Below are 144,179 nucleotides of genomic sequence, written 5' to 3'. Positions count from 1 at the left end.
CGAAGCACTGACCACACTCGACCAGCTCCGTTGGATAGGCCACATTGCCCACAACTATTTTAAGTAGAACAATAATCAAGTTCGCACTGATTAAAGGGGGGAGTGGGGTCACACTCCAGAAACTTTCATTAAAATGCCCCCTTTTTTTGGGGGCACCAAAAACACAAATAAACAATTCCACATAAAAGGACGCTTTGTCAAATTAAATCAAATCGAAATTGTGTTCCCAGTTCAAATGGTGCACTCTTGTCCTCCGGTGCCTACCTCTCATGGAGGGCCGTGAATATACCGATGGAGACCACATGCTTTATTGTTCACATGCTCCACACAAGACTCCCAAAGCAAGCGCTCTACTCGGAATCTTACACGGAAAGCAAGACAAGGTGGGCAGAGGAAATGTTTCAACGACACCCTCAAAGCCTCCGTGATAAAATGCAACATCCCCACCGATACCTGGGAGTCCCTGGCCAAAGTCCGCCCTAAGCTGAGGACGTGCATCCGGGAGGGCGCTGAGCACCTCGAGTCTCATCGCCGAGAGCATGCAGAAACCAAGCGTAGGAGCATGCGGCAAACCATTCCCAACGACCCTTTCCTTCTGCAACTATCTGTCCCACCTGTGACAGAGACTATAATTCCCATATTGGACAGCTCAGTCACCTAAGAACTCACCTTTAGAGTGGAAGCAAGTCTTGCTCGATTTCAAGGGACTGCCCATGATGATGAAAATGCATACCTAACCTGTGCTGTTCATGTCCTGGGCATTTTTTGAATTGACTGTTTAGAGAGAGGTTTACCCTGCATCTAAATTATGCTGTAGTTGTCCTGGGAGTGTTTGATGGGTCAGTGCAGAGGGAGCTTGACTGTGTATCGAGCCCTGTGCTATACCTGTCCTGAGAGTGTTTGATGGGTCAGTGTAGAGAAAGAAATTACTCTGGAATTATCCAGTGCTGTTCCTTCCCTGGAGTGTTTGTGGTACATGTACTCCATATCTAACCTGTTCTGTACTGGCAGACGTCTGTTTGTTGCGACAATGTTGAGGGAGCTTTATTCTGGATATAACCCATGCTGTACCTGCCCTGGGACTGTTTAATGGGACCGTGTAGAGAGAAATTTACTCTCTGTTCAAACCATGCTGTACTTCACCTGTGAGTATTTCATGTGGCAGAGAAGAGGAAGCCTTACACTGTATCTAACCCATGTATCACATCAAGGGCCACCCCAACCTGCGACAGATCACCTCCGCAGGTTGGGGCTATAAAAAGTGCAGGAGCGAGCCATTTCAGCTTTAGTGTGAGCTGATACAAATGTGTGCCGGCTTCGAGGGTGACATCATCAGGGCCTAGATTGCCATTTGGAGCGTGGGCAAGAGCATCAGCGTGGCCCTGGTACAGCATACGAACATGAAAGGTTGTGGTGGACTTGCGATGAGTGATCGGGGCAGAGGAGTGATGAGGGATCATGCCTGATATTTGGTAGGTGATTGTGATGGAGGTTCAGCGAACGTTTGCTGCAGAGATGGGGCAGGAGATCGTGGTGGAGCTGGGGCGAGTGTTTTTTTGGAGGTGGAGCGGAGAGGGATCTTGGTGGAGGTGATGCGAATGTTGATATGGAGGAGTGGCGAGAGATCGTGGTGGAGGTGCGGCGAATGAGGGTACCGGGTGCAAAAGAGGCGAGAGCCCAGGGCAGCACAGACCAGCCCACACTGCAATATTTGTGCACACGAGCTCCGTACATGAAAACAGCTCCCCAGTAATCCTGATTTACCCTTGCCACTGGACCAAGTCCTAGCTCTGTCATGCCCATGTGTTGGCTGGTGTGCAACGGTCACCAAACGTTAAATACAATCCACCCACAGGCATCTTCCACCTCGTCAATTGGAGGTCAGAACTGGAACATTGGGTGCTTCATTGAAACATCTGTGAACTCATGTGGAAGCAAATCATCCTCGTTCCAGGGACTGGCTATGATCATCTTTACATGCCCTGGGATTGTTCAGGATAGTGTAGAGGGAGCTATATTCTGTATCTATCTCATGCTGTAGTTTTCTCTGGCATTGACTCTCACTCTCACTGGGGTACAGTTCCTTTGGCACAGATTTACTGCATATTTAATTCGTGCTGTACCTACCCTGGGAGTGTTTGATGGGATAGTGTAGAGTGAGCTTTATTCATTATCTAACCAATGCAGTTTCCACTCTGGAATGCATGGGACAGGTTGAGGGAGATATACTCCATATCGCACCTTGGAATGTCTCGTGGGATAGTGTCGAAGAAGCTTTACTCTGTATCTAAGCAAGGCAAGGATATCCTTCCTTAGAGAAGGAGACCAAAACTGTGCAAAGGACTCAAGGTGTGGTAAGGGACTGAATGGTTCTGGGGAGCGGGCAGAGAAGTGGAGCTGAGTCTATGATCAGACCAGAATGATCTTATTGAATGGGGTGCAGGCTCGGGGGATCCGGGTGGCCCACTCCTGCTCCTATTTCTCATGGTCTTATGTACCCAGCATGCCCCGCGGGGGAGAATGGGCCGCTCCCAGACTACAGGAGCTCAGTGCGCAGACGCGGGCCCTGGCTGTGTTTGGAGTATGCGCGGTGCGCGTAATGGCGGCGGCGACACGTTTTGTTCAGGCTCCTCATAGGTGTCCTTTTCAGTGGGACGGAGTGGAGTAATGGACCAGTGGGGAGCCAGGGAGGCTTCATAAAAAACCGATGCCCGCTGCAAGCCCGGTATAATAACCAGAATATGGGCGGTTGCAGTTTTGGGGCTTTCTCCAGGACACAGGCCCAGCTAACGGCGGCCATCTTCGTACAGAAAGGCAGATACACGCCCCGCCATCTTGATTCAGTGAGTAGCAGAGCGCATGCGCGGCTATTTTGGTGTCGGAACAAAGTGAATGATGTCAGGGTCTGGAACTGAACCAGCCAGAGTCAGTACATTCAGGGGAGGGGAACCAGTGAGTGTAGAACTGAACCCAGCCAGAGTCAGCACCTTGAGGGGAGGGGAACCAGTGAGTGTAGAACTGAACCCAGCCAGAGTCAGTAAATTCAGGGGAGGGGAACCAGTGAGTGAAGAACTGAACCCAGCCAGAGTCAGTACATTCGAGGGGGTGGGAGGAGCTACAGTACACGGGATTGTGGGTAATATATTAGCATGAATGGAGAATTGTCTAACTGACAGAAAACAGAGAGTCAGGATAAATGTTTGTTTCTCGGGTTGACAACAGTAACTAATGGGGTGTCGCAAGGACCAGTGCTGAGACTCCAACTATTTACAATCCATAATAATGACTTGGAAGAAGGGACCGAGTGGAACGAAGCCAAGTTTTCTGTTGATATAAATATGGGAGGAAAAGCAATGTCTGAGGCAGGGACACAAAATCTGCAAAAGGACATAGGCATGCTAATTGAGTGAGCATAAATTTGGCAGATGGAGTATAATGTTGGAAAGTGTGAGCACTTTGGCAGAAAAAAAATAAACAGCAAGTTATTGTTTAAAAGTTGAAAGGTTTCAAAGTGCTGCAATACAGCGAGACCTGAGAGTACTTGTGCATGAAACAGAAAAGGATAGTATGCAGGTACAGCAAGTGATCAGGAAGGCGAACGGAATATTGGCCTTTATTACAAAAGGGGATGGACAATAAAAGCAGGCAAGTCTTGCTAAAGCTATACAGGGTATTGGTGAGTCCACACCTGGAATAATATGTGCAGTTTTGGTTTCCATATTTATGAAAGGATATACATGCTTTGGATGCAGTTCAGAGAATTGTCACAAGGTTGATTCCAGGGATGAGATAGACAGGACAGAGGCAGATAGGTTGTTTCCACTGGTCGGGGAGACTAGAACTAGGGAGCTAAGCCTCGAAATACGGGGAGCCAAATTAAAACTGAGTTGAGAAGGAATTTCTTCTCCCAGAGGGTTGTAAAACTGTGGCATTCTCTGCCCAAGGAAGCAGTTGAGGCTAGCTCATTGAATATATTCAAATCACAGATAGGTAGATTTTTTACAAACAAGGGAATTAAGGGTAAGTGGAGCTGAGTCCACGGCCAGGCAAGCCATGATCTTGTTTAGTGGCGCAGCAGGCTCGAGAGGCGAGATGGCCTGCTCCTGTTCCGAATTCTTATGTTCTTATAATTCTTATGTTCTTATGTTCTTATGAATGTTGAGGAAGTCCAGAACCAGGGATCACAGTCTGGGGATAAGGAGTAAACCATATAGGACCGAGATGAGGAGAGACTTCTTCACCCAGAATGGTGAACCTGTGGAATTCTCTACCACAGAAAGTTGTTGAGGCCAATTTACTAAATATATTCAAAAAGGAGTTAGATGTAGTCCTTACTACTAGGGGGGACAAGGGGTATGGCGCGAAAGCAGGAATGGTGTTATGAAGTTGCATGTTCAGCCATCAACTCATTGAATGGCGGTGCACGCTAGAAGGGCCGAATGGACTACTCCTGCACATATTTTCTATGTTTCTATGTTTCTATAAGGGGGTTGACTGATGTGAAAAGGTTAAGTTTGGCCTCTACTCATTGGAATTTAGAATTATAAGCGGTGATCTTAACGAATTAGATAACATTATGAGGGTGCTTGACAAGGTGGATGCAGAAAGGATAATGGGGAAACAAGAAATACGGGGCATAATCTTAGAATAACGGGCCGCCCACTTAAAAGAAGAAATTTATTCTTGGAGGTTTGTGGATCTGTGGAATTCACTGCCTCAGAGAGCTCTGCAACCTGGGACATTGAATACATTTAAGACATAAATAGACAGATTCATAAACGATAAAGGAATAAGTGGTTATGGGGAGCGGGCAGGAGAGTGGACCTGAGTCCTTGATCGGATCAGCCATGATGGTATTAAATGGAGCAGCAGGCTCGAGGGCCGTATGGGCTACGCCTGCTCCAATTTCTTATGTTAAGTCGTGAGTGCAAAACTGAAACCAGACATATTCAGCAGCTTCATTGGATGAGAGGGGAGCCAGTGAGTTTGGAACAGATTCCAGCCAAAGTCAGCATCTTAAGTGGAGGGGACCAGTGATTGTAGAACTTGTTCCAGCCAGAGCCGACATCTTTCGGGGAGGAGAGGGAGGGGAACCAGTGAGTGTGGAACTGAACCAGACAGAGTCAGTAACTTCAGGGGAGGAGAGGGGAAATCAGTGAGTGTGGAACTGAACCCAGCCAGAGTCAGTAGCTTCAGGGGAGGGGAACCAGTGAGTGAAGAACTGGACCTAGCCATAGTCAGATTCTTCAGGGGAGGAGAGGGAGGGGAACCAGTGAGTGTAGAACTGGACCTAACCAGTAGTCAGCACCTTCAGGGGAGGGGAACACATGAGTGCAGAACTGAACCCAGCCAGAGTAAGCACCTTCAAGGGAGGGGAACCAGTGAGTGTAGAACTGAATCCAGCCAGAATCGAACCTTCAGGGGAGGAGAGGGAGGGGAAGCAGATTGTCGAACTGAACCGAGCCAGAGTCAGCACCTTCAAGGGAGGGGAACCAGTGAATGTCAAACTGATCCCAGCCATAGTCAGCACCGTCAGGTGAGGTGTACCAGTGAGTGTAGAACTCAACTCAGCCTGAGTCAGCACCTTCAGAGGAAGGGGAACCAGTGAGTGTTGAACTGAACCTAGCCAGAGTCAGCACCTTCAGGGGAAGGGAACCAGTGAGTGTAGAACTGAACCCAGCTAGAGTAATCATTTTCAGGGTATGGGAACCAGTGAGTGTCAAAACTGGATCCAGCCAGAGTCAGCACCTTCAGGGGAGGGGAACCAGTGAGTGTAGAACTCAACTCAGCCAGAGTCAGCACATTCAATGGAGGGGAAGCAGTGAGTGTTGAACTGAACCAAGCCAGAGTCAGCACTTTCATCAGAAGGGTACCGGTGAGTGTAGAACTCAACTCAGCCAGAGTCAGCATCTTCAGGGAGGGGAACCAGTGAGTGTAGAACTGAACCCAGCCAGAGTCAACACCTTCAGGGGAGGGCAACCATGTGATGGTAGAACTGAACCCAGATCGAGTGATCATTTTCAGGCTAGCGGAAGCAGTGAGTGCAGAACTGAACCCAGCCAGAGTTAGCAACTTCAGTGGAGTGGGACCAGTGAGTGAAGAACTGAACCCAGCCAGATTCAGCACATTCAGGGGAGGGGAACCAGTGAGTGTAGAACTGAACCCAGCTCGAGTGATCATTTTCAGGCTAGCGGAACCAGTGAGTGTCAAACTGAACCCAGACAGAGTCAGTACCTCAGGGGAGGAGAGGGGAAATCAGTGAGTGTGGAACTGTACCCAGCCAGAGACAGTACCATCAGGGGAGGGGAACCAGTGAGTGAAGAACTGGATCTAGCCATAGTCAGATTCTTCAGGGGAGGAGACGGAGGGGAACCAGTGAGTGTAGAACTGGACCTAACCAGGAGTCAGCACCTTCAGGGGACGGGAACACATCAGTGCAGGTTTGAACACAGCCAGAGTCAGCACCTTCACGGGAGGGAACCAGCGTGTGTAGAACTGAACCAGCCAGAGTCAGCACCTTCACGGGAGGGGAACCAGTGAGTGTAGAACTGAATCCAGCCAGAATCAGCACCTCAGGGGAGGAGAAGGAGGGGAATCACATTCTCGAACTGAACCAAGCCAGAGTCAGCATCTTCAGCGGAGGGGAACCAGTGAGTGTAGAACGGAACCCAGCCAGAGTCAGCACTTTCAGGGGAGGGGAACCAGTGAGTGGCGAACTCAACTCAGCCAGAGTCAGCACCTTCAGGGGAGGGGAACCAGTGAGAGCACAACTGTTCCAGACAGAGTCAGCACCTTCAGGGGAGGGGAACCAGTGAGTGGCGAGCTGAACCCAGATAGAGTGATTATTTTCACGGTAGGGGAACCAGTGAGTGTAGAACTGAACCCAGCCAGAGTCACCACCTTCAGGGGAGGGGAACCAGTGAGTGTACAACTGAACCCATCCAGAGTCAGCACCTTCAGGGGAGGGGAACCAGTGAGTGTAGAAATGAACACAGCTAGAGTGATCGTTTTCAGGGTAGGGGAATCAGTGAGTATAGAACTGGATTCAGCCAGAGTCAACTTCTTCAGGGGACGGAAACGAGTGAGTGTAGAACTCAACTCAGCCAGAGTCAGCACCTTCACGGAGGGAAACCAGTGAATGTCAAATTGAACCCAGCCACATTCAGCACCTTCAGGTGAGGGGCACCAGTGAGTGTACAACTGAACACAGCTAGAGTGATTATTTTCAGGCTAGCGGAACCAGTGATTGTAGAACTGAAACAGCCAGAGTCAGTACCTTCCGGGAAGTGGAACCAGTGAGCGTAGAACTCAACAGAGACAGAGTCAACACCTTCAGGGGAGGGGAACCAGTGAGTGTACAACTGAACCCATCCAGAGTCAGCACCTTCAGGGGAGGGGAACCAGTGAGTGTAGAAATGAACACAGCTAGAGTGAGCATTTTCAGGCTAGCGGAACCAGTGATTGTAGAACTGAACCCAGCCAGATTTAGTACCTTCAGGGGAGGGGAACCAGTGAATGCATAACTGAACCCAGCCAGAATCTACAACTACAGGGGATGATAGGGAGGGGATCCAGTGAGTGTCAAACTGAACCCAGACAGAGTCAGTACCTCAGGGGAGGAGAGCGGAAATCAGTGATTGTGGAAATGAACCCAGCGATAGATAGTACCATCAGGGGAGGGGAACCAGTGAGTGAAGAACTGGATCTAGCCATAGTCAGATTCTTCAGGGGAGGAGAGGGAGGGGAACCAGTGAGTGTAGAACTGGTTCTAACCAGGAGTCAGCACCTTCAGGGGAGGGGAACACATGAGTGCAGAATTGAACACAGCCAGAGTCAGTACTTTCACGGGAGGGAACCAGTGAGTGTAGAACTGAATCCAGCCAGAATCAGCACGTGCAGGGGAGGAGAGGGAGGGTAAGCAGATTGTCGAACTGAACCCAGTCAGAGTCAGCATCTTCAGGGGAGGGTAACCAGTGAGTGTAGAACTGAACCCAGCCTGAGTCAGCACCTTCAAGGGAGTGGAACCAGTGAATGTCGCACTGTCCCAGACAGAGTCAGCACCTTCAGGGGAGGGATGCCAGTGAGTGTAGAACTCAACTCAGCCAGAGTGTGCACCTTCAGGGGAGGGGAACCAGTGAGTGTAGAACTGAACCCAGCCAGAGTCAGCACCTTCAGGGGAGGGGAACCAGTGGGTGTAAACTGAACCCAGCAAGATGATCATTTTCAGGGTAGGGGAACCAGTGAGTGTAGAACTGGATTCGGCCAGAGTCAACTCCTAGAGTGGACGGCCACGAGTGAGTGTAGAACTCAACACAGTCAGATTCAGCACCTTCAAGGGAGTGGAACCAGCGAATGTCAAACTGAACCCAGCCAGAGTCAGCACCTTCAGGGGAGGGGAGCCAGTGAGTGTAGAACTGAACCCAGCTAGCGTGATCATTTTCAGGGGAGGAGAACCAGTGAGTGTAGAACTGAACCCAGCCAGAGTCAGCACCTTCCGGGGAGGGGAACCAGTGAATGTGGAACTAAACTCAGCCAGAGTCAGCAACTTCAGGGGATGGGAACCAGTGAGTGTAGAGCTCAACTCAGCCTGAGTCAGCACATTCAAGGGAGGGGACCCAGTGAATGTTGCACTGAACCCAGACAGAGTCAGCGCCTTCAGGGGAGGGGAACCAGTGAGTGTTGAACTGACACCAGCCAGAGTCAACACCTTCAGGGGAGGGGAACCAGTGAGTGTAAACTGAACCCAGCAAGATTGATCATTTTCAGGGTAGGGGAACCAGTGAGTGTAGAACTGGATTGAGCCAGAGTCAACTCCTACAGAGGACGGCCACGAGTGAGTGTAGAACTCAAATCAGCCAGATTCAGCACCTTCAAGGGAGGGGAACAAGTGAATGTCAAACTGAACCCAGCCAGAATCAGCACCTTCAGGGGAGGGGAGCCAGTGAGTGTAGAACTGAACCCAGCCAGAGTCAGTGCCTTCAGGGGAGGGGAACCAGTGAGTGTAGAACTGAACCCCGCCAGAGTCAGCACTTTCCGGGGAGGGGAACCAGTGAATGTGGAACTGAACTCAGTCAGAGTCAGCACCTTCAGGTGAGGGGAACCAGTGAGTGTAGAACTCAACTCAGCCTGTGTCAGCACCTTCAAGGGAGGGGACCCAGTGAATGTCGCACTGAACCCAGACAGAGTCAGCGCCTTCAGGGGAGGGGTACCAGTGAGTGTAGAACTGATCCCAGCTAGATTCAGCATCTTCAGGGGAGGGGAACCAGTGAGTGTAGAACTGACCCCAGCCGGAGTCAGCACCTTCAGGGGAGGGGAACCAGTGAGTGTAAACTGAACACAGCAAGAGTGATCATTTTCAGTGTAGGGGAACCAGTGAGTGCAGAACTGGATTGAGCCAGAGTCAACTCCTACAGGGGACGGCCACGAGTGAGTGTAGAACTCAACTCAGCCAGAGTCAGCACCTTCAAGGGAGGGGAACCAGTGAGTGTAGAACTGAACCCAGCCAGAGTCAGCGCCTTCCGGGGAGGGGAACCAGTGAGTGTGGAACTGAACTCAGCCAGAGTCATCACCTTCAGGGGAGGGGAACCAGTGAGTGTATAACTGAACCCAGCCTGAATCAGCACCTTCAGGGGAGGGGAACCAGTGAGTGCATAGCTCATCCCAGCCAGATTCAGTACCTTCAGGGGAGGCGAAGCAGTGAGTGTAGAACTGAACCCAGCCAGAGACCTTCAGGGGAGGTGACAGAGGGCAACCAGTGATTGTGGATGAAGTAGGATTTTAGAATCACACTGTCGAAAGACCCTGGCAATCATCAATGTAGGTTAGAAGCAAACCCGGTTGCCCTAGCAACAGGAGGTTTTAGCTGTAATAATAAAGTACATCGCATACACTATTGCAAGAAATCACATGGGACAGGATGTTCGGCTGAGACTAAGAGATGTGCACTCCTCTGTAAATGTCAGACATTGTGGTTGAGATGTACAAACCACACAATTATAGCAAAGTTGTATCAATGCACTGACAACACCATCTTTCAGATGCAATGTTAAATGTCATGAAACCTTGCGTCACTCCGAGCAGGTGTGTCTCTGAACAAAATAGGTCAATGTCGTTGTAAAACTGAACCCAGCCAGAGTCAGCACCTCCAGCGGAGTGGAGAGATGGGAGGGAGGGTAAGCATTGAGTATAGAACTGAACCCTGCCACAGTCAGCACATTAAGGGGAGGGGAGAGAAGGTTGGGAGTTTAATCATGGAGTATAGAACTGAACCTTGCCACAGAAGGTGCCTTCAGGTGCACTCCCTGGTTCCCATCCTGTCTGGTGTAGAAATCTCCTTGGCACGGGAATGGAGACAAGTCCAGACCAAAATTGCACGCAGTACTCGAGGTGTGGTCTTACCAATGCCCTGCACAGTTGTAGCAGGACTTCCCGACTTTTATACTCCGTCCCCCTTGCAATAAAGGCCAGCATTCCATTTGCCTTCCTGATTACTTGCTGTACCTGCATGCTAACTTTTTGAGTTTCATGTACAAGAAACCCCAGATCCCTTTGTATAACAGTATTTTGTAATCGTCCATTTAAATAATAATTTGCTTTTTTATTTTTCCTACGAAAGGAGATAACCTGACATTTTACCACATTATAAGTCCATCTGCTAGATTTTTGCGCACTCATTGAGCCTGTCTATATCCCTTTGTAGATTATTTGCGTCCTGCTCACAACTTACTTTCCCACCCATCTTTGTATCATCAGCAAATTTGGTTGCGTTACACTCGGTCCCTTCATCCAAGTCATGAATATAAATTATAAATAATTGAAGTCCCTGCAGCACCCCACTAGTTACATTCTGGGAACCTGAAAATGACCCATTTATCCCGACCCTGTGTTTTGTGTTTTACCTAATCCTCGATCTATGCTGGTATATTACCGAGAGCCCCGTGAGCTCTGAGCCTATGCAGTAATCTTTTCTGTGGCACCTTATCGAATACATTCTGCAAATTCAAATATACAACATCAACGGGTTGTCCTTTATCAACTCTGCTCGTTACATCTTCAAACAACTCCAGAAAATTTGTCAAACTTGATTTCCCATTCATAAAACCATGCTGACTCGGCTTGACTGCAATATGATTTTCTAAATGTCCTGCCACTACTTCCTTAATGATGGACTCCAATATTTTCCCATTGATAGATTGTAGGCTAACATGTCCATAGTTTCCTGCTTTCTGTCTCCCTCCTTTCTTAAATAGGGTTGTTACATTTGCTGTTTTCCAGTCAGCTGGGACCTCTGCAGAATTCAGGAAATATTTGTAGATTACAACCAATGCATGCACTATCTCTGTAGCCACTTCTCTTAAGACCCTGGGATGCATGTCATCAGGTCCAGGGGACTTGTCCACCTTAGATTCAATTAGCTTGCTGAGTATTTTATCTCGAGTGACAGTGATAGTGATTCTTCTAAGTTCCCCACCCCCAGCAATAACTCTTATCAACTATTGGGATGTTTTGAGTGTCCTCTATCGTGAAGACCGATAGAAAATATTTGTTCAACGTCTCTGCCATTTCCTTGTTTCCCATTATGAATTCTCCAGTCCCATCCTCTGAAGGGACCAATGTTTACTTTAGCTACTCTCTGCAGAAGCTCTTACTGCCAATTTTTATACTTCTTGCTAGATTGATCTCGTATGCTATCATCTCTGTCTTTATCATTATTTTTAGTCGTCCTTTGCTGGTTTCTAAACATTTCCCAATCCTCTGGCCTTCCACTGTCCTTCGCAACATTGTGTGCCTTTTTTTCAATTTGATACCATCCTTGACATCCTTCGTTAGCCAGGGATGGTTCATCCTTCTCTTAGTATCTTTAATTCTCTGCTGTGATTATGAAATATCTCCTTAAATGTTTGCCAATGCATTTCTACAGTCTCAGCCTTTAACACATTTTTCCAGTCCATTTGGTGTCAGTGATAAGGGTTGGATTATAACACATGGGAGGAGATTGGTGTCAGTGACTGTGGTGTGGGTTTCGATCAGACAGGAGGAGATTGGTGTCAGTGACTGTTGGTGGGTTTATATCAGACAGGAGGGGACTGGTGTCAGTGACTGTGGGGTGAGTTTATCATCTGAAAGGAGGAGATTGGTGTCAGTGATTGTGGGGTGGGTTTATATCAGACAGGAGCAAAGTGGTGTCAGTGACTGTGGGATGGGTTTATATCAGGCAGGAGGAGATTGTTGTCAGTGACTGTGGTGGGTTTATTTCAGACAGGAGTAGATGGTGTCAGTGACTGTGGGGTAATGGGTTTATATCAGACAGGAGGGGATTGGTGTCAGTGACTGTGGGTGGGTTTATATGAGAAAGGAGGAGATTGGTGTCAGTGACTGTGGGGTGGGTTTAAATCAGACAAGAGGATATTAATAACATGGAATCATAGCAGTTTCAAACACAGAAGGAAGCCATTTGGCCCACTGTGTCTGTGTGGCTGCAAAAGAGCTATCCAGCCTAATCCCACTTTCCAGCTCTTGGTTCGTAGCCCTGTAGGTTACGGCACTTCCAGTGCATATCCAAGTACTTTGTTAAATGCGATGATGGTTTCTGCCTCTACTATCCTTTCAGGCAGTAAGTTCCAGACTATGGAGGTTATGCTCGGACTGTGTAAAACACTAGTTAGACCACAGCGAGAGTATTCGCACAGTTCTGGTCACCACCGTGCAGGAAATATGTGATTGCACTGGAGCGGGTACAGATGAGATTTGCAAGGATGTTGCCTTGACTGAAGATTTTTAGCTGAAGAATGTTGAGATGGGCTGGTGTTGTTTACTTTGGAATAGAAGAGGCTGAGAGTGGAATTGTGCACAAAATTATGAGGGTCCCAAATGGAGTGGATAGGAAGGACATAAGAACATAAGACAAATAAATAGGAGCAGGAGTTGGCCATCGAACCCCTCGAGCCCACTCCGCCATTCAATAAGATCATGGCTGATCTGATCTTGGTCCCAACTCCACTTCCCTTCCCTCTCGCATACACTGTCGACTCCATTATCGATCAAAAATCTGTCTATCTCCACCTTAATTATGTTCAATGACACAGCCTCCACAACTCTCTCGGGTAGAGAATTCTAAAGATTCACGACCTTCTGGGAGAAGAAATTCCTCCTCATTTCCATTTTAAATGGACAACCCCTTATTCTGAAACTTTGCACCCGAGTTCTAGTTTCCCTCGCGAGGGGAAACATCCTCTCTGCATCGACCCTGTCAAGCCCCCTCAGCATCTTATATATTAAAATAAGATCAACTCTCAGTCTTCTAAACTCCAATGAGTATAGGCCCAAACTGCTCAATATATCTTCATAGGACAAACACTTCATCTCAGCAATCAACCTCGTGAACCTTCTCTGAACTGACCTATTTCGCTTCGCAGAGAGGTCAATAACCAGGGGGCACAAATTTAATGTGATTGGTGGAAGGGTTAGAGGGGAGTTGAGCAGAAACTTTTCACCCAGAGGGTGATGGGGGTCTGGAACTCACTGCCTGAAAGGGTGGTAGAGGCAGAAACCCTCACCATATTTGAAACATACTTGGATATGCACTGGAAGTGTCATAACCCACAAGGCTGTGGAGCAAGAGCTGGAAAGTGGGATATGGCTGGATAGCTCTTTATCGACCGGCACAGACACAGTGAGCCGAATGGCCTCATTCTGTGCTGTACATTTTTATGATTCTGTGCTAGTGGTAATCCCCGTCTATTACTGCCCTCTTGGTTTTGGACTTCTCAGAAACCTTCCTCCCTATTTGCTTTTCTTACTCCCTCTGACAGTTTATAGTACACTCCCAACATTGTGATTGCCCCGCTTTTGTTCATCAGTTCAACACATATGGCCTCATTTGATGATCCTTCCAACATCTCATCCCTCCTCACTGCTGTAACAACATCTCAGCTTATCTGCCTTATCCCCTAGACTTCTTGCATTGAAGTATATCCCATTAAGCACGGCCGAACTCATTTGTTGTCGATTTTCTAGCCTTTGTTTCCTCTGCCTTCCAAACTCATTTGCGAATTTTCTGCTCCCATTTCCAAGCTTTGCTTCTCTCCCTTCTGAATCTACGCTCAGGTTCCCATCGCCCTGCCAAGCAAGTTTACACCCTCCCGAACAGCATTAGCAAACCCCCAGGAAGGATAATGTTAGGGGCCCTGTTGAGGTGTGACCTTATCCGGCTTGTACAGTCCCCAGCCTCTCAGGAATCGGTCTGTTCACGCTCGCCCCTCAGGATGTCCTGCAGCCTCTCATTGATATTCTTGACCCTGGCACCAGGAAGACAACCTACCATCCTGGAGTTATGTCAGTGGCCGCAGAAAGGCCTGTCTGTTCCTGTAACTATTGAAAGCCCTTTCAATATTGCCTTCCTGACCTTGCCCTTCCCCCCTTACCCCTGTTCCGTACAGTTGAGCCACCCATGATGCCTTGGACTTGGCTCTGGCTGTAATCCCTGAGGAACCACCAGTATAGAGAGTGAGATGCACTGAGAGGGGTCCTGCACTACCTGCCTGGTCCTCCATGTCTGTCTGGGCAGTCACCCATTCCCTCTCTGCCTGCACACTCTTATGCTGCAAGGTGAGGACCCCCTGAAAGGTGCTATCCACGTAGCTCTCAGCCTCGCGGATGCAGTGACACTCGCTGCTGCTCAAGCTCCGAAACCTGGAGATCGAGCTCCTCCAGACGACGATACTTATTGCACACATACTTGACGAGGACACGAGAAGCGTGGTTGTTCCAAAATGACAGGGTTTCATCTTTTTAAACAAAAACAACTCCACTGTTATTTCCTGAAATAATCCCCGCTGCCCGGCCTGAATGAATCCATGTCATTCCCAAACGCTGCAATGTTTGCTCCACCTCACAGGATTCCATCTCTTTAAATGCATGCCTCCCCCCGCCAAAGTGCCTTACCCCAGTCACAGTGCATGCCTCCCACCACCGAAGTACCTAACCCCAGTCCCAATCCATGCCTCCCTCAGCCGAAGTGCCTCGCCCAGCCAAACTGTCTTGCCCCAGTCCAAATATTTGCCTCCCCCAGCTGAAGTGCCTTACCTCAGTCACAGTGCATATCTGCCCCAGCTGAAGTGCTTTACCCCAGTCCCAGTACATGCCTCCCTCAGTCCTGTTTCTCAGCACCACCTACATGGAATGATACGGGGTGAGTGGGGGGCTAGACAGTGTGCGGGGCTTGTCACCTGTCGGTCACAAAGTGCAGGACGAATAGTTCCCTTGGGTTAATGGAACCCGCGTAGACGGGGGGTGGCGGTTACACTGCCCGAGTGCGTGCCCAGGCCCGAGTGACAACACTCGGGCAACATCCGCTTCACACACACCCGCTGGGGCCCAGGCCACGAATCACAGCCCGCAGGGCCCGTGTTCACCCGCCCTGGTTCCAGGCCCGGCACACCCTATTGGGCCAGGCTGGACTCACCCTATTTGACCAGCACAAAAGACCCAGTATAAACCAAGACAGTGTCTAGTGTAATATAAACAGAGCCAGGGTCCAGTGTAATATAGACAGAGACAGGGTCTAGTGTAATATAAACAGAGACAGTGTCTAGTGTAATATAAACAGAGACAGGGTCTAGTGTAATATAAACAGAAACAGGATCCAGTGTGATATAGACAGAGACAGGGTCTAGTGCAATATAAACAGAGACAATGTATGGTGCACTAATAACTGACACAAGGCCCAGTTTTACACGAGAAAGAAGTCTTTAATATTGAAATAATTTTTTGGCAATAATATTTGAAAAACCGTGATAGTGTCACACTAACAGAAGCCTTTAACACTTTAACAAAACCAGAAACATACTCTGTAGAATACAACAGAGACACGATCTACAGTTATAATAATAGAGGTGTGCATTAGCACTGGAACTACAGGGACAGGTTATTTTCATGTCTAGTGTAAGAAACAGCGTCACATACAATAAGGGTGGAGACAGGGTCTGGAGTAATAACAGCAAATGCATGGCCCACTTTGAGAGTAACAAAGACAGCGTTTGATCCAATAATAACAGAGGCAGACTCGAGTGTAATACTGAACACAATGCTGGATCTCGTGTGATGATCACACAGGCAGTGTCTACTGCAACAAAACAAAGATTGGGTCTCATCTAATAGTGTGTGCAAGTCAGGGCCTATTGCTATAACCTCATTCACCCATCCACCTGTGCTCACTGACCTAAATTGGCTGCTGGTTAAGCCACGCCTCGATTTTAAAATTCTAATCTTTGCTTTCAAAACTCTGCATGGCCTCGCTCCTCCCGCTCTCTGTAATCGTTTACAGCCCCACCACCCTCCGAGTTTCCTGTACTCCTCCAAATCTGTCCTTGCCCATCCATGATTTTAATCACTCCACCATTGGTGGCCGTGTCTTCAGCTGCCGAAGCTCCAAGCTCTGGAATTCTCCCCTAAACTTCCACTTCCTCTTTCAACTTTCTTTTTAAAAGCTACCTCTTCGATCAATCTTTTGGGAATCTATCCTGATATCTTTCTCTGTGGCTCCGTGTCAAATATGTTTTCTTGTTGATATCGATCGTGTTAAGCACCGCGAGATATTTAATTGCTTTAAGGCGCTATATTAATGTAAGGTCTGGTTGTTTTTTGTTGTAACAAATGCTTTGCTGAAAGTCTGATAACAGAGTCAAGGCCCACTGCAGTATGACTGTGTGGGTCAGTGTAATAGTACCGGCACGCTGTAGTATAACGGGAACAGAGAACAGACCATGTCAGCCTTGGCTCAGTGGTAGCACTCTCGGCCGAGTGAAGGTTCAATTCCCAATCCAGAGCCCGAGCACATAATCTAGGCCCAGACTCCAGGTGCCAGTACAGAGGGAGTGCTGCACAGTCAGAGATGCCATCTTTCAGGTGAGACATTAAACCGATGACCTGTCTAGATTTTAATTTGACTGTAAAAGATCCCACGGCCACGATTCAGAGGAAGGAAAGGTGGAGTTCACCCGGGTGATCTGGGCAATGTGTATCCCTCAACTTACATCACTGAGAACGGATTATCTTGTCATCATTACATGGCTGTTTGTGGGATCCTGCTCTGCACAAATTGGCTGCTCATTTCCTACATTTCTTCTCCTCTCCAACCCCCCTCACACCAAATCCTCCTTCACCCCGACTCAACCGCCCCCCCGCTTTGTGTCTTCACTTGCCTTCACTGTACTGGGAATGACAATTGGACCCGGTCAGGATTTGAACGATATTTACAACAGATTCGAGTTGTTCTGAGAGTCGGTATCTTTCTCTATTCTGCCCACTTTAGGAGTTAGATGACCAACTTTCTCCTGTGAATATAGAGCTGGAGTATTGGGTCGTGATGTATTCACTAGTTCATCCTGTTTACTTTAAAGATTGAGTCTTGTGGTTCCAGATACCAGATAATCAAGCTCAGAACAACAGATTGACTTTCAATGACGTTATTAACAGCACTGCAACATACAGAGAGTATAGTTACCGGATCCGGAGAACAGGGATAATGCAGTGGGTTCCCAGTGCACCTCTCCCCAGCTGTGTTTAACAAGCTGCAGTTACACTTGCGATATTTATACTGAATTGGTTTGCTACCTTCCAGATCTGACGCTGCTCAAACCATAACCACAAGGATATCGGTGCATGGTTCTACCTGTGACCACAGGGCTACGTCACTGCCACACACAGATTCCGTTTCCTTGTTTCACATCTCCATATAAACACCATCACTTCACACATCCCCTTTCTACATAATTACAGCCGACATGAGCAAGGACATGAGGCACATTAAAATAGACACACATTTCCGAATAGTAAAGGTTAAACTGGGATAACTGTTCAGTTATTTTCAGTTCAGGCAAAATGCAGAACAATCCAGCAGTTCACCGGCTCCTTAACAGCGTCTCATCGGCCGACAGGTTTTTATTAAGTACATTTGCTGAGTGCATTTAAATTTAAAACCAGGTTTGTCGACGTGATGCTCCATTCACATATCGAAAGTGAGAGAGATGCTGAGGGGCACACGCTAAGTCCAGTATCTGAAAGTGATTAACAGACTGGGTTTTGTGTTTAGTGATCCCGGGTGTGTTACAGACACCTTCCCTTAATACCAAGGCTAGGAGAGGGATTCTGGAAGGTATGGGGAACTGGGACTTGTCCCTGAGAGTAACCGAAGGTATGAGAACTGAAATAATCCAGAATTAGAAAGGAGAAAAGGTCCCATAATTGAACAGTCGGTAACAGGACATCAATTCGAAACAAATACACAACTGTGCGTTTGAAACAAAGCTGACCTGTGTTTTTATATGGGTGTCACTGGCAAGGCCAGCTCCGAGCCAATAAGAAGAGCGAGGGACAGGGCTGGAGGACCGAGCGTGCGGTTGGTCCTCCAACCAATCGGGGTCTGCGAGGGGCGGGGCTGGGCCCGGATCTCCCGCACTGAGAATGCATGGGCTGCGGCGGCCACAGTTGGTGGAGCCCGGATGATGTCGGATAGGAGACAGTCGACTGTCGGTGCGGGGCAGGAATTGGATCCACCAGTGGGCGGGTGAACGTCAAACACCTGCTATCTGCGCCGTGGTGACAGGCCTGGGTCATCGGGGTCACTGGCCGACATCTTGGACGGATTCGAACATCAGAACATCAGAAATAGGAGCAGCAGCGGGCCAATCTAACCCTCGAGCCTGCTCTGCCATTTAACACCATCATGGCTGATCCAATCATGGACTCAGTTCCATTTCCCTGCCCGCTCCCCATAACCCCTTATCCCCTTATCGTTTAAGAAACACTCTATTGCCCTCTTAAATGTATTCAATATCCCAGCTTCCACAGCTCTCTGAGGCAGTGAATTCCACAGATTTAGAACCCTCGAGAAGAAATTACTTTTCATCACAGTTTTAAATGGGCTCCCCCTTATTCTAAGATTATATCCCGGAGTTCTAGTCTCCCCCATCAGTAGAAATATTCTTTCTGCATCCACCTTGTCAAACCCCCTCATAATCTTGCATGTTTCGATAACATCATCTCTCATTCTTCTGAATTCCAATGAGTAGTGGCCCAACCTACTCAACGTATCCTCAAAAGTCAATCCCCTTATCTCTGGAATCAACTGAGTGAATCTTCTCTGAACTGCCTGCAAAGCAAGTATATCCTTTCGTAAATACGGAAACCAAAACTGCATGCAGTGTTGTCCAGGTGTGGCCTCACCGATTCTTTATATAGCTGTAGCAAGACTTCCCTGCTTTTATACTCCATCCCCTTTGCATTAAATGCCAAGATACCATTGGCCTTCCTGATCACTTGCTGTACGTGCATACTATCCTTGTTTCATGCACAAGTACCGCCAGATCCCGTTGTACTGTCACTTTGCAATCTTTCTCCATTCAAATAATAACTTGCTCTTCGATTTTTTTCTGCCAAAGTACATGACCTCACACTTTCCAACATTATAAACCACCTGCCAAATGTTTGCTCACTCACTTAGCCTGTCTATGTCCTTTTGCAGATTTTTTGAGTCCTCCTCACACATTGCTTTTCCCCCGATCTTTGTATCATCAGCAAACTTGACAACGTTACACTCAGTCCCTTCTTCCAAGTCGTTAATATAGATTGTAAATAGTTGGGGTCCCAGCACTGATCCCTGCGGCACCCCATTAGTTATTGGTTGCCAACCAGAGATTGAACAATTTATCCCTACTCTCGGTTTTCTGTTCGTTAGCCAATCCTCTATCCATGCTAAATTATTACCCCAAACCCTATGATCTTTTATCTTATGCAGTAACCTTTTATGTGGCACATTGTCAAATGCCTTCTGGAAATTCAAATACACCACATCCACTGGTTCCCCTTTATCCACCCTGTTTGTTACATCCTCAAAAACTCCAACAAATTTTTCAAACATGCCTTCCCTTTCATAAATCCATACTGACTCTGCCTGACCGAATTTTGCTGTTCCAAATGTCCTACAACTGCTATTTTAATAATGGACTCCAACATATTCCCAACCACAGATGTTAGGCTAACTGGTCTATAGTTTCCTGCTTTTTGTCTGCCTTCTTTTTTAAAAAGGGGCGTTACATATGCAATTTTCCAATCAGCTGTAACCTCCGCAGAATCCAGAGAATTTTGGTAAATTACAAACAATGCATCCACAATCCACATCGCTAATTCTCTTAAAATCCTTGGATGTAATCCATCAGGTCCAGGGGATTTATCTGCCTTCAGTCCCATTACCTTACTGAGTATCACCATCTTAGTGATTGTAATTGTGTTAAGTTCCTCCCCCACCCTATAGCCCCTTGACGATCCACAATCGGAATATTGTTAGCTTCCTCTACCCATGTCATTGGTCCCGATGTGGACCACGCCCTCCGGCTGTTCACCCTCTCCCCGCAGAATGCACTGCAGCTGCTCAGTGACATACTTGACTCTGGCACCAGGGAGGCAACATACCATCCTGGAGTCACGTCTGCGGCAGCAGGAACACCTGTCTGCTTCCCTAACTATTATATACCGTATCACCAGAGCTCTTCCAATCTTCTTCCTCCCCCATCACCCCACCCGCCCCGTGCAGCTGAGACACCCGTGGTGCCGTGGATTTGGCTCTGGCTGCACGCCCCAGAGCCACCGGTACTCAGAAAAAAGAACCAGTTGGAGAGAGAGATAGAGTCAGGGGACTCCTGCACTACCTGCCTAGTCCTCCTCTTCTGTCCAGGGGTCACTCAATCCCTATTTGCCTGCATACACTTATACATTTAAGCTGCGGGGTGACCACCTCTAGAAACGTGATATCCCCGTAGCTCTCAGTCTCATGGATGCACCGCAGTGACTCCAGCCGCCGCTCAAGCTCCAAAACGCGGAGCTCGAGTTGTTGCAGCTGGAGACACCTCCTGCACATGTGGTCTTCCCGGCTGCACGAAACTTCCAGGATTTCCCACATGCCACAGGATGTGTAATCCACGCGACTGAGCTGTCCTGTCATCCCTCTCGTTACAGTCGCAACTATCAAGTCGAACTAAACTCGAAACCTTGGAAAACTACACCCAGCCACTCCTCAGCAATCCGCTGATTTAATTAACTGGCTCTCTTTAGATAATAAAGTTCACATTTTTTATTGGCAATACCAAAGGTTTCCTATTTAAAAGCAAAAGAAAACGATTTACCATTCCACCAGCCAATCACTTACCTGCTTGCCTGTGACCCTGCACCATCTGGTTCCTCCCAGACACCTCCCCCACCTCCCGGACCGCCCCTCCCACTCCCGACCGTCCCTCCTCCCCTCTCCCCCTCCCCCATGGCCCCACCCCCTCCCAGGCGGTCCCTCCCACGCCCCCCAGACAGCCCCTCCACAATCCAACTCCCCCGACTGCCCATCACCCCCTGAAGGCCCCATCCCTCCCCCCCAACGTCCCCCCCACCCCCTCCCAATCCAGACGCCCCCCACCCCTTCCCCTCCAGACGCCACCCACGCCCACCCCCTCCAGACGCCCCCCACCCCCGTCCCCCTCCTGGCGCCCCCCACTCACTTCCCCCTCCAGACACATCCCCACCCCCTCCCCCTCCAGAAGCCTTCCACCCCCTCCCCCTCCAGACGCGCCCCACCCCCTCCCCCTCCAGCCGCCCCTCACCGCCACCCTCTCCAGACGCCATGTTATTACACTAACCCACACATTCAACTGCAGTGGGCCTTGACTCTTTTAGCAGACATTCGGCAAAGCATTTGTTACAACAAGAAAACAACCAGAACGTACATTAATATAGTGGCTTTAATGCAATGAAAGATCTCACGGCGCTTAACACGATCGACATCAATAAGAACAAAATTTCGAAGAGGTAGTTGTTAAAAAGAACCTTGAAAGAGGAGGTGGAGATTTTGGGGGGAATTCCAGAGCTTAGAGTTTCAGCAGCTGAAGACACGGCCACCAATGGTGGAGCGATTAAAATCAGGGATGGGCAAGGACAGATTTGGAGGACTACAGGAAACTCGGAAGGTGGTGGGGCTGTAAGAGTTTACAGAGATAGGGAGGGGCGAGGCCATGGAGAGTTTTGAAACCAAAGATTAGAATTTAAAAATCGAGGCGTTGCTTAACCAGGAGCCAATGTAGGTTAGTGAGCACAGGGAGATGGGTGAATGAGGTTATAACCATCGGCCCTGACTTGCACACACTATTAGAGGAGACCCAATCTTTGTTTTGTTGCACGAGACACTGCTTATGTGCTCATCACACTCGATCCAGCATTGTGTTCACTATTACACTCGAGTCTGCCTCTGTATTTATTGGATTAAACACTGTCTGTTTTACTCTCAGAGTGGGCCATGCATTTGCTGTTCATACTCCGGACCTTGTCTCTGGAATTGTTACACAAGACCTGAAAATAACCTGCCCCTTAGTTCCAGTTAAAGTGCACACCTCTATTATTATAGAAACATAGAAACATAGAAAATAGGTGCAGGAGCAGGCCATTCAGCCCTTCTAGCCTGCACCGCCATTCAACGAGTTCATGGCTGAACATGAAACTTCAGTACCCACTTCCTGCTTTCACGCCATACCCCTTGATCCCCCGAGTACTAAGGACTTCATCTAACTCCCTTTTGAATATATTTAGTGAATTGGCCTCAACTACTTCCTGTGGTAGAGAATTCCACAGGTTCACCACTCTCTGGGTGAAGAAGTTTCTCCTTATCTCGGTCCTAAATGGCTTACCCCTTATCCTTAGACTGTGACCCTTGCTTCTGGACTTCCCCAACATTGGGAACATTCTTCCTGCATCCAACCTGTCCAAACCCGTCAGAATTTTAAACGTTTCTATGAGGTCCCCTCTCACTCTTCTGAACTCCAGTGAATACAAGCCCAGTTGATTCAGTCTTTCTTGATAGGTCAGTCCCACCATCCCGGGAATCAGTCTGGTGAATCTTCGCTGAACTCCCTCAACAGCAAGTATGTCCTTCCTCAAGTTAGGAGACCAAAACTGTACACAATACTCCAGGTGTGGCCTCACCAAAGCCCTGTACAACTGTAGCAACACCTCCCTGCCCCTGTACTCAAATCCCCTCGCTATGAAGGCCAACATGCCATTTGCTTTCTTAACCGCCTGCTGTACCTGCATGCCAACCTTCAATGACTGATGTACCATGACACCCAGGTCTCGTTGCACCTTCCCTTTTCCTAATCTGTCACCATTCAGATAATAGTCTGTCTCTCTGTTTTTACCACCAAAGTGGATAACCTCACATTTATCCACATTATACTTCATCTGCCACGCATTTGCCCACTCACCTAACCTATCCAAGTCACTCTGTAGCCTCATAGCATCCTCCTCGCAGCTCACACTGCCACCCAACTTAGTGTCATCCGCAAATTTGGAGATACTACATTTAATCCCTTCGTCTAAATCATTAATGTATAATGTAAACAGCTGGGGCCCCAGCACAGAACCCTGCGGTACCCCACTAGTCACTGCCTGCCATTCCGAAAAGTACCCATTTACTCCTACTCTTTGCTTCCTGTCTGACAACCAGTTCTCAATCCACGTCAGCACACTACCCCCAATCCCATGTGCTTTAACTTTGCACATTAATCTCCTGTGTGGGACCTTGTCGAAAGCCTTCCGAAAGTCCAAATACACCACATCAACTGGTACTCCTTTGTCCACTTTATTGGAAACATCCTCAAAAAATTCCAGAAGATTTGTCAAGCATGATCTCCCTTTTACAAATCCATGCTGACTTGGACCTATCATGTCACCATTTTCCAAATGCGCTGCTATGACATCCTTAATAATTGATTCCATCATTTTACCCACTACTGAGGTCAGGCTGACCGGTCTATAATTCCCTGCTTTCTCTCTCCCTCCTTTTTTAAAAAGTGGGGTTACATTGGCTACCCTCCACTCGATAGGAACTGATCCAGAGTCAATGGAATGTTGGAAAATGACTGTCAATGCATCCGCTATTTCCAAGGCCACCTCCTTAAGTACTCTGGGATGCAGTCCATCAGGCCCTGGGGATTTATCGGCCTTCAATCCCATCAATTTCCCCAACACAATTTCCCGACTAATAAAGATTTCCCTCAGTTCCTCCTCTTTAATAGACCCTCTGACCACTTTTATATCCGGAAGGTTGTTTGTGTCCTCCTTAGTGAATACTGAACCAAAGTACTTGTTCAATTGGTCTGCCATTTCTTTGTTCCCCGTTATGACTTCCCCTGATTCTGACTGCAGGGGACCTACGTTTGTTTTTACTAACCTCTTTCTCTTTACATACCTATAGAAACTTTTGCAATCCGCCTTAATGTTCCCTGCAAGCTTCTTCTCGTACTCCATTTTCCCTGCCCTAATCAAACCCTTTGTCCTCCTCTGCTGAGTTCTAAATTTCTCCCAGTCCTCAGGTTCGCTGCTATTTCTGGCCAATTTGTATGCCACTTCCTTGGCTTTAATACTATCCCTGATTTCCCTAGATAGCCACGGTTGAGCCACCTTCCCTTTTTTATTTTTACGCCAGACAGGAATGTACAATTGTTGTAATTCATCCATGCGTTCTCTAAATGTCTGCCATTGCCCATCCATAGTCAACCCCTTAAGTATCATTAGCCAATCTATCTTAGCTAATTCATGCCTCATACCTTCAAAGTTACCCTTCTTTAAGTTCTGGACCATGGTCTCTGAATTAACTGTTTCATTCTCCATCCTAATGCAGAATTCCACCATATTATGGTCACTCTTCCCCAAGGGGCCTCGCACAATGAGATTGCTAATTAATCCTCTCTCATTACACAACACCCAGTCTAAGATGGCCTCCCCCCTAGTTGGTTCCTCGACATATTGGTCTAGAAAACCATCCCTTATGCATTCCAGGAAATCCTCCTCCACCGTATTGCTTCCAGTTTGGCTAGCCCAATCTATGTGCATATTAAAGTCACCCATTATAACTGCTGCACCTTTATTGCATGCACTCCTAATTTCCTGTTTGATGCCCTCCCCAACATCACTACTACTGTTTGGAGGTCTGTACACAACGCCCACTAACGATTTTTGCCCTTTAGTGTTCTGCAGCTCCACCCATATAGATTCCACATCATCCAAGCTAATGTCTTTCCTAACTATTGCATTAATCTCCTCTTTAACCAGTAATGCTACCCCACCTCCTTTTCCTTTTATTCTATCCTTCCTGAATGTTGAATACCCCTGGATGTTGAGTTCCCAGCCCTGATCATCCTGGAGCCACGTCTCCGTAATCCCAATCACATCATATATGTTAACATCTATTTGCACAATTAATTCATCCACCTTATTGCGGATACTCCTTGCATTAAGACACAAAGCCTTCAGGCTTGTTTTTTTAACACCCTTTGTCCTTTTAGAATTTTGCTGTACAGTGGCCCTTTTTGTTCTTTGCCTTGGGTTTCTCTGCCCTCCACTTTTCCTCATCTCCTTTCTGTCTTTTGCTTTTGCTTCCTTTTTGTCTCCCTCTGTCTCCCTGTATAGGTTCCCATCCTATATTATAACTATAGAACATAAGAACATAAGTATTAGGAACAGGACTAGGCCATCTAGGCCATCTAGCCCCTCGAGCCTCCTCCGCCATTCAACAAGATCATAGCTGATCGTGTCTCTGTTGTATTCTATACAGTATGTTTCTGGTGTTGGTAAAATGTTAACGGCAGATGTTAGAGGTGATAGTGTCACACTTTCAATTATTATTGCAAAAAAACTGTTACAATTATTAAATACTTGTTAATAGTGTAAAACTAGGCCGTGTCTCTGTTTGTATTACGCTGGACGCTGTCTTCGTTTGTATTACGCTGGACCCTGTCTCCGTTTGTATTACGCTGGACCCTGTCTCCGTTTGTGTTAAGCTGGACCCTGTCTCCGTTTGTGTTACGCTGGACACTGTCTCCGTTTGTGTTATGCTGGAACCCCCTGTCTCCGTTTGTGTTACGCTGGACCCTGTCTCCTTTTGTGTTACGCTGGATCCTCCCTTCGTTTGTGTTACGCTTGACCCTGTCTCCGTTTGTATTACGCTGGACCCTGTCTCCGTTTGTATTACGCTGGACCCTGTCTCCATTTGTGTTAGGCTGGACCCTGACTCCGTTTGTGTTACGCTGGACCCTGTCTCCGTTTAAGTTACGCTGCACCCTGTCTCGTTTTGTATTATGCTGGACCCTGTCTCGGTTTGTATTATGCTGGACCCTGTCTCCGTTTGTGTTACGCTGGACCCTGTCTCGGTTTGTATTATGCTGGACCCTTTCTCGGTTTGTGTTATGCTGGACCCTGTCTCCATTTGTATTATGCTGGACCCTGTCTCCATTTGTGTTAGGCTGGACCCTGTCTCCGTTTGTGTTAGGCTGGACCCTGTCTCCGTTTGTGTTACGCTGGACCCTGTCTCCGTTTGTGTTACGCTGGACCCTGTCTCGGTTTGTATTATGCTGGACCCTGTCTCCGTTTGTGTTATGCTGGATCCTGTCTCTGTTTGTATTACGCTGGACCCTGTCTCCGTTTGTATTACGCTACACCCTGTCTCTGTTTGTATTACGCTGGACACTGTCTCCTTTTGTATTACGCTGGACCCTGGGACTTTTGCGCTGCCCAATAGCGTGAGCACAGACGGGCCAAATAGCGTGAGCGCAGGCTGGCCCAATAGCGAGAGCCGAGTCTGGATCCGGGGGTGCAAATAAAGGGCCTGCGGGCTGTGATTCGGCACCTGGGACCGAGCCCGGGTTTGTGTGCAGCGGATGGTGCGGAGAATTGTCTCTCGAGCCTGAGCCCGCGCTCGGGCTGCGTGACCCCAGGGGTTTATTAACCCAGGGAACTATTTGTTCTGCACTTTTCTGACGGACAGGCGACAAGCTCCGCCCTCTGTCAAACCCCGCCCCCTCTAAGCCCGAATCAATCCATGCAGGTGGTACCGAGAAACAGGACTTGGGTAAAGCAACTCGGCTGGGGGAGGCATCTACTTGGACTGCTGTAAGGCACTTCGGCTGGAGGAGGCATGCTTGAACATAAGAACATAAGAACATCAGAATTAGGAACAGGAATAGGCCATCTAGTCCCTCGAGCCTGCTCCGCCATTCAACAAAATCATGGCTGATCTGGCCGTGGACTCAGCTCCACTTACCCGCCCGCTCCCCATTACTCTTAATTCCATTATTGGTTAAAAATCTACCTATCTGTAATTTGCATACATTCAATGAGCTAGCCTTAACTGCTTCCTTGGACAGAGAATTCCACATATTCGCAATCCTCTGGGAGAAGAAATTCCTGCTCAACTCGGCTTTAAATTGGCTCCACCTTATTTTGAGGCAGTGCCCCCTCGTTCTCGTCTCCCCGACAGTTGAAACAACCTCTCTGCCTCAATCTTGTTCATCCCTTTCATTATTTTAAATGTTTCCATAAGATCACCCCTCATCCTTCTGAACTCCAACGAGTAAAGATCCAGTCTGCTCGATCTGTCATCATAAGGTAACCCTCTCATCTGCGAAATCATCCGAATAAATAGTCTCTGTACTCCCTCCTAAGCTTATATATCCTTCCTTAAGTAAGATGACCAAAACTGCACACAGTACTCCAGGTGCGGCATCAGCAATACCCTATACAGTTGCAGCAGGACCTCCCTGCTTTTGTACTCCATCCCTCTGGCAATGAAGGCCAACATTCCATTCGCCTTCCTGATTACCTGCTGCACCTGCAAACTAACTTTTTGGGATTCATGCTCAAGGAACCCCAGATCCCTCTATACCGCAGCATATTGTAATTTCTCCCCATTCAAATAATATTCCATTTTACTGTTTTTTTTTCCCATGGTGCATGACCTCACATTTTCCGACATTGTATTCCATCTGCCAAACCTTAGCCCATTCGCTTAACCTATCTAAATCTCTTTGCAGCCTCTCTTTGTCCTCTACACAACCCGATTTCCCACTAATCTTTGTGTCATCTGCAAATTTTATTGCACTACACTCTGTCCCCTCTTCCAGGTCATCTATGTATATTGTAAACAGTTGTGTTCGCAGCACCGATCCCTGAGGCACACCACTAACCACCGATTTCCAACCCGAAAAGGACTCATTTATCCGGACTCTCTGCTTTCTGTTACACAGCCAATTCTCTATCCATGCTAATACATTTACACTGACTCCGCGTACCTTTATCTTCTGCAGTAATCTTTTTTGAGGCACCTTATCGAATGCCTTTTGAAAATCTAAATACTCCATATCCATCGGTACACCTCTTTCCACCATTCTCGTTATATCCTCAAAGAATTCCAGTAAATTAGTTAAACATGATTTCCCCTTCATGAATCCATGTTGCGTCTGCTTGATTGCTCTATTCCTATCTGGATGTCACGCTATTTCTTCCTCAATAGTTTCAAGCATTTTCCCCCGACAGATGTGAAACCTATCTATGGGGTTACGGAGCTTGAGCAGCAGCGAGTGTCACTGCATCCACGAGGCTGTGATCTACGTGGATAGCACCTTTCAGGGAGTCGTCACCTCGCAGCATAAGAATGTGCAGGTAGAGAGGGAATGGGTCACTGCCCAGACAGACATGGAGGACCAGGCAGGTAGTGCAGGACACATCTCAGTGCATCTCACCCTCTATACTGGTGGTTCCTCAGGTAATACAGCCAGATTCAAGTCCAAGGCATCATGGGTGGCTCAACTGTAAAGGGAGAGGTGGTGGTAGGAAGCGGAAGGTCAGAGATACGGAGGCGTGTAGGTGCTGGAGGAGGTTAGAGGGATAGGGAGGGTGTAACAGCTGGAGGAGGTTACAGAGGGGGAGGGTTCTAGTGCTGGAGGAGTTTTCAAAGGGGGAGGGTTGTAGTGCTGGAGGGGTTTACAGAGATAGGGAGGGGTGTAGTGCTGGAGGGGGATACAGAGATAGGGAGGGGTGTAATGCTGGAGGGGGTTACAGAGATAGGGAGGGTTGTAGGGCTGGAGGAGGTTACAAAGATAGGGAACGGTATAGGGGCTGACGGAGTTTACAGAGATAGGGAGTGGTGTGGGGCTGGAGGAGATTACTGAGATAGGGAGGGATGTAGGCGCTGGTGGTTACAGAGATAAGGTGGGGTTTAGGGCTGGAGGAGGTTTTAGAGATCGGTATGAGTGTAAGGGCTGGAGGAGGTTATAAAGATAGGGAGGGTTGTGGGGCTGGAGGAGGTTACAGAGATAGGGATGAGTGTAAGGGCTGGAGGAGTTTACAGAGATAGGGAGGGTTCTAGTGTCTGGAGGAGGTTACAGAGATAGGGAGGGGTGTAAGGCTGCAGGTGGTTACGGAGATGGGGAGGTTTGCAGTGCTGGATGAGGTTACAGAGATACGATGGGGCTGGAGAAGATAGCAGAGATAGGGAAGGTTCTGGTACTTAGTGATTATGGAGAAATGGAGGGGTGCAGAACTGGAGGAGATTACAGAGATAGTGAGGCATATTGCGTCTGGAGGAGGTTCGAGATAGGGAGGGCTGCAGGGCTGGAGAAAGGTAGAGAGATAGGGAGGGGTGTAAGGCTGCAGGTGGTTACGGAGATGGGGAGGTTTTCAGTGCTGGATGAGGTTACAGACATAAGATGGATCTGGAGAAGATAGCAGAGATAGGGAAGGTTCTGGTACTTAGTGATTATGGAGATAGGGAGGGGTGCAGAACTGGAGGAGATTACAGAGATAGGGAGCCATATTGGGTCTGGAGGAGGTTCGAGATAGGGAGGGTTGCTGGGCTGGAGGTGGTTAGAGAGATTTGGAGGGTGTAAGGCTGCAGGTGGTTACGGAGATGGGGAGGTTTGCAGTGCTGGATGAGGTTACAGAGATAAGATGGGGCTGGAGAAGATAGCAGAGATACGGAAGGTTCCTGTAGTTAGTGATTATGAAGATAGGGAGGGGTGCAGAACTGGAGGAGATCACAGATATAGGGAGGCATACTGGGTCTGGAGGAGGTACGAGATAGGGAGGGCTGCAGGACTGGACGAGGTTAGAGAGATAGGGAGGAGTGTAGTTGTTGGAGGAGATTACAGAGAAAGAGAGGGGTGTAAGGGCTGGAGGAGGTTAGAGAAATGTGGAGGTGTGTAGCGCTGGAAGAGGTTACAGAGAGGGAGTAGGTTACAGACAAAGGGAGAGTTGTAGGGTCTGGGGGAGATTAGAGATAGCGAGGGGTGTAGGGACTGGAGGTTCCAGAGATATGGAGCTCTTTCGGACGAGAGAGATAGGGAGGTGTGTGTGGCAGGTAGTGGTAACAGAGATAGCGAAGGGTGTAGCGCCTGGAGGAGGTTACAGAGATAAGGAGTGGCTGGAGGAGATTACAGAGCTTGGGAGATGTGTAGGTGCTGAAGGTTATAGGCATATGGAGGGGTGTAGGGGCCGGAGGAGAATACAGAAATAGTAGGGAACGGTGTATGGCTGGAGGAGGTTATAGAGATAGCGAATGGTGTCGCGGCTGGTGGTTAGAAAGATTGGGACGAGTGTACGGGCTGGAAGAGATTGCAGAGATAGCTACTGTTATCGGGACTACAGCTGGTAACGGAGATAGGGAAGGTGTAGTTCTGGAGGAATTTAAAGAAAGGGAGGAGAGTAGTCTCTCGAGAGGGTTCCAGAGATAGGGAGGGGTGTAGGGTCCGGAGGACGTTACAGAGATAGGGAGGGGTGTCGGGGCTGGAGGAGGTTACAGATAAGGAGGGGTGTAGATGCTGTCGGAGATTTCTGAGATCGGGAGGGGTGTAGGGCTGTTGCAAAGGAAACAAACTATTAAGATGGTTGATGGGCTGGAGGAAGTTGCAAAGATAGAGAATGGCGAGACCCTTGAGAGATTTGAAAAAGCGGTTGAGTATTTTAAAGGCTGATGCCACTAGCCATCTGGCCCAGCACAGAATGTAACCCACTACCAACAGGAAGGATATTACTTTAACTACTGAAGATGCGTAATGTGGGAAAATCAATCTCTGTCCCTTTAACTAACAGCGACATGGAAAGAGGGAAAAGAGTTACCTTTCAACACCTGTTCCACTTGGCACTGAAATGTCTGAAACTCATAATCGGAACTTATAAATAGAAATAAAATACTGACAGATGTTAAACTGTTTTGTTGACAAAAGAAATCTCGATTTAACTTTTAAAAAATGAATTATTTAACAGGGATTCTTACAGACTCACCTGACAGGCTGACTCAGGGTCCACCCCTCAAGCACCGTGATTGGTTGCAGAACACACTGCTCCCTGGGCCCTCCAGCCTCTGACCTCTCTTCCTGTTGGTTCCCAGGGCAATTAATCACCACTCGCCAACATTACGCTGCCACATTAATGTGAGGGCTCGGAGGAAGAAACAAAATGAGGCCGTGAATCTGAGTTCAGAAATAAAATTAGAAAAGCATGATTAAATAAACGAGGTGCGAAAATATAAACTAAAGGGTACAATCGTAAAGGTGGTGCATGAACAGTGAGACCTGCGGGTATATGTGCACAAATTGCAGAATGTGGCAGGACAGGTTGAGAAAGCAGCTAAAAAACCTTACAGGATCCTGGGTATCACAGAGTACAAAAGCAAGGAAGTTATGACGAACCTTTATAAAACATTGGTTTGGTCTCAAGTGGAGCATTGTGTCAAATTTTGGGCACCGCACGTTAGGATATGAAGAAATTAGAAAGGGTGCAGAAAAGATTGACAAGAATGATTCACGAGATGAGGTATTTCAGTTCCATGGATTGATTGGAGAATCTGGGGGTGTTCTTCTTGGACAGAGAACGTGGCGAGCAGAATTGATAGAGGCGTTCAAAATCATGAGGGATCTGGACAGAGTAGATAGAGAGATACTGTTCCCATTGTTGGAGGGGTCGAGAACCAGAGGAGATGGATTTAAGGTGAATGGCAAAAGAACCAAAGGTGACATCAGAAAAATTTATTTTACGCACTGAATGGTTAGGATCCGGAATGCACGGCCTGAAAGGCTGATGGAGGCAGACTCAATCACAGCATGGGTTCAGTTCTACACTCACTGGTTCCCCTCCCCTGAAGGTACTGAACTCTGGCTGGGTTCAGTTCTACACTAACTGGTTTCCCTCCCCTGAAGCTACTGACTCTGGCTCGGTTCAGTTCTACACTCACTGGTTCCCCTCCCCTGAAGCTACTGACTCTGGCTGGGTTCAGTTCTACACTCACTGGTTCCCCTCCCCTGAAGGTACTGACTCTGGCTGGGTTCAGTTCTACACTCACTGGTTCCCCTCCCCTGAAGGTACTGACTCTGGCTGGGTTCAGTTCTACACTCAGTGGTTCCCCTCCCCTGAATGTACTGACTCTGGCTGGGTTCAGTTCCAGACACTGGCACCATTCACTTTGTTCCGGCACCAAGATGGCCCTGCATGCGCTGTGCTACTCACTGGATCGAGATGGCGGAGAGCCGAACCTGCCTTCTTTCACCAAGATGACCGCCGTTAGCTGAGGCCTGTGACCGGGAGAAAGGCCCGAACATACAACCGCCGATATTCCTGTTATTATTCCGGGCTTGCGGCGGGCACCGGTTGTTCATGAAGCCTCCGCTGGTCCCTGATGGTACCTTACTCTGCTCCGTCCCGCTGCAAAGGATTTTTCTGAGGAGCCTGTCCAAAACATGTCTTCTCCACCATTATATGCACCGCGCATGCTGCAAACACAGCCAGGGCAAGCGCCTGTGCAATGAGCTCCTGCACTCTGGGTGCGGCGCATTCTCCTCCGCGGGGCATGCTGGGTGCATAAGTCCATGAGAAATCGGAGCACGAGTGGGCCAGATACTGCATTCGTGGGGTACTGCAAGGTTTTTTGCTGGGGCCCCAGCTGTTTACATTGTACATTCATGATTAAATGTAGTATCTCCAAATTTTCGGATGACACTAAGTTGGGTGGCAGTGTGAGCTGCAAGGAGGATGCTATGAGGCTGCAGATTAACTTGGACAGGTGAGCGGAGTGGGCAAATGCATGGCGGATGAGCTATAATGTGGATAAACGTGAGGTTATCCACTTTGCTAGTAAAAACTGAGAGACAGACTATTATCTGAATGTTGACGGATTAGGAAAAGGGGAGCTGCAATGAGACCTGGGTGTCATGGTACATCAGTCATTGAAGGTTAGCATGGACGTACAACAGGCGGTTAATACAGCAAATGCCATGTTGGCCTTCATAGCGAACGGATTTGAGTACACGGGCAGGAAGGTGTTACTACAGTTCTACCGGGCCTTGGTGCGGCCACACCTGGAGAATTGTGTACAGTTTTGATCTCCTAACTTGAGGAAGGACGTTTTTGCTAGTGAGGGAGTGCAGCGAAGGTTCAACAGACTGATTCCCGGGATGGCGGGACTGACATATCAAGAAAGATTGGATCAACTGGGCTTGTATTCACTGGAGTTCAGAAGAATGAGAAGGGATTTCATAGAAATGTTTAAAATTCTGACGGTTTTAGACAAGTTATATGCAGAAAGAATGTTCCCAATGTTGGGGAAATCCAGAACCAGGCGTCACAGTCTAAGGATCAGGGTTAAGCCATTTAGGACCGAGATGAGGAGAAACTTCTTCATCTAGAGAGTGGTGAACCTGTGGAATTCTCTATCACAGGAAGTTTTTGAGGCCAAATCACTAAATATATTCAAAAAGGAGTTAGATGTAGTCCTTTCTACTGGGGGAACAAGGGGTATGGCGAGAAAGCATGAATGGGGTACTGAAGTTACATGTTCAGAAATGAACACATTGAATGGCGGTGAAGGCTCGAAGGGCCGAATGGCCTCCTCCTGCACTTATTTTCCATGTTGAAGAATCCCAGGGCAGATGTAGCATGGGTTAGTTACAAATTAAAGCTTCCTGTTCGCTGACTCATCAAACAATCGCAGGGCAGGTACTGCACATATTAAATACACAATTAGGATCCATTTACACTATCCCACCAAATATTCCCAGGGCATGCACTGCACAGGTTAGATACAGAATAAAGCTCCCTCTATACTGTCCCCAGAAACAATCATCAGTCAGATACAGCACAAATATTTTGTTGTTGATCTGCAAATCAAATGCCCCCTGATTAAAGGCAGGTGGGGGGCACTATAACCGACAAAATAAATAAATTAAACTTTGGACGGTAAATTTAAATCCAATTAAAATTTGGTTGCTGGAGGCGATGATGCACTCCAGTCCCTCCAGTGCCGACCTCTTAAAGAAGGACGCAAGCGTACTGCTGGCAGGTACAGCAGGGGTTAGATACAGAGTAAAGTTCCCTCGACAGTGACCAAGAAAACACTCCCAGGGCAGGTACAACACGGGTTATATACAGAGTAAAGCTCCCTCTTTACTGTCCTAAAGAATCCCAGAGCAGATACAGCACGGGTTAGTTATAATTTAAAGCTTGCTGTACGCTGACTCATCAAACACTCACAGGGCAGGTACAGAACATATTAAATAAACAGTAAGGATCCCTGCACACTGTCCCACCAGGTATTCCCAGGGCATGGACAGACCAGATTAGATACAGAATAAAACTCGCTCTATACTGTCCCAAGAAGAAATCACAGGGCAGGTACAGCACAACTATTTTGTTGTTGATCTGTAACTCAAATGCCCCCCGATTAAAAGGAGGGGGGCACTATAACCAACACAATAAACTAATTAAATCTTGGAGGGTAAACTTAAATCAAATTAAAATTTGATTGCTGGAGGTGACGATGCACTCCAGTCCCTCCGGTGCCGACCTCTTAGAGAAGGCCACAAGCGTACCAGTGGCAGGTACAGCAGAGGTTCGATACAGAGTGAAGCTCCCTCTGCACTGTTCCATCAAACACTCCCAGTGCAGTTACAGCATAGGTTAGATACAGAGTGAAGCTTCCTCCACAGTGTCCCATCAAACACTCCCAGGGCAAATACAGCATAATTTTGATGCAAAGTAAATGTCTTTCTAAAGAGCCAATCCAAAAATTCACAGGACAAGCACAACACAGGTTAGGTACACATTATCATCATCGTAGGCAGTCCCTCGAAATCAAGGAAGACTTGAATACATTCGAAAGGTGAGTTCTTAGGTGACTAAACAGTCCAATACGGGAATTACAGTCTCTGTCACAGGTGGGACAGCTTGTCATTGAAGGAAATGGTGGGACTGAATTGCCACACGCTCCTACGCTTGGTTTCTGCATGCTCTCAGCGATGAGACTCGAGGTGCTCAGCGCCCTCCCGGATGCACTTCCTCCACTTCGGGCGTAATTTCGATAGGGATTCCCAGGTATCAGTGGGGATGCTGCATTTTATCAAGGAGGCTTTGAAGGTGTCCTTGAAATGTTTCCTCTGATCACCTTGGGCTCGCTAGTCATGCAGGAGTTCTGAGCAGAGCTCTTGTTTGGGAGTCTTGTGTCAGTCATGTGAACAATGTGGCGAGCCAGGGTATGCCTGGAGATGGAGCACACGGTATCCACAAGAGATGGACACTGCAGAGACTGGAATGCATCATTTCAAGAGAGAACAGAATTTTTATTTTAATCAATTAGATTTGATTTGACAAAGGTTCTCTTTATGTTGAATTATTAAGTTGTGTTTTTGGTGCCATCAAAAAAAAAACAAGGGGGCACAATAATGAAAGTATCTGGAGTGTGATCCCCCTTTAATCAGGGGGCACTTGATTATTGTTCCACTTAAAATAGTTGTGAACAATGTGGGCCACTCAACAGGGCTGGTCGAGTGTGGTCAGTGCTTCGATGCTGGTGATAGAAACATAGAAACATAGAAAATAGGTGCACGAGCAGCCCATTCGGCCCCCGTAGCCTGCACCGCCATTCAATGAGTTTATGGCTGAACATGCAACTTCAGTACCCCATTCCTGCTTTCTCCCCATACCCCTTGATCCCCCTAGTAGTAAGTACTTCATCCAACTCCTTTTTGAATATATTTAGTGAATTGGCCTCAACAACTTTCTGTGGTAGAGAATTCCACAGGTTCAGCACTCTCTGGGTGAAGAAGTTCCTCCTCATCTCGGTCCTAAATGTCTTCCCCCTTATCCTTAGACTGTGTCCCCTGGTTGTGGACTTCACCAACATTTGGAACATTCTTCCTGCATCAAACTTCTCTAACCCCGTCAGAAACTTCAACGTTTCTATGAGGTCCCCTCTCATTCTTCTGAACTCCAGTGAATACAAGCCCAGTTGATCCAGTCTTCCTTGATAGGTCAGTCCCGCCATCCCGGGAATCAGTCTGGTGAACCTTCGCTGCACTCCCTCAATAGCAAGAACGTCCTTCCTCAGGTTAGGAGACCAAAACTGTACACAATACTCCAGGTGTGGCCTCACCAAGGCCATGTACAACTGTAGCAACACCTCCCTGCCCCTGTACTCAAATCCCCTCGCTCTGAAGACCAACATGCCATTTGCTTTCTTAACCGCCTGCTGTACCTGCATGCCAACCTTCAATGACTGATGTACCATGACACCAAGGTCTCTTTGCACCTCCCCTTTTCCTAATCTGTCACCATTCAGATAATAGTCTGTATCTCTGTTTTAACCACCAAAATGGATAACCTCACATTTATCAATATTATACTTCATCTGCCATGCATTTGCCCATTAACCTAACCTATCCAAGTCGCTCTGCAGCCTCATAGCATCCTCCTCGCAGCTCACACTTCCTCCCAACTTAGTGTCATCCGCAAATTTGGAGATACGACATTTAATCCCCTCGTGTTGGCCTGATTAAGGAAACACCAGGACTGGTTTGATGAGAATGACCAGGAGATCCAAGAGCTATTAAATCCCAAGCAAAGGGCATTTCTGAACCTAAAACAACAACCCAACTCGTGAGCAGCAAAGCAGCATTACACACGGCTTATGGACGAGGTCCACGAAAAAACCTGTGACCTAAAGCATATATGCTGGATGAGAAATCAAAGGAGGTTCAGCAGCTGGCTGACAGCCATGATGTGCGAGGTTCCTTCACAGCAGTGAAGGCCACCTACAGCCCAATCACCCAAGGCACCACCCCATTGCTGGCCAAGAATGGGGAAACACTCATCAAGGACACCGAAGCAGTCAGGACCCGCTGGAAGGAGCACTTAGAAGATCTCCTTAACCGAGACTCTGCTTTTGACTCGAGTGTCCTCGACTCCAACCCACAGCATGTTACCCACCACCATCTCAGCAAAACACCAGCCCTAAATATAGAGTAAAGCTCCCTTTATAAACGAGATAGAAAAGTCTATCCGCCAGCTCAAGACCAACAAGGCAATGGGAGTGAATGAAATCCCCACTGAGGCACGAACGTATGGCGGAGAGGCACTATTGTCACAAATGCATGACCTCATCTCTCTCATCTGGAAGGAGGGCATGCCTGGAGATCTCAGAGATGCAGTAATCGTGACCATATTTAACAAAAGGGACAAGTCCGACTGCGGCAATTACAGATGAATCGCCCTGAGAAAGCCATCGCTTGAATCCTCGTCAAATGTCTTCTCCCTGTGGCTGAGGAGCTCCTCCCGGAGTCACAGCGTGGTTTTCATCCTCTACGGAGTAAAACGGACAAGAGCAGGTACACATTAAGGATCTCAATACAATGTCCCATCAGACACTTGTCGGTAAAGTTCAGCATTGGTTAAATACAGAGTAAAGCTCCCTCCACACTACCATCAAACATTCCCAGGGCAAGTACAACATGGGTTAAATATAGAGTAAAGCTCCCTCTATACTGTTCCATCAGACGTTCCCAGGGCAAGTACAGAACAGGTTAGACACAGACTACATCTCCCTCTAACTTGTCCAGCCATTCCAGGGAAAATACAGCATCTTATAAATATAGCGAAAATCTCCCTCTATACTGTTCAGCCGGACATTCGCAGAGCAGGTACAGCACGGGTTAGATCCAGAGTAACGCTCCCTTTACACTGTCCCATCAACCATTCCCAGGGCAGGTACCACCAAGCTCATGATCTACAGGGCTGTAGTAATACCCGCCCTCCTGTATGGCTCAGAGGAATTGACCAGGTACAGTCGCTGGAGATATATCACGAATGATGCCTCCGCTAGATCCTACAAATCCCCTGGGAGGACTGGCAAAGCAACATCAGCGTCCTTGTCCAAGCTAATGTCCCCAGCATTGAAGCACTGACCACACTTGATCAGCTTCGCTGGGCAAACCACATAGTTCGTATGCCAGACACGAGACTCACAAAACAAGGGCTATATGTGGGGCTCCTTCACAGCAAATGAGCCAAAGGCGGGCAGCAGAAACATTACAAGGACACCGTCAAAGTATTCCTGATAAAGTGCGACATCCCCACTGACACCTGGGAGTCCCTGACAAAAGACAATCCTAAGTGGAGGAAGTGAATCAGGGAGGGCGGTAAGCACTTCCAGTCTCAATGCCGAGAGCATGCAGAAATCAAGCGCAGGCAGTGGAAGGAGCATACGGCAAACCAGTCCCACCCACCCATTCCCTCAATGACTATCTGTTCCATCTGTGACAGAGTCTGTGGCTCTCATATTGGACTGGTCAGCCACCAAATAACTCACTTCAGGACTGGAAGCATATCTTCCTTAATTCCGAGGGACTGCCTATGATGATGATGATGATGATTACAACACAGTTTAGCTGCAGAGTCATGTTCCCTCCACACTGTCTCACCAGACATTTCCAGGTCGGTATAGCGTGGATTATTAAAGGTTAAATCTCACTCAAGCTGGTCCCAAACACTCCCAGGATAGGTACAACATAGGTTAGGTACAGAGTTAATCTTCCTCTACGCTGTCCCATCAAACACTCACACAACAGACACAGCACGGGTTCGTCAGAGAGTAAAGGTCCCCATAGACTGATCCATTAAACACTCCCATCGCAGGTACAGCACGAGTTAGATACTGAGTAAAGGTCACTCTACACTGTCCCATCAAACACTCGGAGGGAAGAGACAGCATGGATTGGAGAAGAGAGAAAAGCATGCTGTACACTATCCCATCAAGTACTCCCAGGGCAGGTACTTCACAGATTAGACAGAACGGATTAGGCTGGGTTTTCCAGAACATGGGACCTGGGCAACAGAAGTCTCAGCCATCAATTATAATCAGAGATGCTCGGGAAGGCAGATATCTCATGGGTGGGGGGCGGAACGGTTGTTGTGGGGCTGGAGGAATTTCCAGAACTAGGGAGAGGCGAGGCCATGGAGGGCTTTGAAAATATTTTCAAGCCAAGGCTTTGCTTAACTCAAAGCCAATGTAGGTCAGTGAGCACAGGGCTGATGGGTGAGCTGGAGGGTGTGAGTTACGGCACGGGCAGCCGAATTTTGGATGAACTCTAGTTTATGTTGAGCCGAATGTGGGAGGAGGGCGTTGGAATAGTCAAGTCCAGAAGTTACAAGGGCATGGATGAGGGTTTCCGGAGTGGATGTGCTGAGGCAAGAGCGGAGACGGATGAAGTTACAGAGACGGAAAGAGGCAATCTTAATTATGCTGTGGATATCTGGTCAAATAACCTATTTCAGGGTTAAGTATGACACCAAGGTTTCGAACAGTCTGGTTCAGGCTCAGACAGAAGTTGGGGAGAGGGATGGAGTCTGTGGCTAGGGAACGGAGTTTGTGGCAATGACAATTACACATATCAGAATATTTCACAGGCTATCGCATGCAAAATATGTGGATGAGTTTTTAAAATTCAATCAGTGATAAAAATGGGTTGCATAAAGTAACGTATTTCAAATCTTATGCAAGACGGTTCAATAAACGGGTGGTTCAAAGGGTTTCAGTTGAGTTTAAAGTGACACACTGCAGTAAAGTCTACTACGACTACAACTCGTACTCAAATGGAACATGTTTAGGGTTTGATAGGTGAGAACTAGGAGAGAAATAATATAAGTTAGATTAAGAAAAAGCACTAAAATGGAAAGTCAGTAACAGAACATCAATTAGTCTCCTCTGATCATGGAGGAATCAAATATTCGACACACTGTGTTTGAAACAAAAATAGTTTATTCAACATTTATAAACAATTTGAATTTCCAGTTCAGGTATAGGGGTTATTAAGATCATCAGAAACAAAGTGGAGCTGCCAGAATGAACATGGTTCAGTGCCCAATGCAATCACAGTAAATCCTGTTCTATTTACAAATGCAGCCTTTCTCCTCAGCCCATTCAAAAATGAGATGAGGAGAAATATCTTCTTTCAGAGGGTAATAAATCTGTGGAATTTTCTGCCCCAGAGAGCAGTGGAGGATGGGTCATTCAACATATTTAAGGCGGAGATCGCCAGATTTTTGAGCGATAAGGGAGTAAAGGGTTCTGGGGAGCGGGCAGGGAAGTGGAGCTGAGTCTTTGATCAGACCAGCCATGCTCCGATTGAATGGGGAGCAGGCTCCGGGTGGCCGACTCCTGCTCCGATTTCTCATGGTCTTATGTACCCACCATGCCCCGCGGGCGAGAATGTGCCGCACCCAGAGTACAGGAGATCAGTGCGCAGGCGCGGATCCTGGCTGTGTTTGGAACATGCGCGGTGCGTGTAATGGCGGAAGAGACACGTTTTGGGCAGGCTTCTCAGAAATTTCCTTTTCATCGGGACGGAGCGGAGTAATGGACCAGCGGGGAGCCGGGGAGACTTCATTAACAATCCGTGCCCGCCGCAAGCGCAAAATAATAACCAGAATATCGGCGGTTGCAGCTTCGGGTCTTTCTCCCGGTCACAGGCTAACGGCGGCCATCTTCGTGCAGGAAGGCAGGTACAGCGCGCCGCCATCTTGATACAGTGATTAGCACAGCGCATGCGCGGCTATCTTGCTGAAAAAATAAAGTGACTAATGGCAGTGTCTGGAATGATCTCAGCCAGAGTCAGTACCTTCACCAGAGGGGAACCAGTGAGTGTAGAACTGAACCCAGCCAGAGTCAGTACCTTCAGGGGAGGGGAACCAGTGAGTGTAGAACTGAACCCAACCGGAGTCAGCACATTCAGAGGAGGGGAACCAGTGAGTGCAAAACTGAATCCAGCCAGAGTCAGCACCTTCAGGGGAGGGGAACCATTGAATATAGAATGGATTCAGCCAGAGTCAGTACCTTCAGGGGAGGGGAACCAGTGAGTGTAGAACTGAACCCAACCGGAGTCAGCACATTCAGAGGAGGGGAACCAGTGAGTGCAAAACTGAATCCAGCCAGAGTCAGCACCTTCAGGGGAGGGGAACCATTGAATATAGAATGGATTCAGCCAGAGTCAGCACCAGCAGTGTAGGTGAGCTCGGGGAACGAGTGAGTGTGGAACTGTACCCAGACAGAATCAGCGTCTTCAGGGGAGGAGAGGGACACCAGTGAGTGTGGAACTGTTCCCAGCCACAGTCAGTATCTTGAGAGGATCCAGTGAGTGTAGAACTGAACCCAGCCAGAGTCAGCACCTTCAGTGAAGGAGAGGGAGGGGAGCCAGTGAGTGTAGAACTGAACGCAGCCAGAATTGGGACTGGAGGGAAAACGTTCAACAACACAAGAAAATAAGAACTAGTAGCAGGAGTAGGCCATTTGACCCCTCGAGCCGGCTCGCCATTCAATAAGATCATGGCTGATCTGATCATGGACTCGGCTCCACTTCCCTGGCCGCTCCCCAAATCCTTTTACTACCTTATCGCTGAAAAATTTGCTATCTCCACCTTAAATTATTAAATTACTCAGCTTGCATAGCTATTTGGGGCAGAGAACTCCATGGATTTACCACCCTCTCAGAGAAGAAACTCCTCCTCGTCTCAGTTTTAAATGGGCGACTCCTTATTCTGAGATTATGTCCCGCTAGTTTTAATTTCCACGATGCATTGAAATATCCTCTCTGCATCCACCTTGGCAAGCCCTCTCCTTATCAATAAGTTTCAATGAGCTCACCTCTGATTCTTCTGAACTCCAATGTGTATATGCCCAACCTACTCAACCTTTCCTCATAAGTCAACACCCTCATCTCCAGAATCAACCATGTGAACCTTCTCTGAACAGCCTCCAATGCAAGTATATCGTTCCTTAAAGACAGGGACCAAAACTGTCCGCAGTACTCCAGGTGTGGCCGCACCAATATTCTGTGCAGTTGTAGCAGGACTTCTCTGCTTTTATACACTATCCACTTTGCAATACAGGCCAACATTCCATTTGCCTTCCTGATTACTTGCTGTACCTGCATGCTAACGTTTTGTGTTTTAAGCAGAAGACCTCCAAGTCTCTCTGTAATGCAGCTCATTGCAATTTTTATCCATTTAAATTATAATTTGCTTTTCTATTATTTCTGCCAAAGTGGATAACTTCACATTTTCGCAAATTATACTCCATCTGCCAAATGTTTGCCCTCTCACTTAACCTGTCTATATCCCTTTGGAGATTTTTTTTTATCCTCCGAACAATTTTTTTAACAACAGCAAACTCGGCCCTTCATCCAAGTCATTGATATGGATTGTAATTAGTTGAAGACCCAGCACCGATCCCTCCGGCAGCCCACTAGTCATGTTTGCCAACTGGAAAATAACCCATGAATCCTGACCCTCTGTTTTCTGTTGGTTTGCCAATCCTCTATCCACGTTAATACATTACCTCCAACCCTGTGTGCTGTTATCTTGTGCAGTAACCTCTTATCTGGAAATCTAAATACACCACACCCACTGCTTCCCACTTATCCACCTTGCTCGTTACATCCTCAAAGTACTCCAGCGAATTTGTCAAACTTGATTTCCCTTTCATAAAACCATGTTGAATCTGCTTGATTGAATCATGCTTTTCCAAAGGTCCTGCTACTGCTTCTTTAATAATGGACTCCAGCATTTTCCTAACGACAGATGTTGGGCTAACCGGAATATAGTGTCCTGCTTATTGTCTGTTCATTTTTCAAATAGACACATTACATTTGCTGTTTTCCAATCTGTTGGGAACGCCACTAGAATCCAGGGAATTTTGGTAGATTACAACCAATGCATCCACTATCTCTGCAGCCACTTCTCTTAAGACCCGAGGATGAAGCCATCAGGTCCAGGGAAATTGTCTGCCTTTAGTCCCATTATTTTACCTAGTACTACGTCATTAGTGATTGTATTGTATTCCTCCCTACCTTTCGCCATTCGCTTTTCCACGATTGGGATGTTTTAAGCGTCTTCTACTACGAAGGACTCTTACTGTCTGTTTTTATATTTTGTGCTAGTTTACTTTCATAATCAATCTTCCCTCTCAATCATTTTTTTCGTCGTTCTCTGCTGGCTTTTAAAAATGTCATAAACCTCTGCCCTCCCACGAGTCTTGGCCGCATCATACGCCTTTGTTTTCAATTTGATACCTCCCTTATTTCCTTAGTTCGCCACGAATGGTTATCCTCTGCCCCTTGGTGCTGCCGAGTTCCACCTAGACTGATTCTACATCTTGATTTTCTGAGCCAATATCCTTTCTCACTCTTCATCTGAGTTCATCCTTTACTAACAACGCCACACAATCCACTTTTCAATTTTGACTGTCCATCCTAAATATCGAAAAACCTGGGCTAGCGAATTCACCACCCTGATCACCCTGCAACCATGTGCCGTAATTGCAAGTATATCGTATCCGTTTACATCTTTTTGCGCTGTTAATTCATGTACCTTATTACGGATGCTTCGTGCTCTCAGATGCAGTGCTTTTAGATTATTATTTTTAGCATTATTAGATATATTAACATTATTTTGTACTCTAGCCCTATTTGTCTTATCGCTATTTTTTCTTACCTGGACACTATTTTCGAGAGCACTTTTTTGTTTGTATGATCTATCCCTTCCTGACAGTAAACTGTGTATCATTACCACAGTCAGTTTCCTGCATTGCTTCCTTTTCTTTTCTCTAGTATTCTGGATTTCACTTTACTGTGAACCTCTCCCAGCATTATTTACTGTAAAGCCCTGTTTAACTCCCTCGTTATTCGATTCGCTAGAATTGTGGTCCCAGCATAGTTCAGGTTTAATCTGTCCCCACGCAACAGCTTTCTCTTTCTCGAGTATTGGTGCCAGTGCCCCAAGAATCGAAACCCACTTCTTCGACACCAACCTCTGAGTCACGTATTCATCTCCCTGATTCGACTGATCCTTTGCCAATTGGCTCGTGGCTCAGGTAATAATGCAGAGATTATTACCTTTGTGGTTCTGCTTTTAAATTTATTCCCTAGCTGTTCAAACTCTCTCAGCAGAAACTCTTTCTTAATCGTACCTATGTCATTGGTACCGACGTGTAACACGACAAATGGCCCCTCCCCCTCCCACTAAAACTTCTTCTCCAGCCCGCAAGAGATGCCCTTCATCCTGGCACCGGGTATGAAACACAGTCTTCGGGACCCATGCCCTCGGTTGCAGAGAAACCTATCTCTCCCCCTAAATATAATGTTCCCTACTACAACGATCTTCCTCTTTACTCCCCCGACTTGAACGGCGTTATGCACCACGGTGCCTTGGTCAATCTGCTATTCCACCCCGCAATCTGCACTTATCCACAAGGGTTTCAAGAACATCAAATCTATTAGAGAAGAGCAGGGACTGAGGCTCCGACAATACTCACTCCTGTATCCCCGTACCTGCCTCACTCGCAGTCACACCCTCCTGTCCATGACTACGAGCCAATTCTAAAGTATTTAATTTACACGGTGTTGCTGCCTCCTGGAGGAAAAGCTCCAGATTACTTGCTCCAGCCCCGATGTCTCGCAATGTCTGCAGCTCGGACTCCAGCTCCTCAACTTGGAGTCGAAGTTTGTCGATTCGCAGACACTTACCACAGATGTAATCGCCCTGGACTAAAACTTCCAGAAGCTCCCATATATTGAAGGAGCTCCTGTTTCACCATTATTTAATTTAATTAATCAGTTTAATGTTAGTCAAATTATTCACCATATATTTTTTATTCAATTAGTTAAACAAATAAAGGTCAGTTTTTAGAATGCAGTTATATGCTGTATGTTAATTTAAAGAAAATTTATCCCACTATCACCACGAATAATTTACCTGCATTACCTGTGATGTCACACAGCAGAGTTCTCCCCATCCAGAGCCGTGCGATCTCCTGGAAGAGGCAAAAAAACCAGATAAAAACCCAGGCCAATTGTGGAATTAATCTGGGAATATTCATCTCCTTCCCAACCAGGTGATGGAAATAAGCCCAGGAGATCACACTGGCCGTCTTAAATTCCTTGAATTTTCAGGTCTGCTTTTATCCCCACTCTCGGGCCTCAGTCTACCCCTGCTCAGGTACCCCGCCGCTCTGCAGAAAAAAGTGAGGAAAAACAAGGCAAAGCTACACATCCACCCCCAACTTCACCAAACTCTCCCACTGACCAAACTCTCAGGTTTCCCACTCTGAGCTGCTGCAGTCCGTCCTACCTGCACCCAGCCCTCGGTTTTTAAACTGCTTGTGGCTCAGATGAGTCACCGCTGGTCAACTGTTTAAATAACTGGTTTAAACTAGTTTTAACTAACCAGTTTTTCGCAAACCTGTGGAGATCTAGCTAGATTATCTCTGCTTAAGTATGAAACAATCATAAAGTAGAGATAGTAAGGGAAAAAAGTCACTGGTGGGCATCGTGTATAAGTCCTGAAATAGTAACTTCACAGTGGGGCGGAAAATAATCAAGGGAATAATGGAGGCATGTGAAAAAGGAACGACAGTAATCATGGGAGATTTTAACCTACATATCGATTGGTCAAATCAAATCGCAAGGGGTAGCCTGGACGAAGAATTCATAGAATGCATGCGGGATTGTTTCTTAGAACATGATGTTGCAGAACGTACAAGGGAGCAAGCGATCTTAGATCTGGTCCTCTGAAATGAGTCAGCAATAATAAACGATCTCCTAGTAAAAGATCCTCTCGGAATGAGTTATCACCGTATGGTTGAATTTGTAATACAGATTGAGGGTGAGGAAGTAGTGCCTCAAACGAGCGTACGATGCTTAAACAAAGGGGTCGACAGCACAACTGAGGAAGAGTGGAAGAATTTTAAGGAGCTCTTTCAAAGTGCTCAACTAAAATATATTCCAGTGAAAAAGAAGGGCAGCCAGATAAGGGATAACCAGCCGTGGATAACCAAGGAAATAAAGGAGAGTATCAAATGAACAAACAAAGCGTACAAGGTGGCCACGGTTAGTGGGAAACGAGAAGATTGGGCAAATTTTAAACGACAGAAAAGAATGACTAGGAAAGCAAGAAAGAAAGGAAAGATAGATTACGAAAGTAAACTTGCGCAAAACATAAAAACAGATAGTAAAAGCTTTTACCGATATATAAAACGGAAAAGAGTGACTAAAGTAAATGTTGGTCCCTTAGAAGATGAGAAGTGTGACTTAATAATGGAAAATATGGAAATGGCTGAGACCTTAAACAATTATTTTGATTCGGTCTTCAGAGTGGAAAACACAAAAACCATTGCAAAAATTGCTGGTCACGGGAATGTGGGTAGAGAGGACCTTGAGATAATCACTGTGACTAGCGGGGTAGTGCTGGACAGAGTAATGGGACTCAAGGTCCTGATGAATTGCATTCCAGTGTATTAAAAGAGATGGCGGAAGTTATAGCAGATGCATTCGTTATAATCTACCAAAATTCTCTGGATTCTGGGGAGGTACCAGCGTTTTGGAAATCAGCTAATGTAACGCCTCTGTTTAAAACAGGGGACAGACAAAAGGCAGGTAACTACAGCCAATTAGTTTAACATCTGTAGTGGGGAAAATGCTTGAAGCAATCATCAAGGAAGAATTAGCGCGACATCTAGATAGGACTAGTGCAATCAAGCAGATGCAAAATGGATACATGAAGGGGACATCATGTTTAAATAATTTACTGGAATTCTTGAAAATATAGCGAGCATAGTTCATAGTGGTGTACCGATGGATGTGGTGTATTTAGATTTCCAAAAGGCATTCGATGAGGTGCCACACAAAAGGTTACTGCAGAAAATAAAGGTACGCGGAGTCAGAGGAAATATATTAGCATGGATAGAGAATTGGCTAGCTAACGGAAAGCAGAGAGTCAGGATAAATGGGTCCTTTACGGGTTGGTAAACGGTGGTTAGTGGCGTGCCACAGGGATTGGTGCTGGGACAACAGCTGTTTACAATATACGTACATGCATGGAAGAGGGGACAGAGTGCAGTTTAACAAAATTTGCAGATGACACAAAGATTAGTGGGAAAGCGGGTGGTTGAGAGGACACAGAGAGGCTGCAAAGAGATGTAGATAGGTTAAGCGAATGGGCTAAGGTTTGGCAGATGGAATACAATGTCGGAAAATGTGAGGTCATCCACCTTGGAAAAAAAAACAGTAAAAGGGTATATTATTTGAATGGGGAGAAATTACATTATACTCCGGTGCAGAGGGACCTGGGGGTCCTTGTGCATGAATCCCAAAAAGTTAGTTTGCAGGTGCAGCAGGTAATCAGGAAGGCGAATGGAATGTTGGCCTTCATTGCGATAAGGATGGAGTACAAAAGCAGGGAGGTCCTGCTGCAACTGTATAGGGTATTGGTGAGGCCGCAGCTAGAGTACTGCGTGCAGTTTTGTTCACCTTACTTAAGGAAGGATCTACTAGCTTTGGAGGGGGTACAGAGACCATTCTCTAGCCTGATTCCGGAGATGAGGTGGTTACCTTATAATGATAGATTGAGCAGACTGTGTCTTTACTCGTTGGAGTTCAGAATGATGAGGGGTGATCTTATAGAAACATTTAAAAAAATGAAAGGGATAGACAAGATAGAGGCAGAGAGGTTGTTTCCACTGGTCGCGGAGACAAGAATTAGGGTGCACAGCCTCAAAATACGGGGGAGCCAATTAAAAACCGAGTCGATAAGGAACTTCTTATCCCAAAGGGTTGTGAATCTCTGGAAATCTCTGCCCAAAGACACAGTTGAGGCTAGCTCATTCAATGTATTCAAATCTCAGATAGATATATGTTTAATCAATTAGGGACTTAAGCGTTACGGGGAGCGGATGGGTAAGTGGAGCTGTGTCCACGACCAGACCAGCCACTTTCTTGTTGAATGGCGGCGCAGGCTCGAGGGGCTAGATGTCCTACTCCTGTTCTTAATTCTTGTGTTCTTATTTTCTTATGTTATTGGTTAACCTTACTTAGATGCTGTCAACACTTGTCAGTTGCCTCCAAATGGATTAAAACTGATTACTCCTTAAAACTCTCCCACTGATCAAAATCTCAGGTTTCCCACTCTGAGCTGTTGCACTCCTGTAGACCCGAATAATTTAGCTGGAGAGAGGGCTTTAACCTAAATAGTTGGGGGAGGGGTCAGGTGAGCAGACATTTAAAAAGTCAAAGGCAATAGAGAAGGGTAACGGTGGGCGAAATGAGATCCAGAGAGGAAGGGACAGAATGCATAAAGATATGTGTATCAGGAAGTGGATTCACACCAGGGACAAAAGGTAAAAAGGCAATATTAAAACCTCTTTATCTCAGAGCAAGCAGCATTCTTAACAAGATTGACGAGTTGACAGCACAGGTAGTTATAAATTGGTATGACCTGATAGCCAATGATGCAGAGACGTGATGGCAAGCTGACCAAGGCTAGGAATGGAATATTCAGGGGTATTTGACAATACGGATGGTTAGACAGAAAGGAAATACAGTTGGGGTAGCTCTGCTAATAAAGGATAAGATCAGTGTATTGGTGAGAAATGATATTGGATCAGAAAACCAATACATAGAATCAGTTTGGTTGGAGATATGAAATAGTAAGGGGAAGGAAACATCTTGGGCGATTTATATATGCCCCCTAAGTAGCTACACTGTTGTATGGAATATAAATCAAGAAATAACGGAGGCTTCTAAGAAAGGTACGACAATATAGACTGGACAAATGAAATTGCCCAAGGTAGCCTTGAAGAAATGTTCATACAGTGGATCCGGGTGTTTTCCTTCAACAGTATGTTGCAGAACCAATCAGGTAGCAAGCTATCCTTGATCTGGTGCTGTGTAATGAGTTAGGATTAATAAACGATCTCATAGTAAGGGATGCTCCAGGAAAGAGAGATCGTGGCAGGGTTGAATGTCAAATTCAGTTGGAGGGTGAGCAAGTTGGATATCAAACCAATATCCCGAAGTTAAATGAAGGCGATTAGAATGGTATGAAGGCAGAATTGGAAAAACTGGACTGGAAAAATAGATTAAAATGTAAGATGGTTGAAAGCAGTGGCGGACATTTGAGGAGATATTTCATAACTCTCATAAAAAATTTATTCCCGTTAAAAGGAAATATTTTAAGAGAAGAGGGAAGCATCGTGTCTCACTAAGGAAGTTAAAGACGGTATAAAATCGGCATACAAAGTGGCCAAGATTAGTGGGAGGCGAGAGGATTTTGAATTTTTTTAACTTCCAACAAAGTACGACTAAAACATGAATAAAGAAAGGGAAGATAGAGTATGAGAGTAAATTAGCAAGAAATGTTAAATCAGATAGTAACAGCTTCGACAGTTACATAAAAGGTAATAGAGTAGCTCAAGTAAACATTGTCCCTTAGAGGATGAGACTGGGGAATTAATAATAGGGAAGAGGAAAATGGCGGAGATTTTGAAGATATATTTTGTATCGGTCTTCACGGTAGAAGGCAATAAAAACATCGCAATAATGGATAATCAGGGGGCTCCGGGTAGGGAGGAACTTAAAACAATCACTATCACTGAAGAAAAAGTATTCGTAAAAGAATGGGCCTAATGATGGATAAGTCACCTGGAACTGATGGCTTGCATCGTAGGGTCTTAAAATAAGTGGCTGCAGAGATAGTGGATGTATTGGTGGTAATCTACGAAAATTCCCTGGAATGTGGAGAGGTCCCAGTGGATTGGAAAACTGCAAATATAACGCCCCTATTTTAAAAATGAGGTAGACAGAAAGCAATAAACTTTAGACCATTTAGTCTAATATCTATCGTTGGGAAAATGCAGGAGTCACGCTGATTGCTTAAGCACGAGCAGTACATTTGGAAAAGCATGATATGGTCATGCAGAGTCAGCATGGTTTCATGAAAGGGAAATCACATTGGACAAATGTGCTGGAGCTCTTTGAGGGTGCAACACGCAGGCTATAAGTGTGGACAATGGGGAACCGCTGCGTGTCATGTATTTGAATTTCCAGGAGACATTCGATAAGGTTGCTGCATAAGGGGCTGGGGGCAATGTATTATCCGGTTGGCAAACGGTACCTAGTGGGGTGCCTCAGGGATCAGTGTTGGGGCCTCAAATATTTGCAATTTACATTTTTGACGTGGATGAAGGGACCCAGTGTAATGTAGCCAAGTTTGCTGATGATACAAAAATGTTTGGAAAAGCAAGTTGCGAGGAGGATACAAAATATCTGCAAAGGGACATAGACTGGCTAACTACGTGGGCAAGCATTTGTTGAATGGAGTATAACATGGGTAAATTTGAGGCGATCCACTTTGGCAGGAAAAATAAAAAAACAAATTATTATTTAAATGGGTAGAAGTTACAAAATTCTGCAGTCGAGCGGGACCTTAGGTCATTGTGCATGAAACACAAAAGGTAAGTATGCAACTGCACAGGTTACTGTGTCCAGTTTTATTGTCCTTATTAATTAAGCATATTTTGCAATGGAGGCAGTTCAGACGAGGTTCACTCGTCTGATTCCTGAGATGCAGAGGTTGACTTATGAAGAAAGATTGAGCAGGTTGGGAATTTACCCATTGGAGCTTAGAGGAATGAGAGGTCATCTTAATGAAACATATCGGATTTTGAGGAGCCTCGACTAGGTGAATGCAGAGAGGATGTTTCACCTCGTGGGGAAATCTACAACGAGAGGGCATACTTTCAGAATAAGTGATCGCCCATTTGGAAGTCAGATGAGAGGAATTTCTTCGATCAAAGGTTTGCAAATCTGTGGCATTCTTTGCCCCAGAGAATCCAACCTTGATCTTTAAATGTAATCACTGCAATGTTTGCAATATTAGAGGGCAGCATCGCTCCACCAATTGAACTAATGTAATACACACAGTCAAATCTTCATGGCGATGGTTCCCTTTACCGAGACCAGTATATTTTTCTGTGGCATTATATGAGCACACTTCATGTTGATGGAGAACCATCAACATAACAATGATTAAAGCAAAATTAGACTGTTTTCCATTGGAGGCTTATATATTTCTCTTGTTTTAGTTCAGTTATCTACTAGTGGAGTGCTGCACTATCAGAGGTGCCCTCCTTCACTCCAGTCCACTACTGGTGGAGCGTTGCATTGTCTGAGGTGCCCTCCTTCACTGCAGTTCACCACTGGTGGAGCTCTACATTGTCGGAGTCATCCTCTTCCCAAGGTCGTGCCTGATCAGAGATTGCCTAGACCTTCTCTTCATATTCATGGTCGGTCAAGTATAGGCTATTTCAAGCAGAACATGGTGTTCTCGGTGTCCGCACCAGTATTGCCATACCAGCAAACAGCAGCAAAACAATTTACCAGCTGCTGCGTGAAAAAGTGCGGCTAATTTTCTTACACGTGCTCTTTACTTAAAGTGTGTAAATGTAAAACACTTGCTACATTTCTCACAGATAGAATACAAAGCTGTTTTAATAGATATTAAAGAGATATTTAAATTTAAAATGAGTGTTTCCAGTTCAAATATATATTGCAATACATGTTTCCACTCAAACCAGGAAAGGTTGAAGGAGTCAGTGCTGGGAGCAGCGCTCCCACTGAATCAATGTAATTGAGAAATTAAAGGAGCAGCGTATTTATAAGAACATAAGAACATAAGAAGTAGGAGCAAGTGTGGGTCATTTGGCCCCCGACCCTGCTTCGCCATTTAATAACATCATGGATGATTTGATCATGGACTCAGCTCCATTCATGTCCCACCCGCCAAAACCCTGTATTCCCTTATCGCTCAAAAATCTGCCTATCTCCACCTTAAATACAATCATTAACCCAGCCCTCACAGCTCTCTGGGGCAGATAATTCCACAGATTTTCAACCTCATCTCAATTTTTAATAACCGGTCCCTTATTCTGAGACTAGGCCGCTTAGTTTTGTATCCAAATGAATGGAAATATCCACTTTGCAACCACTTGTCGAGCCCCCTCATTGTTTTATATATTTCACATCTCACTGTGGGACCCCAGCTATTTATAATCTATATTAATGACTTATGGGGTACCGTGTGCCAATAATACCCGAATCTGTGATCACAAGACAAGCAAGACATTGGATTAGCAGAGACACCATCTTCAAACTTCCTGGACCCGAACACAAAGCTCACCGACAGTACCCATTAACACCCGAAGCTGAGGTTGCGGTCTGCCAGATAGTGCAGGAATTAGAGCAGCAAAGTGAATTGAAACAGGTAATAGCCTCCACTAATTCACCTGTGTGGCCTGTAAAGAAACCCGACAGGTCTTACCGACTTACTATCGATTATACCACGCTGAATAAGGTGACTCACCCAGAATGCACAATAGTGGCAAGTCCGGCCACAATTTTTAATAGGCTGGATCCAGAGCATAAGATATTCACCGTGCTGGATATAGCGAATGGAACTTGGGCCATACCCTTGGACAAAGAGTCGCAAGAAAAATTTGTCTTCATGGTAAAGGGAAAACATAACACATGGCCAGAGTACCACAAGGATTCCATAACAGTCGGAGCATACTTCATCGAATATTATCAGGGTTGTTGGAACCAGTAGACGTAGGAGAAGAAATGAGGAAAGTAACATCTCAAGGATACATAATATCGGAAGGGAAGAAACAGATGCCCGCGGAGAGAAACGAAGCAATTCATCAATCCCCAGGCTAGGAACCGTGAAAGGGGTCAGGCAGATACTAGGGCTATTCAACTGCTGCAGAAATGTTATTCCCGAATATGTCGAGATGGCCTAACCTATACAGGACCAGGTCAAACCATCCCAAGAGTGTGTAAACTGGGGCTCAGATTAAGAAGCTACATGTGTGCGGTTAAAACAAGCTCTCACAAATGCTCCAGCCCTGGGACTACTAGACTAGAATAGGCCCTTTCACGTCTATACCTACCATATTAACCATCATTATAACGCGTTAGTGATTCAATTACATGTGGACAGGCAAATACCATTGGCATATTACTGAGATAAATCGCAACCTGTAGCTGCAGGACTGTCAGGTGCGTTGCTGCCCTAGTCTGTGCGAGTTTGGCCATCAGAGTTAGCGAACCAATAATAATGTCAAGATGCATTATTCTACATACCCAGCATACCTTTGTAGAATTACGTAACACTGGAAGGCTAAAAACGATGCACAAAGGGCAAGGTGGGAAACAGTGCTCTTCCCTCCCCAATGGGACGGTAACAATAATAAAAGACGAATGTAGCACCCCTGCAGGGTGGATCATTACAGAGAGAGAGGAGCATCAGTGTAGCCCAACAGAAGAACACGAGGGAAGTAGTCAGACAAGTGAAACCCCGCTTGAGCAGGCAGACATGGATCTCTATGTAGATTGGTCTCGGCGCTATATTAATGGCACACCAATGACGGAATGGGTCATGGTGGATAGCATCGGACAGGTCAAAGGGGAAGGACGGTTAGAAGAGAGTCTATCGGCTAAAGTGGTTGAATTAGTGGCTCTCACTCTGAGGCTGGCTACCGGAAAAATTGTAAACATCTATACAGACAGTCAATATGCTTTTGGAATATTGCATGATTATATGATAGGCTAGAGCAGATGTAGATACATGACCTCTGGTGGAGCACCGATTAAAAATGAGATTGTTAAGCACCTAGTGGAAGCCTCCCTCTTCCCCTAGGAGTGTGCGATATTATAAGATCAAAGAGCACCTAAAAATTAATTATCAGTATCAATAGGGGAATGCATGGACAGAAGAAGCAGCCAAGCGAGTGGCAGAGACAGGTACACTGGCCGGGGAAGCCCAAGGCGGAGCATGTACAATCGGATTGAGGAAGTAAACATGCTTAAGGCATAGGGTGAAGCCACTCCGCAGGAACCGGACGGGTGGAAACACAGATGGGCCCAACAAGGGACCGACGGGATATGGATGAAAGACGGGAATGTGCTGGCCCAGTATGCATTTTGGGGCGCCTATTAAATTCTTATCACGGGTACTTCCATACTGGTAGAACCATCATGATAAGCTCGATGTCCAGATGCTGGTGGTGGAAGTAATTGGCTAGAGATATAGGGGACCACTGTAGACGGCGCATGATAAGAGTGAAATACAACCCAGGGGAGAAAGTGAAGGTCAGAATGGTACATCAGCCCCGACCGAAACGACCTTGGGAAAACTTGCAGTTACATTTTACTGGTCCGTTACCCAGCAAAAAGGGGAAGGCATGCTGCTTAGTTATAATAGAACAGTTTACGAAGTGAGTGAAAGCTTTTGCCACTTGAAATTGTTCAGCAGAAACCATGGCCAGGATCCTAATAGAAGAAATAATGGCACTACAGCTGAACTCAGATCAAGGTACACAATTCACATGGAAGGTAATGAAATAGGCCTGCGCTTAGGGATTAGGCAGAAATATCCCATATCAAGGAGACTGGAAAAGGATGGATCGACAGCATACCCCGCGGACTAATGAAGCTCAAGGCAACCCCTAATCGGACGAGAGGACTGATTCACTTTGAATTATTAAAAGACAGGATATGGAAATTTGTAATGGAACTCTGTAAGCAGTTACATGATGTAAAGACACAGGCTAGAGATTCGCAAATCAAGGATTTAGAGAACGACACTAAGAAATGGAAGTTCCAACCACCCCAAATAGGCTGTCAGGTGATTACTCCAGACATGTCCAGACTGGTACCTATATGGACCGGACTCTCTCAGGTGATAATGGTAAGTTATGATAGTTATAAGGAGTATCGGCAAGTGGAAACACTGGACCCAATTAAAAAAGCATGGTCACTAACTAACCGGTTTCGACCGGAAAACATTGCTTTTTGCAGGCTCTGGTGCTCGTAGAAACAACGTGGGGTAAGATAGCCCCATATCAAGGACAACAGGCTGGGTGATGAGAAGGCTTGTATTACAGGGACTCGGGCGACATTAGTTTAATAAAGAATCAAAAACACTGATGGTGACGGATGGAGCAACAGTAGACTTAGATAACGGGCATAAAACAAGGTAACAAGGAAACTAAACAACATTGGGGATGGGCCAATAATACGGGACCATAATTAATGTGAATAAGACCGCGGTGTGTTTTATAATCAGGAGGGACAAACATAGTGCACCAGGGGAAGCGGGTGCAGATTACAGTCAACATCTATGAATGGTGGTGGAGGGATATCTTCAGAGATAGACCCACCAATACGGCCACAACCTCTATTTTAGCAACAGTGAGCACTACCAGTGCCTCGACCATCACACCCCCAGCGCCACAAACGTGCCCAACTCTGAACGCTGCGGCAAAAGATAAATTGTTAAGGCAGACCAAGGATAAGATGCACTTCAGGGTACGTCAGCGAATAGTTACTGTATTCCTAAATGTAAACAATATAACTATCCCCAACATCTGCGGGTTAAACAGTGCAAGCCTGTAGAGAAACCTAACCCTGCGAGCACTGAAAGGCCATGAATCAAAAACATGAAGTTTAATGTGGAAAGAGGGACAGGTGAAAAACGAGACAGGGGAAAAAGAGGGATACTGGAAATGGTACGCCTCGGGATACACTGCAGGATACACATTGGGATACGCGGCGGGAGTTGCGACACTATAGACCTACACACGATAGATGATCGAGTTAAAGCCCTAACACGAACCTTACAAGGATTGCTGGAAAGGGATCAGGATAAGGAAAAGATACAGGCATAACTGGGTAATGGCGCAGAAAGGGAAGTGTTACAGAGGCCCACACATTGCGAGACCACGCCGAAATTTTAAATGAATAGAGCAGAACGGAACTGAAGTAAAACCATACAGACAGAACTCGTACGTACAGGATATGAAGCATGGTTGCTGAATGGAATACAACATAACAAAGAGTAGCTTCAGAATGGAAAGGTGCCGGATTGGATAACACTCGATATATTTACCAACTGGACCTTAGTCAAAAACATGACTCATGCCTGCGAGGTGTTGAGAAACAGTCATGCTAGGGTCCCAAAGGCCAGCTGTGTAACCGGACATTTAAATAGATTTTGAATTATCTATACGACAGTATAAGGTGACAAGGCGAGATCCTCTACACCAAACAATGTAGGAGAAATAAGAAATCAAAGTTGCATGCGGTACCATGACAAACCAGAAATGTAACTGAAGAGAACAACAGTACTACCAGTCTCAGCATATATAGATTTTTATAAAAATAACCAAGTTGCTTTATGTCGAGATCCACTACGAATGATCAAAGATGACTGTGGATAGAACCAAGTGTACGGGTGCTCCTTGAGTATCACGCACCCTAACACAGGTCTACTAAATTATCGCTGCTCCACGAGGATATGGAGATTGATGTGTGAGCACCACGGCAACTGAAATGAAGAAAGGAACAACTCATGCACCATTATGTATATTGACTTCGGCTTTACTCCACTTGGCGAGACAGATATAAACGTGTTCATTATAATCCCTGAGGTAAAGGAGGAAAGATCGCTGGGACAATGATGGACATTACCTGAGGAGGTTATGCGAAGGCCATCGGGCCATGAGGAAAACCGATACTCGAACTGAAAGAGAAACTAACTCGACTGAAGTGGACACCATTCGACAACATAGAGGATATCCCAGAAGGGGCAGAAATTCGGCAGAATAGAGAATACCCCAAGTGGAGGGAAGATAGATGAAACAGAGGATACGCCAGGCGGGGCATAATTCGACCACGGAGAAAATGTTGGCTAAAAATGACTCAAACACGAACTGTGCTGGACTCAATGTACTGGATGTCGTGCAAGGGAACTCACCTTGCTGGTATTATCCTTTAAAAATGTGTAACCAACTTAAGAGGCAGGCCCTAGACCGTACTATAGCTAAAATATTGAAGAAAGGGAAATCAGACAGTCCAGCAGAAAGGACTTACGTACTAAAACCTTGAGGTTGATGTCAACAGATAGATCCAGGAGCTCGGGAAGTAGCACTGCCCAAGTGAAAGGACAACCCTGGAAGCTCACCCATGTGGAATTAATTGAGAAATTGCCTATCTTGGACACATAGCCAAGGGCCATTTGGGGGGAATTGTAAGGGATACATCGTAAAGTTGGAGATAGGGGTGAGAATTATGCTGAAGGTTGTTAACTTATCAATTGTCGATATATGTAACACTTGATTATATTGTATTATATTATAGCTTAACCTTAGAAACACTTAAACAGCCAAAGTCAGCAGTTTTGTTTAAAAGTCCCTGAGGAAGAGATAAAGAAGCCAGGACAACCACTCCAGGCGTCGGATAGACTGGGGTAGAGGCAAATTGGAACAAAACGATGATAAGAGATGGGCAGTTGCATGTACCACTCAGAGCCCGTCTGATAAGAGTCAACAAATCAATGTAACTTCGCTGATAGCAATAATTCTTTCGATGATTTTGTTGGAGGATAGCTCCTCTCCAACACCTGTATAAATTATGCTTGAAAACTTTTCTATTTCTGAGATTCCAAGACTGAACGTTCACGGGCATTGCTCGTAATAAAACCGGTAAACCTGAGGTTTCGTTTGTTTACTTCCATGGTCGTTATACAATGGAAAGCTGGGCGAGGTGTAGATTAACTATATCAGTTAGTCCACCCCGTGGGAGAGAAGCCTCCTTTTAGCCCAACGGATGGGCAGGTGTCGAAGAACTACATCAGTTAGTCCACCTTGAAGGAGAGAAGCTTCCTTTTTACCCCAATACCTCCCCTATTGAGCCCTCCTCTCTCCTCTCCTCTCTCCTCATGTCTCTCCTATGCTCATCTCTTGTCCTCTCCCTTACCTTCTCCCCTCCTCTACTCTATTCTCACCTACCCTCATCCCACTCCTCTCCTCTCCTCTCTCCTCATGTCTCTCCTATGCTCCCCCCCTCCCCCCCCTACATTCTCCCTTCCTCAACTCCATTTTCCTCTCCTACCCACGCCCCTACCCTCACCTCACCTCTCTCCAGTCCTCTCCTCTAATCCCCTCCCCTCTTCACTCGGCTTATCTCTCATCTCCTCTCCTCTCATCACATCAACTCTACCTTCCACTATTCTCCCCTGCTTTGATTTCTTCTTCCCTCTCCTCCGCTACACACGCGTCCCCTCCCTGCTCATCTCTACCCTCCTCTCTCCCCTCATCTCTATTTCCTTCCCTCTCCACTACTCTGCTCCTCTCGCCTCTCCTCTCCTCCACACTCCTCTCCTCTCCTCTCCACTCTGCTCACCTCCTTTTCCTTTCATCTTCTCTCCTCTTCCCTCTCCTCCTCTATCTTCTCCACTCGGCTCATCCCTTCTCCCATCTCCTCCCCTATCCTCTCCACTTCTCTCCTCACCTGTCTTCCCATCCTCTCCTCTCTCCTCTCCCCTCTCCTCCCCTCTCTGCAACTCTCCCCCCTTACAGCTGTTCTCCTCACTTCTCTTGTGCCCTAATTTCTACACTCTCGCCAACCTTCTCTACGCCTCTACTCCATTCTCCCCTGTCCCCTTCCCTCTTCTCCTCCCCTTTCCTCTCCTCCATTCTCATCACATCTCCTCTCCTATGCTCGCTCATCTCCTCGCGTCCCCTATCCTCATCTATCCTCTCCTCTCCTATCCCCTGTTATGTCGCTTCTATCTCCACTCTCCTCTCGCCTCTCCACTCCTCTCCACTCCAATCATCTCTACTCCGCTCCCCTAAACACTCCCTTCATCCCCTCTCCCCTCTCCTTTCCTCCTCAGCTCTTCTCCCCTTTCATTTTAACTACAGCATTACTTGTATCGTCTGATGTTCTCCCCTCTCTTCTCCTGTCCACTCCTCCCCTTTCCTCTGCTCTCTTGTACCCTCTCCACTCCTCTCTTCTCCACTTCACTCCTCCTCCTCCTACCCTCTCCTCCCCTCTGCTCTCCTTTCCTCTACCCTATTTTCACCTCCTCATCTCATTCACAGTCTTCTCTCTCCTCTCCTCTCCTCAAACATCACCACCCCTCTTTTCCATTCACCTCTACTCATCTCTCCGCCACCCACTCTTCTCCTATCCTCTCCTGCCCTCTCTTCTACTCTCCTCCCTTGACCCATCTCTTGTCCTCTTCTCTCCTGTAATCTACTATCCTCCTCTCTCCACTCTGCTCTCATCTTTTCTCTCCTCTCCTCTAATCTCCTCTACTCTCCTCTCCGTTGTTCGACTCTCCACAGCTCTTCTCTCCTCCACTCTCCTCTCCACTTCCCCTCTCTTCTCCCCTCTCCTCCCCTCCCGTCTCATTTCTTCTCGCCCCTGCTCTCCCCACTCTCTTCCTCTCCTCTCCTCTGATGGTCTCTCCTCTGCTCTCTCACCGCCCTTCCCCTCTCCTCTGCTCCACTCTCCTTCGCTCTCATCCTCTCTCCCCTCTCCACTTCTCTCCATTCCTCCCTTCTCCGCTCTGCTCCTCCCCACCTCTCCCCTCTCCTCTCTCTCCCCTACCTTCACACCACCTCTACTCCACTCTCCTCTCCTCCATTCTCCCATACACTCTCTTCTCCACTCCCCTCTCCTCATATCTCTCTTCTCGCCCTACCTTCTCCCCACCTCTACTCCACTCTCCTCTCCTCCCCTGTCCCATACACTATCATATCCATTCCCCTCGTCTTCTCTCTTTTCTCCTCTCTTGTCCTCTCCTCTCCTCGCCTCTTATCAAATGTCCTCTGCTCTCCTCTCTACTTCCCCTCTCAGGTATCCTCTCCCGCACTAACCTATCCTCCTCTTCCTGCTCATCTTCTCTCTTTCCTCCCTCTGCTCTCATCTCCTATCCTCTACTCTGCTCTGTTGTCTTGCCCACTCCAATCATCACCTCCCCTCACCTCTGCTCTCCTATTACCCTCCTCTCCTATCCTCCGCATTCATCTCCTCCAGTCTACTCACCTCCTGCCTCCTGCCCTCTCTATTCTCACCAATATATTAACAGTCACCATATACCGTTACTGACCATTGTATTATCCTTCCCCATGAACCCTTACTGACCATTGTATTATCTGTCCCCATGTATCCTTATTGACCATTGTATTATCAGTCCTCATGTGCCCTTACTGACCACTGTATTATCTGTCCCCATGTGCCCTTACTGACCACTGTATTATCTGTCCCCCTGAACTGTTACTGACCAATATATTATCTGCCCCACGTCCCTTTACTGACCACGATATTATCTGTCCCCATGGATCCTTACTCACCATTATATTAACAATCACCATGTACCCTTACTGACCATTGTATTATCATTCCTCATGTACCTTACTGACCACTGTATTATCGGTCCCCGTGTACCCTTACTGACCATTATGTGATCATTCATCATATATCTTTACTGACCATTGTCTTATCAGTGCCCATTTCCCTTAATTAGCACTGTACTGTCAGTCCCCATGTATGTTACTGATCTTTACTTATCCTGCATCTATCCTTCCATTTGTTTTATTTCACTTGTGTTACCCCGAGAAGTGAATTGAAAATCTGAAATTACAGAGTTATTTTACATCTCAGTAATAATAGAAACTCCATAAATGAAGCTGCTCCCTTCACATGCATGCTGTGATTCTGTGGAATTAACTATTTCTGCTTTTACCAATGGTGCTTGGTTTTGTATACAGTTATTTGATCTGAAAGCCACGTTGCTTTTGAGATATTTTGCAACTGAAAGTGACGCAAAGAAAATGTTGGGACAACTTGTTCATTCAGTGACTGTGATCAATATCCATCCATGTGCAGTTTAATTGACTCACAGGAGAGTTCCCTCAGGCTATAAATACGATTTTTTTCAGTCTGGTCAGCAATGTTTGACTGAGGTTGTTGTCTAAAACGAACAGCGCTCATTGGAGCTCACAGAAAGTCAACTCATGTTCTGGGAGATTCCAATTGAGCTTTGGATCCTGTGGGCATTTTTAAATGTAGAACGTATTTATCAGCCTCTCCTCGCTGCTTTTGGTGTTCCTGGTGCGTCCTTCATCTCTAATTAATTATGTAACCCATGTTTCTCTGGATTTGCTGTCCTTGTCCTTTAGTTCAAGTCATTAATTGTATTCAAATTAAATCTCTTGTTCTGTGTCTGGCAATGCAAAGAGGTTTCTGTCATGTAATGTTTCATTATTTGTTAATTCGCTGCTCCCAGTTCAAAGAACAGTATGTTGTTTTCACAATTTAAATCTCTTGTTCTATGTCTGGCAAGGCACAGAAGTTTCTGTCATGTAATGTTTGATCATTTGCTGACTCGCTGCTCCCAGTTCAGTAAAGAGTGTGTTGTTTCCACAACTTACTTCCAGTGATAGTGGTTTACAGGATTTGACAGAAATTAGATTTTATTGACAGATGATATGTTAGTGATCGATTATATTATTGAACAGCTTGCAGTCAGCTTTCTGCACTGATGCCGAGTGTTGGATATTAAATATGTATTCAGCGGTAACAAGTGTTTTAAGGACCTTTGGTTATTGTTAATGACACTGATCTGTGGAAATCAGCGTTGAGAGATCCTTCACAAATACACTGAGATATGAGACATTATTCACTAATGATTCAGCTATAGACAGTTGTCGTAATTTCCACCGCCTCCCGCTCTGCCTCCCAGTCACTAATTCCAGATGGTCAGGACAGGGTTAAAAATGCAATACGACTTCCAGTAAAATGTTTGTTCAGTTGTGTTTGAATTGATTTATTTCCCTTGTTCAGCCACAGTTCAGGAGATCTCGGTGTGGGCTGCACGGTAGCAACTATTCAAAATGGAGCACTATATTGTGAAATATTTTGATATTTCCATTCTCACACTCTCTCTGTCAACTGGAAGTCTGTAACTTTCTCATACCAGGTGAAAGGCAGCTTGTTGACACGGTTCCAGCTGTAAACAGACACGTTCGAAAATCTTCTGTGAAATCTAACAACATGGGTCATCATCAGTCTATTGTAAAGTGACAGTCCCTTCCTTAAAGATTATTTGCAATATTGTTGGAAAGTCAGCTTAAGCCAGTTACAAAGTGTACTTTCAATACAATGGTTGGAAAGGTTCTGATTTCGACACCTAAAACAATTCAATTCATCTTCTTCAGCCTTCGACACAACCACAGTGACCTCTCAAAAGACTCCATTCCCCTCTTTGGCCACAGATTTCATTCCCTACCTTGGCCAAAGACTCCATTCCCCTCCTTATACACAGATTCGATTCCCCTTCCTGGACAAAGAATCGATTCCTACCCTGGCCACATACTCCATTCCTCTCCCTGTCACAGACTCCATTCCTTTCCTTGGCGACAGACTCCATGCCTTCCCTAGGCCCACAACTACATTCTCCTCCCTGGACACAGATTCCATTCACCTCGCTGTCCCCATACGACATTCCCACCCTGGACAATGACTCTATTCCCCTCAATGGACATAGGTTCTTCACAAACTCGCGGCTTCTTGTGCTGAATTATTGCTAGCTCTGATTTGGATATGGCGTTCTATCATCGTCTCTTTGGGGCTTTACCCACCTGGAAAAAGTCCAATACATTAATTATTTCAGTCATGATCCAGCACCCACACATCACATCCACCGCTTCACTCACTCCCTGTCACAACACCCAAACATCCCATCCACAGCTACATTCAGTCCAGCGCCAAAACCCACACGTCCCATCCATTGGTACATTCAGTCCCAGTCCCAACACACACACGTCCCATATATTGGTTCTTTCAGTACCTGTGCCAAACACCACACGTCCCATCCACTGGTGTAATCAGTCCTGACCCAAACAGCACACGTCACATCCGATGATTTCATCAGTCCTGACGCAAACAACTCAAGTCCCATTGGCTGCTTCATTTATTCCTGACACATTTTTCACATAATTCTTTGAGACAGTTGTTGTTGCTCTCAATCTGAATTATAAATTCCCTGTTTTTCTCTTTCTTGCAGTGAATTAGTGACGATAATGATCCTTTTTCGAGGAAGGTGCGGTCTCTCCAAGTGTGTCAGCCATTCCCTGGTGGCAATGGCAGCGGCGGATCAACTGGTCGTTATCCTCGACCTGATATCCAGGCAGATTCCTATTCGTTATTCAACCGCGTTTGAGTTCATGCTGAAGATTAAAGTGTGTAATATCCATGCCATCCTGCTTTACGCAGTCACAGACTGTTCCGTCAGGTTCACAGTTGCTTTTACCTTTGATCGATGTATAGCCATTTGTTGTCAGAAGCTCAAAACTAAATATTGCACCGAGCAAACGGCGACTGTGGTTGTGGGAACATTGAGTGCGCTGTTCTGTGTAAAGAACATTTTCTGGGACTTTACGTTTGGAAGTATCAGATTTCTAATAGTCCCTGGATTTATTTTGTTAGAAGGGAAGTCTCTGAGTCCCTATCATGGGCAGTAATTGAATTCTTTCATTATATTATAACACCGTTTATTCCATTTGTTCTGATCCTTCTGCTCAATGCTTTAACTTTCAGACACGTTTTAGTGTCGCGTAGAGCCCGCAGGAGACTCCGGGCCCACAGCAGTGGGGAGAGTCCCAGTGACCCAGAGATGGAAAAGCGAAGGAAATCCATCATTTTACTGTTTGTTATATCCGGCAATTTTATCCTCTTATGGGTACTGTTACTGTTGTATTCTGTGGTTAATCGATTGTATTCATTAAACTTTATTCCTGTATATCTACCTGTTTATGTACAGGAAATAGAATTTATGCTTCGGCTCCTGAGTTGCTGCACCAACACATGTATTTATGCTGTGACCCAGACGAAATTCAGAGAGGAGTTGAAGAAAGTGGTGAAATACCTTTGCTATAATTGTTAAATGTATTACATAATAAGAATCACACAATGTGTTGTGCGTGTATTCTGCCCAATCCGCTCCTCTCTGTGATACACACACAGTGAGTCCTGTTTATATCTTTCACCGCACGGATTCAGCGACTAACAAAAAGGATAGAGGTGGGGAATTCCACGGAGATCAGTCCCACTGCACTCCTGCACGTTTTATCCCCGCTAAGACGTCTGCATCGGCCTGGGACGGGTTTATAAAGCTCTCGACCACCAGGTTCGTGTCGGATGTGTTTAACCAAAGGACGCAGCGCGGGGAAGGTGGTTCTGTTACTGCAAAGTCCACGGGCGGGCCGCGTAGTCCCCAGCACTCCCAGGGAAAGCTGGGGGGAAATGGCCTGGGACAAAACAACAGTGAGGGAGGGAAGGTTTCAAAGGCTCAAAGGTCAGTACTTTCATCCTTTTGCAGGCTCCATGTGTTTTTCTCCCAGTGGGATTAACCTGAGCAGCCCCAGCGCCTGGTGATAGCGACGTATCCTTGTTTCAGACAATCTACCTTTGGGATTAAAGGGTCTCCTGCAGACGGAGTATATCCCAGCGACATTCACCACAATAACGTTCCTTTTAAAGTTTGCCTGAACAATGCGGTGATCTGCAGGATGAAGTGTTCCCCGCACACACACGACACACATTAAACACAGCTCCTCCTCACTCTCTGTAAAATCTCCGAGCTAAACATAGCCCATAATATGCAGTGTTCAGGGAGGATGGTAACGAGCTTTGTTGCTCGGTATTGCAGTATGTGTGATGTAATAAAGCGGGGAAACTCGCATGACACTGTGCCTGAGTATTGTAACATCGCAGACCTGCCCTTCTGATGAAGCCTTGGTCTGTGGGAGAATCGCATTTCAGACATCCCATTTCCTTCATCCATCACTTTACATAGAGTTACTTAAAGTCTGCAGCACAGAAATAGGTCATATGGTGCTCGCGGCTGCAAACTTGTCTTAGGCGGTTCCCCTGAGGTCTCACTGGGGGTGCTGGGAGTTAGCAGCCAGTCTGCCTGTGCACTGCAAATTTATAGAGTGAACTTCTCCACCCCGACCCTTTCGGTGCAGCAGAGCGTGCCAGAGTTTACTCTGTCATCATGTCATGATCTTAAAGGGCGTCCATAAAGAGGTACACTTGGGAACGTAGAGAAAGTGAGATTCAGTGGTAAGTCCGGGGTGAGTCTGGCTGAGTATTAGCTGTAAGAAGTGAAATTTAGTTCAACGTTTTGAATTGAACTTAGAACTTTAAAAACAGAAGTTAGCATAAAACTGCCTGTTAATGGTAGTTCACTATCAGTCAATTGTAAGTGTTAGTCTTAAATATGTGCTAATTACTGCGAGCAATGGGCATGGAGCTGAGACAGCACTTGTAACTTGTGTGTGGCTCCAAAAATATCAAACTAAACACTAACTGCCGATGCACAGTGTGTTCTGCACAGTGATATTAAACAGAATTTGGTGAGAGTTTGAATGGGAACAGTGGTTGATGGAGGTGCTGCTTTGGCCTCCAAAATACAGCAGGTAGATGAACGTTTGGTGAGTTTTACTTTCTTTCTCGAATCTTGGTCTAAACTAAGACCTGGGAGCAATAACAAAACTTTATTAAATTAATAATTTAACAAAATAAACGAATTAATTAATATAATTATAAATAACCATTTGAATAAAAACTAAGGAATTAAATTAATTCAGTTTGTAAATTAGCAAATACATTTATGAAACATAACTAAAGATGGCAGAGCAGGCAATGAGTCGAGACTGTAAGGTGTGCGAGTTTGTGGACATCAAATCTGTTCCCGCATTCCCACATCTGCAGGAAATGGCTATGCTTTATTCGCTCTGGTTCAGGGTAATTGGGCTGGAGTGCGAGTTAGACACACTCTTAAACATACAGGATAAGTGATTTAATCCAGAAAACAGTCACATCCCACAGAAAAGGGCAGGGTCAGGAAAGTCCGTGTAGCGAGAACTGAGGAAAGGCTGAGAATGAGAAACTGCTCCTGTCCAACAGGTACGATATACTCGTTACCTTTAACAATAAGGATAAAGATTGCGTGGAGGACATCCACAATACAAACCAAGGTACGTGGCTCAGAAGGTTGTCCACAGGCAGAGTTAGGTAGAAATATTAAACAATTACTTTGCATCAGTATTTATCAGGGAGACAGCACAGGTGGACATGATATCGGATGATATTAGAAATTAAATAACTGCAATTAAAATAACAAGAGGAAAATATTATGTAAACTAATCAAACCGAAAATGGATAATATGCCGGCTTCGGACGAATTACATCTAGGGAAGAGATAGAAGAAGCATTACTAAACATATTTAATACTTCGTTAGAATAAGGTGCAGTGCCGGAGGATTGGCAGACACCTAATGTAATACCTATTTTTAAGAAGGGAGGTAGAACATATCTGAAGAACTATAGTCCAGTCAACCTAACTTCGTTGGTAGGAAAAATAATGGAGTAAGTGGAAGAACAACTAGAAACCAAAAATGAATAGACAGCATGAATTATAAAAGGGAAAATCATGAATTGACCAAATTGTTTGAATTTTTCGAATAGGTAACAGATAGCGTAAACTAACATAATGTAGTAGATGTAATTTATCTTGATTTCCAAAGGCCTTCGATAAGATACCGCATAATAGACTGAATGGGCAGATCACAAATCGCAATTACAATTAATAATAATAATTGGGATGTTTTAAAATGGAGTTAGCAGATTTTTAAAATGGATCCCACAGCCTGTTTTGCAGACTGTGGGAAGCATGTGTGGGATGCATTCCGCAGAGGGACAGATGTTCCAATTCATAGACCAAAGGCCTTGGGAGCTGGGCACAGACACAGATAACAAAAAATGTGAATTATACAACAAGATACAAGTTAAATAAAAAGCATCATAACAACATGTATCCTGAATTACCAAATAAAGCATATAGATGCCAGATTGGAGGAAGCAACCTACGATTGGAGGAAGCATCATGTATTAATCAATCGGCATGTATTAATTGTAAATTGCGTAATTACGTGAGGATAGAATCTGAAACTGTATAAAATAAGATCTCTCTGGCAATTTCTCTGAGCATTCCTTCAAGGAATGCTTCCCTGCCGTCTTGTATCATTTATTCATAAAAACTGCATTTACTTTTGGGCGAACGGACTGCGAGTGGTGGTTTGAAGTTAACCCAAACAACTTGGCGCAGTCAGCAGGATCTACTGGACGGGCAGATTAGACTCAAAACGCCAAACCAACGGAACAACGAGAGAGTCGAGAATTACCTTGAGAAATTCTCATCCCAAAGTAACCAGAGATGCAACGAATCTGAGGCAGAGTCCATGCAGAAAGTAAATCCAGTTGAGGGCGCGTCAGGACACTGTAAATAAATACTGTAAGATTCGGTAGAATAAGTATGTACACGGGATATCGGGGACAAAGCCTCGGTGTAAATAGTTCCGCTTAAGTAAAGGTGGAAAAACAGCACTAGGTAAAAAGGCTTGGTGTGAAAAGTTCTGCTCAAGTAAAGATGGTAAAACGGGAACTGGGGGAAAAGCCCCAATGTATGAAATAGCAAAGGAATCTGCCGAGATCCATGGAGGGCTGATGTATAAACTACCAGAAGAGTTTCTGAGAGATAAATCAGAAAAGTTTAAGAAGATGGTTAAGGCAGGAGTTGATAAAGGGAAAAAGATCATTTCAACAGCCGGAAAGATGAATAGAAAGATACTCGAAGGTGAGATGGACAGAGAAAGTGACAAAAGACAACATGATGCAAGTATAAAAGTAGATATAGATGACAGAAGGGAATGGACAGAGGAATTTGGCCGAGCGAGACAGATACATTTCATAATTTCATTTCATTATCGGCTCAGAGTGTCACATAGTCACAGAAAATTGCAGATTCAACTGATGCAAATCCGGTATTACTGATCAAAATGGGATGAAATCCGTGTTAATTTAATGAAGTACCCGGATTGGGGTACGAATCCCCACGGGAAAAACCCAATTAAATGTTAAAGCCAAAACCTTAACCACTCGGCCATCCTGGTCCTGTCAGGATCTGGATTCTGTTTCTGTGAGAATCTGGGCTTCAACCCCAACCGCACATACACACACATGCACATTGGCTGTCAGTGTGCATTAACGAACATTTTTCGCAATATTGACACGGGGGCAACTCTCCTAATCTTTTTCGAGTAATTCTCTGGGATGTTTCACATCCATCCGAGGGTGCAGACGGAGCTTCAATTTAACATTTCATCTGAACGTCAGCAGCTTCAACAATGCAAAATTCCCCAAGTGATGCACTGCATTTACAGCCAAGATTATATGGTTAAGTCTCAGGAGTGGGAGTTGAACACACAAACTCCTGATTCAGTCGAGACTGCTGCCACTGAACCAAAGCTGATACCAAACTTCACAACCGTATTATATTCCTCAATTGTTTTTTATAAGTTCCATGGTGATGATTTCCACAGACAGTTGCACATACACAGAGACATATATACAGATAGACAGACAGAGAGTCACGCGCACACACATAACCTAAAATTTACACGCTCCAACGGAGATGCACAGATGCCTTTGACATGCAGAAGGATAGGCATGCTGAATCACTGTGGCAACTTTGACAGCTTTATGCGTTTTTCAATCCGTATGTATCTTTAATATTGCAGATTAATAAAAATCAGAAAGAGCTGTCAGCGTTGAAAGATGTGAGACGTTGTACCACCCATCTCAGAATCAGTTTTGTTGACACCTGATTGAATTGTGAAATACAATGAAAAATGCTGAGTATCGAAGTCAGCAGTATTCGAACCTGCATGGGGAAAACCCCAATGGATTTCTAGTCCATCGCCTTAACCACTCGGCCACGACTACTATGTTTCTGTCTTTTGAAATGTTACGCAGAAAAAAACTCAGTCATCCATCTATGTGCAGCAGACGGCCAAAGAATCATGAAAAAGTTTCCGTTTGCTAAAATTCTGGAAGAGGCAATCTCCTCTACCTGTATTTTTACTGTTCGATATTGCTCTGGAACTTTACAACATGAATCTACACCAAGAAACAGAAATAAAATTATCCATTTGGAAAAAGCTGCCTTTCTGTCGTGGAATTGAATCCCGGTCTGCCACGGGGATACTCACCACTATACTAACGAGGAACTGACGATTATCAATTCTGTCAGAGCAAGAATCGAGTTGTGAACAGAACTGGACACCATGAGAAGTCGACAGACACATTGAGAGACAGAGACAAACCGACAAACAGGGAGAGACAGACAGCGACATAGAGACAACGAGAGACAGAATGTGTGAGACTGAGAAGGAGAGGCAGACTGAGTGAGAAAAAGATTCAAACACATACAGATACAGAGATCTGTGTGTGTGATCTATAATGAGAGAGAGGGATAGAATGAGGGAAAAACAATGATAAAGACAGTGACAAGGAGAGATACAGATGGAGAGAGAGATTGAGGCAAAAACAGAAAATGATGGAAATACTTATCAGGTTAGAGACAGGGACTAACAGAGACAGACAAAGAGAGACAGACTGGCAGAGACATAGACAGACAGAGATGACGGGAAAGAGTGAGGCAGTAAGGCAGAGAGACTGAGAGTATCCGATTGGAACAGAACTGGACGCCGTGAGAAAGAGAGAGACACATTGAGAAACAGAGACAAATAGGGAAACAGGGAGTGACAGACAGCGAGATAGATGCAGAGAGAGAAAGAAAGTTTGTGACTAGACGGTGGGTCAGATTGAGTGAGACAAAGACTTAAAAACATACATACACAGAGATGTGTTTGCGTGCTCCAAAAAGAGAGGGAGGCAAATAGTGATGAAATGACAAGAAAAAGCCAGGGACAAAGAGAGAGACAAAGAGGGAGACAGATAGAGACAAAGACAGATAAAGGGAGAGACAAAGAGGCAAAAACAGAAAATGATGGAAATACTCATCAGGTTCGAGACAGGGAATAACAGAGACATGGACAAACAGAGATGATTGAAAGTGAGAGACAGTCAGACAGAGAATCTGAGAGAATCCCTTTGGAACAGGACTTCACATCGTGAGAAAGAGACAGATTGAGAGACAGAGACAAACAGAGTAAAAGGTACAGACAGTGTGAATCAGAGAGAGGCAGACTGAGAGAGACAAAGACTCAAACACAAAAAGACATACATAGCACTCGAAAGAGAGAGAGAGGCAGAGACTCAGCGACACAGATACATTTCACAATTTCATTTCATTACCTGCTCAGAGTGTCATCGAGTTACAGAAAAATGCAAATGCAACAGATGAAAATCGGGTATCACTGAGCATTGTGGGAAACAAATCTCTGTTTAATTAAGCAACTACCAGGAGTGGGATACCAACCCACGCGGAAAATCCCCACTGAAATTTAAGGCCAACGCCTTAGCCACTCGGCCATTCTGTCCTGTCAGCATTTGTACATTGCCTCTGTGAGAATCTGGGCTTCAACTCCACCCCTACAGACACACACACACATATCGGGCTTCAGCGAGCATTTCCGATCATTTTTAGCAATAATGACACGGGGGCAACTCTCCTATTCTTTTTCGAGTAATGCTCTGGGAACTTTCATATCCACCCGAGGGTGCAGACGCAGCTTCAATTTAACATTTCATCCGAAATTCAGCATCTTCAACAATACAAAATTCCCCAATTGCTGCAGTTGAGTGTTAGCCAAGATTATATGCTCAAGTCTCAGGAGTACGACTTGAACACACAAACTCCTGATTCTGTCGAGAATGCTGCCACTGAACCAAAGCTGAGACAAAGGTTCACAGCCGTATTACTTTCCCCAAGTCTTTTTTGTTTAAGTTTAAGGACATACCAAATTCATGGTGATGATTTCCACAGACAGTCGCACGTACACAGAGACATATATACAGACAGACAGACACAGAGACACACACACACATAACCAAAAATTTACACGCACCAACGGACATGCACGGACGCCTCAGCCATATTGAGGGATTGACAGGCTGAATCACCTTCGCAACTTTGACTTATTTTTGCTTTTTTCTATCCGTATGTATCGTGAATATTGCAGGTTAATAAAAATATGAAAAACTGTCAGTGTTGAAAGTTAAGGGACGTTATTCCATCTTTATCAGGATCAGTTTTGCAGAGACCTGGTTAAATTGTCAAATGCGATGAAAAATGCTGAGAATTGTATTCGGCAGGATTTGAGCCTGCGTGGCTAAAACCCCCATGGATTTTTAGTCCATCGTCTTAACCACGCGGCCACGATTGCTGCGTCTCTGTCTCGCTCAACGTTACTCAGAAAAGACACAGCCATCCATCTCTGTGCAGCAGATGGTCAAAGAATACTGAATAAGTTTCCGGTTGATGAATATCTGGAAGAGGCAATAACCTCTGTCCCTGTATTTTTGCTGTTCGATATTGTTCTGGATCTTTTTAATATTAATCGATACCAAGAAACAGAAGCAAAATTCTGCCTTTTGTAAAATGCGGCCTCCCCATTAGGGAATTGAACCGCTGTCTTCCGCGTACTTGCCGGGGATACTCATCACTTTCTTACCAGGAATTGATGCTTCTGCGTTTTGTCAAAGCAGTATTCAAGCTGTGAACAGAACTGGACACCACGAGAAGTCGACAGACACATTGACAGACAGAGACAAACCGACAAGCAGCGAGAGACCGAAAGTGAGATCGAGACAACGAGAAACTGCAAGCGTGAGACTGAAAATGAGAGGCAGACTGAGTGAGAAAAAGACTCCCAAACACATACATATAAAGAGTTCTGTGTGTGTGATCTCTAAAGAGAGAGAGCGAAAGAGTGAGAGAAAGACAATGATAAAGTCAGTGACAATGAGAGAGACAGATTGAGAGAGAGCGACAGATAGAGGGAGTGACAAAGATATAAACAGAAAATGTTGGAAATTAACAGCAGTTTCGAGACAGGAAATACCAGCGAAAGGCAAAGGGAGCCAGACAGGCAGAGACATAGACAGACAGCGATGATGGGAAAGAGTGAGACAGTCAGACAGAGTGACTGAGAGAATCCCTTTGGAACAGAACTGGACACCGTGAGAAAGAGACAGGCACATTGAGAGACAGAGACAAACAGCGAAACATGGAGAGACAGACAGCAAGATAGAGACAGAGAGAGCCAGAAAGTTTGAGACTGAGAGGGAGTGTCAGACTGAGTGAGACAAAGACTTAAACACATACATTTACAGAGATGTGTGTGTGTGATTTACAAAGAGAGAGAGGGAAAGAGTGAGAGAAAGACAGGGACAAAAAGTGAGACAAAGATGGAGAGAGATAGAGAGAAAGAAAAATAGAGAGAGAGCCATGGAGACAAAATCAGAAAATGATAGCAATACTCATCAGGTTAGAGACAGGGACTAACAGATTCAGGCAAAGACATGGACAGACAGAGATCATGGGAAAGAGAGAGACAGTCAGACAGAGAGTCTGAGAGAATCCCATTGGAAGAGAATTGGACACCGTGAGAGAGACAGATTGAGAGTCAGATACAGACAGAGAAACAGAGACAGACAGAGTGAAATCGAGAGGGGCAGACTGAGAGAGATAAAGACTCAAACACAAAAATACATATACAGCTCTCTAAAGAGAGAGAGAGGCAGAGACTGAGTTACAAAGATACATTTCACAATTTTATTTCTTTATCTGCTCAGCGTGTCACCGAGTTACAGAAAAATGCAAATGCAACAGATGGAAATCGGTTGTCACAAACAGGCTGGTAAAAATCTCTGTGTAATTAAGGAATTAGCAGGAGTGGAGCTCGAATCCACGCGGGTATAAAACCACTGGATTTTAAGCCCAATGCCTTAACCACTCGGCAATCCTGGTCCCGTCAGCGCTTGGATTATGTCTCTGTGAGAATCTGGGCTTCAACTCCACCCCCACAGACACACACACACACATCGGGTTTCAGGGAGCATTTTCGAACATTTTTCGTAATATTGACACGAGCGCAACTCTCCTATTCTTTTTCGAGTAAGGCTCTGGGAGCTTTCACATCCACCCGAGGGTGCAGATGGAGCTTCAATTTAACATTTCATCCGAAAGTCAACAGCTTCAACAATGCAAAATTCCCCAAGTACTGAATTTGAGTGTCAGCCAAGATGATGTGCTCAAGTCTCAGGAGTGGGACTTACACACACAACCTCCTGATTCAGTCGAGAATGGAGCCACTGAAACAAAGCCGATACCAAAGATCACAACTGTATTATTTTCCCCAAGCCTTTTAAAATTGCCAGGACACACCAAATTCATGGTGATGATTTCCATAGACAGTTGCACATACACAGAGACATACATACAGATAGACATACACAGACACAGACACACACAATAACCAAAAATATACACGCATCAACATAGAAACATAGAAACAAATAAATTAGTTGCAGGAGTAGGCCATTCGGCCCTTCGAGTCTGCACCATCATTCTATAAGATCATGACTGATCATTCAACCTCAGTACCCATTTCCTGCTTTCTATCCATACTCCTTGATCCCTTTAGCCGTAAGGGCCATATCTAACTCTTTTTTGAATATATCTAACGAACTGGCCTCAACAGCTTTCTGCGGTAGAGAATGCTACAGGTTAAGCACTCTCTAAGTGAAGAAGTTTCTCCTCATCTCGCTCCTAAATGCCTTATCACTTATTCTTAGACTGTGAACCTCGGTTCTCGAACTCCCCAGCAATTGGAACATTCTACCCGCCTCTGACCTGTCCAATCTCGTCAGAATTTTATATATTTCTAAGGAAGCGCCTCTCATTCTTCTAAACTCCAGTGATACCTGCCCAGTTGATCCAGTCTCTCCTCATATGTTAGTCCTGCCATACCTGGAATCAAGCTGGTGAACCTCCGCTGCACTCCCTCAATAGCAAGGACGCCCTTCTTCAGATTGGGAGAACAAAACTGAAAACAATATTCCAGGTGTGGCCTCACCAAGGCGCTGTACAACTTCAGTAAGACCTCCCTGCTCCTATACTCAAATCCCCTAGCTATGAAGGCAAACATGCCACTTGCCTTCTTCACCGCCTGCTGCACCTGCATGCCAACAATCAATGACTGATATACCATGACAACCAGATCAAGATATACACAGAGTGCCTTAGACAAATAGACGGATAGAAAGGCAGGGTCACTATCGCTACTTTGCCTGGCTTTTGCGTTTTTCTGTCCGTATGTATCGTCAATATTGCAGATTAATGAAAGAAAGAAAACAGCGGCGGCATTGAGAGGTGTGGGACGTTGTTCCATCTATTTCAGAATCAGTTTTGCAGGGATCTGGTTATATTGTCAAACAGAATGAAATATGCTGAGAAACGTAGTCGGCAGGATTCAAATCCATGCGGGGAATCCCGAATGGATTTTTAGTCCATTGCCTTAACCACTGGGACACGACTACTGGCTCGCTGCCTTTTTAAATGTTATCAGATAAAAATCAATCATCCATTTCTGTGCAGCAGAGCGCAACAGAATAGTGAAAAAGTCACCGTTTGCTAAAAATCTGGAAGAGGTGATCTCCTCTTGCTGTATTTTTGCTGTTTTATATTGCTCTGAAACATTTAATATGAATCTATACCAAGAAACATAAGCAAGATTATGGCTTTTGTAAATTGCAGCCTCCCCGTTAGGGAATTAAACCGTGGTCTCCCGCGTGACAGGCGGGGATACTCACCACTTTCTCACGAGGAATTGATGCTAATGGGTTTTATCAGAGCAGGAATCGAGCTGTGACAGAACAAGATACCAAGAGAAAAGTCGACAGGCACATTGAGAGACAGAGACAAACAGACAAACAGGGAGAGACAGACAGCGAGATAGAGACAACGAGAGACAGAAAGTGTGAGACTGAGTGGGAGGTTCAGACTGAATGATGCAAAGACTCAAACACATACATACAAAGAGATGTGTTTGCGTGCTCCAGAAAGAGAGGGAGGCACATATTGATGGAATGACAGAGAAAAATACAGGGACAAAGAGAGGTCCAAAGAGGGAGGCAGATAGAGAGAAAGACAGATAGAAAGAGAGGCACAGAGACAAAAACAGAAAATGATGAAAATACTCAACAATTTAGAGACAGGGAATAACAGAGACATGGACAGACATAGATGATGGCATAGAGAGAGCCAGTCAGACAGAGAGTCTGAGAGAATCCCATTGGAACAGAACTGGACACGGTGAGAAAGAGACAGAGACAAACAGAGTTAGTCAGAGACTCAAACACACAAACAGTTCGCTGAAGAGAGAAAGAGGCAGAGACCGAGCGACACAGACACATTTCACAATTTCATTACGTTATCGGCTCTGAGTGTCACAGACAAATGCTTATTCAACAGGTGAAAATCGGGTACCACTGAACAGGATGGGAGGAAATCTGTGTTAAATTAAAGAGTTGAGTTCGAACCCACGCGGGTTTAAACCAGTTACATATTAAATCCAACGCCTTAACAACTCGGCAATCCTGGTCCTGTCAGTATTCGGATTCTGTCTCTGTGAGAATCTGGGCTTGAAACCCACCTCCACGGACACAAAGGGTTTCAGTGAGCATTTACGAATATTTTTAGGAATATTGACACGGGGGCAACTCCGATTCTTTTTCGAGTAATGCTCTGGGAATGTTCACATCCACCCGAGGTTGCAGACGGAGCTTCAATTTAACATTTCATCTGAAAGTCAACAGCTTCAACAATGCAAAATTCCCCAAGTACTGCAATTGAAAATCAGCAAAGATTATCTGCTCAAGTCTCAGGAGTGGTTGTTGAACACACAAACTCCTGATTCAGCCGAGAATACTGCCACTGAATCGAAGCCGATACCAAAGTTCTCAACCGTATTATTTTCCCCAAGTCTTTTTTTAAAGTTCCAGGACATACCAAATTCAGAGTGATAATTTCCACAGACAGTTGCACATACGCAGAGACATACATACAGATAGACAGACAGAGACACACACACACACGCAACCAAAAATATACACGCACCAACGGAGATGCACAGAGTGCCTTAGACATATAGAGGGATAGACATGCTCAATCACTGTCGCAAATTTGGCTGACTTTTGCGTTTTTCTATCCGTATGTATCGTGAATATTGCAGATTATAAAAATGAGAAATAAAATTGTCAGAGTTGAAAGGTGTGGGACGTTATTCCATCTATCTCAGGAACAGTTTTGCAGAGACCTGGTTAAATTGTGAAATGGAATGAAAAATGCTTAGAACGATAGTCGGCAAGATTCAAAGCTTTGCGGTGAAAATCCAAATTACCTTAACCACTCGGCCACGACTACTGTCTAACAGCCACGATAAATGTTACTCAGATAAAACTCTGTGCAGCAGACGGCCACAGACTCCTGAAAAAGTCTCCGTTTGCTAAAAATCTGGAAGAGGCAATCTCCACTTGCTGTATTTTTAGTGTTCGAAATTGGTCTTGAACTATTTAAGATGAATCTATACCAAAAAACAGAAGTCATATTCAACATTTTGAAAAAGCTTCACCCTATCGGGGAATTCAACCCCACATCTAGCCCGTGACAAGCAGGGATACCGACCACTATACTAACAAACATGGATTTTGTCAGAGCAGGAACCGAGCTGTGAACAGAAATGGACACCGTGAGAAGTAGACAGGCACATTGAGAGACATAGACAAACCGACAAACAAGGAGATACAGGCAACGAGATCGAGACAACAAGAGACAGAAAGTGTGAGACTGAGAAAGAGAGGCAGATGGAGTGAGAAAATAACTCAAACAAAGACAAATACAGATATTGATGTGTGTGTGATCTATAAAGAGAGAGAGGGAAAGAGTGAGAGAAAGACAGTGATAAAGACAGTAGCAAGGAGAGAGGCAGATAGAGAGAGAGCGTCAGGGAGAGAGAGTGACAAAGATATAAACAGAAAATGATGGAAATACTCAGCAGGTTAGAGACAGGAACTACCAGCGACAGGCAAAGAGAGACAGACAGCAGAGACATAGACAGACAGAGATGATGGGAAAGAGAGAGACAGTCAGACAGTGAGATTGAGAGAATCCCATTCGAACAAAACTGGACACCGTGAGAAAGAAACAGACACATTGAGAAACAGAGACAAACAGGGACACAGGGAGTGACAGACAGCGAGATAGAGACAGAGAGAGACAGAAAGTTTGAGACTGAAAGGGAGGGGCAGACTGAATGAGACAAAGACTCAAATACATGCATACACAGAGATGTGCTTGCGTGCTCCATAAAGAGAGGGAGGCAAATAGTGATGGAATGACAAGAAAAACCAGGGACAAAGAGAGAGACAAAGAGGGAGACAGATAGAGATAAAGACAGATAGAGAGAGAGACAAAGAGAAAAAACAGAAAATGATGGAAATACTCATCAGGTTAGAGACAGGGACGAACAGAGACAGGCAAAAAGACATGGACAGACAGAGATGATGGGAAAGAAAGAGAGAGTCATACAGATGGTCTGAGAGAATCCCTTTGGAACAGAACTGGACACCGTGAAAAATATACAGATTGAGAGACAGAGACAAACAGAGGAACAGATACTGACAGAGTGAATCAGAGAGAGGCAGACTGAGAGAGACAACGACTCAAACACACAAAAACATACACAGCTCTCTAAATAGCGAGAGAGGCAGAGACTCAGCGAAACAGATATATTTCACAATTTCATTTCATTATCTGCTCAGAGTGTCACAGAGTTACAGAAAAATGCAAATGCAACAGATGAAAATCGGGTATCACTGAGCAGGATGGGAAAAAATATCTGTTCAATTAAGGAATGGGATACGAATCCACGCGGGAAAAACCCACTGAATTTTTAGGCCAACGCCTTAACCAGTCGGCCATCCTGGTCCTGTTACCAGTGGGACTCTGTTTCTGGGAGAATCTGGGCTTGAACTCTACCCCCACAGACAACCACAGGCACGTGAGTTTCAGGGAGCATTTACAAAAATGTTCAGTAATATCGACAAGGGGCAACTATCCTATTCTTTTTCGAGTAATGTTCTGGGATCTTTCCCATCCACCCGAGAGTGCAGACGGAGCTTCAATTTCACATTTTATCCGAAAGTCAACAGATCAACAATGCAAAATTCCCCAAGTGCTGCAGTTGAGTGTTAGCCTAGATTATATGCTCAAGTCTCAGGAGTGGGACTTGAACACACAAACTCCTGATTCAGTCGAGAATGCTGCCACTGAACCAAAGCCGATACCAAAGTTCACAATCGTATTATTTTCCACAAGTCTTTATAAATAAGTTCCAGGACATACCAAATTCATGGTGATGATTTCCACAGACAGTTGCACATACACGGAGACATATATAGAGATAGATAGACACAGAGAAACAGACACATAACCAAAAATATACTCGCACCAATGGACATGCACAGGTTCCTCAGACATATAGAGGGATAGAAAGGCTGAATCACTGTCGCTACTTTGGCTGATTTTGCGATTTTCTATCCGTATGTATCGTGAATATTGCAGATTAATAGAAATGAGAAAAAAATGTCAGTCTTGACATATGTGGTACATTATTCCACCTATCTCAGTGTCCGTTTTGCAGAGACCTGGTTAAATTGTCAAATGGAATGGAAAATGCTGATAACAGCAATCAGCAGGAATCGAACCTCCGCAGGGAAATCCACATGGATTTCTAGCTCATCACATTAACCATTCGGGTATGACTACTGGCTTGCTGGATGTTAAATGTTACTCAGATAAAACTCAGTCATCTATCTCTGTGGAGCTGATGGCTGAAAAAGTTGTCGTTTGCAAAAAAATCTGGAAGAGCCAATCTCCTCTTTCTGTATTTTTACTCTTCTATATTGCTCTCTAAATTTTTAACATGAATCTATATCAAGAAACTAAAGTAAAATTCTACTTTTGAAAAAGACATTTCCCCATCGGGAAATTCAACTCCGATCTCCCGCGTGACACGCGGTGATATTCACCACTATACGAACGAGGTACTGTCAGGTGTAGCTTTTTAGACAGCAGGAATCGAGCTGTGAAAAGAACTGGGCACCATGAGAAAGAGACAGACACATTGAGAAACAGACACAAGCAGAAGAACTGACGGGTATGGGCTTTCTCAGAGCAGGAATCGAGCTGTGAACAGAACTGGACACCATGAGAAGTCGACACGCACATTGAGAGACAGAGACAAACAGAGAAACAGGGAGAGACAGACAGCGAGATAGAGACAAAGAGACAGATAAAGTGTGAGACTGAGAGGGAGAGACAGACTCAGTGACAAAAAAACTCAAGCACCCACATACACAGAGATATGTGTGTGCTCTTTTAAGAGAGAGAGGGAAAGAATGATAGCAATAAAGAGATGAGGACAGGGACAAAGAGAGACACAGAGATAGACAGACAGGGAGAGACAGATAGAAAGAGAGATAGAGATAAATAGAGAAAATTATGGAAATACTCAGCAGGTTAGAGACAGGGACTAACAGAGACAGGCAAAGAAAGACAGACAGGCAGAGACATAGACAAATAGAGAGAGACGATGGGAAAGAGAGAGATAGTCAGACAGAGAGGGATGATGGGCTAGAGAGAGCCAAATAGACAGAGAGACTGAGAGAATCTCTTTGGAGCAGAGCTTTGACGCTTGAGAAAGAAAGAGACAGATTGAGAGACAGAGACACACAGAGAAACATAGAAACATGGAAAATAGGTGCAGGAGTAGGACATTCGGTCTTTCGAGTCTCCACCTCCATTCAATAAGATCATGGCTGATCATTCACCTCAGCACCCATTTCCTGCTTTCTCTCCACACCTGTTGATGTCTTTAGCCATAATGGCCATATCTAACTCCCTCTTGTATATATCCAATGAACTGGCATCAACATCTCTCTGCGGTAGGGAATTCTAGAGGTTAACAACATTCTGAGTGAAGAGGTTTCTCCTCATCCGGTCCTAACTGGCCTGCCGCTTATCCTTATACTATGTCTCCTAGTTCTGGATTTCTCCAACATCATGAACATTCTTGCTGCATCTAACCTGTCAGGTCCCGTCAGAAAATTTTATGTTTCTATGAGATCCCCTCTCATCCTTCTAAACTCCAGTGACTACAGGCCCAGTCGATCCAATCTCTCCTCATATGTAAGTCCTGCCATCCCGGCAATCAGTCTAGTGAACCTTTGCTGCACTCCCTCAAGAACAAGAAAGTCGTTCCTCAGATTACGAGACCAAAACTGAACACACTATTCCAGGTGAGGTCTCACAAAGGGCCTGTACAACTGCAGTAAGATCTCCATGCTCCTATCCTCAAATCCCCTAGCTATGAAGGCCAAAATACAATTTGCCTTCTTCACCGGCTGTTGTAACTGCATGCCAGCTTTCAATTACTGATGTACAATGACACCCAGGTTTCGTTGCAACTCCCCTTTTCCTAATCTGCCACCATACAGATAATATTCTGCCTTCGTGTTTTTGTGACTAAAGTGGATAATCTCACATTTATCCACATTATAGTACATCTGCCATGCATTTGTCCACTCACCTAACCGGTCCAAGTCACCTGCAGTTTCTTAGCGTCCTCCTCACAGCTCAAACCGCCACCCTGTTAGTATCATCTGCAAACTTGAAGATATTACACTCAATTCATTCATCTAAATCATTTATGTATATTGTAAATAGCTGGGATCCCAGCACTGTGCCCTGTGGCACCCGACTAGTCACTGCCTGCTTTTCTGAAAAGGACCCGTTTAACCCGACTCTCTGCTTCCTGTCTGCCAACCAGTTCTCGATCCGAGTCAATACATTACCCCCAATACCATGTGCTTTAACGTTGCACACCAATACGTGTGTGGGACCTTGTTCAAAGCCTTTTGAAAGTCCAAATACACCACATGCACTGGTTCCCCTTGTCCACTATACTAGCTACATCCTCAAATAATTCCAGAAGATTTATCGAGCTTGATTTCCCTTTTATAAATTCATGCAGCTTGGACCGATCCTGTCACTGCTTTTCAAATGCGCTGCCATTTCATCTTTAATAATTGATTCCTACATTTTCCCCACTACTGATGTCAGGCTAACCGGTCTATAATTATCCGTTTTCTATCTCCCTCCTTTTGTAAAATGTGGTGTTACATTAGCTACCCTCCAGTTCATACGAACTGATCTAGAGTCGATAGACTGTTAGAAAATGATCACTAATGCATCCGCTATTTCTACGGCCACGTCCTTAAGTACTTTCCAATGCAGACTATCAGGCCCCGGGGATTTATCGGCCTTCAATCCCATCAATTTCTCGAACACAATTACCTGATCATTAAGGATTTCATTCAGTTCCTCCTTCTCGCTAGATCCTCGGGGCCCTAGTATTTCTGGAAGGTTATGCGTGTCGTCCTTCGTGAAGACAGAAACAAAGTGATTGTTCAACTGGTCTACCATTTCTTTGTTCCCCATTATAAATTCACCTGAATCTGATTGCAAGGGACCTACGTTTTTCTTGTCTAATCTTTTTGTCTTCACATATCTCTAGAACTTTATTATGTTCCCAGCAAGCTTCCTCTCATAATCTATTTAACACCTCCTAATTAAACCCTTTGTCCTCCTCTGCTGAATTCTAAATTTCTCCCAGTCCTCAGGTTGCGGCTTTTTCTGGCCAATTTACATGCCTCTTCCCTGGATTTAACACTATCCTTAATTTCGCTTGTTAGCCACGGTTGAGCCACCTTCCCCGTTTTATTTTTACTCCAGACAGGGAAATACAATTGTTGAAGTTCATCCATGTGATCTTTAAATGTTTTCCATGGCCTATTCACTTTCAACCCTTTAAGTATCATTCACGAGTCTATTCTAGCAAATTCACGTCTTATACCATCGAAGTTACCTATCCTTAAGTTCAGCAGCATAGTCTCTGTATTAACTGTGTCACTCGCCACCTTAATAAAGAATTCTAACTTATTATGATCACTCTTTCCCAAGAGGCCTCGCACAACAAGATTGCTAATTTGTCCTTTCTCATTACACATCACCCAGTCTAGGATGGCCAGCCCTCTTGATGGTCCCTCGATAGATTGAGTGAGAAAACCATCCCTAATACGCTCATGGAAATCCTCCTCCACCGTATTGCGTCCTGTTTGTCCAGCCCAATCTACATGTAAAGTAAAGTCGCCCTTGATATCTGCTGTATCTTTATGGCACGCATCACTAATTTCTTGTTTGATGCTGTCCCCAACCTCACTTCTACTGTCTGCTGATCTGTACACAACTCCTCTTGCGTTTTCTTCCCTTTGGTATTCCGCAGCTCCACCCATACATGTTCCACATCATCCAATCTAATGTTGTTCCTTACTATTGCCTTATTTTCCTCTTTAACCAGCAACGCCTTTTCATTTCTGCCTATGCTTCCTGAATGTGGAATTCCCAGCCTTGGTCACCCTGGAGCCATGTCTCCGTGATGCCAATTATATCATATTCAGTAATTGCTGCTTGTGCAGTTAATTCGTCCACCTTATTACGAATAATCCTCGCAATGAGGCACTGAGCCTTCAGGCTTGTAATTTTAACACACTTTGACCCTTTACAATTTGGCTATAAAGTGGCCCTATTTGATTTTTGCCTTGGGTTTCTCTGCCCTCCAACTTTACTTCTATTCTTTCGCTTCTGCGCCCATTCTACTTCACTCTGTCTCCCGTTGCCTTGCCATATTACTTTATACCTTCCCCAACAACGCTAGCAAGCACTTCCCCTTGAACATTGGTTCTGGTCCTGCCCAGGTGCAGACCGTCCGGTTTCGTTCTGGTCCCACCTCCCACAGTACCTTTTCCAAAGTCCCAGGAACTTGAATCCCTCCAATCTGCAACAGACGTATTCATCTGAGCTATCCTGCGATTCCTGCTCCGACTTGCAGGTGGCACTGGTAGCAATCCTGAGTTTGCGACCTTTGAAGTCCAACTTTTTAATTTAACTCCTCGCTTTCTGAATTCAGATTGTTGGTCCTCAGACACATTGAGTCAGAGACTCAAACACGTAAAGATACACAGAGCTCTCTAAAGAAAGACAGTGAGAGGCACTTCATAATCCCATTTCTTGGACAGTTGAGAGTGTGACACAGAGTAACAGTTTCAACAGCAGGCATTCGGTTATCACCGAGCAGGATGGGAGAAAATCGGTGTTAAATTCAAGAGTTACCAGGAGTGGGGTTCGAACCCATGTGGGTATAAAGCCGTTGGATCTTCAATGCAACGACTTATATAGTCGGCCATTCTGGACTTGTGAACTTTCACATTCTGTCTCTGTGAGAATCTGGGCTTGAGCTCCAACCTCACAGACACACGCATGCACGCAGGTTTTCAATGAGCATTTCAGAATATTTATATAAATGTGACACGGGGACAACTCACTGTTCTTTTTCGAATAATGCTGTGGGTACTTTCACATTCACCCGATAGAGCAGACAGAGCTTCAATTTAACATTTCATCCGAAAGTCAACATCTTCAACAATGCAAAATTCACCAACTACTGCACTTGAGTGTCAGCCAAGATTATATGCTCAAGTCTCAGGAGTGGGACTTGAAGTCGAAAATGCTTTCGCTGAAGCAAAGCCGATATCAAATGTCACAACCGTAATATTTTCCCAAATCTTTTTAAATAGTTTCAGTACATACCAAATTCATGGTGACGATATCCACAGACAGGTGCGCATAAAAAGAGACATATACACAGATAGACAGACACAGAGACACACACACATACATAACCAAAAATATAGACGCACCAACGGACATACACAGAGTGCCTTAGACATATAGAGGGATAGACAGGCTGAATCACGTTCGCTAATTTAGCTGATTGTTGCTTTTTCTATCCGTATGTATCGTGAATATTGCGGATTAATGAAAATGAGAAAAAATGTCAGTGTTGAAAGGTGTGGAACGTTATTACACCTAACTCAGGATCAGTTTAGCAGGGATCTGGTTAAATTGTGAAACGGAATGAAGAATGCTGAGATCCATAGTCGGCAGCATTCGAAACTGCGCGGATAAACTCCAATGGATATCTAATCCACCACCTTAACCATTCGGCCACGCCTACTGGTCTTGCGTGTTTTTAAAAGTTACTCAGATAAAACTCAATCATCCATCTCTCTGCATGAGAACGCCACAGATTCGTGAAAAAGTCTCCATTTCCTAAAAATTTGGAAGAGCCAATATCCTCTTGCTGTACTTTTACTCTTCTATGTTGCTCTGGAACTTTTAATATGAATCTATACCGAATAACAGAAGCACAATTCTACATTTCGAAAATGCTTCCTCCCGTGTGACAGGCGGGGATACTCACGACTATACTAACGAGGAACTGACGGGTGGAGATTTTGAGACAGCAGGAACCGAGCTGTGAAAAGAACTGGACACCATGAGAAAGAGACAGACACATTGAGAGACAGACACAAAAACAGAAACAGGGAGAGACAGACAGCGAGCTAGAGAAATAGAGAGAGAGAGCAAGTGTGGGACTGAGAGGGATAGGCAGACTGAGTGAGACAAAGACTCAAACACACACATACACAGAGATGTGTGTGTGTGTGTGCTCCATAAAGAGAGGGAGGCATATAGTAATGGAAAGCCAGAGACAAAGACAAAGACATGGACAAAAAGAGCGACAAAGAGAGAGAGAGAGAGAGATATTGAGAGATAAGATAGAGAGAAAGAGACAGAGATAAGAACAGAAAATGATGGAAATACTCAACAGGTTAGAGACAGGGTCGAACAGAGACAGGCAAAGAGAGACAGAAAGGCAGAGACATAGACAGACAGTGATGATGGGAAAGAAAGAGACAGTCAGACAGAGAGACTGAGAGAATCCCATTGGAACAGAACTGGACACTGTGTGAAAGACACGGGCAGATTGAGAGACCGAGACAAACAGAGAAACAGGGAGAGACAGAGTGAGTCAGAGAGAGGCAGTGTGAGGGAGACAAAGACTCAAACACGCAAACACATGCACAAATATCTAAAGAGATAGAGGTAGAGAGTGAGGCAGAGACGGAGAGACACAGCTACATTTCACGATTCCATTTCTTTATCGGTTCAGAATGTCATAGAGTTGCAGTAAAATGCAGAATCAACAGATTCTTACTGCATTTTTACAGGGCCTTGGTGAGGCCTCACCTGGAATATTGTGTGCAGTTTTGGTCTCCTAATCTGAGGAAGGACGTTCTTGCTATTGAGGGAGTGCAGCGAAGGTTCACCAGACTGATTCCCGGGATGGCTGGACTGTCGTATGAGGAGAGACTGGATCAACTGGGTTTTTATACATTGGAGTTTAGAAGGATGAGAAACATAATGATTCTGGCGGGACGGGACAGGTTAGATGCGGGTATCTTGTTACCGATGCTGGGGAAGTCCAGACCCAGGGGACACAGCCTTAGGACAGCCATTTCTCCGTGGTACCTATTATATCATATTCATTAAATGGTGCCTGCGCTGTTAATTCGTCCACCTTATTACGAATACTCATCGCATTGAGGCACAGAGCCTTCAGGTTTGTCTTTTGAACAAACTTTGTTCCTTTTGACTTTTGCTGTAATGTGGCCATTTTTGAAAGGAATTATCAGGGTGTATGCGGTTACAGGAGGATGCGAGGGGAAACACACATAATACGAGGGAGAGAGTACATCCGCGATGGACCAGTATGTGAACAAAAAGAATGGAAATATAAGGAGAATATCTTTATACGTGTGCCGGAGAGGAGGAAGCCTAACTATAGGTCCTCGCCCAGTGGGAGACGGGAGCAGTATAGCTGCGGGTTTGACAATACTACGGAAGGATGTGTAATTGGAATAAACCCTGCCCGAACCGAACCCCACATTACACCTATCAAGGGCGAGGAGAATATTGTGTGGTAACTAGCCTGGGAAATTGCGTTACTCCAAGACTGTCGGTGGCATTGGGAAGAGTACGCAGGACATGCCAGGAAGACAATGACATGAAATATCAGCAATGAGTTGAAGCAAAATATTGATGTTTACATGGAAGAGCAAGCACATTCAATTCCCCTGTTACTTGAAGATTTAACCGAGCTCAATAAATAACATTAAAATATATTTCGAGCTGAAGGATAAAGCAGAAGAACTGGACAGTGAAATAAAGGAAAAGCTGACAAACCCGCCTTGGTACTTGAGATTATACATCCCTGGATAAGGATCCTTTCCCATAACTTAGTGACAGTATAGATAGTAATAGCTTTGAGTTGGTTGGTGATGTTATGTAACAAGTGCAAAAACAGGCAAGGCTTACCCGAGCAAAGTTACAAGATAGGGATTGGAATTATATCCCATGTGTTAGGCCCAGCGCAGCTGATAGTGGTGTTTGATGCTCCTGGGAGACTGTGGAGGCAGATACAAGAGACGCAGAAAGAAGAGGTTGGCCAAGGCCCGAAACCTTTAATGCAGAAAGCCTTTGCTAGATCCAAAGATGGTTAATCAAACAAAAATAAGGCATGAATACCTCATCTGTGTCGTGAGTGTCTCAATCCTATCGCTTGATCAATGAAGCCGAGGCGGGAGACATAGGAATCAGGACATGATAAGGCAGAGAAAGGAAAATTGTTGTTCATGGTGGGATATTTTTAAGGTCTGGTCATCTAAAGCCTATGCAGTCCTCAAATTGATGTGGCATTTCATTGAGGTAATAATGGATGTGGAAAGGATATGCATCGTGATCCAACAATTCTGATGTGTAAGATCAGAGAGATATACAACCACGTGGTTCTAGTCGAACAGCAAACAGCCTTGTTAATTATGTAATGTCGGCATGATAGAGAGGCGAATGACTTTGTAACGCATTCCGGAAACAACCAAGACCCCCGAGCTTATGCACTGTATGTACGAAAAGAAATATAAATGGCGTGCCAATATCCCAGGGAAATGGTCAAGGATAGTATGTAAAGACTCCTCAAAAGATGGAACTACGAGCGATCCCAGGGATATGGACTTGATATCACCATTTCCAGCAGATGGCTGAGAACATATATGTGGTCAGCTGATTATTTAGAAATAATCAGGGATCAACAGGAGGGACTGAAAGGGCAGATTACAAATTGTTATTACAAATACTAATAATAATTGCGATGTTTTAAAAGGGAGCTATCAGGTTTTTAAAATGGAACCCACAGCCTGTTTTTCAGACTGTGGGAAGTATGTGTGGGATGCCTTCCACAGAGGAGCAGATGTTCCAATTCATAGACCAAAGGCCTTGGGAGCTGGGCACGGACACAGATAACATAGAATTAGAATTATATAACAAGATAAGAGTTAAATAAAAATAATCATAACAACATGCATTTGGAATTGCCAATTAATGCATATAGAAGACAGATTGGAGGAAGCGCTATACCAATCAATAATGTATTAATCAATCAGCATGTATTAATTGTAACTTGCGTAATTACTTAATGTTATAATCTGAAACTATACAAAGTAAGATGTCTCTGGCAGTATCTTCGAGCATTATTTCAAGGACAGCTCCCCTGCCGGCTTGTATTAATAAAACCTGCATTTACTTTAAAGATAACAGAATCCGAGTGGTGGGTTGAAGTTAACCCTAACAAGGTTAGAGAGATAGGGAGGGATGTAGGGCTGGAGGAGGTTACAGAGATAGGGTGGGGTGTAGGGGCTCGAGGAGTTTAGAGACACAGGGATGAGTGTAGGGCTGGAGAATGTTACGGAGATAGGGAGGGGTGGAGGGCTGGAGGAGGTTACAGAGAAATGGAGGGCTGTAGGGCTGGAGGAGGTTACAGAGATAGGGAGGGATGTAGGGGCTGGAGGAGGTTACAGAGATAGGGAGGGGTGTAGGGGCTGGAGGATGTTACAGAGATAGGGAGGGGTGTCGGTTCTTGAGGAGGCTACAGATATAGGGAGGGGTGAAGGGACTGGAGGAGGTTACAGAGATAGGGTGGGGTGTAGGGACTGGAGAAGGTTACAGAGAGAGGGAGCAGTGTAGGGGCTGGAAGAGGTTACAGAGATAGGGAGAGGTGGGGTCATCGAGGGTTTTGAACAGGATGATGAGAATTTTACCATCAGCGCCACACTGGTGCCGATGAGTGGGGGAGAAGTGCAAGAACACAACCACATCACTACCTACCCTGCATTAACCCCCATCATCTGTTTCATCACCTGCAGTTCCAGCGACATTCCTTCCACTCTCTCATGGTGTTTATCTACACACTGCCTCACTCAAAACTTATGTCCAATTGACAGTCCATGTGAATGCCCTCGTTGTCCCAGAATTGCTCCCCGTGGACATCGACTCACCTTCCCCGTGCCTCCGCCGCCCTCCTCTTGTTCCGTGGCAGCCGAGAAATTCAGGTTGTGTTCCAGTCAGCAAGCAAAAGATCGGGGCTGGGGGTGTATAAATTAAAACACATGGCAGCCGGAGGAAGGCGCTTGCGGAGCGTGTCCGGCCCGTGGGCCGTATGTTAGACACCCATGATCTACACTGTCAAGCCCGGTATGAATGTTGTATGTTTTAAAATGAGATCACCTCTCATTCGTCTAACCTGTACAGAATATAGGCCTAGTCTACTCAATCTCTCCTCACAGGACAATCCCTCCATCCCAGGAATCAGTCTGGCAAACCTTCGTTGCCATCCTCAATGATAAGTACATGCTTCCTTCGGTAAGTAATCAAAACTGTATACAATACTCCAGGTGTAGTCTCACCAGGGCCCTATATAATTGCAGTAAGATGTCTAGGAGCAAGTTATTATTTAAATGCAGAAAGATTGCAATGTGCCACAAAACAGCAGGCCCTGCGGTTTCTTGTGCATGAAACACAAAAGGATAGTATGCAGGTACAGAAAGTGATCAGGTAGGCCAATGGTATTTTGACCTTTTTTGCAAAGGGGATGGAGTATAAAAGCGGGGCAGTCTTGCTACAGCTATATATAACGTTTTGATGAGGCCACACCTGGAATACTGCATCCAGTTTTGGTTTCCATATTTACTAAAGGATATAATTGCTTTGGAGGCAGTTCAGAGAAGGTTCACCAGGTCGAGAGAAGGGATCAGCAGGCTGACTAATGAGGAAAGGTTGAGTAGTTTGCGCCTCTACTCATTGGAATTAAGAAGAATGAGAGGTGATCTTATCGAAACGTATAACATTATGAGGGGTCTTGACAAGGTGGATGCAGAGCTGATGTTTCCACTGATGGGGGGGAGACTCGAACTTGAGGGCATGATCTTCGTCGAAGGGGCCGCCGATTTAAAACAGATGATGAGGAATTTCTTCTCTCAGAGGGTTGTAAATCTGTCGAACTCGCTGCCTTCGAGAGCAGTGGAAGCTGGGATATTGAATACATTTAAGACACAAATAGTTTCTTAAATGATAAGGGGATAAGGGATTATGGAGAGCGGGCGGGTAAGTGGAGCTGAGTCTATGATCAGATCAGACATGATCTTATTGAAAGGCGGAGCAGGCTCGAGGGGCCGTATTGCCTACTCCAGTTGCTATTTCTTATGTTCCTGTTCTTATGTTTACTATTAGCCTCAAATGCTCTTGTAATAAAGGCCGACATACCATTTGTTTTCTTAATTGCTTGCTGTGCCTGCATGTTAAGTTTCAGTGATTCGTGTACAAGGACACCAAGGTCCCTCTGAACACCAACATTTCCCAATCTCTCACCATTTCATGTTGCTGTTTCCAGTCCACTTTGGCTAAACCACATCTCAGTTTAGTAAAATTGGCTTTCCCCCAATTGAGAACTTTTATTCCTGGTCTATCTTTGTCCTTTTCCGTAACTACCCTAAACCTAACAGAATTACGATCATTAGCACCAATGCTCTCCCACTGATACCCCTTCCACCTGCCCAGCTTCAATCCCGAATACTAAGTCCAGAACTCACCCCTCTCATGCTGGGCTTGCTACGTACTGGCTAAAAGGTTCCCTTGGTTGCTGACACCTCTGCGAAGGGAAATAGGTCCTTCCTATCCACTCCATCTAGGCCCCTCATAATTTTATACAACTCATTAACGTCTGCACTCAGCCTCCTCTGTTCAAAAGAACACAAACTATTAAGAGGATTGGTGGGCTGGTGACGGTTACAGAGATAGGGAAGGGTGAGACCCTGGAGATATTTGAACAAGAGAATGTGTATTTTAAAGGCTGATGCCACCAGCCATCTCGCCCAGCACAGAATGTAAATCACTACCAACAGGAAGGATGTTACGTTTACTACTACAAATGCATAATTAGAGGAAATCAATCTCTGTCCCTTTAAGTAACAGCGACATGGAACGAGGGAAATGGTGACATTTAAATACCTGGTTCACTTGACAGTGAAGTGTCTGAAACTCATAATAGGAACTCATAAATGGAAATGAAATACTGACAGATGTTAAACTGTTTTCTTGACATGGGAAATCTCAATTTATCTTTTAAAAGATGAATAGTTTAACAGGGGTTCACACAGACTCACCTGACAGGCCGACTCAGTATCCACCCCTCAAGCACCGTGATTTGTTGCAGAACACGCTGCTCCCTTGGCCCTCCGGCCTCTGACATCTCTTCCTGTTGGTTCCCAGGGCAATCAATCACCACTCGCCACCATTACACTGCCAGATTATGTTCAGGGTCTCGGAGGAAGAAATAAAATGAGGCCATGAATCTGAGTTAAGAAATAAAATTAGAAACGCATAATTAAATTAACAAGGAGAGACAATATAAACGAAATGGTACATTCCAAAAGGGGATGCATGAACCGTGTGACCTGCGGGTCTATGTGGGCAAATCGCTGAAGGTGGCAGGACAGGTTGAGAAAGCAGTTAAAAAAGCTTACAGGATCCTGGGCATGACGAAGTACAAAAGCAAGGAGGTTATGGTGATCCTTTGAAAAATACTGGTTCGGCCTCAACTGGAGCATTGCATCCAATTCTGGTCACCGCAGATTAGGATGTGTTGGCCTCAGAGAAGATGCAGAAAAGATTGACAAGAATGATTCACGAGATGAGGGACTTCAGTTACGTGGGTTGACTGGAGAAGCTGGGATTGTTCTGCTTGGAGCAGAGAAGGTTGAGAAGAGAATTGATAGAGGTGTTCAAAATCATGAGGGGTCCTTACAGAGCAGATAGAGAGATACTGTTCGCATTGGTGGAGGGGTCAAGAACCAGAGGAGACGGATTTAACGTGGATGGGCAGAATAACCAAAAACAGTGTAACAAAAATCTATTTTATGCAGTGTGTCGTTAGGTTCTGGAATGCACGGCCTGAAAGGTTGGTGGAGGCAGAATCAATCACAGCTTTAAAAAGGGAATTGAATAATTATCTGAAAGAAAACATTTGCAGGACCGGGGGGATATGACGGGGCAGTAGGACTAGCTGGGAGCCGGCAAGGGCTCGACGGGCCGAATGGCCTTCCGTGCTGTAACTATTCTCTGATTGTGTGAGCAGAATCACTCTGTTCCCTGATTCAATCTAAAGCCTTCCTAAGTGTGAGCACATCTGTTAAACCTGTCTATCTCCGCCTTAAATATATTCAATGACCCAGCCTCCACAGCTCTCTGGGGCAGAGAATTCCACAGATTGCAACCCTCTGAGAGATAGTGTACAGCAAGCTTTTCTCTCTTATCTAATGCGTGCTGCATCTTTCCACGGAGTGTTTGATAGGAGAGTGTAGGGTGAGCTTTACTCAGTATCTAACCCGTGTTGTTCCTCCCCTGGGTGTGTTTGATGGGACGGTGTAGATGGAATTTTACTCGGTAACGAACCCGTGCTTTACCTGTCCTGGAAGTGTTTGATGGACAGTGTCGGGGGAGCTTTACAGTGTATGTAACCTTTGCTGTACCTCCGCTGGGAGTGTTTGATGGGACAATGTAGCAGGAGTTGTACTCTATATCTAACCCATGCCGTAACTGCGATGGGAGTGTTTGATGGATAAGTCAACGGGGACCTTTATTCTCTGACTAACCCATACTGTGCTGATTGTGCGAGTGTTTGATGGGACATTGTAGAGGGAGATTAACTCTTTATCTAACCAATGCTGTACCTACCCTGGGAGTGTTTGTGACAGGCTAGAGGGAGATTTAACCTTCAATAACCAAAGCTGTATCTGCCTGGGAATGACTGGTGAGACATTGTAGAGGAAGCTTTACTCTGAATCTAAACTGTGTTGTCATCATCAGCATCATCATAGGCAGTCCCTCGGAATCGAGGAAGACTTGCTTCCGCTCCTGAAGTGAGACATTTTGTGGCTGAACATTCCAATACGAGAGCCACAGACTCTGTCACAGGTGGGACAGATAGTCGTTGAAGGAAGAGATGGGTGGGAGTGGTTTGCAGCACGCTCTTTCCACTGCCTGCAATTGTTTTCTCCATTCTGTTGGCGATGAGACTCCCGGATGCACTTCCTCCACTTAGGGTGGCCTTTGGCCAGGGATTCCCAGGTGTCAGTGGGGATCTCGCACTTTTTCAGGGAAGCTTTGAGGGTGTCCTTATAACGTTTCGGCTACCCACCTTTGGCTCATTTTCTGTGAAGAAGCACCGCATAGAGCACTTGTTCTGGGAGTCTCGTGTCTGGCATGCGAACTATGTGGTCTGCGTAGCGGAGCTAATCAAGTGTGGTCAGTGCTCCAATGCTGGGGACGTTAGCCAGGGCGAGGACGCTGATGTTGGTGTGCCTGTACTGCCAGGTGATTTGTAGGATTTTGCGGAGGCATCGTTGGTGATATATCTCCTGCGAGAAAAAGTGTCTACTGTACATTGTCCATGCCTCTGAGCCATACAGGAGGGCGGTTATTACTACAGCCCTGTAGACCATGTGCTTGGTTGTACCTGCCCAGGGAATAGTTAATGAGACAGTGTAGAGGAAACTTTACTGTGTCTCTAACCCATGCTGTATTTGTCCTGGGTGTGTTTGATGAGACAGTGTAGAGGGAGCTTTTCTCTGTATCTCACCCGTGCTGCACCTGCCCCGCGAATATGCGCTGGAACAGTATAGAAGAGGATTTTCTCTACATCTAACAGATGTTGTATCTACCCTGGAATGGCTGGGACAAGTTAGAGCGAGATGTAGTCTGTGTCTAACCTGTGCTGTACTTGCACTGGAAACGTTTGGTATAACAGTATAGAGGGAGCGTTATTCTATATTTAACCTGTTAAATCCAGAAAAAATAATGTGATTGAGTACTGTAGACGTGAGTAAGTGGGACCTGTCTCTTTATTCTAACTTCAGAGGGCACGTACAACAAGCAAGGTCTGCTTATATACAGTGCTCCCAAGGGACGCTGGGATCTCTTGGGACTCCATCAGGTACGCCCTGTGGTGGTGGTAGAATTCTGGTTACATCGGGTTGCATAGATAACAACACTCCCTCCCAAAGTCAATCGTACACTTATTTGCAAGTTGAGATTATCTGGGGTTTTTCGTTCCCGAGTCGATCGTCTCGGTACAAATGCAGGTGCAGGAGAGTTGTTTAGTTCTTCGCTGGTCTGCTGCGCAGCTGACCTTGCTGGGCTGCTGGGGATGATGAGTTCAGCTTCGTGGTCAACCATGATGTTGTTTGCCACTTGTGTATGTGTCGGAGGGTCGATGTTGGTTGCTTGTGGCTGTCTGTGAATCGCAGTTTGGTTTGGTCCAAATTCTTTCTGCAAGTTCTTCCATTTGCGAGTTTGACTTGAAACACCCTCCTCCCTTCTTGGCTATGACAGTGCCAGCAAGCTATTCGGGGCCATGTCCATAGTTGAGTACAAATACAGGGTAATTGACTTCAATATTGCGTGACAAATTTGTGCGATCACGGTACATGCTTTGTTGATGCCGCCTCCCCTCGACTTGATCATGGAGATCATGGTGAACGAGAGAAAACCTTGTTTTGAGCACCCTTTTCAGTAGCAGCTCAGCTGGGGAACCTCGGTGAGAGAATGGTGTCTGGTGCAGTGCCTGAGAAGGACTCGGGACAGGTGGGTCTGCAGGGAGCCTTTGACATGTGTTTCAAGCTTTGCTTGATGGTTTGGACTGCACGTTCTGACTAGCCATTGGATGCTAGCTTGAACGGGGCAGATAAGATGGGCTTGATCCTATTGCTGGTCATGAATTCCTTGAATTCAGCGCTGGTATAGCACTGAATTAAAGGAATTCATGACACAGCACTGTTGTCGCTAACAAGGACATCAGGCAGGCCTTGCGTGGCTCCTAGGTTTTCGAGGGTGCCAGATGACGTGCTTACATTCATTATTACACACTCAATTCAGTTAGAATAAACATTCACAAGATCGAAGAACATTTTTCCTAGAAATGGGCCAACAAAGTCAACGTGCATCCTAGACCACGGTGCGGAGGGCCATGACCACAAACTTGTGAGCCCTGGCTGCATTGCTCAGTTGCGAGCAAGTGGTGCATTGGCGCGCGCAAGACTCCAAATCTGAGTCGATATCGGGCCACCACAAATGGGGTCTGGCTGTAGCTTTCATCATTACTATGCCTGGGACGGCACAGTGTAGGTGACGTTTGAACATGTCCCTGCCTTTCTTGGGAAAAACCACGTGACTACCCCTCAAAAGGCTCTCCGTCTGTATGGAAATTTCGTCTTTACGCTGCTGGAGCAGCTTCATCTCTTCATGCATCTCCGCTGGGACGCTGGACCAGCTCCCATGTCGAGCATAACTTTTACAAGGGACAGTAAAGGATCCTGGCTGGTGCAGGTCCTGATCTGGCGGCCGTAACGGATGACTTTTCATTTTCAAATGCCCGCATCACCAATAGCAAGTCTGCAGGCTATGCTATTTCTACCCCAGTGGTGGGAAAAGTAGCCGACTGAGGGCATCAGCGCAGTTCTCTCTGCCTGGCCCGCGGTGAATTACATACTTATATGCAGACAGCGTGAGCGACCGTCTTTGGATGCGACCAGAAGCATTGGTATTAATATCTTTGCTCTCTGTGAATAGTGATATTAGCGGCTTTTGGTCAGTTTCTAACTAGAACTAAAGCCCTAACAGATATTGGTGCATTTTTACACCGCGTAAACGTATGCCAGAGCTTCTTATTCAATCATGCTGTAGGTCGTTTCGTCCTTGGCCGAACTCCTGGACGCATAGGCGACCGGTTGCAATGTTCCCAATTCGTTTGCTTATTGTAACACACGCCCGACCCTGTACAAAGATGCATCGCAAGTTGTCACTAAACGTTTTCATGGATCATACAGGACAAGCAGTTTGTTGGAACATAACAGATTTCGGGCTTTCTCAAAAGCAGTCTCTTTTGATTTCCCCCATGCCTAATAATCTCCCTTGCGCAGCCACATGTGTAGAGGTTGTAGCAAGGTGCTCAACCCGGGTAGGAAATTACCAAAATAATTGAAGGGCCCCAGGAACGACCGCAGCTCCGTCACGTTCTGTTGTGTCGGTGCATTCTTGATGGCCTCCATCCTGGCGTCAGTGGGTCTGATGCCATCCGCCACGATTCTTCTCCCTAATAACTCGACCTTTGGCGCAAGGAAAACAGACTTCGAGCGTTTCAACCTGAGTCCCACATGATCTCGCCGACTGAGAACCTCTTGCACGTTCTGCAAGTGCTCGATGGTGTCCCGACCTGTGACCAGTATTTCATCCTGGAAAACTTCGAAGTGCAGAACCGACTTTATCAGACTCTCCATGTCCCTCTGAAAAATAGCCGCGGTCGACCGAATTCCAAACGGTCATCTAGTGTCGATGAACAGACCTTTGTGCGTGTTGATGCAGGTGAGGCCTTTTTAAGATTCCGCCAGCTCCTGCATCATGTGGGCCGAGGTCAGGTCCAACTTGGTGAATGTCTTTCCTCCTGCCAGTGTCGCAAATTGTTTGTCTGCCTTGGGTTGCGGGTACTGGTCCTGCATGAAAAATGGTTAATCGTTACTTTGTAGTCCCCGCGAATTCTGACCGTGACATCACCCTTGAGAACCAGAACAATCTGACTCGCCCACTCGTTGAACTCTACCAGTGCGATGATGCCCTCTCGTTGCAGCCTGTCTAACTCGATCTGCACTTTCTCTCCCATCATATATGTCACTGCCCGTGCCTTGTGATGGATGGGTCATGTACCGTGAATCAAGTGCATCTGCACTTTCGCCCTCAAGAAACTTCCGATCCCTGGCTCAAACAACGCCGGAAACTTGCTCAGAACCTGGGCACATGAGGCGTCATCGATGGATGAAAGCGCGCGGATGTCATCCCAGTTCCAGCGTATTTTTCTCAGCCGAACAGTGTGGGGCCATCTCCTGAAACTATCCTTCGTGGTAGTTCGTGTACTGTTCCATCATAAGAGACTTTTAATACTGTACTGTCAATTACAGGGATCAGCTCTTTAGTGAAGTTTACAGCTTGGTGTGAATGGGGCTCAGCTTGGACCTGTCGACAGCCCTTTTCTCATGATGGACTGACTCGCACCCATGTCCAATTCCACAGATACTGGAATTCCGTTCAGTTCAACATTTAACATGATCGGTGGACATTTCGTGGTGAAGGTGTGTACGCCGTACACGTCTGCCTCCTCGGTTTGAGTCTCACGTTCAGTTTGATCCAACATGGATCGGTCTTCCACTGCAATGTGGTGCTTAACAGTGTTTGCAGCTCATCTGCACATTGACTGGAGTTGTCGCATTGTTCCACAGCCTTTGCACGCATAGTATTTGAAGCTCTATTGATGGGCTCGATGATCACCTCCGCAGTGCCAACAAGCTGTTAACTGCCTCGCATTAACGCTTGATGGCAGACTCTGTGTCATCTGAGATCATGCAGCTGCAGGCGTGTACATTCTGCCATAAGCATTCCTGGCTGAAAACGATGTTACTTTGTGTGCAGTACTTGCCGAAACATCTGATTGCTGCTAAGTTTGTTAAGTATTATCGCTGGTGGACATAAATGCCGAGGCAATCGTTATGGCTTTGCTCAGGTTCGGTGTTTCAACTGTCAATAGTTTGCGAAAGATACCCTCATGGCCAATGCCAAGCTCAACAAATCTCTTAGCATTTACTCCAGGCATCCATTAATTTCGCAATGTCCTGCAAGATGTCTTATTTCGCCGACGTAGCTCGCCACTTCCTGGCCTTTGGACCGATGACATGTGTACAATCGATACCTTGCCAAAAGAATGCTCTCCTTCGGAATTAGGTGCTCCTGGACCAGCTTACACAGTTCTTCAAACGATTTGTGTTGTTGGTTTCACCGGAGCAAGAAAATTCTTCATGAGGCCATAGGTTGTTGCCCCGCAGAGCGTGAGGAGTATCGCCCTTTGTTTGGCAGCATTAACATTCCCTGCCAGCTCGTTGGCCATGACGTATTAGTCGAGTCGTTACATGAAGACCTCCCAATCGTCCCCTTCTGAGAATTTCTCCAGGATACCAACAGTTCTCTGTATTTTCACATGATTGTTCATTATCTCGTCGCCAATTGCTTTTTCCAGAATAAAGTAATGTGTTTGAGTACTGTAGACATGAGTAAGTGTGATCTTAGTCTCTTTTTTTCGAACTCCAGAGTGCACGTACAACATGGGAGGCCTGCTTATATACAGTGCTCCCAAGGGATGCTGGGATCTCTTGTGACTCCAACAGATATGCCCTCTGATGGCGGTAGATTGCTCGTTACATAGGGTTGCATACAAAACATAAGCCATGTTGTACTTGCCCTGGGAATGTCAGATGGGACAGTGTAGAGGGAGCTTTAATCTGTATCTACTCCATGTCCGTTGTACTCTGTAGAGGACGAAATCCACATTGTGTCTCCAGGAGGAGCTCCACAGCCACAGCGGAAGACGTTTGACGAGGATTCTAGCGATGACTTTCCCTGTGGCTGGTAACACGGAGACTCATCTGTAATTGCCACAGTCGGACTTGTCCCCTTTGTTAAAGATGGTCACGATTACTGCATCTCTGAGATCTCCAGGCCTGCTCTCCTCCTTCCAGATGAGAGAGATGAGATCACGCATTCATGCCAATATTGCCTCTCCGCCATACTTTAGTGCCTCAGCGGGGATTCCATCTGCTCCCATTGCCTTGTGGTTCTTGAGCTGTTGGATGACCTTTTCTATCTGAGCAGGGCTGAGGTTTTGCTGAGATGGTGGCAGGTAGCATGCTGCAGGATGGAGTCGAGGAAACTCGAGTCAAAGGCAAAGTCTTGGTTAAGGACATCTTCGAAGTGCTCCTTCCAGCGGGTCCTGACTGCCTCAGTGTCCTCAATGAGTGTTTCCCATTCTTGGCCAGCAGTGGGGTGGGGCCTTGGGTGCTTGGGCCATAGATGACCTTGACTGCGATGAAGAATCCTCGCACATCATAACTGTCGGCCAGCTGCTGAAACTCCTGTGATTTCTCCACCCACCATTTATGCTTTAGGTTATAGGTTTTTTCTTGGAACTCGGCCTTAAGCCGTCTGTAATGCTGCTTTGCTGCTCCCGAGTTGGGTTGTTGTTTTACGTTCAGAAATGCCCTGTGCTTGCGATTAATTCGCTCTTGCATCTCCTGGGCTCTCTCATCAAACCACTCCTGGTGTTTCCTCGATCAGGCTAACATCCCCAGCATCGAAGCACTGACCACACTCGGCCAGCTGCATTGGGTGGGCCACATTGTTCACAACTATTTTAAGTCGAACAAAAATAAAATTCCCCCTGATTAAAGGGTGGAGCGGTGTCACACTTCAGATACTTTCATTAAAGTGCCCCCTTGTTTTTTTTTCGGGAACCCAAAACACAAATTAATAATTCAACAAAAAGGTAAGTTTTGTCAAATCAAATCAAATGAATTAAAATTACAATTCTGTTCCCTCTTGAATGATGCACTCCAGTCTCTCTGGTGCTCACCTCACATGGAAGGCCATGAGTCTACCGGGTGACACTGGATGCTCAATCTCCAGGGACACCCTGGCTCGACACATTGTTCACATGCCTGACACAAGACTCCCAAAGCAAGGTTCTACTCGGAACTCCTCCATGGCAAGCGAGCCGACAGTGGGCAGAGGAAAGCTTTCAACGACACCCTCAAAGCCTCCTTGATAAAATTCAGCAACGTCCCAAAACCTGGGAGTCCATGACAAAATACGCCCTAAGTTGAGGAAGTGCATCCGGGAGGGCTCTGAGCACCTCGAGTCTCATCATCGAGAGCATGCAGAAACCAAGCGTAGGAGCGTGCGACAAATCAGTCCCACCCACCCTTTCGTTCAATGGCTGGCTGTCCCACCTGTGACAGAGACTGTAATTCCCGCACTGGACTGTTTAAACACGTAAGGACTCACCTTTCGAGTGTAAGCAAGTCTTCCTCGATTTCGACGGACTGCCTGTGATGATGATGATGTGTTCCTAATCTGTGTTGTGCCTGTCCTGTGTATTTTTGGATTCGCCATTTAGAGTGACGTTTAACTGCATCTACATTATGCTGCATTGCCTTAGGAGTGTTTGATGGGACAGTGTAGAGGGAGCTTCACTCTGTATCTAACCCATTCTGTACCTGCACTGGGAGTGTTTAATGGGACAATGTAGAGGGAGCTTTACTCCGTATCTAACCGGTGTTGTACCTGACCTGGGAGTGTTTGATTCGTCACTGTAGATGGAGCTTTACTCTGTATCTAACATGTGCTGTACATACCCTGGGAGTGTTTGATGGTACAGTGTAGAGGGAGCTTTACTCTGCATGTCACATGTGCTGTACCTGCCACCAGTACGCTTGCAGCCTTCTGAAAGAGGTCGGCACCGGAGGGACTGGAAAGCATCATCACCTCCAGCAACCAAATTTTAATTTGATTTAAGTTTACCGTCCAAATTATAATTGGTTAATGATGTCGGTTATAGTGTCCCCTCCCCCCTTTAATCAGGGTGCATTTGATTTACAGGTCAACAAACAAATAGTTGTGCTGCACCTGCCCTGTGATTTTTTTTCTTGGGATAGTATAGAGGGTGCTTTATTCTGCATCTAACCTGTGCTGTTCATACTCTGGGAATACCTGGTGGGACAGTGCAGATGGATCCTTACTGTGTATTTAACATGTGCTGTACCTGCCCTGGGAGTGTTTGATGAGTCAGCGTACAGCAAGCTTTAAATTGTAACTAACTCGTGCAGTACCTGCCCTCGGATTCTTTAGGACAGTATATAGCGAGTTTCACTCTGTATATATCCGTGCAGTACATGGCCCACTCCTGCTCCTATTTGTCATGGTTCTATGTACCCAGCATGCCCCGCGGGGGAGAATGTTCCGCAGCCAGACAACAGGACCTCTGTGCGCAGGCGCGGGCCATGGCCGTGTTTGGAGCTACGTGCGGTGCTTCCAATCGTGGAGGATACATTTTTTTGAGAGGATCCTCAGAAGTGTCCTTTTCGGTGGGGTGGAGGGGAATAATGGACCAGCAGGGAGTCGTGGAGTCTTCATAAACAACCGGTGTCCGCCGCAAGCCTGGAATAATAACCGGAATATCGGAGGTTGCTGTTTCGGGGCTTTCTCCCGGTCACCGGCCCAGGGTGACAGTGGCCATCTTGGTGCAGGGAGGCATGTTCAGCGCCCCGCCATTTTGATTCAGTGAGTATCACCGCGCATGCGTGGCCATCTGGTGCAGGAAAAATGTGAATGATCTCAGTGTCTGGAACTGAACCCAGTCAGAGTCAGTACCTTCAGGGACCAGTGATTGATTGGTGCCGTGGCACCGCCCCCCGCCATTGATTGGCGCGGAGCAGCGCATTGGGTGGCTTGGTGCCATGCGCCGCCTCGCCATTGGCTGCGGGCTGAGTGTTGCGCGCGTGCGGTTGGGGGGGTTTGATGGTGGGCTCCGCTCACAGCCTTTGAGCTCGGGGGTCCAGGTGTAGGCGGGGCAGAGTTGTGCGCAGGCGCGGTGTCAGCCTATTGTGGGAGATTAGCCGTGGATGGATGACGTTTTTACACCCCCGTGGAGGATGAATGAGCAGGCTGGGCATTGCGCCCAGCCTCCCTGTGGACTCACATACTCACAAACATGCGCGGGTGGTGAGATTTGGCCACCGTGTCGGCGGGTGGCGGCTCCGGGCAACTTCGGGCGGGAACGGGCCTTGGTGACTGTCGGGGGCTGCCGAGAGTTTATCCTCCCTCTTTGGGCAGCAGGGGTCCGCCCGCCACTGGGAGCATGGAGCAAATGGGGTGGGGCTACCTCGACGTCACAATACTTTCCATTGTCCGCTGCAGGGCAGGGATCATGTGCGGCGGCCATCTTACTGCAGGGAGCAGGTGCAGGATGGGGACCAGTGACATGAACACATGAGAACATCAGAAATCGGAGATGAGTCGGTCCTTTGGCCCCTCGAGCTTGCCACCTTTCATTAAGATGATGACTGCAGCATCTGAGGTGGTTCTCCTTGGAGCAGTGAAGGTGCAGGGCAGGTTTAACAGAGGTACTCACAATCAGGCAGGCTTCAGATTGAGTCAGCGAACAGAGTGGTTCTGCTCACACAATCAGAGAATGGTTACAGCACGGAAGGCCATTCGGCCCGTCGAACCCTTGCCGGCTCCCAGTTAGTCCCACTGCCTCGCCCTTTCCCCCAGCCCTGCAAATGTTTTCTTTCAGATACTTATACAACTTTTTTTTGAAAGCTGTGATTGAGTCTGCCTCCACCACACTTTCAAGCCGTACTTTCAGATACTAACCATCGCTGCATAAAATAGATCTTTCTGATGTCACCTTTGGTTCTTTTGCCAATCACCTTAAATCCATCTCCTCTGGTTCTCGACCCTTCCGCCAGTGGGAACAGTATCTCTCGATCTACTCTGTCCGGACCCCTCATGATTTTGAACACTTCTCTGTTCCAAGGAGAAAAACCCCAGCTTCTCCAGTCAATCCACGTAACTGAAGTCCCTCATCTCCTGAATCATTCTTGTCAATCTTTTCTGTACCATTTCCAAGGCCATCACATTTTAATGTGTGATGCCCACAATTGGACACAATGCTGCAGTTGAGACCGAACCCGTGTTTTACAAAGGGTCGTCATAATTTCCTTGCTTTTGTACTCTGTGATGCCCAGGATCCTGTAAGTTTTTTTGATTGCATTGTGAACCTGTCCTGCCACTTTCAGCGATTTGTGCACATATACCCGCAGGTCTCACTGTTCATGCACACCCTTTAGGAATGTACCCTTTAGTTTATATTGCCTCTCCTCATTCATTTAATCATGTTTTCTAATTTTATTTCTTATATCAGGTTTACGGTCTATTTTTATTTCTTCCTCCGAGCCCCTCAACTTAATGTGGCAGCGTAATGTGGGCAAGTGGTGATTGATTGCCCTGGGAACCAACAGGAAGAGAGCTCAGAGGCGGGAGGGCCCAGGGAGCAGAGTGTTCTGCAACAAATCGCGGTGCTTGAGGGGTGGATCCTGATTCGGCCTGTCAGCTGAGTCAATGTGAACCCCTGTTAAACAATTTATCTTTTGAAAGTTAAATTGAGATGTCTTTTGTCAACAAAACAGTTCAACTTTTGTCAGTATATTCTTTTCCTGGAGTTCCTATTGTGAGTTTCAAACACTTCAGTGCCAAATGGACCAGGTGTTTAAATGTCATTCATTTCCCCTTTTTCATTTCGCTGTTAGGTAAAGGGACAGTGATTGATTTCCCCGCATTATGCTCAAGTAATAGTTAAAGTAACATCCTTCCTGTTGGTAGTCAGTTACATTCTGTGCTGGGCGAGATGGCTGGTGGCATCAGCCTTTAAAATACGCATCCTCTTGTTCAAATCTCTCCAGGGTCTCCCCCTTCCCGATCTCTGCAACCTCCTCCAGCCCACCCACCCTCTTAATAGTTTGTTTTCTTTGAAACAGAGGAGGCTGACGGGAGACCTTAATGAGGTGTATAAAATTATGAGCGGGCCCAGATAGAGTGGCGAGGAAGGACCTATTTCCCTTCACAGAGGGGTCAGCAACCAGCAGCACTTTTTAACCAATACGTAGCAAGCCCAAGAAGAGAAGGGGAAGTACTGGACTTAGTATTAGGGACTGAAGCTGGACAGGTGCCAGGGCTATCGATGGGACAGCAGTTTGGTGCTAGTGATCATAATTCAGTTAGATTTAGGGTAGTTATGGAAAAAGACAAATATAGACCAGGAATAAAAGTTGCCAATTTGGGAAAAGTCAATTTTACTAAGCTGAGATGTGGTTTAGCCAAATGCTAATGGAAATGGTGAGAGATTGGGAAATGCTGGTGTTCAGAGGGACCTTGGTGTCCTTGTACACGAATCACTGAAAGTTAATGTGCAGCCCCAGCAAGCAACGAAGAAAGCAAATGGTATATTGGCCTTCATTACAAGCGGATTAGAGTATAAGAGTAAAGACTTCTAACTGCAATTACATAGGGCCCTGGTGAGACTACACATGGAGTATTGTGTACAGTTTTGGCTGCTTACCTAAGGGAGGATGTACTTGCCATTGAGAATGGCAACGACGTTTCACCAAACTGAATTCCTGGGATGGGAGGATTGTCCTATGAGGAGAGATTGAGTAGACGAGGCATGTATTCTCTCGAGTTTAGAAGAATGAGAGGTGATCTCATTGACACATACACAATTCTTCCAAGGCCTGACAGGATAGATGCAGGGAGGGTGTTTCTTCTGGCTGAGGAGTCTAAAACCAGGGGTCACAGTCTCAAAATAAGGGGTTGTCCATTTTGGACTGAGATGAGCAGACATTTATTCACTCATTAATCTTCGTAATTCGCTACCCCAGAGGGCTGTGGAGGCTCTGTCTTTCATTATATTTAAGATAGAGATCGATAGATTTTTGTACATTAAGGGAATCAATGGATATGGAAAAGTGCAAGAAAGTGGAATTGAGGTAGAAAATCGGCCGTGATCTCATTGAATGTCAGAGCAGTCTCGAGGGGCCGAATGGCATACTCCTGCTCTGAAATCTGATGTACTTATGTTGAAGTTAAATCAGTCTCCGAGCAGTGGGAGGCATTCGAGGAGGAGATAATGAGGGTTCAGAGGAAGTATGTTACCTGAAAGAAAAAGGATGCGACTAATAAATATAGAGTCCCCTGAATATCAACATAAGAAATACGAGCAGGAGTAGGCCATAAGGTCCCTCGAGCCTGCTCCACCATTCAATGAGATCATGGCTGATCATCGCCCTCAACTCCATTTTTCTGCCTGATCTCCAGATCCCTTGATTCACTTTGAGTCCAAAAATCTATATATCTCAGCCTTGAATAGACTAATCATCCACAACCCTCTGGGGGAGAGAATGGCAAAGATTCACAACCTCTGAGTGAAGAAATTCCTCCTCACCTCTGTATTAAATGTCCTACGCCTTATCCTGAGACTGTGCTCCCTAGTTCTAGACAGTCCAGCCAGGGGAATCAACGTCTCGGATCTAACCTGTCAGTCCCCTTCAGAAACGTGTATGTTTCAATGAGATCATCTCTCAATATTCGAAACTCGAGGGTGTATAGGCCCATTCTACACAATCTTTCATCATTAGACAGCCCTCTCATTCCAGGAATCAATCTTGTGAATCTTTGTTGCACCGTCTCCAAGGCAAGTGCTTCCGTCCTTAGATAAGGAGACGAAAACTGTGCCCAATACTCCAGGTGTGGTCTCACCAAGGCCCTGTACAATTGTAGCAAGACCTCCTTACTCTTATACTCCAACCCCCTTGCAAAAAAGGACAAACCATTTGACTTCTTTATTGCTTGCATACCTGCATGCTCACTTTCTGTGTGTCTTGCACGAGGACACCCCAAATCTCTCTGAACGCCGACGTTTAAAAGTTTCTCATCTAAAAGATATTCTTTTTTTTAAATTATTCCTACCAAAGTGAATAACCTCACAAATTCCCTACATTATTCTCCATCTGCCACCTTACTGCCCAATCACATAGTCTATATATATATATATATATATATATCTTGCAAACTCTTGTGTTCTCACAACTTACTGTCCCACCTAGTTTTGTATCTTCAGCAAATTGAGATACATTACACTCAGTCGCTTCATCTAGGTAATTAAGCATAAAATCATCGACATTAATAGCATGGCAGGACCGTGTCCATGCCGGCCCACAAACAGCAATCCAGCCTAATTTCACTCTCCAGCTCTCGGTCCGTAGCCCTGGAGGTGATGTCACTTTAAGTGCACATCAAAGTATTTTTTAAATGTGGTGAGGGTTTCTGCCTCTACCACATTTTCAGGCAGTGAGTTGCAGACCCCCACAAACCTCTGGGTGAAGAATTTCCCTTCGTATCTCCTCTAAACCTATTACTTTAAATCTATGCCCCTGGTTGTTGACCCCTCTGTCAATGGAAACAGGTCATTCCTATCAATCTATTTAGGCCCCTCATAATTTTATAGACTTCCATCAGGTCTCCCCGAGGCCTCCTCTGTTCCAAAGAAAACAGATCCAGCATCTCCAATCTTTCCTCATAGCCAAAATTCTGCAGTCCAGGCAACATTCTTGTAAATCTCCTCTGCACCCTTTTCAGTACAATCACATTTTTCCTGTAATGTTGTGACCAGAACTGCACACAGTTATCCAGCTGCAGCCTAACCAGTTCAAGCAGAACCTCCCAGCTCTTGTATTCCATGCCTCGACTAATAAAGCTAAGTATTCCATGTGCCTTCTTAACCACCTTATCTACCTGGCCTGCCAGGGATCTGTGGACCTACACTCCAAGTTTCTTTGTTCATCTACAATTTTCAGTGTCGTACCATTTAATGTGTATTCCCTTGCCTTGTAAGACCACCCCAAATGCATTACCTCACATTTATCCGAATTGAATTCCATTTACCACTTTTCTGCCCCCCCTGATCAGTACATTCATATCTTCCTACATTCCGCAGCTTTCTTCTTAATTCTCAACCACACAGCCTATTTTAGTTTCACCTTCAAACTTCTTAATCATACCCCCAACATTCAAGTCCAAGTCATTGATATATACCAAAAATAAACAAGGGACCCAGCACTGAGCCCTGCAGAACCCCACTGGAAACAGCCTTCCAGTCACAAAAACACCCATCTACCATTACCTTTTGCTTCCAGCCTGAGCCAATTTTGGATCCAACTTGCCACTTATCCCTGGATCCCATGGTATTTTACTTTTGTGACCAGTCTGCCATGTGGGACTTTATCCAAAGATTTGCAAAAATCTATATACACTACATCATACTCACTTCCTTCATCGATCCTCAAGATTATCTCCTATCAAAATTCAATCAAGTTAGTCAGATACAAGCTTCCCTTAACAAATCCATGCTGACTGTCCTTCATTAATCCATATCTTTCCAAATGAAGATTTATCCTGTCCCTCAGGATTTGTTTCAAATAAATTTCCCACCACTGAGGTTCCGGGGTGATGTCAGGAAGCACTTCCTCACACAAAAAGTGAGAATCTGTTTCTCTTGGCTCCAGAGTCTGGAACTAAGGATTATTGTCTCAGGATACGGGCTCGGTCATTTCGGACTGAGCTGATGAGAAATGTCTGCACTCAGAGGGTCGTGAATCTTTAGAAATCTCTACCCCAGAGCACCGTGCATGCTGAGTCATTGAGTATATTCACATTGAGATGGAAAGCTGTTTGGACACTAAAGGAATCGAGGGATATGGGGATAGTTCGGGAAAGTGGAGCTGAAATACAAGATCATCCTGGATCTCATTGAATGGTGCAGCAGGCTCGAGGGGCCGTATGGCATACTCCTGCTCCTGTTTCTCATGTTCGTAAAGGATGTGGAAATCTGGAACTCTGCTCCCCATAGAACTGAGGCTGGGGCCCAATTGAAAATTCCAAAACTGTGCTTGATAGATTCTTCTTGGGCAAGGGCATTAAGAGTGATGGAAACAAGGCAGGTAGACGGAGTTATGATACTGATCAGTCACGATCTAATTGAATGGTGAAACTATCATTCAGTCGCACTGGGAGTTGCCTGTGAGAGATTCGGTAAACCCTCACCAACAGTTCTTGACTTCAGGATTTATAAGAACAAAATACACTCGACAGAGGCTTTTGGCTCAACCTTAAACTTGTATGTTTATTGAACTTGCGTTATTCCCCAGAACACAACTTCGCTGAGATTCCGACCGGAATAACACCGAACCCATAATACAAACCCCCTACACAAGGTTAACTGAAACCTAACAGGAAATATTACAGTTTAACATCCTTCCGCGATTCCACTGCGATTATAAAACGACTCGGACAAATTCCCCGACGGTTTGATTGAAACTTATATTCACCCAGACAGCTGGTGATGTGGTGTGGTTTGTAGGCAGGGACGAGGTGACCACCCTGCATCCTCCTTCACTGCACTGCCCTCGCTCGGAAGTGGTCCTCTTTTTATGGGGCTTCATAATCACAGCATCAAACATATTTCCTGCTGTTCCCCTGTCGACTCTTCCGATGGTTAATAACCTCTTGATCATCAGTGTATTCCACTCCCTGGCCCAGACAGGGCACGATCAGCTCTCCTGCTGTGCAGTACAATGCAAACCTTCCTTGGGAACAGATCTGGCTCCACAGTTGAGGAATGTGTGAATGTCACTCTTCCTTCTTGACAGGGACCATGGGCAATTGAAGGTGTGCATGGCCAGCGTCTGGTGCTATTACCTGTGTTGATTAGATCGATGGCAGGTATCCTGTATCATTGTCTCTGAGGATGTCCTTCCAGTCTCTCAATGAGTCATCGTTCTGCTGCAATGTTTTAATGAACCCCTTACTGTTTAGCCCACCCTCTGGGTGTTTGTACTGAGGTTTGTTTTTTATTAACCCGTCCCACCGTCCATAGGTTTTATTTTCCATTCGACAGTCCATTTTACAGTTGGGGTGAGGTGGGGGTGGGGAACAGATCCTACATGCCTTTATCCACTGAGCCATTGGGAGGAGGGTCCGGTGTCCCTGCTGGAAAATGCACGTGTGAGGCCTGAGGCGAGGACAATGGAATAGCTAGTCGAGACTCACTGTCGAGGTTCACACATGGAGTTTGGGCACATGGGTCACATATTGGAGAGAAAATGGTGAGTGCAGAACTGAACCCAGCCAGAGTCAGCACCTTCAGGGGAGGAGAGAGAGGGGAACCAGTGAGTGTAGAACTGAACCCAGCATAGGATATTAATGGAATAGAGGGATATGGGGATAGTGCAGGAAAGTGGAGTTGTGGAGAAAATCAGCCGTGATCTTATTGAATGGCGGAGCAGGCTCGAGGTGCCGAATGACCTACTCCTGCTCATAGTTCTTATGTATGTTATTGTGTTCATTAACAACTGGATGTGGCAGGACTGCAGAGCTTTGATCTGATTCATTAACTGTGGGATTGCTTAATCCTGTTTATACCATGCTGCTCCCGCTGCTTAGTATCCATGTAGTCCTGTGTTGCAACTTCCGCAGGCTGGTACCTCATTTCTTGCTATGCCTGGTGCTGCTCCTGACATGCTCTTCTGCACTCCTAATTGAACCAGGCTTGATGGTAATGTTCGAGTGAGGGATATGCCTGACCATGATGTTACAGATTGTGGTGGAATACAATGCTGCTGCTGCTGCTGGCCCACAGCACTCGAAGGATGCCCCGTTGTCAGCTGCTAGATCTTTCTGCATCTATCCCGTTTAGCACGGTGATCGTGCCACACAACACATTTGAGTGTGTCTTTGGTGTTGTTTTTCTCCACAATGACTGTGTGCGGTGGTCACTGCTAACATGCTGTCATAGACAGAGGCAGCTCCATGTGGGACAGGCTGGATGTACCCGATGGTCTTTACCTGTCCGTCATTGTTCGTATCTGCGACCGGTTCATTGGATAGGACCAGCTCAAGTAGGTTTTTCCTCGTGTTGGTTCTCTCATCTTCTGCTGCCGGCCCAGTCTGGCAGATATGTCCTTCAGGACTCGGCCAGCTCAGTCAGTAGTGGTACTACCGCGTCTCTCTTGATGATGGACATTGAAGTTCCCCACCCAGAGTACATTCTGTGCCCTTGCTCCACTCAGTGCTTCTTCCAAGCTTAAACCAGAGTGAGTAATAGAATAGATTAGATTATAACGTGAGATGTTTATAACTATAATTCTGAAACTATAATAACTAACAGCAGGCAGGGTAGTTTTGGGATGATGAGAACATTTACTGAAGAAAAGTAACTGCTGGGAACCAGGGAAAGTGTACTTGTAAGTCACAGATTAGAGAAGTTCCAGCTGTCTTTTCCTCACTTCCTGCCCAAATCCAGCAGAGAAGACAAAGAAGATCAGTGCAGGGTGGATCAGAGCAGGGTATAAAAGTGAGGGGAGACTGATGTAAGGGGGCAGTGGGGTCTGGAGACAACGGAGATCAAGCTCAGGGCACTCGATGTTCCATCCAGCGGGCTGACCTGTTGTCAGTTACTGTGGACACGCGGGACTTGCATCCTTACTCTGATTGATGGATCAGTATAAGATACGGTGGATGACTGCGAAACTGCTCATCTTATATTTCTTAATAAGGTATTAAATTTGCTGACACTGGACTCTGGAACTTGCTAATTAATAAGACAAGGGATTGGCTCGACTTTTACATCCCCAAATCTCTCTACCTCTCCACTCCTTTTAAAATGTTACCATTTAATGTACATTTCCACCATTTATCTTCCAAAATGTTTTGCATCATATTTCTCTGCACTAAATTCCATCTGCCATCCATCCAGCCCATTTGCAAACCTGTGCATTCAGACTGAACTCACTTACAGTCCTCTTCACAGAGCCCCATGCTACCCATTGTTGGCGTCATCTGGCGATTTTGACCATACTGAAGGTCTGTTCACCGATTTTTAAAATAATGTGTTTATTATTATTTATTGCCCCTCTGGCCCAAATCTCGATCGCATGACAAAATAAAATTCAATTCCCCCAATTTGGAATTCGAATTATTGGAAACATTTCTGAGGTACAGAATAAATCTTCATTCAGAAAGACCTGGATTAATCAGGGTAATTCAATAAGGATTTGTTAATGGAAGGTCGTGTCTGACTCACCTGATTGCATTTTTTTAGGAGGTCACACGGAGGGTCGATGACGGTGTTGTGTTTGACGTTATGTACTTGGATTTTAGCAAGGCATTTGATACGAACCTACTTGGCAGACTGCCCATGAAAGTAATAGCCCATGGGATACAAGGCAAAGTGGCAACTTGGATCCACAATTGGCTGAGGCAAGAAGCAAAGGTTAATGGTCAATGGGTGCTTTTGTCACCGGAAGGATGTTTCTGGTATAAATCAATGATTTAGACTTGAATGTAAGGGGTAAGACTCCGAAGTTTGCAGATGATAGGAAAATTGGCCGTGTGGTTGATCATGAAGAAGAAAGCTATAGACTGCAGGAAGGTAGCAATGGACCTGTCAGATGGACAGAGCAGTGGCAAATGGAATTCAATCTGCAGAATTGTGAGATAATGCATTTGGTGAGGGCTAACAAGGAAAGGGAATACACAATAGATGGTAGGACGGTGAGAAGTGTAGAGGAACAGGGGGTCCTTGGCGTGCTTGTGCACTTATCCCTGAAGGTAGCAGGACAGGTCGATAAAGTGGTTAAGAAGGCATACGGGATACTAGACTTTATTAGCCGAGGCAGAGATTACAAGAGCTTGAACTGCATAAAACACTAGTTCGGCCACAGCTGGAATATAGTGTGCAATTCTGGTCATCACATTGCAGAAAAGAGAGGGTATAGAAGAGATTTAGCAGAATGATGCCGGGACTGGAGAATTATAGGTACGAGTAAAGATTGGATAGGCTGGGGTTATTTTCTTTGGAACAGAGGTGGGTGAGTGCAGAACTTATTGAGCTTTATAAAATTATGAGGGGCCTAGATGGAGTGGATAGGAGTGACGTATTCCCATTAGCAAAGGAGTCAATAAATGGGGCATAGATTTAAGATAATTGGTAGAAACGTACACATTTACAGTGCAGGAGGCCATTCGGCCCATCGTGTCCACGCCGACTGAAAAAGAGCCACACGGCCCTCGGTCAGCAGCCCTGAAGGTTACATAAACACCTATGAACAATAAACAATGGCGGAAAGGGAAAGAGCTCCCGGGCCAACCAGTCCGTCACACACAAGTGCGACACCCCTTACACTGAAACATTCTACACTCCACACCAACCGGAGCCATGTGATCTCCTGGGAGAGGCAAAAACCAGTTTTAATACCCAGTCCAATTGGGGGAAAACAAATTTGGGAAAATTCCTCTCTGACGCACCCAGGCGATCGAAACGAGTCCAGGAGATCACCCTGGCCATATTCGATTCGCTGCAGTACTTCCGTCATCGTATCTGCGCCAGATAACAGGAGGTTATCCAGTCTAATCTCAATTACCAGCTTGAGGTCCGTAACCCTGCAGATTACGACACTTCAAGTGCCCATCCAAGCACCTTTTAAATGTGGTGAGCGTTTCTGCATCCACCACCCTTCCAGGCAGTGAGTTCCAGACCCCCACAACCCTCTGCGTGAGGAAGCCTCCCCTCTGAGCCTTCCACCAACCACCTAACAACTATGCCCTCTCATAATTGACCCCTGCACCAAGGGAAATAGACCCTTGCTATCCATTATAACCAGGTCTCTCAAGATGTTGTCACCTCAATGAGGTCTCCGCGCAGCCTCCACTGTTCCAATGAGAGCAAACCGAGCCGATCCAATCTGTTCACACAGCTAAGATGCTGAATTCCAGCAGCCTCCTAGTAAATCTCCTCTGCACCCTCTCTCGTGTAATCACATCCTTCCTATAATATAGCAAGCAGATCCAGCTGTGGCCGAACCAGAGCATTGTACGATTGAAGCATAAACTCCGTGCTCTTCTATTCTGTGCTTCGGCCAATAAAGGCAAGCATTCAGTCTGCCTTCTTAACCACCTTATCTAACTGACCTTCTACTTTCAGAGATCTGTGGACAAGCACTCCAAGGTCCCTTTGATCATCTACCGATAATTGTGTATCATCATCATCATCATCATAGGCAGTCCCTCGGGATCGAGGAAGCCTTGCTTCCACTCTTAGCCTGAGTTCTTAGGTGGCTGTGTAGTCCAATACGAGAACCACAGTTTCTGTCACAGGTGGGACAGATAGTCGTTGAGGGAAAGGGTGAGCAGGGAGCCTGGTTTGCTGCAAGCTCCTTCCGCTGCCTGCGCTTGATTTCTGCATGCTCTCTGCGACGATACTCGAGAAGCTCAGCACCCCTCCGAATGCACTTACTTCACTTAGGGCGGTCTATGGCCAAGGACTTCCAGTGTCAGTGGGCATGTCGCACTTTATCAGGGAGGTTTTGAGGGTGTTCTTGTAACGTTTCCTCTGCCCGCCTTTGGCTTGTTTGCCGTGGACGAGTTCCGAGTAGAGCGCTTGCTTTGGGAGTCTCGTGCCTGGCATGCGAACTATGTGGCTTGCCCAGCGGAGCTGATCAATTGTGGTCAGTGCTTCAATGCTGGGGATGTTGGCCTGGACGAGGACGCTAATGTTTGTGCATCTGTCCTCGCATCGGATTTGCAGGATCTTGCAGAGACATCGCTGGTGGTATTTTTCCAGCGACTCGAGGTGTCTACTGTACATGGTCCACGTCTCTGAGCCATATAGGATTGCGGGTATTACTACGTCTCTGTAGACCATGAGCTTGGTGATAGTTTTGAGGGACTGATCTTCAAACATTAATGTGTATACCTTTTCCTTATTAGTCCTCCCAAATTGCATTACCTCACACTTCTCCGAATTAAATTCCATTTGCCACTGCTCTGCCCACCTGTCCAGTAGATTGATACCCTCCTGCAGTCCATGACTTTCCTCTTCATTATCAACCACACAGCCAATTTTAGTGCCATCTGCAAATGTCTTAATCTTACTCCCTTGATTCAATTCTACATCATTGATATATACCACAAAAAACAAGGGACCCATGATTGGGCCCTGCAGACCCCCACTGGAAACATCCTTCGTCACAAAAACATCCATCAATCATTACCGTTTGCTTCCTAACACAAAGGCAATTTTGGATCCAACTTGCCACTTTGCTCTGGATTCCATGGGCTTTAACCTTCATGACCGGTCTACCATGTGGGACCTTTCCAAAGTTGTTCTCAAGGCTGTAAACACTACATTGTCTGCACTACCCTCATTGACCCTCTTGGTTGAATTTTTTGAGGAGGTAATCAGGTTAGTCAAACACGATCTTCTCTTAGCAAATCTGTGCTGACTGTCCCGAATTATCCATGCCTTTCCAAATGTAGATTTATCCTCCCTCACAGAACTTTTTCCAATAATTTTCCACCACTGAGGTTGAGCTGACAGGCCTGTAATTACTCGGCCTATCCATTTCTCCCTTCTTAAACGCGGGTACCACATTAGCAGTCCTCTGGCACCATGCCCAAATCCAAATAGGACTGGAAAATGATTGTCAACGGATCTGCTATTTCCTCTTTTACTTTGACTCAACAGCCTGGGATGCATTTCCTCTGGGCCTGGGGAATTATCTACTTCCAAAGCTGCTAAAACCCTTAATACTCCTCTCTCACTGTTTATTTCATCCATAATTTCACACTCCTCCTCGATAAAATATCTGCTTTGCCCCTTTCTTTTGTGAAAACAGAAGCAAAGTATTCATTAAGAATCATAACAACATCTTCCGCTTCCACACAAAGATTACCTTCGTTGTCGCTAATAGGCCCTACACTTTCTTTAGTTATCCTCTTGTTTTTAATATATTTATCGAACTTCTTTGGACTTTCCTTAATTGTACTAACTGTTAAGTCCGGACTCTAATGTACTGACTTACACGAGACACATACTGAAGTCAAGGTCAATTAGGACCTGCACCTTTAATTCCAGCTCTCCAGTGCTGCACTTGCCTGAGACCTCCCTTTATAGACCTCAGTGGGACAGGTATGGAGGGTCTCCTGCAAGTGCACCCCCGGTAGTAAAGTATGATTATTGTTACAGGTCATATCCAGTTACAGTCATGTATAGCATGGTAGCTCTATACAGTCATGTGAGATACATGACACCACCTTCCCCCAAGGTCTTATTGCCATTATAGATTAAGTCTCTCAGGTGGTCTGCGCTCTCGCGTGGAGCATCTTAGTTGTGGTTCAGTTGTTTCCCTTGGTGCCTGTTTTTCGTTCGGTGTGATTGCTGGTTTCTCGCCTGGGCTGTCTATTTCGTACAGTGAGATTGCTGGTATCTCGCCTGGGCTGTCTGTTGAGACATCCCTTTCCTCAGGTTGTTCCACCTGTCTGTCCACCAGGTGTGGTGTGAGTTCCACATTGTAGTCTGCCTCTGGTTCTTCAATGTTATCAGTGAATCTACATTTTACTTGGTCTGCATGCCTCCGGCAGGTTTGGCCATTGTCCATTTGTACAACCAGTAGCCTGTTGCCCTCATTGTCTTTTACTGTCCCTGCAAGCCATTTGGGACCCCGGCCATAGTTTTGCACAAACACTTTGTCCCCTATCTCATTCCACCTCCCCGTCGAATATCGGTCATTGTACTCAGTTAGCTTTTGAAGCTTAGCCTCAACAATTTCATGCATGTCCGGGAGGAATAACGAGAGCCTTTAATGTTCGTTTCATCAATAGTTGCGTTGGGGGTTCCCCAGTCAACGAATGCGGCCGAGATCTGTATGCCAGCAGCAGTCGGGACAGGTGGCTCTGCAGCGTGGGACCTTGGTTTCTGAGCGTGCCTTGTTTAATGATCTGCACTGTCCGCTCCGCCTGGCCATTGGAGGCCAGCTTGAAAGGTGCCGCCTTAACGTGATTTATACCGTGGTCAACTATAAAATCGTGAAAATCGGCGCTGGTAAAGCACGGACCATTATCACTGACCAATATGTCAGGAATGCCGTGCGTTGCAAACATGGTTCTGAGGCTCTCCACAGTGGTGGAGGTGGTGTTCGATTTTAAAATGGTGCACTCGATCCATTTTGAAAATCCATCAATGACTGCGAGGAACATTTTGCCAAGAATGGGCCCGAATTCTTTACATGTACCCGCGACCACAGTTTGATGGGCCAGGGGATTAGGGGGGCCTCTCTAGGGGCATTACTGAGTTGGGCACAAATGGTGCACCGACGGACGCAGAGCTCCAATTCCGCGTCAATGCCAGGCCACCAGACATGAGATCGAGCTATGGCCTTCATAAGGACGATCCCCGGGTGCTCGCGATGGAGCTCCTGGACAAACATCTCCCTGCCTCGTAAGGGCATAACTACTCGGCTGCCCCACATCAGGCAGTCTGCCTCTAGTGAGTGTTCATGCATGCACCTATGGAAGGGTTTCACCTCCTCAGGGCAGGCATCGCGAAACTCTGCCCAGTCACCGGTTAAAATGCATCTTTTAACGAGAGATAACGTGGGGTCGCTGGTCGTCCAGGCTCTGATGTGGTGAGCCGTACTGGCCGAACCTGTGGATTCAAAGGCATTGATTGCCATGACCATCTCCCAGTCCTGTTCGTTAGACCCTTCTGTGGTCGCCAGGGATAGCCTGCTAAGCTTGTCGGCACAGTTGTCTGTGCCTGGTCTGTGCCTTATCGTGTAGTCTTAAGCCGCCAGCATGAGTGCACACCGCTGAATGTGCACCGAGGTGTTGGAATTGATTGCCTTGCACTCGGATCGTAGGGACGTAAGGGGATTGTGGTCGGCTTCTAACGCAAACTTGGCCCCGAAAAGGTATTGGTGCATCTTTTTGACATCATACATGCACGCGAGCGCCTCCTTCTCAACCATACCGTACCCGCGCTCCGCCCGCGAAAGTGACCTGGAGGCTTAAGCAACGGGCTGCAATTTACCCGCATCATTGACGTGCTGTAAAACGCACCCGACCCCGTACGCTGATGCATCACACGTATGGACTAACTTTTTACCTGTATCAAAAAAGGCTAAAACACTCTTGGAACATAGACTGTTGCATGTCTTATTGAAGGCGATTTCTTGGGCGTCTCCCCAAAACCAATCGCACCCCTTTCTGAGTTGCACGTGGAGAGGCTCCAGCAGCCTGCATAAAGTTCCCAAAGTAATTGAGTAGCCCGAGAAAGGTGCGCAGTTCCGAGACATTCTGGGGCCTGGGTGCCAGGTGAATCGCTTTGGTTTTAAATTCGGTTGGGCGGATTCCATCAGCGGCAATCCTTCTGCCCAAAAATTCAACCTCAGGCGTGAGAAACAGACACTTGGATTTCTTAACTCTTAGGCCTACCAGATCCACTCGATTAGTACTTCCTGAAGATTGCGGAGGTGAGAGTCAGTGTCCCTGCCCGTGATTAGTATGTCATCTTGAAACACAACCATCCACGGGATGGACTTGAGCAGACTTTCCATTTTGCACTGGAATATAGCAGCTGCCGACCTGAACCCAAATGGGCATCAATTGTCAACAAAAAGGCCTCGATGTGTGTTGATGCAGATGAGTAGCTTAGACTCTTCGGTCAGTTCTTGAATCATATACGCAGATGTGAGGTCAAATTTCGAAAAACGTTTTCCTCCAGCCAACGTGGCAAATAGGTCCTCCGCTCTGGGCAGCGGGTATTGGTCCTGTAGGAAGACTCTGTTTATGGTAGTCTTGTAATCCCCACAAATTCGCACGGATCCATCAGGCTTCATGACGGGGACCATGGGGCTTGCCCAGTCGCTGAATTTCACGGGAGAAATTATGCCTTCCCGCAGAAGCCGGTCCAGTTCGTTTTCAATGTTTTCCCTCTTCACATAAGGCACAGCTCTCGCTTTGTGATGGACCGGTCTGGCATTCTGAATGATGTAGATTCTTACTTTAGCCACTTTGAAGGTGCCCACACCTGGCTGAAAGAGATTTTCAAAACGGCTTCGAACTGTTGAGCAGTAGGTCCTTTCCTCTGACGACATGGCATGAACATCATCCCATTTCCAATTAAGTTCTGCTATCCAACTTCTCCCCAACAGGTCTTGGAGATCCCCGGGGACAACCCACAAGGAAAGTCGGTGCACCATCCCTTTGTGTATGACTGAGAGCATGGCGCTGCCAAGGACTGGGACGATTTCTTAAGTATAGGTCCTTAGTTTGGACTCGATCATTGTGAGTCTTGGTCTGTTGCTTTTGTGCGGCCACAGCTGTTCAAATTGTTGAACGCTCATGAGGCATTGACTGGCCCCCTGTCCAGTTCCATATTGACGGGTATCCCGTTGAGTATTACCCTCATCATAATTAGGGTGTCTTGGTGTAAGAACAGTGGACGTTGATCGTGTTAACCCGCTGTACCTCGGCGTCCCGTGCACTGTTCCAACCATCTTCTGGCCCGCTTTCCGACCATTCCGATTCGTATACCAGCCGAGCTGCTGTTTTTCTGCACATGCGAGCCAGATGCCCTGTGCAGTTGCAGTTTCTGCAAACGGCATGCTGAAATCGACACACCTTGGTTGAGTGCCTGCCCCCACATCTCCAACACCGACCGTTTCCATTGTTTCCGAAGGATGAGATGCGTCTGTCTGATCTCCCTTGAGTTTCTCTCAATCTGTTTTTCATTGCTTGCATTGTGGGTATATGAGGTGTGATCGGCCCTTCATGTGGTCCTTGATTTTGATGGCTTCTGGCGCCACTGCCTGCTGTTCAAGGCCTGCTCTCCTGCCTTTGTCTGTGTGTTGGGGTAGCGGTTTGTTTCACAATCTGAACCCCTTGTTCCGATGCATCATTGGTTGTCGTACCCGAAATATAGATCAGCCTCGTTTCTTCTTCGCCTGCCAAGAACGTCCGTGCGACCAGTGCTGCTGCCTCTAGAGTCAAGTTTTTATTCTCTATAAGCTTTCGGAATATGCCTGCGTGGCCTATTCCTTCAATAAAAAAGTCTCTCAATACTTCTCTCCTTAGTTTATCGGGGAACTCATATGAACTAGCCAGCCTCAGAAGTTCCGCCATGAAGTCGGGTATGTTTTGGCCCACACAGCATCTGTAGTTGTAGAACCTGTGTCTGGCCATGTGTAGGCTACTCGCTGGCTTCAGGTGGTCTCTTGCCAGTGCGCTCAACTCCTCAAACGACTTGCTTGTTGGTTTCTCGGGTGCCAGCAGGTCTTTAATTAAAAGCGTATGTTTTCGAGCCACAGCTGGTCAAGAGATGGGCTCTTCTGTTGTCTGCCTTATCGTCGCCCAGCCAGTCTTTGGTCACAAAGCTTGTCTGGAGCCTTTCTATAAAGTCATCCCAATTGTCTCCAGCATTGTATTTCTCATTTGAGCTGTTGGTAGCCATTCTGTGGATTCTGTGATCCTGTAACTCGTCGCCACTGTTAAGTCCTGACTCTAATGTAGTGACTTACACAAGACACAGGCTGAAGTCAAGGTCACTCAGGACCTGCACCTTAAATTCCAGCTCTCCACTGCTGCACTTGTCTGAGAGCTCCCTTTATCGACCATAGTTGGAAAGGTATGGAGTGTCTCCTGCAATGTACCCCTGGTGATAAGGTATGCTTATTGTTACAGTTCATATCCAGTTACTGTCATGTATAGCATGGTAAGATACAGTTATATTCAGTAATGTGAGATAAATGACACTAACCAAGTATTTTTTAAGCTCTGTCTTAACATTCCTAATATCCCTCTTAATTTTAACTCTTAACTTTCTATATTCCTCCAAAGATTCTACAGTATTTAGCCGTTGGTGCATGACATAAGCTTCCCGTTTTTTTCATTATCCTCCTCTGTAAGTCCCTAGACATCCAGCGGGTTCTCGAATTGTTATTCCACCCTTTTTCTTTAAAGTCACATGTTTGGCCTGAGCTTTTCAGACCTCCTCCTTGAATGCCTCCCACTGTTCCTATACTGATTTACCTGAAAGTAGCAGTTTCCAGTCCACTGTGAGCAAATCACTCCTCAACTTAGCAAAGTTAGCTTTTCCCCAATTTGGGACTTTTATTCAAGGCCTATCCTTGTCTTTATCAATAACTAACTTGAATCTGACTGAATTATGGTCACTGACGCCCAAGTGCTCTCCCACTAATTCCCCTTCAACCTGCACAGCTTCATTCCCCAAAACTAAATGCAAAACCGCCCCCTCTCGTGCTGGGCTTGTTACATACTGACTAAATAAGTTCTATTGAATGCAGTTTAAAAATTCCACAACCTCTATACCCTTCACACTATATTTGTACCAATCAATATTAGGATAGTTAAAATCCCCTACTATTACTGCCCCATGGTTTTTGGACTTCACAGCAATTTGCCTGCATATTTGCTCCTCGATATCGCTCCCACTGTTTGCGGGTCTATAATACACGGCCAGCAGTTTGATCGCCCCTTTTTTATTTTTAAATTCGACCCATATGGCCTCATTTGATCTCTCTAAATTATCCCTCCTCACCGCTGTAATACTTTCTTTAATCAATACCGTGACACCCTTTTTACCGCCTCTCTGTCTTGTCTACAAATCCTGTAACCAGGAATATTGATCTGCCAAACCTGCCACTCTTTCAGCCATGTCTCTGTAATGGCTATAATGTCATACTCCCAAGTATCTACCTGTGTTCTTGTCTCATCTGCCTTTTTCGCTATACTCCTTGCATTAAAGTATATACCATTTAGCACAAGAAGACCTCCTTGATTAATACTTACTAAGCATTGTTTCCTCTGTTTTACAGATTCGCTTTCGAAATTCTTGCTATCCAATTTCTGCTTTACTTCCTTCCCTATTAAATGTGTTCTCAGGTTCCCAGACGCCTGCCAAGCTAGTTTAAACTCTCCCCAACAGCACTAGCAAAGCACCCGGCGAGGATATTAGTCCCGGCACTGTTGTGTTGCAACCCGTTTGGTTTGTACAGGTCCGATCTCCCCCAAAAGGGGTCCCAATCCCTCAAGAATTTAAAGCCGTCCTTCCTACGCCAACTCTCCAGCCACGTGTTCATTCTCTCTGTCCTTCGATTCTTGTACTCATTCGCACGTGGCACTGGTAGTAACCCGGAGATTGCTACCTTTGAGATCCTACTCTTTCATTTTCTTCCTCGCTCCAGAAGTAATGGCTGTAGGATCTCATCCCTCTTTCTACCTCTGGTGCTGGTCCTGATATGGACCATCACCTAGATCTGTTTACCCTCTTCCCCCCCCTCCCAGAATTCCCTGCGTCTGCTCTGTCACATCCTTGAACCTGGCACCACGGAGGCACCATACCATTCTGGAGTCACGTCTGCGGCCGCAGAAACGCCTCTCTGCTCCACTATTTATAGAATCCCCTATCACTACAGCTCTTTTAATCTTCGTCCTTCTCCCGTGTGCAGCTGAGCCACGCGTGGTTCCTTGGAATTGGCTCTGGCTGCCCTCTCCAGAGGCACCATCGCCCTCACCGAAGCTCAGAAGTGAATATCGGTTTGAAAGTGAGATGGACTAACGGGGGGACGCTTGCACGACCTGCCTAGTGTTCTTACTCGATCTGGTGGTCACCCACGTCCCCTCTGCCTGCACGCTTTTAAGCTGTGGGGTGACCACCACCTAAAAGGTGATATCCACGTCGCTCTCAGCCTCACGGATGCACCGTATTGACTCAAGCCGCCGCTCAAGCTCCGAAACGTGGAGCTCGAGTAGTTGAAGCTGTAGACTCCTACTGCACAGTCACTGACACCAATCCTCTCCTGCCTGATATAATCCCACCCCGCAGTCACTGACACCAATCCTCTCCTGCCTGATATAATCCCACCCCGCAGTCACTGACACCAATCCCGCCGTGTTTGATATAAACCCACCCCACAGTTACTGACACCACTCTCCTCCTGTCTGATATAAACCCACCCCACAGTAACTGACACCAATCTCTTCCTGTCTGATATAAACCCACCCCACTGTCACTGACACCAATCTCCTCCTGTCTGATATAAACCCACCCCAAAGTCACTGACACCAATCTCCTCCTGTCTGATAGAAACCAATTCCACAGTCACTGACACCAATCCCCTCCTGTCTGATATAAATCCACTCCACAGTCACTGACACGAATCCCCTCCTTTCTGATATAAACCCACCCCACAGTCACTGACCCCAATCCCCTCCTGTCTGATATAAACCCACCCCATAGTCACTGACTTCAATCTCCTCCTGTCTGATATAAACCCACCCCATAGTCACTGACACCAATCTACTCTGTCTAATATAAACCCACCCCACAGTCACTGAAACCAATCCCCTCCTGTCTGACATAAACCAAACCCACAGTCACTGACACCAATCCCCTCCTGTCTGATGTAAACCCGCCCCACAGTCACTGACACCAATCTCCTCCTGTCTGATATAAACCACCCCCACAGTCACTGACACCAATCCCCTCCTGTTTGATAAAAACCAACCCCACAGTCACCGACACCAATCTCCTCCTGTCCGATATAAACCAACCCCACATTCACTGACACCAATCCCCCCCTGTCTGATATAAACCCACCCCATAGTCACTGCCACCAATCCCCTCCTGTCTGATAATAAACCAACCATCATCATCATAGGCAGTCGCTTGGCTTGGAGTCGAGGATGACGAACAACCACATTACAAATGAGGTCTCAGATGTCGGTTAAGTTCAATGCGGGAGCTACATTTTTTATCGCAGGTTGGACAGACGGTGGTTATATGTATGTTGGTTGAAGTGCCGGTTTGTTGAAGTGCTTGGGTTATCGTGCGCTCCTTCTGCTGTATGCACTTGGTCTCTGTTTGCTCCAGGTAGAGAGACTCATAGTGTTCGACGCCCTCACGGATTATTCTCTTTCACTTTGAGTGATCTTGTCCCAGGGATTCACAGGTGTCGTTGGGGATGTTGAACTTCAACGAGGCCTTGAAGGTGTCCTTGAAGCGTTTCCTCTGCCCCCGGGTCTCGCTTGCCATGTTGAAGCTCCAAGTAGAGTGCTTGCGTTGGGAGTCTCTTATCGGCCATGTGGACGATGTGTCCCATGCATCGCAGCTGATTGAGCGAGGTCAATGCTTCAATGCTGAGGATGTTGGTCTGTGCGAGAACAGAAGTTGGTGCATCTATTCTGCCAATGGATTTGCAGGATCTTCCGGAGTCAGCATTGATGTTATTTCTTCAGTGCTTTGATGTGCCTGCTGTACATAGTCCATGTCTGAGAAGCAAGTATGAGGGCAGGTATCACTGCTGCTCGGAGACCATGAGCTTTGTGCCGGGTTTACGGTTCTGGTCTTCAAACACTCTATGCCTGAGGCGACCAAAGGCTGCACTGACACACAGAAGGTGGTGTTGGACCTAGTCATTGATATGTGCCCTTGTTGACAGTCGGCTCCCAAGGTATGAAAAATGGCCCATTTTGACAAAGGCCTCATCGTGGATTTTGATCATCCGGGGTTGGGTGGGGGTGAAGGGCAGTGCTGTGTGGCGGGGATAGGTTGGTAGAGCACCTTTCTTTTATGGAAATGTTTAGTATAAGGCCTTTTTCTCTCAGACACTACGGTGAACGTGTTGACGATGGTTTGATCTCGTCCTTTGAGTGAGCGCAGACACAAGCATCATCTACATATTGTAATTCGATGACAGAGGATGGCACGATCTTGGTTCTTGTCTGAAAGCGATGGAGTTTGAACAGTTTCCCATTTATTCTGTAGATTATCTCCACTCCAGCAGGAAGCCTACTGACGGTGAGATGTAGCAATGCAGAAAGGAAGAAGGAGTAGAGCGTGGGTGCAGTGACACAGCCTTGCTTCACCCCGGTCTGTACATGAATTGGGTCTGTCGTGGATTCATTGGTTAGGATCACAGCTTGCATGTTATCACGAAGCAAGTGAAGGGTGGTGAAACATTTTTGAGGACAGCCGAATTTGAAGAGTACACCCCATAATCCCTCACGGTTGACAGTGTCAAAGGCCTTGGTCAGGTCAAAGAAGGTAGAATCAACCCCAGAATCACTGACACCAATCTCCTCCCATGTGATATAAACCAACTCTTATCACTGACACCAAGTGGACTTGTAAAATATGTTGAAGGGTAAGACTGTAGAAACGCAGTGGCAAACATTTAAGGAGACATTTCATAATCTGAGCAAAGATTTATTCAAGTGAGAAATAAAGATGCTCAGAGAAGGATGAATCATCCCTGGCTAACCCAGGAAGTAAAGGATGGTATCAAATTGGAAAAAAAGGCATACAATGTTGCCAGGGACAGTGGAAGGCCAAAGGATTGGAACATTTTTAGAAACCAGCAAAGGACGACTAAAAAAATGATAAAGACTGAGAAGATAGCAGATCAGAGCAAACTGCAAGAAATATAAAAAACAGACAGCAAGAGCTTCTACAGGTATGTAAAAAGGAAACGAGTATCTAAAGTAAATGCTGTCCCTTAGAGGATGGGACAGGAGAATTAATAATGGCAAACATGGAAATGGCCGAGATTTTGAACAAATATTTTGTATCGATCTTCACGGTAGAGGACACTAAAAACATCCCAACAGTTGTTATTGAAGTAGCTATTGTGGGGGGTGGGTGGGAGCTTAAAACAGTCACTATCACTAGAGATAAAGTATTCAGAAAACTAATGGGACTAAAGGTGGACAAGTCCCCCGGACCTAATGACATGCATCTCAGGTTCTTCTGAGAAGCGGCTGCATCGATAGTGGATGCACTGGTTGTAATCTACCAATATTCCCTGAATTCTGGAGAGGAAATATAACACCCCTATTTAAGAAAGGAGGGAGACAGAAAGCAGGAAACTATAGACCAGTTAGCCTACCATCTGTCAGTGGGAAAATACTGGAGTCCATCATTAAGTAAGTAGTAGCAGGACATTAAGAAAATCATATTGCAGTCAAGCAGAGTCAGCATAGTTTTATGAAAGGAAAATCATGTTCGACAAATTTGCTGGAGTTGTTTGAGGATTTAACGAGCAGAGTGGATGAAGTAGAACCAGTTGATGTTGTATATGTGGATTTCCAGAAAGCATTTGATAAGTTGCCACAAAAAAGGTTACTGCAGAAGCTAAGATCTAACAGAGGTGGGGGTAATATATTAGCATGGATAGAGGATGGGCTAACTAACATAAAACAGAGAGTCAGGATAAATGGTTCATTTTCCGGTTGCTAAACTGTAACTAGTGGGGGAGACACAGGGATCAGTGCTGGGGCCTCATCTATTTACAATTTATATTAATGACTTGGATGTAGGGACCGAGTGTAACGCAGCCAAATTTGCTGATGATACAAATATAGGTGGGAAAGGAAGTTGTGAGGAGGACGCAACAAATCTACAAAGGGATATAGACAGGCTCAGTGAGTAGGCAAAAATCTGGCAGATGGACTATAATGTGGTAAAACGTAAGGTTATCCCCTTTGGAAGTAAAAATAAAAACACATTATTTTTTAAATGGGGTCGATTTCAAAATGCTGTTGTACAAAGGGAGCTGGGGGTTCTTGTACGAGAAACTCAAAAGTTTAGCATGCAGGTACAGCAAATAATCAGGAAGGCAAATGGAATGCTGGCCTTTATTGCAAGGGAGATGGAGTAGAAGGGGGAAGTCCTGCTACAACTGTGCAGGGCATTGGTAAGATCATAGCTGGGGTACTGCGCACAGTTTTGGACTGGACTTGTCTCCATACCCGTGCCGAGGGGATTGCTACACCAGACGGGAAGGAAAACATTTGGGGACACTGATTCCTCTCCAATTCCCATTCCCCTTCTTTCTGGTGGATAACGGAGGGGCCACTGTGTAATATGCAAGTCAGTAAGAATTGTCAGCAAGCTCTTTCTAATTGGAGATTCTATTCAGTGGGAAGTTTGACACTATTGTAGATTTTGTACCAAAGATCAATGTAGGATTAAAGTAAAAATGCATAATTTTTTTGCCAACTGAATTTCTGTTGACAGTCGCTGAATTAAGGAGAAAGATAACACACAGCATTTCGTAAATGCACACAGCAGCCCCGAGAACACAATCAGCAATATATCCAAAATATTAAAGCCCAGCCCCGTTATAGGGTTATTAACATCAGCAGAAACAAACCCCATCTGTCAGAATGAACATGGTTCAGTCGGCATGTGATTAACAGCAGCAATAACAGCATATTCCAACCCCTGCAGTCGCGTATGAACTCGTTGATGTTTCAGCAGGTCGGATAACCCAGTGAATCCCTTCCCACACAAGTGCAAGGTGAATGGCCTCTCCCCAGTGTGAATGCGTCGATGAATTCCCAGCACAGACTGCGATCTAAATACCTTCCCACAGTCATCACATTTCCACGGTTTCTCCATGGTGCGGGTATCCTTGTGACTCTCCAGGTTGGACGATCAGTTCAAGCCTCGCGCACACACACAACAAGTTTACAGATTCTCCCCGCTGTGAATGGTGCGATGTTTCTTCAGGCTGTGTAACTGGTTAAAGCTCTTTCCACAGGCAGTGCACTGGAACACTCATTTGCGTGTGTGTGTCTCGGTGCTTTTCCAGTCACATTGATATTTGAAATCTTTTCCCACAGGCAGGACAGACAAACATTTCTCCTTCCACTTACAAAGGCCGATGATGTTCGGGTCCTGATGAATCGATTGACTCCGTCAGATCTTGACGCAATGTTTGGTTTGTGTTTCCTGTCTGAAAATCTCCCCTTCTTATGCGCTGTAAAAGGAGATAACAAAACTCATCACTGTCAGTGCAAGACAGAAATTCAGGACAGACACACCTAGTTTCCATGGAACATTCTTTCCTCTCTTGTTCTTTCAAAGCTGTAAATCCCTGTCCCACACATTGTCCCTCCTGCTGTGCTGAAATCCAAATCAACACACATTTCACGACTGTTTCTCCTCCACTCCCAGTTTTCAACACCAATTCTGGTTGGGCTAAGTTCTATACTCATTGGTTCCCTTCCCTCTCCTCCCCTGAATTTTGTATTTAGTCTTTAAATAAAGGTTAGTTAAATCAGCGGATTGCTGAGTAGTTGCTGGTTGTATTTCTCTAAGGTGTAGAGTTTAATGCTACTTGATAGTTGCGAGTGTAACGAGAGGGATGACAGGACAGCTCAGTCCCGTCGATTGCACATCCTGTGACATATGTGAATTCCTGAAAGCTTCGCACAGCCTGTCTCCAGCTGCACCAATTCCAGCTCCGCGTTTTGGAGCTGGAGCGGCGGCTGGAGTCTCTGCGGTGCATCCATGAGACTGAGAGCTACGTGGATATCAGGTTTCTCGAGGTGGTCACACCGCAGCTTAAGAATGTGCAGGCAGATAGGGATTGCGTGACCCCTGGCCAGAAGAGTAGGATTAGGCAGGTAGTGCAGCAATCCCCTTAGTCCAGCTCGCTCTCCAACCAGTACTCTGTTCTGAGTACCGGTGAGGGCGATGGTGGCTTTGGGGAGTGCAGCCAGAGCCATTTCCACGGTACCACGGGTGTCTTAGCTGCACAGGGGGGTGGGGGAGAAAGAGGAATGGAAGAGTTATAGTGGTAGAGGTTTCAATAGTCACTGAAGCAGACAGGCGTTTCTGCGGCTGCAGACGTGACTCCAGGATGGTATGTTGCCATCCTGGTGCCAGAGTCAAGGATGTCACTGAGCAGATGCAGAGCATTCTGCGGGGAGACGGTGAACAGCCGGAGGTTGTGGTCCATATCGGGACCAATGACACAGGTGGAAAAAGGGGTGACGTCCTGCAGGCAGAGTTTGGGGAGCTCGGAGAGCGATTAAAAAGCTAGTAATCTCCTGATTACTCCCGATGCCACGAGCTAGCGAATGCAGAAACAGGAGGATTGAGCAGATGCATACGTGGCTGGAGAGATGGTGCAGGCGGGAGGGTTCTCGTTTCCTGAGGCATTGGGTCCGCTTCTGGGGGAGGTGGGACAGGTACAAACCAAACAGGTTGCACCTCACAGAGCCAGGACCAATATTCTCGCGGGGGGGGGGGAGGGCGGGGGTTGCTTGTGCTGTTGGGGGGAATTTGAACTCGCTTGGCAGGGGGATGGGAACCTGAAAATAGATTCAGTAGGGAGGGGACTAAAGCTGTAATTGGAAAGCAAAATTAAAGAAAGTGAGTTGGAAGGAGAGAGGAAACAAGCAGGAAAAAAGGGTAAAAAAACAATCATAAATACACGTTGTCAAAATGCACGTAGCATTCGCAACAAAATAGATGAGTTGACGGCACAAATAGATGCAAATGGGTAGGTTCTGATAGCCATTGCAGAGACGTGGTGGCAAGGTGACCAGAACTGGGATTTCAATATTCAGGGGTATTTGACAATCCAGAAGGACAGACATAAAGGAAAAGGAGGTGGTGCATCTCTATTGATAAAGGATGGAATCACTGCAATAATGAGAAAACATATTGGCTCAAATGATCAGGATGTTGAAAACGTTTGGGTGGAAATTAGGAATAATAAAGGAAAAAGTCACTGGTGGATGTAGTCTATAGAACCCTAACATTAGCAACTCTGTTAGTTGGAGTATAAACCCGGAAATAGTGGGGGCTTGTAAGAAGGGAACAGCAATAATCATGGATGATTTTAACCTCCATATTGATTGGACATATCAAATTGGTCAGGGTAGCCTTGAGCAGGAGTTCATAGAGTGTATAAGGGACGGGTTCCTTCAGCAGTATGTAACGGAACAAACCAGGGGCAGGCTATCTTAGATCTGGTCCTGTGGAATGAGACAGGATTAATAAACAATCTCCTAGTAAAGGAACCCCTTGGAATGAGTGATCATAGCATGATTGAATTTCAAATTCAGATGGAGGGGGAGAAAATTGGATCTCAAATCAGCATACTAAGCTTAAATAAAGTAGTTTATGACGGTATGAGGGCAGAGTTGACTAAAATGGATTGGGAAAATAGATTAAAGTGTAGAACGGTTGATGAACAGTGGCGTACATTTAAGGAGAATTTCACAACTCTGAAAAATATATTCCAGTGAGGAGAAAAGATAGCCATCCGTGGCTAACTAAAGAAATAAAGGACGGTATCCAATTAAAAACAAGGGAATAAAAAGTGGCCGAAACTAGTGGGAGGACAGAAGATTGGGAATCTTTTAAAATCCAGCAAAGAATGACTAAACATTATTAAGAAAGGGAAGATAGACTATGAAAGTAAACTCGCACGAAATATAAAAACAGATAGTAAGAGTGTCTATTGGTCTATAAAAAGGAAAAGAGTGGCTAAATTAAATGTTGGTCCCTTACAGGACAACACTGAGGAATTAGTAATGGGGAACATGGAGATGGGGAACATCAGTTTTTATGGTAGAGGACACAAACAATATCCCAACAGCGGATCGTCAAGGGGCGATAGCGGGGGAGGAACTTCACACAATCACTAAGAAGGTGGTACTCAGCAAGATAATGGTACTAAAGGCGAATAAATCCCCTGGACCTGATGGCTTGCATCCTCGGGTCTTCAGAGAAGTAACGGCATGGATAGTGGATGCATTGATTGTAAATGTAACATAATTCATGGATTCAGATTGGAAAACTGCAGATGTAACGCCTCCTATTTAAAAAATGAGGAAGACAAAAAGCAGGAAACTATCGACCAGTTAATCTAACATCTGTGGTTGGGAAAATGTTGGAGTCCATTATTAAAGAAGCAGTAGCATGACATGTGGAAAAGCACAATTCAGTCAGGCAGAGACACCATGTATATATGAAGGGGGAGTCATGTTTGACAAATTTGTTGGAATTCTTTGAGGATGTAAAAAACAGGGTGGTTAAAGGGGAAACAGTGGATGTGGTGTATTTGGACTTCGAGAAGGCATTTGACAAGGTGGCACATAAAAGGTTACGCACAAGATAAAATATCACGGGGTTGGGGTTAATATATTAGCAAGGATATAGGATTGGCTAAATAACAGAAAAAAGAGTCAGGATAAATGATTCATTCTCGGGTTGGCATCAGTAACTAGTGGGGTGTCGCAGGGATCAGTGCTTGGACCCCTACTATTTACAATCTATATTAACGATGTGCAAGAAAGGACCGAGTGTAAAAAAAGCCACAGTTGCTGACGATACAAGGATCGGAGGAAAAACAATGTGAGGTGGACACACAAAAATCTGCAAAAGGATATAGACAGGCTAAAGGAGTGTGCAAAAAATTGGTAGATGGAGTATAATGCTGGAAAGTGAGAGGTCATGTGCTTTGGCAGAAAAATTCAAAGAGCAAGTTATTTATTAAATGGAGAAAAATTGTAAAATGCGGCAGTACAGCGGGTCCTGGGGTTACTTGTGCAGGAAACACAAAAGGTTAATATGCGGATGCAGCAAGTGATCAGGAAGGCCAATTATATCTTGGCCTTTATTGCAAAGGGAATGGAGTATAAAAGCAGGGAAGTCTTGCTACAGTTATATAGGGTATTGGTGAGGGCACACATGGAATACTGCGTACAGCTTTGGTTTCCATATTTACGAAAGGATATCCTTGCTTTGGTGGCAGTTTCTTCTCTCGGAGGGTTGTAAATCTGTGGAATTCGCTGCCTCAGAGAGCTGTGGAAGCTGGGTTATTGAATAAGTTTAAGACAGAGATAGACAGTTTATTAACCAATAAGGGAACACGGGGTTATGGGGAGAGGGCAGCGAAGTGCTCCTGAGTCCATGATCGGATCAGCCATGATCGTGTTGGGTTGTGAAACAGGCTTGAGTATGGCCTGCTCCTGCTCCTATTTCTTGTGTTCATTTGTTATTATGTTCTACACTGTCTCATCACACACTTCCAGGGCAGGTACAGAAAGGGTTAGATATGGAGTAAAGCTCCCTCTATATTGTCCCATCAAACGCTAAACCTTGCCCATAATGAGCAGGGCTCAGGGACGTTGGTTGCTCGGCAATGCAGTGATGTCATTAAGTTAGTTTGAACAGCTAATAGTTGCTCCAAATTAACTAAAGCCAGCATATCTGGCCGCAAAGAAAAACCTTGTGGAGAATTAAGAAAGCACCAAGCACTAAACAAAGGAAAAACATAAACATTCAATAACAAATAAAAAATACTTCGAAACTGAGAGGACCTGCACCTAGCACCAAGATTTACAAAGCACTGAACAAGGCACAAAAAGTTATAATCCATTAATTAACAAATAAAAAATAAGGAACCCTGTATCTAAAGCGCCAAGACCAAAGTAATTGATGGGATTGAAGGCCAATAAATCACCGGTGCCTGATAGTCTGCATCCCAGTGTACTGAAGGAAGTGGCCCTCGAAATTGTGGATGCATTGGTGATCATTTTCCAACAGTCTATCGAATCTGAATCAGTTGCTATGCACTGGAGGGTAGCTAATGTAACACCACGTTTTAAAAAAGGAGGGAGAGAGAAAACGGTTAATTATAGACCGGTTAGCCTGACATCAGTAGTGGGGAAAATGTTGGAATCAATTATTAAAGAGGAAATAGCAGCGCATTTGGAAAGCAGAAAGGATCCGTGCAAGTCAGCATGGATTTATGAAAGGGAAATCAATCTTGACAAATCTTCTAGAACTTTGTGAGGATCTGACTGGTAGAGTGGACAAGGGAGAACCAGTGGATGTGGTGTATTTGGACGTTCAAAAGGCATTTGAACGTGTCCCATACGAGAGATCGGTGTGCAAAATTAAGACACATGATACTGGGGGTAATGTACTAACATGGATAGAACACTGGTTGGCAGACAGGAAGCAGAGAATCGGGGTAAACGGGTACTTTTCAGAATGGCAGGCAGGGACTAGTGGGCTGCCGCCGGGCTCCGTGCTGGAACCCCAGCTACTTACAATGTAGGTTAATGATTTCGATGAAGGAATTGAGTGTAATATCTCCAAATGTGCAGATGACACTAAGCTGGGTGGCGGTGTGAGCTGTGAGGAGGACGCTAAGAGGCTGCAGGGTGATTTGGACAGGTTAGGTGAGTGGGCAAAGGCATGAGAGATGCGGTATAATGTGGATAAATGTGAGGCTATCCACTTTAGTGGCAAAAACACAAAGGCAGTATAGTATCTGAATGGCAGCAGATTAGGAAAAGGTGAGGTGCAACGAGACCTGGGTGTCATGGTACATCAGTCGTTGAAATTTGGCATGCATGTACAGCAGGCGGTGAAGAAGACAAATGGTATGTTGGTCTTCATAGCTAGGGGATTTGAATATAGGAGCAGGGAGGTCTTACTGAAGTTGTACAGGGCCTTAGTGAGGCCTCACCTGGAACATTGTGTTCAGGTCTCCTAATCTGAGGAAGGACGCGCTTGCTATTGAGGGAGTGCAGCGAAGGTTTACCAGACTGAATTCCGGGATGGCAGGACTGACCTATGAGGAGAGACTGGATCGACTGGGCCTTTATACATTGGAATTTGGAAGGATGAGTGTGGATCTGATAGAAACATATAAAAATATGACAGGACTGGACAGGTTATATGCAGGACGAATTTTCCCAGTGTTGCGGAAGTCCAAAACCAGGGGACATAGTCTAAGCTTAAGAGGTAAGCCATTTAGAACTGAGATGAGGAGAAACGTTTTCACTCAGAGAGTTGTAGACCTGTGGAATTCCGTACCGAAAAGAGTTGTTGATGCCAGTTCATTGGATATATTCAAGAGGGAGTTGGATAATGGCCTTAAGGCTAAAGGGCTCAAGGGGTTTGCAGAGAAAGCAGGAAAGGGGTACTGAGGTGAATGATCAGCCATGATCTTATTGAATGATGGTGCAGGCTCGAAGGGCCGAATGGCCTACTCCTGCATCTATTTTCTATGTTTCTATGTAATAAGGAATCAATCAATAACAAATAAAATGATCGATGAATCGGTTCTTTCTCACTGTGTAGATCTGCTCTTGGTGATATACCTTCAACATCCGACTGACTGCAACTCATCTTGCATGCATGTGCAGTTGAAACTCAGAGAAAGCTTAGAATCTCTTTAGTGAATTTGCACTGGGGTCTCAACAGATCTCTTGCAACCCAGAAAGCAAAATGAAAAATGGACCACAAGCAATCAATAAATAAATGAACGCACAAAAAATAGAAGTCCGATCTTCAGCGGGCCACCGATGAGGGAGCCCATTAGGCCTGGCCTAAGGGGTGAGCGCTTTGGGCCCCTCCCACACAGCCTGCAGAGTACACGCAGAGATTCTGGGGGCGAGGAGCTACTGCACATGCGTGCACACTGTAGCGTGCATGTGCAGAGTCCTGGCACTGTTTTCAGCACCGGGACCAGGCTGCGCCTCCATCGAGGCGAGGCTGGGGAGCGGCCAAATTCGGCCTGAAGATTTTTGGCGCCATAATTGGTGTAGAAAAACGTCGCACCTCTGGTGAGTTCTCCAGAAATCTCTACTGGTCAAATTTGGGCCCAAAGAGTGGGACTGTTTCAAATTTACCAATTTTGCACTTTGTTCTCACCAATGTGCTGCTTGCTGTCTCTTCCAGCAGTTGGAGCTGGTGAACGGTCCCTTCAAATCTGCTGCACGGTGTCTCTTCTAGCGGTGGCAGCTGGTGAGCGGCCCCTTTAAATCTGCTGCACGGTGTCTCTTCAAACAGCGGGATCTGGTGGGCGGTCCCTTTAAAAGTGCTGCACGGTGTCTCTTCCAGCGGTGGGAGCTGGTAAGCGGTCCCTTTAAATCTGCTGCATGGTGTCTCTTCCAGCGGTGGGAGCTGGTGAGCGGTCCCTTTAAATCTGCTGCACGGTGTCTCTTCCAGTGGTGGGAGCAGGTGAGCACCCTGCGCGGGACCGCGCGATTGATGCGTGAGCGTGCGGCCGCTCACTATCGGGGGAACATTGGTGGGCGGCCCTCAACAGCCCAGCCCAAATAAATACCCACTCCTGCACGAAACCATATTTAACGGTCTTCTGCCTCCTGACGTAGCTGGAAAAGTTTTGCAATGATTAGCATAATTAAACACGCTCTTCTTTTCCAAAGATATCTTCACTTCTCTAATGGCTGCTTTTGTCTCCCTCAGTTGGAGTTGATATTTCTCTCTATTCTTCTGTGAACTGAATGCATCTGGATCTGAACTGAGTTCCTTGTGAAATAGTGGAGGGAATCAGGCATCATTCACCCCTTGGCCTACGCTGGACGGTTCCTGAGTAGAGAATCAGAGTGGTTACAGCACAGAAGGAGGCCATTTGAACCATCACGTCTATGCCGGTTCTTTGCAAGAGCCCTTCAGTTAGAGCCACTCACCCGCCCTTTCCCTGTAGCCTTGCAAATCTGTTTTCTTTCAGGTACTTATACAATTACTTTTTGAAAGCACCACCATCTCAGGCAGTTCATTCAAGATCGTAACCAGTAAGGATTCTTCAAGTACCACGCCATATATTTGTCAGGATACCGAAACCTAGCTTTCTTACATTCCACTCCTGAAGGTCCCACTCCCTGAGCTTAGAGCCTTCAGCGGGGTCAGCCAAGTTCCACAGTGGAATGAAGATTTCTGTCCAGGACGTGATTAACAGCAGCAATAACAGCAGAATGCAAACCTTGCAGTCACTTGTGAACTCGCTGGTGTCTCAGCAGGCTGAATGATCGAATGAATCCCTTCCCACACATGGAGCAAGTGAATGGCCTCTCCCCGGTATGATCTCGCTGGTGTCTCAGAAGGTGGTAATTGTTGTGCATGTATATCCTCTGTACACTCAATGTACAGTTACATAAGACCTATGAATGTATCTTTACACTGTATACAATATGCCTGTAGCAACAGAGGGTGCAAAATGTGGAGACCTAGAGGTCACCTGCACACCGCAGGTATAAAAGGGAGCCCACCTTACTGTAACCTCATTCAGGAGCTGCAATAAAATGACTAAGGTCACAACAGTGCAAGTGCAATACGTTACCTCGTGGAGTCATTACTCGAGTGCTGGCAAACACTACAGTAATTATTGTTGAATGTGTTTCCACACACGGAGCAAGTGAACGACCACTCCCCCCCGGTGTGAGTGCGCTGGTGTGCCAGCAGTTCCTTTTTGCTTTTAAAGCTCTTCTCACAGGCAGAACATTTAAAAGGTCTCACATTGCTGTGAACAAGTTGATGTCTCGGTCGGTCGGTTGAAGAAATGAATACTGACCCACACACAGAGCAGGTGAAGGTCTCTCCCCAGTGTGAACTCGCTGGTGTGTTAGCAGCTCACCTGACCGAGTGAAACTCTTCCCACACACGGAACAGCTGAACAGCCTCCCCCCGCCCAGTGTGATTGTGTTGATGAGTTTCCAGTTCATACTGCTAATTGAATCCTTTCCCACAGTCCCCGCATTTTCACGGTTTCTCCCCAGTGTGGCTGCGTTTGTGTTTCGCCAGGACACAGGTTCGGCTGAATCCTCGTCCACACACACAACACGTGTACGGTTTCTCCCCGCTGTCAACTCTGCTTTTTGCTTCCATGTTATGATTGATATTCAGGTCCCGATGAATAGACTGACCGATCTTGATGTGATGGTGGAGTTAAATTTCCCGTCTACATATCCTCCCCTTCTAATAATCTGTAAAATGAATATAAAACAGATAAAAGGGAGTGAGAGAGAGAACCCAGAAAAACACAAAGGCTTGTTGTAAAATTGAGCTGAATGAACCGAGGAATTTATTGGGTAGGCTCTAGTAAAACAGTTATCATGAAAGCTGCCGGATTGTGACTAATATCCCAACTGGCACACTAATGTCCTTCAGCGATATGGGGATTGGGCGGGAGAGTCAAGTAGAGGTCGAAGATCAACCATGGTCGTATTGACCGGCGGAGAAGGCTCGAAGGACCATATGGCTGACTCCTGCTCCTAATTCTATATTCTCATGGAAGGGAACCTGCCAACCAATTTATCCCACGGCTTTCATCACCTAGAAGGAAAAGGGCAGCAGATGAATGGGAACACCATCATCTGCAAGTTCCCCTCCAAGTCACACACCATCCGGACTTGATCATGTATCGCCGTTCCTTCATCGTCACTGGGTCAAAATCCTGGAACTGGCTCCCTGACAGCACTGTGGGAGTACCTTCACCACAAGGACTGCAGCGGTTCAAGTAGGTGACTCCCCACCACCTTCTCCAGTGTAATTAGGAATGGGCAATAAATGCCGGCCTTGGCAGTGCCGGCCAAAGCCCGGAATAATTTTTAAATCTGTATATGTTCAATGGATTAAAAGTCTCTACATAAATACTTGTTCTGAAACACTTTTCCATTGTGTGGACAGGGTGTGTATAACAATCTAATCTCACCAAGAGCCCACCTCCCCGGAGGCCCCGCACGGGCCCAGAGACCACCTCCCCGAGGGCCCCACTCGGGGAAAGGCCAGAGCCGCAGGTTGTTGTTCGGGGCCTGAGACCCACAGCGGGTGTGTGTGAAGTGGATAATGCAGAGTGTTGTTTCTCGGGCGGGTGGTGCCTCGGCCCACACTCGGTGTGTGTGAAGCCCGCGGCACCCCGGGGTTTATTAACCCGTTCCCTCCCTCCGCACTTCTCTCAGCCACTGCCTCAGACACAGCCGCCCCACCGCACATGCTCGGCTCACACTTCCCGGGTGACTGATGGCGGCTCAGGGCCAATAGGAAGAGTGGGGGCGGGGCTGGAGGATCCAGTGGGCGGTGGGTCTTCCAACCAATCTGAGTGTGCGAGGGGCTGGTCTTGTGGCCCCCCAGTGGTCGGGGCTGGCGGATCGAACGGGCGGTGGGTCCTCCAACCAATCGGAGTTTGCGAAGGCGGGGCTGAGCGCGGATCTCCCGCACTGAGCATGTGCGGGCGGCAGCGGCAACAGTTGGTGGAGCCCGGATGATGTCGGTTGTCGGCGCGGGGCAGGAATTGGAGCCGCGCGTGGGGCTGGTGAGCATCATAAACACCTGGTGTAGGGCCCAGGGCCAATCACAGCCCAGAGGCTGACCCCGGGCTTGGCCCGCGGTGACAGGCCCGGGGTCAGCGGGGTTACCGGCCGCCAGCTGGGATTTGGGAAGGAGGAAAAATGTGAGGCATTCTAAAGCAAATGGTGCAATTTGCATGTGAACACAAAGCTGTGAGGGGCAGGGTCCGCTGATCAATCTGTTCCAGCATTAATAGCAGTATAGACTACAACAAGCAGGTTATGCTCAACCTTTATCACTCACCAGTTGGAACTCAGATATTGAGGGTTGGGCTCAATTCTGGGACATCAATAATAACTTTCAAAATCAGGAATGCTTCAAAGGGAACATTTACTCGTGTTTTGGGGAAGGTGCAGTGAGTGGGTCTTTCAGTGAGTTGGAAAGAATCGATGGGCCGAACGGCCTCATTCTGTGCCGTATGATTCCCTGAAATGGTGAGAGTCAGGGAGTGAGTGGTCAGGGAGAGCCCATCACCAAAACAGGGAGATATTACAGATATATAGGGAGGGTCAGAGTGTATAAGAGATGACGAGACCACAGACACCCAGAGTCAGTACCTTCAGGGGAGGGGAACCAGTGAGTGCAGAACTGAACCCAGCCAGAGTCAGTACCTTCACGGAGGGGAACCAGTGAGTGTAGAACTGAACCCAGCCAGAGTCAGTATCTTCAGGAGAGGGGAACCAGTGAGTGTGGAACTGTACCCAGCCAGAGTGATCACCTTCAGTGGAAGGGAACTGGTGAGTGTAGAACTGAACCCAGACAGAGTCAGCACCTTCAGCAGAGGAGAGAGCGGGAACCAGTGAGTGCAGAACTGAACAAAGCCAGAGTCAGTGCTTTCAGGGAGGAGGTACAGAGGTTTAGGGAGGGAGTTCCAAAACTTGGGGCTGAGGCAACAGAAGACAAGGCCACCAATGGTTGAGCGATTATAATCTTGGATGCTTAGGAGGGCAGAATTATAGGAGAGCAGACATCTCTGGGGTTGTGGGGCTGGAGGAGATTACAGATATAGGTAGGGGCGAGGCCATGGAGGGATTTGTAAACAAGGATGAGAATTTTGAAATCGGGACATCTAGATAGGAATAGTGCAATCAAGCAAACACAACATGGATTCCTGAAGGGGAAATCATGTGTAACTAATTTACTGGAATTATTTGAGGATATAACGAGCATGGTGGATAGTCGTGTACCGATGGATGTGGTGTTTTTAGATTTCCAAAAGGCATTCGATAAGGTGCCATACAAATGTTTACTGCGGAAGATAAAGGTACGTGGAGTCACAGGAAATGTATTAGCATGGATCGAGAATTGGTTGGCAAACAGAAAGCAGAGAATCGGGATAAATGTGTCCTTTTTGGGTTGGAAATCGGTGGTTAGTGGTGTGCCTCAGGGATCGCTGCTGGGACCACAACTGTTTACAATATACATAGATGACCTGGAATAGGGGACCGAGTGTAGTGTAACACAATTTGTAGATGACACAACGAATAGTAGGAAAGCGGGTTTTGTCGAGGACACAGAGAGGCTGCAAAGAGATTTAGATAGGTTAAGCAAATGGGCTAAGGTTTGGCAGATGGAATACTATGTTGGAAAATGTGAGGTCATCCACCTTGGGAAAAAAAACAGTAAAAGGGAATATTATTTGAATGAGGAGAATTTACAACATGCTGCAGTGCAGAGGGACCTATGGGTCCTTGTGCATGAATCGCAAAAAGTTAGTTTGCAGGTGCAGCAGGTAATCAGGAAGGCGAATGGAATGTTGGACTTCATTGCGAGAGGGATGGAATACACAAGCAAAGAGGTCCTGCTGCAACTGTACAGGGTATTGGTGAGGCCGCACCTGGAGTACTGCGTGCAGTTTTGGTCACCTTAATTAAGAAGGATATACTAGCTTTGGAAGGGGTACAGAGACGATTCACTTGGCTGATTCCGGAGATGAGGGGGTTAGCTTATGATGATAGATTGAGTAGACTGGGACATTACTCGTTGGAGTTAAGAAGGAGGAGAGGTGATCTTATAGAAACATTTAAAATAATGAAGTGGATAGACAGGAAAAGAGGCAGAGAGGTAGTTTCCACTGGTCGGGGAGACTAGAACGAGGGGGCACAGCCTCAAAATACGAGGGAGCCAATTTAAAACCGAGTTGAGAAGGAATGTCTTCTCCCAGAGGGTTGTGAATCTGTGGAATTCTCTGCCCAAGGAAGCAGCTGAGGGTAGCTCATTGAATGTGTTCAAATCACAGATAGATAGATTTTTAACCAAGAAGGGTTATGGGGAAAGGGCGGGTAAGTGCAACTGAGTCCACGTATGATCAGCCGTGATCTTGTTGGGTGGCGGAGCAGGCTCGAGGGGTTGATTGCCTGCTCATGTTCCTAATTCTTATGTTATTATGTTATTATTAATGTTGGGATGTCCAGAACAAGATGTCACTGTCTCAGGATAAGGGGTAAGCCATTTCGGACCGAGATGAGAGGAAACCTCTTCACCCAGTGAGTGGTGAACTTGTGGAATTCTTTACAACAGAAAGTTGTTGAGGCCATTTCACTAAATATATTCAAAAAAGAGTTAGATGTAGCCCTTACAACTTGGGGGATCTAGGGTAATGGCGAGAGAAGGAATGGGGTACTGAAATTGCATGTTCAGCCATGAACTCATTGAATGGTGGTGCAGGCTCGAAGGGCCGAATGGCCTACTCCTGCACCTATTTTCTATGTTTCTATGTTTCTAAGCGTTGCTTAACCGGGAGCCAGTGTCGGTCAGCGAACACAGCGGGTGAAGGGTGAACGAGACTTGGTGCAATTTAGAACACGGGCAGCCGAGTTTTGGATGAGGTGAAGATTACGGGGGTAGAATGTGTGAGGCCAGCCAGGAGTGTGTTGGAATAGTCAAGTCTAGAGGTAACCGAGAAATGGATGAGGGTTTCAGCAGAGGGTGATCTGAGGCAGTGGGGGAGACGTCCGATGTTACGGAGGTGGAAATAGGCGGTCTTGGTTTTCTGGAGATATGTGGTCGCAGCTTTCTGGACAAGATAATCCGCCATTTTCATCGAATGAAAGCACAGGAGGCCATTCGGCCCATTGTGCCTGTGCTGGCTCTATGGTTGAGCTATCCAGTTAGTTCCACTCCCCTGCCCTGTCCCCATTGCTCTGTAAATATTGTCCCTTTAGTATTTATGCAATTCACTTTTGAAAGCCACTATTGAATCTGCTTCCACCACCGTATCAGGCAGTGCATTCCAGATTGCAACAACTCGCTGCTTATACAATGGTTCCTCATGTCGCCTCTGCTTCTTTTTCTAATCGCCTGAACTATGTGTCCTCTGGTTACCGAACCTTCTGCCCCACTGGAAAGTGTTTTTCCTTATTTAGTCTATTAAAACCGTTCATGATTTTGAACACTCTATCATATCTCCTCTTAACCTTTTCTGCTCCAATGAGAATTACCGCAGCTTCTCCAGTATCTCCACATAACTGAAGTTCCTCCTCCTTCGTACCATTCTAATAAATCTCTTCTGGTCCCTTCTAAGGTGTAGACACCGTTCTGAAAGTGTGGTGCCCAGAATTGATCACAATGTGTCAGCTGAGGCCTAACCAGTGTTTCATAAAGGTTTAGCATAACTTAACATCAAATGCTGCTATTTGTGTGATGAGGTTTAGACGGGCGAGGTTTATCCAGTCAGTTGGATGTGAGCTGAAACATGTGCACTTGGAGTGAGGAGCCAGGGACACGCTGTGCAACCGGGCACAGACACTCTGCACAGCCCACACATCAATTGTTTCCCACTTGGCCCAGAAGGATGTATTAAATGCAGCAATTAATTTGATTTGACTTTAAATAGTTTTGTTTATAAATTTTAATTATGCTTCTCTACTTGTATTTCTTAATTCAGATTCACGGCCCCATTTTATTTCTTCCTCCGAGCCCCTCATCTCAATCTGGCAGCGCAATGTTGGCGAGTGGTGATTGATTGCCCTGGGAACCATAAGGAAGAGAGCTCAAAGGGCGGAGGCCCCAGTGAGCAGCGCATCTGCAACCAATCGCGGTGCTTGAGGGGTAGATCCTGAGTCGGCCTATCAGGTGAGTCTGTGTGAACCCTTGGACAATAATTTATCTATTAAAAGTTATATTGAGATTTCTTTTGTCAACCAAACTGTTTAACAGTTGTCAGAATTTTGTTTCCCTGGAGCTCCTATTATGAGTTTCAGACACTTCAGTGCCAAGTGGTCCAGTTCTTTGAATGTCATTCATTTCCCTCATGTCGCTGTCAGTTAAAGATACAGAGATTGATTTCCCATCATTATGCATCGTTTGTAAGTAAACAAAACTCCTTTCTTTTTGGAGTGAGTCACATTCTGCACTGGGGGAGACGGCTGGTGGCTTCAGGCTTTAAAATTCTCATCCTCTTGTTCGAATCCCTCCAAGGCCTCGCCACTCCCTATCCCTGTAACCTCCTCCAGCCTACCAATCCTCTTAATAAGGAGAAACAATTTTCAGTGTCAGAAAGTTCACTAACCAGAGGCACAGATTTAATGTGATTAGCAAATGAACGAGATGCTACATGAGGGAACTAATTAAAAAAGGAGACAGAGAGACATCAGGGAATTATAGGCCGGTCAGCCTGACATCGGTAGTGGGTAAAATGATTGAATCAATTATTATGGATGTCATAGCAGCGCATTTGGAAAGAGGTGACATGATAGGTACAAGTCAGCATGGATTTGTGAAAGGGAGATCAAGCTTGAGAAATCTACTGGAATCTTTTGAGGATGTTTCCAGCAGAGTGTACAAGTGAGAACCAGTTGATGTGGTGCATTTTGACTTTCAGAAGGCATTCGACAAGGTTCCACACAAGAGATTAATGTGCAAAGTTAAAGCACATGGGAATGGGGGTAGTGTGCTGACGTGGATTGAGAACTAGTTGGCAGACAGGAAGCATAGAGTAGGAGTAAATGGGTAATTTTCAGAATGGCAGGCAGTGACTAATGTGGTACCGCAAGGTTCTGTGCTGGGCCCCAGCTATTTTACATTAATGATTTAGACGAGGGGATTAAATGTAGTATCACCAAATTTGCGGATGACACTAAGTTGGGTGGCAGTGTGAGCAGCAAGGAAGATGGTATGAGGCTGCAGAGTGATTTGGATAGGTTAGGTGAGTGGGCAAATGCAAGGCAGATGAAGTATAATGTGGATAAATGTGAGGTTATCCAATTTGGTGATAAAAACAGAGACAGGCTATTATCTGAATGGTGACAGATTAGGAAAAGGGGAGATGCAACGAGACCTAGCTGTCATGGTACATCAGTCATTGAAGGCTGGCATGCAGGTACAGCAGGCGGTTAACAAAGCAAATGGCATGTTGGCCTTCAATGCGAGGGGTTTGAGTACGGGGCAGTGAAGTGTTACCACAGTTGTATAGGGCCTTGGTGAGGCCACACCTGGAGTATTGTGTACAGTTTTGGTCTCCTAACTTGAGGAAATATATTGTTGCTATTCAGAGAGTGCAGAAAAGGTTCACCAGACTGATTCCCGGGATGGCGGGACTGACATATCAAGAAAGACTGGATCAACTGGGCTTGTATTCACTGGAGTTCAGAAGAATGAGAGGGGATCTCAGAGAAACGTTTAAAATTCTGATGGGTTTCGGCAGGTTCGATGCAGGAAGAATGTTACCGATGTTGTGGAAGTCCAGAACCAGGGGTGACAGACTAGGGATAAGGGGAAAGCCATTTAGGACCGAGATAAGAAGAAACTTCTTCATCCAGAGAGTGGTGAACATGTGGAATTCCCATCCACAGAAGGTTGTTGAGGCCAATTCACTAAATATATTCAAAAAGGAATTAGATGTAGTCCTTACTACCAGGGGGATCAAGGGGTATGGCGAAAAAGTAGGAATGGGGTACTGAAGTTGCATGTTCAGCTATGAACTCATTGAATGGTGGTGCATGCGCGAAGGGCCGAATGGCCTACTCCTGCACCTATTTTCTATGTTTCTATGTTTCTAAGCAGCGAGATGTTATGGCCTGGAACGCACTGCCTGTTAGAATGGTGGAAGCAGATTCACTTGTTACTTTCGAAAGAGATAATCATGATTTGAAAAAATGTGCAGCTTTATGGGGCAAGAGTAGGATAGGAGTCCCTTGAGTGCAACTCGCTCGCTAACCGGTTTTCAGTTCTGGATACTGATGAGGGCGAAGGTTTCTCTGGGGAGTGCAGCCAGAGCCATGTCCACGCAACGTGGGTGGCTCAGCTGCAGAGGGCGGGGAGGAAGAAGAGTGGAAGAGCAATAGTGGGTTGGATTTGATATTTAGGGGAACAAACAAGCATTCTGCAGGCACAGATATGATTTCAAGATGGTATGTTGCCTCCCTGGTGCCCGGGTCAAGCGTGTCACTGAGCAGCTGCAGGACATTGTTGAGGGGGGAGGATGAACATCCAGAGGTTGTGATCCATATCGGGACCAATGACATATTTAGAAAGAGGGATGAGATTCTGCAGGCAGATTTTAGGGAGTTAGGAAAGAGATTATAAAACTGGACCTCAAATGTAGTAATGTCCGGATTATTCCGGGTGCCAAGTGCTGGTGAGTACAGAAATAAGATGATAGAGCAGATAAATGCATGGCTGGAGTTTGGTGCAGGAGGGAGAGCTTTAGATTCCTGACGCATTGCGAGCGTTTCTGGGGGAGGTGGGACCAGTACAAGCCAGACTGGTTGCACCTCAACAGGACTGGACAATATCCTCACTGGGGCTTTTGCTTGTGTTTGGATGGCAGAGGAAACAATGGCTGGAAAATAGACAATAAGGGAGTTTGACAGCGCTAAATGCCAGTGCCAGTGTGTTTCAATGAGATCACCTCTCATTCGTCTAAACTCCACAGTATAGGCTCATTGTACACAAACTCTCATCCTAAGACAGCCCTCTCATCACAGGAATCAATCTTGAAATACTTCAATGCCAGTGCAAGCAGTCTAGGAATTAAGACAGATAAGCTGAGGGCACAGACTGACATGTAGGGGTATGATATTGTAACTGTTAGTGAAACACGGCGAAAAGAACTGCAGGAATGGCATCTCAACATTCCTGGTCACAGGGTTTTAAGACGAGATAGAGACGGGGACAAAAAAAAGGAGAGCGCGTCGCAGTAATGATTAAAGAAACAATTCCAGCTGCGGGGAGGGATGATATGTTCGAAGGATCATCAAATGAGGCCACATAGGAGAAGTGAAGAACAAAAAAGGGGCAATCACACTACTGGAGATATACTATAGACCCCCAAACAGTCAGAGGGAGATAGAAGAGCAAATATGTCGGCACATTTCTGATGCGTGCAAAAATAATAGTGCAGTAATAATCGGGGATTTCAACTACTCAAATATTAACTGGGATAGAATTAGTATGAAAGATATAGAAGGAGCAGAATTCTTAAAATGCATTCTGGAGAACTTTTTTAGCGATTACGTGGCAAGCCCAACAAGAGAGGGAGTGGTTCTGGACTTAGGTTTAATGAATGAAGCTTAGGCATGTGGAAGGGATATCAGTGGGAGAGGATTTTGGTCCTGGTGATCATAATTCAGTTAGATTTAGGGTAGTTATGGAAAAGGACAAAGATGGACCAGGAATAAATGTTCTCAATTGGGGTAAAGTTAATTTCACGAAGCGGAGATGTGATTTAACCAAAGTGGACTGGAAACAGCTACTTGAAGGTAAATTAGTGTCAGAGCAGTGGTAGGCATTCAAGGAGGAGATAGTGAGGGTTCAGAGCAAGTCTGTTCCCTTAAGATAAAGGGTGGGACTAATCTAGACCCCTTAGATGTCAATATTAGAATATCAGAGATGGGAGCAGGAGTAGGTCATACGGCCCCTCAAGCCTGCTCTGCCATTCAATAAGATCATCGCCCTCAACTCCACTTTCCCACCTGATCTCCATATCCCTTGATTCCCCCAGAGTCAAAAATCTATCTATCTCAACCTTGAATAGACTGAGCATCCACAACCCACTGGGGCAGAGAATTCCAAAGATTCACAACACTCTGAGTGAAGATATTTCCCATCTCTGTCTTAAATGGCCAACCTCTTATCTTGAGCCCCCTAGTTCTAGTCACTCCAGCCCGGGGGCATCGACATCTCAGCATCTATCCTGTCAATACCCTTCAGAATCTTGTATGTTTCAATGAGATCGCCTCTCATTCTTCTAAACTCCAGAGAGTATTGATCCATTCTGCACAATCTCTCATCATAAGACAGCTCTCTCATCGCAGGAATCAATCTTGTGAACCTCCATTGAACCATCTCCAAAGCAAGTATATCTTTCCTTAGAAAAGGAGACCAGTACTCCAGTACTCCAGGTGTGGTCTCAACAATGCCCTGTACAATTGGAGCAATAGATCCTTACTCTTATACTCCACCCCCTTATTGCTTGCTGTACCTGCATGCTCGCTTTCTGTGTTTCTTGCACAAGGACACACAAATCTCTCTCAACACCAACATTTAAAGTTTCTCACCATTTAAAAGATATTCTGTGTTTCTATTCTTCCTCCCAAAGTGTATAACCTCACATTTCTCCACATTATACTCAATCTGCCACCATACTGACCAGTCACATCGTCTGCCTATATATCTTTGCACTCTTGTGCTCTGCTCACAGCTTACTGTCTCACCGAGCATTGTATCTTCAGCAAATATTACACTCGGTCCCTTTATCTAGGTTATTAACATAGATTGAAAATAGCTGAGG

This window comes from Pristiophorus japonicus, chromosome 23, assembly GCF_044704955.1.
Source record: "Pristiophorus japonicus isolate sPriJap1 chromosome 23, sPriJap1.hap1, whole genome shotgun sequence".
In the NCBI taxonomy this organism is placed as follows: domain Eukaryota; kingdom Metazoa; phylum Chordata; class Chondrichthyes; family Pristiophoridae; genus Pristiophorus; species Pristiophorus japonicus.
The sequence above is the reverse complement of the archived record's forward strand: the minus strand, read 5'-3'. Positions refer to the sequence as shown.